We start from the raw sequence: 117,655 nt of genomic DNA, 5'->3' as shown, positions 1-117,655 counted from the left end.
ATTCTACCTACCATTTTTTCTCCCTACCTTTGCCTACCACTCTAAAACATCATTAGATCAGAATCTTAACTAACATTTATCTTTCTCTCTCTTCTTGAGATTTTGATCTAACGGTGTTAGAAGATTATAGGTATAATAGCCCTTACTAGTAGTTGTGGATTTAATGTTGAAGAATAATTAGAAGTAAAAGAAATAAAGTCACCTTTGGTGAAAAAGAGAGTTAAAATGACAGTTAAGGGATAAAATGCGGGTAAACAAAGTTACCCGAAAAGTGAAAGTAAAGTTAAAAATATGATTAGAAAAATATTATAGTCCATTAGGTAAAGTTTGGTAATGACTGGAGGTGTGTAGTTAGATAAACCTTTACCCAGTTGAATTTAACTTGACCTATATAAGTGAAATTTCTAAAAAACTTACGATTCATTCTTATTTCTCCTCGCGGACGACAGTGGCGGAGAGAAAGAAAATAGAAGTTTGAAATCAAATCTTCCTCATCTAAGATTTTGGATTTCATGGATAATGGGGATTTTCATGGAGCTTGAAGCCATGGGAGCTTGAAGTAAGCCTTCCCCTTCGTTCTAGGTGAGTTTATGTTGAGAAATCCTGGTTTTCTTTGAGTTTTGAGGAAGATTGAATTTAAGTTTTTATTTTGAAAGTTTGGTTTGATTGAGCATGTTAGAGCTTGATTGAGGCTTGACTCATGTTGAGAAAAGTGTTCAGATGAAGATTTTAACGGCGAAAATGTATTAGGAAAAATTGAGATACCGTATTTTTGAATAGTGACGTATATGAATAGTACCGTATACGTGAATAGTGACGTATACATGAATAGTACCGTAGAGATAAACAGTACCGTATGTATGAATAGTTAAGAAATATTTGATAAGTAAAAGATGAAATAAATAAATGGTGTGTCTGGTTAACTACTTGGCTTTGAACCATTTTATTGATATTTGTATGGATTCCCTATTCTAGGTGCGCCTTAGAGTCTTGTTAAGGATCCTACATCAGAGAAGGCTTGGTAACTCGGTTGTTGGGTAGGCCATCTATACAGCTTTGAGAGGTAAGCTCTATGTTTATGGGGTTCGCTCCTACTTTGTGTTCCACCATAGTGTACGGACTGTGGTCAGGTTGCATGATATGTATGAGATATATGATATAGATGCATTCATATAGAGCTATATGATGATGTGATATGATATGTTTTGATGTGTTAAATTTGATATGTTTTGATGTGTTTAATTTGATATGTTTTGATGTGTTTACTTTGATATCTTTTGATGTGTTTACTTTGATATGTTTCGATATGATTTCTGTAATGATTTCTGGACATTGATTTGTTTATGCACTGATGTCCGCTTGGGATCCTCCCTTGGGACTGACTGTGTATATATCTGTTATATGTTGAGTTCCGCTTGGGGTCTTTCCTTGGGAACATGTGTACTGATTTCCGCTTGGGGTCCTCCCTTGGGAACATGTGTACTGATTTCCGCTTGGGGTCCTCCTTTGGGATTGATTGTGTACACTCTGTTATGTGATGATCTTTGGCCATTGATCCTATGTGCACTGATGTCTGCTTGGGGTCATCCCTCTGGACTGATAGTGTACATCTCTGATATGTTTTTGGTTCCGCTTGGGGTCCTCCCTTGGGAACATGTACGCTGATTTCTGCTTGGGGTTATCCTTTGGGAATGACTATGTACATCTCTGATGTGATTATTGTGATGATTTTTGTATATGATATTTGTTACGTGCGTTGATTTTCGCTTGGGGTAATCCCTTGGGAATACTTTGTTCTGATGTGATTATTGTGATGATTTTTGTATATGATATTTGTTACGTGCGTTGATTTTCGCTTGGGGTAATCCCTTGGGAATGACTACGTACGTCTCTGATAAGATTTGTGTATATGCTTTGTTTAGTTATGATATTTGATTATATGATATGTTATACGAGATATGTTCAGTATAATATGATATATGATGTTTTGGATATTATGTATCTGACTGTCATGCAGGAAGTGAGCCCAGGGTATGGAGAGTTCTCTATAAACCTGGAGCTTACTAGAGATTCGTCTCTAACCCTGTTTGGGGATATGATTTCAGAAACACAGTTAATTGAAGAGCCCTCATGAGACAAGGACACTACCCGTGGCTAGAGGTACTAGTATGAGGATATGGAGTTCTGGGTAGCCGGAGGCTACTATTTATTATAGATGTTATTTTTGGAGAACATGTACTGTTGTATAGTGTTCTATTCATTTGGTGATCATGATGTCTGATCCTTTATTTTGTATATGACCTGTATATGTTTTGTACATGTCTTTCAGTTGGATGCATGTACATTTGAGTATTCAGGCATGTTGATATGATGATGTAGTATTCAGTTTATGTTTATGTGTTGGATTGCATGTTGTTAGATATAGTGGCACGGAGCCAAGTTATGCATGCGCCCATGGATGATTATATGATCCTATATGGATATCGGGTATGTCTGAAAGTATATACTGTATAAATTGTTTATCAGGGTACCTTGAGAGTTGGATTTGCAAATCCCCAGTTGTCCGATTTACAGAGGTTACTCTGTCTGATTTTCGTCTCCATCAAATAAGAATTAAATTAGAAGAAGTATGCAATGTGATGTCATGTGAAAAATGATTAAAGAAAAAGAAAAAGTTAGCTCGTATTTTCATAAGTTAAGTCTTCCGCTGTTTCTGTTTGTATCATATATATGTTAATTGAACCGGCTCGAGACGGGAATGTTACAGTAGGCAAAGGTAGGCAGAAAAAATAGTAGATAAAATAACATATCCCTGTATATACATATAGAATTAAAATTGGCTTTTGCAAACATGTCATGTATTAAATGATGATGTGGTACACTAGAAACAAGTAACTTAACACGTTCTTTATAAATAACTTATACGGTGAGAAATAAAACCATAATTATATTAACTACAGGTGATGCATCATTCATATCAATTAAAGCTCAACTCAAAACATTAAACCGACAACACTGTCGTCACATCAATGTAAGAAAGAAATGAAAATAAGTACCCAAAAAAATTAGGGGATGTAGAGTTTTGTTTTTTTTTTTTTTCCGAAAGAAATGAAATAGAAAATATAGGAAAAGTAAATTGAATGAACTGTTCCATGCAAGTTATTAGAAGAAAGAAAAACCCCATGTGGTTGTACACCTTGGATCTCTCACTCCAGTCCAAAGTCCAAACCCACCTTTTTGTTTTTTCCCATGTCCTTGTCATTATTCACCTCTCAATCTTAAAGTCCCTTTCATTCAATTTCTATATATAAAAGATGGTGCAAGAATAGCATAGAAGCCAACCTATTGCGGGCACCATTACGTTAAGCTTTTCCTTCTTCGTGCCTCCTATTCGTTCTCTCTCTCTCTCTCTCTACCCTTGTGTTTGTTGCTGGCTCTACCTGCCTTTCTCTCTGCCCAACATCCCTTAGAGCCTTTTTTTTTCCTCTGATTCATACTGTCACATTTTAAGGTATGTTCCTTCATGCCCTTCATTTGATTTCTCTCCTTTAGGCAAATACAATGAATGTGCAATGTTGGTAACATGTTTTCTGGGTTCGTGACATTCTATGTTTTTTATATATTTATTTCTTTAAGGGGAAAATCTTGTTATTCTCCTTGTTGGTTATTTATTTATCCCAACAATGACAATGTCCCTAAACCTTTCTTCTCTTGCATTGTTAGCTTCTGAAATTTGTAGTGTAAGATAATGTTTCAAATGTTTTTCTTCCCCAACATCCACAGACATCGATATTTACAAATGTGGGTTCAGGGAGTTATCATTACCGTATCTTATGTATGTATTGTTGTGTTGCTTCACCAAATATTTGAAGATTTGGTTGTTTATTCTCTTCCATTATTTGGATTCTGTAAAATCCTTTCTGGTGATTCCTTTTTTTTTTTTCTGAACTCTGAAGAATTTGACAAGTCTTTTGTGTGCCAATTCGTAAAACTATAATTCCATGGAGTTATGATAAAAACTTGTTTTCTTTCATTTAATGACCGGTAGAATTCAATGTATGCTTTGGTTTTTTGCCTGAGACATTGAGACAAAAAGTCTGATTAACGCTTATGAGGCCAAAAGTTTTGTCAAACTGTGCCTTCCGCTCTTCCTGCTCTGAAGATTTTGAAATGCAAACAAAAATGTTTGGAATATTTAGTTCCATTTGTGCGCCAGTTTCCTTCCTCTTTCTAAAGGGCCAAGAATGCGTAGAGTAAGGGTCTATGAAAATGTTTATAAAAACCTTTATAGGTGATGATTTGAAGACTGATCTTAATGTCTCGACCATATAAGATAAAACTAAGCATAGTTCCCAAGCCTCGCCCCTTTCTCCTACTTTTTCTTCTTTCTTTTTAACTTCTTGCCTGTTTTAATTACTAGGTAGATTGATGAACTCCATAATTTTTTTTTGATTAAGATCAGGATTATTTGAGGAAATATTTAAAAAAATTTATTTAATGGGAAAAAAACTTATACATTTGCTCATTTGGAGAGTACCCTGAAAGCTTCTCTTGAGATTTCGGGTATGAAGATATAAAGCATAATTTCTGAGCAGTTTCAATGCTCTTTCTCATGAACCAACTCTCCAAATCATGAACCAACTTTCCCAAACACTTAAGCAGTTAGATAAATAACATGAATAATGTTATATTACATTTTTAACACGTCCCCTCACATAGAGTCATTTGGTCTTGAAGCCTGAACAATGTCCAGACCCACAAACCTTGTATTAAAATTTAGAGTAAATATCCTTTTTGGTCCTCTGCAAATTTCACGATACCCGTTTTAGTCCCTAGCAAATAAAAAAGCCCATCGTGGTCCCTAAGAAATTCAAAATGAACCCATTTTAGGGACTAATATGGATCTTTTTTGAATTTGTGAGGGACCACGATTTCAACTAAATTGGTCCATTTTGAATTTCTTAGGGACCACGATGGGCCTTTTTATTTGCTAGGGACTAAAACGGGCATCGTGAAATTTGTTGAGGACCAAAAATGATATTTACTCTAAAATTTAACTTTTTATTAGAAGAATGGGGGTGACAAGGATACACTCTAATCCCTTGGTCATAGAGGCTATGATACAAATGAATGGTTTTATTATATCTCTTGTAGTTCTGACTCAAAACATGACTTACATAAATCATATTGTGCAGGGAAGATGATGCTTCAAGGATCAGTTAGCTTTAATGGCCGGGAGTTGGAGACTATGCTTTCTTTCAGATCTCCTACAGCAGATACGGAAAATGACTTATTTGTTAAACCAAATAGGGACACTTATGATCATTTGTCAAGATCATATAGTAACTTGTCCGACATAAACTTCTATTCGCCATTGCCGGAGCCAAGGAGACAAAGAGACCAAGCTGCATTGACATTGCAGAAAGTCTACAAAAGTTTCCGAACAAGGAGGCAACTTGCAGATTGTGCAGTTCTTGCAGAGCAGAGATGGTTAGTTCAGTTCTCTGCTAATTAAAAACAGTTAATCATCTTTTGTATAGAAGTTTAGTTCAGTTCTGCCAAATTAAGTTGAAAGAAAAAGGAACAAAAAAGGCTTTTATATCTCATGTGCATGTGGAATCTCTAGCAAACTTCAAGGTGTTCATGATATTGTTTATGCTAATATATTAAATTCATATGTATAGGTGGAAGGCTTTGGATTTTGCTGAACTTAAACGCAGTTCTATATCATTTTTTGACATTGAGAAACCAGAGACTGCTGTTTCCCGTTGGTCAAGGGCGAGAACTAGAGCTGCTAAGGTAAGTTCTAACATGACTTTTATTATAACATGTTGATGTTGTTGGTTGAAAGACTAGTAATTTGTTTTTCTTTTATTCTGTGTGTTTAATAGGTTGGAAAGGGTCTATCTAAGGATAGGAAGGCTCGTAAACTTGCTTTGCAGCACTGGTTAGAGGCAGTAAGTCTCATAGCTAAAGTGTTATAAGTTCAAATTAAACTGCTAGTTTCTCTAACTTTTTGTCAACTTGGAACAGATTGACCCTCGGCATCGCTATGGCCATAATCTTCAATTTTATTATGTCAAATGGCTCCACTGTGACAGCAATCAACCTTTCTTCTATTGGTAAGATTAAAAGCTTAATGAAGAATTCTGTTTCTTTTTGACAAGTAACTTTCAATCAAACTGATGGACATTCATCAATGTACAAGGGTAGGCTTGATATTGGGGAAGGCAAGGAAGTCAGTCCTGAGAGATGTCCTAGATCAAAGCTTCAGCAGCAATGCATCAAGTATCTGGGTCCAGTGAGTTTTCTTGTTCCCTTTAATACAACCTTTTTTTTTTCATCGAGATGGGTCAATCACATATGATGGGCGGCGAGCCTCCAACAAACAACTCTTTTTGCAAAAATATAATGATAAGAGTATAAGGATGCATACAAGAATTTCCTCCTCACCCCTACCCTCGCAAGTTGGGATGGGATTTCATGAGGAGTGATTTATGGATCAATCACATGGGGAAGAGGGATGGTTGGTCAAACACTAATTTATGAGCAGGCGAGATATTTTTTAAAAAACTTTTGTGAAAAACCCAGAGCTATTAGGTAGCTTAACTGTCAAGTAATATGTAAAAAGTAATTTCAAGTTGTTTCTCTTGCAGGAGGAAAGAAAGGCTTATGAAGTAGTTATTGAGAATGGGAGACTCTTCTACAAGCAGAGTGGGAAACCTGTTGAAACAACAAGTGATGCTAAGTGGATTTTTGTACTTAGCACATCCAAGACTTTTTATGTTGGGCAGAAGAACAAGGGAACATTTCAACATTCAAGCTTCCTGGCAGGTGGAGCCACATTGTCTGCTGGTAGATTAGTGGTGGAGGATGGTTTTCTTAAGGTACGAAAAGAAAATAAACCCAAGATTTCCATAATAGATTAATACATTGTATTCCTATGCTTTCTATTTGCCCTTGTTTGGCATACTGACAGTAGACTTTTTCAACTCCAAAGGCAGTTTGGCCTCACAGTGGGCATTATCTCCCAACAGAAGAAAATTTCCAGGAATTCGTGTCATTCCTTCAGGAGAATAATGTAGATCTTACAGATGTAAAGGTAAAAGATGACTTTGCTGCATTACAAGATAGCCTATGCAGATTTTCATTCATCATTTACGTTGACAGGAGAAAATTAAACATCTAGATTAACGTAAATATGCTCTCATACATGATTATTATTATTATTATCTCATAGTAGTTTGCTTGGGATGGATATTTATAGATAGCTGCTAACTTTAGTCATGACATCATGCTTAGAAGATTAGCCAATTTTTGTTTCCATTATATCCAGAAAAGAAAACTTTCTGGAATGCTAATTGTAATATTCTTATATTTAGAAAAACCCTGATGAAGAAGAAGACATTGACAAAATGAGCAAGCATCTTCCCCTCCGAGGCAATTCTTCAGAGGCCAAGTTACAGCCAAACGTTGAAACTGAAAGTTCAAGCACATTAGCCCAAGAGCTACCTGACTTGAGAAATGAGGATTCTGATGCTGATGCAAACTCCCAACCACCCTTGTCAAGATTGTCCAGAAGACTAGGGTCAAAAATAGCTAGACTTGAAATACCAAAAAGAGACAGTGTGTTGGACATTTTTGGAGAGCAAGTACATCCTCCAAATTGCCCATCCCCAGATGAAATTTCAGAAAGTGGTTATGAGACAGCAGAAGAATCATTTATTGATGAGCAGGATTTCATGGTTTCCAAATCAAACTTGTTTGTTGAAGATAAAGGCGAAGAAGATGAAAATCCTATTCCAAAAGAAAAAATAATGAAGAGGATAGATTCACACAAAGGAATGAAATCATATCAGTTGGCCTATCACCTGAGTACCAAATGGACAACAGGTGCTGGTCCTAGAATTGGTTGCATGAGGGACTACCCTGCAGAGCTTCAGCTTTTAATTCTGGAGCAGCAAAATTTGTCTCCAAGAACAAGAACAGCAGCTCCATCACCCCATATCCCACCATTGTCTCGCTTCAGCCCACATGTTCCTTTTCCAATTCCTTTAGCTGATTCTCAAACCCTTTCATAAAGAGTGGTAGTGCCTGAAGCAGCTAGTGTATGAACTGACAACACATAGGATGAAGTGCCAATTAAGGGATGTTACTTCTGTTGTGGTCCTTGGGGTAGAGAAAACGAAATAGGATTTCTTTTTGCTATACTTTGATGCCAATAACCATATAGTTTTTTTAGGTCTTGTGGTGAATGAGGAACAAAAGAACTTTGCATGTTCTAGTTCCAAATGTGGAGAAAGAATCTAGATTGAAACAATAGCAACTTGCAAATCATTAATGATATGTAATACAGTTATGCAGCAAATTTCAGTGGGGATTGCTTACCCCTTATGTGCTATCCTTGAAAGTATGTACTCTATTCATCTCACATGATAATAAGAGGGGAAAAAAGATAAAATGATACAGGTGGTGAGGCACACTAAATTGTTACCAACACCAAAATGTTTAATAAGCTTGTTCCGTCGCTAAAATCCACCGAGAAACACACACTGATTGGATTGAGATTTAGATACTTGCAAATTGCAATGTATATAATAAATAACTTCCTCCATTTTGTGAAATGGAATTATGATGAAAAAATTGCACTAAAATATATTATGATGTACTTTGAGAATTCGCATGAGTGGAGAAAAAAACTGGTGAAGAATGTATTAGATAAAAATGGAAATTACAGTAGTTGGTAGCATAACAGGCAAATCTCAAATTCCATGGCATAGCCATGGATGGTTATCAATATTTAGTTATACTAAGTTTCTCACGCCTGCACTTTTTCTCCCGATATGATGGCAATTATTGTAAGTGAGGGTTCCAAACAAAAACATGAACTTTAAACAGCTAGTTCTTCAATAAATATACCAGTCCTTTTGCTTTTATTTATCTTTGGGTAGACCCGGTAGGAATGTTTATGACAAACATAAATAAGGAGCATAGGTTACATCTCTTAATAAAATATAATGTATGTATTTTATTAAGGACACAAAGGTTTGGAACAATCAGCCATTGTAAAAAAAAAATCTGCTAGTTCTACTTTTCTACAGCATGTAATCCTTATTATTGCAAAAATGAAAAATGTATAGTTCTACTGCAAAGTCTATGAACTTTAACATACCAAGTTGAACCCTAATTAAAAGTACAACAACATTCAGTCCTTATTAAATTTGAACCCTAAGAATACAGTTCTCATTGCATTGCATCTAATTACAAAGAAATGCTATCATACATTACATACAACAATACTCAATTTAAAAAAATACAATAATATTACTAGTTTAAAATTTGATACAACTAAGAAATCTCTCTACCCGTGCATGTTTGCACCTTTTCCAAGATAAATGTCAGTTTGCTAGATGAAAGGAAATATTGCATACTCTGCATAGAACAGATTCCATATGAACCGATAGAATCCTGATATTGCTTCCTGCAGCATATAGTCAGACATTTCAAAAGCAGCTTAAGCAAAAGTGGAAAAAAGAAAGATGAGACATGAAAAACTCACCACTTAGACCATCAAAGATGGTGCCTAGAAACCTTTATACAAAAATATTTCAAATTATATCATTGATGTGGGCATCTAGCATACTTATTAATCTCGGAGCGCGTAGCGACTGACCCTCCAAACTACTATAGCGCTATAGCATATAGCACTACAACGCTACTGTGCAAAGTGTATCCAAGTGATATACTAAACTCCACAAATATAAAACTTAAAATATGAAAATGTGACATAAGAAATAAATTTGAAGGATCTCAAACTCAAACATAAATGATTTCAAATATTAAAATTCAAATCATAAGCAAATTGAAGGAATTAAAGTATCAAATTATGTAACACAACAAAATAAAGTGGCAAAATTAGTCAAAATTCAAACTACCACTTAAGTGAAATGTCAAAATCAAAGAACTTAAGGAACTAATCATAATTGAAATCATGAACATCCAAATCTTCATCTTCACTTTCACTTGTATCCAAGTTGTAAATCTCTTCCTTCTACGACGAGAACACTATTACAGAAACTACTGTAGCAGCGCAATAGCACCGCGATTCAGCCGCAATAGCGGCCGCTACATCCGCTACACTTCGCCTGACCGTCGCGGTGCGGTCTGTGGCGGCCAGCCGTTGCACTGCAACGCAACTGCGCTATAGCGCACTAAAGCAGGGCTATTCACAAGTATGGCATCTAGATATAAGAAAATGGTCACAATATTTTGCCACCTAGAGTGATAAAGTATTAAACACTTGATATTTGATTGACAAAATGTTGGTCTCTATACAGACCCCCCCAAAAAAGTGAAACTACCAGAAAAAGCAAAGCAAATTCTTTTAAAAACCAATCCGCATGATTATGTGACCTAAAATATAATAAAACTCTTCGTTTAGTGCCACAACGCGAAAATTTAACCAATCAATAAGTTGTGATACGTAACTATAAAATTAACTAACGTGACATGAGGAAGTTTGTGGTATTGATCAGTAGTTGAACTGATTAATATCACCTGTAGTTGTTATGTTAAAATAGATGAAAATCGAGGTCCAAAAAATTCTGAGTTTTGAAAACAGTGAATAAGTTGCTATAATTATTTTTATGCAGGAGAGATAATATATTACCTTGGTATAATTTGCTTGTTCTAATATCCGTGCCTGAAATATAAGAAAACGAGTCATGGCCATTTTACAATTTCACAATTTATTTGTGCATTTTGGAAAAAAGAAAGAAAAAGAAATTGAAAGATGAGAAAGCACCAGACAAGTATCTTCCGCATAGAACTTAGATCCCAATTAAGCATACATAGTGCATGGGATAGACGGAAATCTCAACAATACTACAGGAGGAAAATACTATGGTCTACGTTAGAAGAGAAGGGGAAAAGAGCAAAATTGCACACTGGTTTCTTGTTATTTTTTCAGTTTGTCTTTGTTTTAGGAGGATTGATTCTCCTCTTCCGTTTACCCGTTTTTTCTTGACAAAATCTTCTTTTATTCCCCCAGTCTCCCCCTCCCCCTACACTGTCTCAATAAAATAAAAAAATTTAATAGCACAAGAAAAAGTACTAATGAAGGACTGATATAATGCTATATTTAATAATCTTTAAGAGGTATCCTAATTATACTCGGAAGAAATACCAGACAACACAGAACTCAGTAGCCACCCCATTCACTGAAAAAATATTTAATACAAGAGTAAATAATCAACTATGTATATTTTGTCCAAAGTAATAGGATGACTGGGGGGAAGCAATGGGAACAAATGAAAAATATATATATGAAAATAAACTTAAACTAGAATGAGTCTTAACAGTTATTAATCCAACTAACAAACCTGGTAAATCAAGCTTAATGCAAAAATCATATGAGCTGGTATCAGTAACCAACGCCTAAAAGCCTGTCAACAGTGCCAGAACTTACGTAAGGTTATGTTTTCATGCAAGGAAACATAAAGAGTAAGTGACTCGGAGATAACGCGAGTATATATTCACCTGTGGCATATAAATTGCTGCCGATATGGAAACAATATAATTTATCAGCAAAATTCCAGAACCAAGGAAAGCAATGTTACGAACTCCTAATTTTGTAGCAAAGGTTGATATCTGATACCTGAAGTCAGTTATTACATGCAAGTCCATATTAGATACAGCACCAAAAACAGGGTAAAAGCTGATTATGCTTTACGCAAGCATTGTACATACATATATATAATACACAAACATACATACACAAATGCATACATGGTGAAATAGAAGTCAAATGCATATCAGAAGCTCAGATAAATAAGATCAATAAACCTGCAACCCTTATCCAACTTAGACCCAAAACTTACTTGCGATCTCCTTCAACATCTGGAAGATCTTTCGTTATAGCAATTACCAATGCAAACAATGTTACAAAGGTAGTGATGAAAACCACAGGAGAGCTGCAGGTAGAGAAGATACAGCAACAAAAATATGATAAGTTCTCAAAATAATAGGTGGACACTTGAACAATATTGGATGAAAAGCTAACTCCATTATAAGCACTATTCAATTATTCTAGGGAAGCACAATTTAAAATGAACAGTAGAATTGGCTAACTCAACCATTTAAAGGTGGATTTCACCCTCCTAACATTGTCAATGTTATAAAGTGGCTTGCATTTAATTATGGGATTGTGGCCAGACATGTGATACGACCAGAGAAACCTACGGCGCGATCCAACACAGATTTTTCATGTAAATATGTGGTGGAAGGTAAGAAACCAGGCCAATATTGATATATCTCTCTCTCTCTTTATATATATATATATATATATATATATATATATATATATATATATATATATATATATATTATATAACAGTGAGGATTTTGGTTGGGATTGGGGTTTGAGTGTTGAGCTGCTGCTTGTAATCTTCATTAATCATAGTGAGTATTCTCTCTGTTTCTCCAGTGGATGTAAGCATATAGTTCACTGTTAGTTGAACCATGTTAAATTGAATCTCCATATTTCTTCTCCCTATTTTCTGTTTGCTCACCTGGTTTTAACAGTCACAGTTGGTACCCTCATTTTAGGCAAGTCTACTTTAGATATTTTATTCTTTTGGTTCTATTATTTTCTTGGTTTGAAAATCACACTTTTATAATTATGTAGCCTATGGTGTACCTCTATTTGAACATCAGGCACCAATGAGCCCAGATGTTCAACTTAACCAATTACAAATATAAAGCAACAAATAATAAGCTCTAACCCACCTCCACTCAAATGAAAGTCCAAGGGCAGCTCTAGTGGCATAGTACACACCAAAGTTAAGTAGGAAACCCCGTACCTGCATAAGCCTCTTCCGTCAATGTTGTTCAACCATATCAATAGATACTTTAAATTAAATAGCCAACTGAATTCATCCAAAAAAAATGCTCAAAAGTGATCCCTGTAGTGGCTATTTTATGTTCAAATAGAAATTGACAAAGTGCTGTTAGTACTGCAAAGAATGGGAGAAAAGGAGGATAAATCATACCGTAGCAATAATAAGAAATGCTGCAACAGGAAAGCGTTTCATTCTAAACGGAGGAACAGAATAGATAGTACCAAGGAAAAGGCCAAGTGTGTAAAGAGAAAAAATAAAGGGCCCAAAGTTCAATGCCACAATCAACAGGCCAGCTGCAGCAAAAAATATAACCAAGAACCAGGCAGATTGGACAGAAAGATCTCCTGCAGCTATAGGTAAATAAGGTTTGTTTACCCTGAAAATGAATATAAAACTAACTTAGACTAATAGTGATAGCTAAATATATAGGTAGAAATTTAACTAAAAACAATGGGAATAATTTCAGATCCATAAAAAAGTAACTTAAAATGAAATAACTGTGCAGTTAAACATGATTCAAAAACAATATAGTGTAATATGCATAGGGAAGGAAAGAAAGAGAGAAGCAAACAGCAAGAGACAAGGTAAGTAATAAGAAAGTTGTGTATATCTCTGTATCATACTTGTCAATGCTAATGTCATAGATTTGATTGATGCCAACTATATAACCATTCCCACAAATCAGGGCAAAAAGACCAGAAAACGCTTTGAACAAAAGAGACCACTTTATCATATTTGAGTTTTCAATCAATGCTCTTGCCACCAAAGCACTGCAAATACAAAGCGTAAAAATGAACTTCAGTCAAGTATACTTGGCACAAAGCTGAAAGAAGCACATTCTTGCAAGTTGTAAAGTTACTCACACAGAGCCTAGTGATGTACCACGTATAGTATGTGGCCTTAAAAATCTCCAGCAAGCATCTTTCAAATCTAAAACTCTATCTGCAAATGGACGATCAGATCCAGCAGCTCCAACTTGAGTGCAGGCCTGCCAGCATTCATTGCAATTTAAACTGATAAAGCAGACTCAAATTTCATACCAAAAACAAAAGTAGGGTAAAAAAAATGTCTTTTTAACCAAAATAAAGTCAGTTATAACAAAATTGAAGTAACTATTGGAATAATCAATGGATGCAATTGCTGCTGAATGTGAAACTTTCAATGCTCAATTATCCAAGTACATTTGAGGCAATTTCTTTACAATAATCATCGAATATAATTAGTATCTTGTCTCTAGTTAACTTTGGGACAATCAGAATTCACTAACACTATTCCAGTCCACAAAGCATTCGTCAGTTCATCTTCATTGCCTCTTTATTTGCACCTCACTGTGCCTCGCTACTGACTGCTATTAGTGTCAACTGGACCACTTTACTATAATTATGAGCATCACAGCATGTTATTACTGTTACCTTCCATCATTAAATTGTCATAGTGACCAGTTTACCATCATTGCCTTGCCAACACATAATCCAAACCACCATAACCAGGCCCTCCATCACACTAACACTCATCATTATTTTGATTGTTCCATTACCACATTATACTCGAATTAATCTTCCTCCCATTGAACAATTTTTACCATGGTCAACATCAAAGCTCATAACATAACTTTTTCCATGTCCATGCCATCATTCTGTTTGTATTCCTGCCATCCTACATTATCACTATACTGATCATATTACCGCACTCAATAAACAGCCTCTCAACATGGGTTTTACCTTTGTGACTGCCCTCTTAGTACCATCATTTTCACCTTTTGCTTCTGTTATATAAATAGATTTCAATTTTAATCACTGCATAGTCAAACCATCTAAAATTTGATTCATTCAGACATCTGATTGTACTTTAGTTCTGAATTCTGATAAATGCTAAATATTCAAGCAGAGTTCAAACTTCAATGCTAAACTTCCGTGCTGTCAATTATGACTTGACTTAGGAAAGCCTAGAATCTTTGTGTGTCTATCATTGAAGCAAACCTTCCAGACCTAGTTACATTCAATGAAAAGAATATCTTTAAGTTGCAATTGCACATTCCCTAAATGAAAAGGACTAAAAAAACAAAAAAAAAAGAGGAAGAAAAATGTCAGCTTTATAAAACCAATCACAACCACTGGTTTTCCTGTACAATTAAATCCATCTAGCTAAGTGGAACATTATCAAAGGAAATGGCATTGGTGATTTTTTATTTTTTTTATTAGATAGAAAAACACCCCATTATTCCAAACATTGCAAGAAGCAGCAATATGAAAACCTTCCTTCCTAACCATTCTCAATTCACCATGAATAGCTTAGCAAAACCGACCAAATTTTTCTTGATAAAACACAAGTAAACGAAACAAAATTGGAACTTTTATGGGGAAACAAACACACCATGATGGAACTAGGTCTCTGGTGTCTCTTTGGAACAGGATTTGAGCAGCTTCGGTCATGGTATAGCACAATTGAATGGAAGTGTTTGGAAAATCCTAAGAACAAAGGAGAAAGCTTGTGTGTGGTGGTGGCCTTAGTGGAGACTTTGACACAATAAGAGGATTTTTTCCATGTGGGGATTGTGGGAGGAACACGAAGTGAAGTTGAAGAAGATGAGAGCTCCATGCGGAGCTGAAGACAGCAAAGCAAAACACTCACAATCTCAGACACACAAAGGAAACGGGTAGGAATGGTGGAACTTGGAAGTGTTGTTGATGGATATGTCCCGTGGGGTCACATTTTACCACTGCTTCAAATTATGTTTCTCATTATGTACTTTGGGCTTTCTGCCTTCATTTCAACTAAAAATAATAATAATAATAAAATAAAAAATTATCTAATGTAACAAATAAAATTCATTTTCTCTTTCTCTGTTCTCCGATTCCATCCACTTTTTTTATATATTGCAGAAGATTAAGAATAATGGATTAGGCTAATCTAGACTTTAGCTTAAATAAATTTAGTTTGAGTAAAATATTTTAGATTTGACCTAATTTATTAGTCTTGTATAAGTACAAATTATAAGTCTGATCTGTCTTATATTTAAAAAATAAAAGTGTTTGCCTAATAATATTATTTTATTATTAAAAATAATTAAAATAATGATTTATTTTATTAAAAATAAATAATGTAATACTGACTAACTTGTAGGCTTATAAATCCATCATCTAAAAGAAAGCATATGACATATTTTTTAAATAGACTTTTTTAAATGTTTGGACCTATTCTATATGATTATATATAATAAATTTATACCCCTATTAACGAGACAAATTTTATCATGCGATATAAGAAACATATTCCCCTTCGTTTATTTTTTCATTTTTGAATTCTTATGAGATATCCAATCCATAGTTGTAAAACCCGGCCAGTCCTTATAACACCTCGCAATTCTAAATTAAATATTAAAGTATTAAATGAGGATTAAAGGAAAGGATTAGTGAAAATCCTGAGAATTAGGCCAAAATACAAAGAAAGGGCAAAACGGTAATTAGCCAACACGCAACCCTAGGAAGATAAAAATTGAGTAGAAGGTCTCCGATGATAAAAATAACCCTGGAAATGGATTCAGAACGAAAAATTGAGTGGTTAGGCAAGTTTCAGAAAATTCAGTGAATAATGTTTTTACCGGGTAAAAATATTGCGGTACAGTTGCACCGTAAAGCGTGCCGATCAAGTTTTGAGCTCTAGGTTTTGAATACAAGTTATAAATGGTTTATAGAACTAAGGAATGTGATTTCTGATAAAATTTGATGAAAATAAGTAAGTTTGGGGAAGCGTGCCAACGGTGCGCGCAACAGCTTAAAACAACATTTTCTCCGAACGACCGGAAAACTCCGGATTCATCTTATCAAGGGTAAATAAAAGACAATGGTTAATGTTAAAAATTAGAGTTTCTAATTAGTTTAGGAAATTATGAACGTTTAGCGGAATAGGAGGAAAATTCGAATTAGTTTGAAATCGCGTGAGGTGGCGGTGGGGCCCACCTCACTTAAGTGGACTTGCCACTTGGACATCACAAAAAAAAGACCACATTCTCTCTCCTCCCTCACCTTGAACCCGCGGCCTCCATGGATGGATGGGGAAGAAATGCTTCAAGCTTTCTTTCTCTTCTAACTCCATCCATACCCCACCTAATCAAGCAAAATTTGTCATGAAACTTATTGGAAATCCCCTTCCAAACCTATTGGTGGTGGTCTTGAGCCTTGAAACCCATCATATTTTGAGAAATCCCCTCCCCAAGGCCGCGGCTCATAGTGTTAGATTTGTGTTCATAGAGTTGTTTGGTGCTCCAATGGTTTGGTATGTCTTGGAGAAACCTTGTGCCTAGCTTTTGAGTAAGTTTCTTCACCATTTCAATGGTTTAAATTTCGGATTTTATTCATGAACCCTAAGGGGGGTGTTGTTGATTTGTGATGTTAGAGAGCTCAAATGAAAAATGTTTGTACATGAATGTGTCTTAGAATGATGAGTATGAACCATAAATGCAATAAAAATTATTGATGAAAAATGTGAATTTTTAACATAAAAATTTTTGAGGTTGTCATGACTTTGTGTTTTTGGGATTGTTGTTAGAAGTGTGTTGGGAGTTGTTGTGTAGTTGTATGATGTTATAATAGGATTGTATGAGATATAGAATGATGAAATTGGATTGAAAACCTCTTGGGAATTGCTTTGGTGCAATTCAGCCATTTAAGGAAAAGTGAGGGATTTATGTTGAAAAATTGTTTGGATGATGTGTTGTGTAATTAAATGGTAATTAGATGGGTTGTGTGGTGGTTGGAAGGTTGGAAAACTAATGGAAAAATAGTTAAAGGTGTTGAGTGGTTCATTGGACCTAGAGCGAAATATTAGGCAAAACGACGTTTAAAAGACGTAAAATGAAAAGTGGCACTTGAATTGGACTTTTGGTAACCTAAGGATGCCTAATAAAATGAGAAAGAAAATTTAGAAAAATAAATTGGAAAATAAGCCTACTAGGGCCGGACCTACATGGTGTAGGGGAGGTTTTTGACATTTTTCGTATTTTGATAGAATTGTCGTGTACTGATGATTCGTACATGGTTGGTGTAGGTTGTCGTATGTTGATTTGAACCCCGAACCGTGAGTCGGTGGATTGCCCTTGGTCCTGGACCAAGTGAGATTGAGGTAAGTGATTGGAACAATGCTTGTATAATTGGTAACTTGCATGTGTTCGTATGAGTTTTAAGTAATTGAGAATGTCCTCTGTGTAGGCATTTCTGTTGAGTAACGAGCTCGGAGAATATACTGCTTTGGAGCTAAGTGGAGAGGCTTATTAAGGTAACCTCTTGGTACTGGGGCTTGATCCCCTTGTGTGTTCCACCATGCCCGTTGAGGGTGATGGTAGGAAATGTATGTAAGTAATGTAGAATAACATGATCATGCATTTAGTATGTATGTTGGTACATAGGTACCGAGTCTCTGGCCAGTAGACAGTTTGCCTTTGGGCTTTTCGGACTTCCACTCCAGGGGGAGTTCTAGTTGAGCTAGGGTCGTGGTGTGTGATCCAGATAGGAGCACACTAGGAAGTCTCGGGTGTATATGAATGGGAGGGGTACCTTGGTTGGATGTTCTTGGAACACGCCTTGGATGAGACCCGTAGGCTTATATGCCGAGCCATTAGGCAGGCTTTGCATGGTATTGGTAGCGACCATTCCAGCTTCGTCGTATTTTGTATCCCTATGTTCCCAAGTTTCTCTAAATCCCTTGCTATATCCCGTTTTTCAATATGTTATTTTATATTATTTATATGCATCAAAGTGAGCCATTGGGCGGAGTTTTCTCCAGAACCTCTGGGTTACTGAGATATATTCGTATATCTCACCCCGTGTTGGGGGCTTTATTTCAGGAGGTAGCAGTGATACAGGAGCGACAGGCAAGAAGCCCGTGGGATGAGTCATTGGAGGACTTTTTATATTTTGCATTTTGATGGTCATTGGGTCTAGGCTAGACTTAGGGCATGAACATTGTATATGTTGATAGGCTGAGATTCATGGTCACAATTGTTCATGCTATTTTGCCTAAGTCTAGATACATGTAGTTTATGACATTTGGAGATTTATGAATTATGTTGTAATTGGATAATTGTAAAGATTGTATTTGGTTGTGTAATTTGAAGCTTATGTAATATGATGAAAGAGCAATAGGCCTATTTTAAGATTATGATTATGTGTATGAGTAGTAAATGCATGCAATTGAACTTTGATGATTGAAACTTACTAAGTATTGATAAAGGAAGCAAACTGATAAGTATCTTATATGTGTAAAATAAATTGTGATGGGTTGTAAGTGCCCCAAGGCATTGTTGGTCCTTGTGTGTGTCACCCAATGATTATTAGGTACATTTGTGGTCCTAGTTTACATTAGCAAACTTGGGAATTTTTGTAAAAACAAAGGAAACTCTAGCGAAATTTCTAGAAATTGGCATAATTTAGGCAAACTTCGGGAGATCATATCTTCCTCCACAAAGGTCCAATAGGGACATGCCATACGCCTTTTTGAAGGTTGAGATGTCCTCTATCTGTTTGTAAAATTTGGTAAAATTCTAGGTTGAATGTCGGCCTGGAAAAGGCAGAGAGTACAGACTGCCCATTTGCTCACTGCACATGTGGCAGTTCTGGACCGGTTTTGGGAAATTTATTACTGCTTCTTTTCTTGGTAAAATTAGGTGTATGATATATCAAAATTAAGGTTGAGGTGTGTATTTTGTTGTATAAAAATTTGAGAGCAATTGGATGAGTGAATTTTCTGTAGTATTTATCTTAGTGAGGGATGTTTGGAGCTGTTTTAGGGTTGGCTGGCAGCTTTGCTTGTCCAACTTCAAACGGCGATATCCGGAGCAAACGAGCTCTAAATAACTCGTGTGATAGCTTCCTAAAAGGTAATTGAGTGTAGAATAACATGCTAGAAGATGAGGAGCGCGCATCATGCAGTTTGTCCGCAGAAAAATAAAGACCGAACCATGTTCAGATAGGTAGAAAACGTAAAAGTAAGGAATTAGCTAAGTGGGTTTATGGGAACCCCTTAGTGACTTATAGTAAGTAAAATAAGTTATATAAGTAGTCTAAATAAGTATTCCGCAAAGAGTTTACAGTTACGGTCACAACTTTTAATTATTACATTTTTATTGTTTTAAATGTTCGCGTAATAAACGGAAAAAATTTACTCGCATTTTTATAAATGAATTGCCGTGATTGTAACTGCGCTCAATATCATAATTAATGTTAACAATACCGGTGTACAACAGGATGTTACAGTCCCGATCGGATCAACCTGGAACCCGGCGAACCGGTCATCGGGCCGGTTCGGGTCAAGTATTGGACCGGTTATACATCGATCCGTTCAAAACCCAGCCAAATCCGGTGACCCAGGGACCCGGTCGGGTCATGTATTTTAAAAAAAAATAAATCAAAAAACCAAAATTGTTTCATCTTGTCAAAAAAAAATTTATAACTCATTTTAAAAACTTTTTGTAATTTTATTTGCTATTATACTCTTTTACATTGACATCAAATTTCATCTTCCAATACTGAAGCAATTTGGGAAATAATAAATTAAGAGAATGTAACGTATGCCATTTTTAATGTAGTTGAATTTTTAAAATATGAGTTCAATATCATTGAGAGGTATGTTTAAGAGGATTCTGAGTTGCAATTTAAATTGATATAGTAATAATATGTATTTCTATTTATTTATGCTTCATGTTTTTAAGCTTATTTAATGAACCTCGTTTAATTCATTTAAATATGGAGAATATAATTGATTTTATATTTTTATATTTTTATATATCTATATATATCCAGGTCAACCAGTTCGACCAGTGATCCAATATCCTGACTGGGTCGATCCTCGGATCGAATTTAATAACACTGATCTAATCTTTAAAACTAATGTCTTTTCTCATAAAATGTTCTTTTGTCAAATTTTGATTTGAGATGTTTCACTCTTGTTTACAAATATAGATATATAAGAGAGTTTGGTTTGTTTGTTTTTTTTCCCTATTTTATAGAGAATCCAATGGAAGGTGTGGGTGATTACTGATCAATTATACAAATTTGACAATATTTTATTTGTTTTTTGTGACATAGTTTCAATTTTAAGATCAAAATATAAGAGGGGTGTATTGGACTATTGGTTAAGGATTTTGAAAGATTTTTCTGAGATAAAAAATCTTATAGATTTTAAAAGGCTATTTAGAATTGGACGAACTTTAAAGACTTTTTTAAAAGACATTTTTTACAATCGAAATTTCATAAGATTGGATTTTAATAGAATTTATAAAATTTGAAAGGACAATATGGATTTATTATATTTTAAAAAATCATATGAATTTTTAACAAATATTCAAAATTACAAGAGTTAGTAAAAAAACAAAGAAATGCAATGATATTAATAAACAAAAATAAAACCTAATATAATTTTCTCAATCAATAAAACATATATAATTTTTAACAAATATTCAAAATTATTTAGCAACAACTCTCCACGTATCTAAAATTATACTTGTCCTCCATGCATTAGCATTTTCTCGTTCATGCTCTTGGATTTGACGAATGAATTAAAAATTATCTTCTTCATTTGGTATCAGAGCTATACATATATGATTGTAAGACCCAATTTTTATTTATTTATTAAAATAATTCTAAATTTACATATAGAACCTAAAGTTCATAATAAAATTTTGTTTGAAATTTTTTGCAATTGATCTTGGAAATCTTGGGAGTTTTTGTTCTACGTTATAAGAGTTTTCTAACCATATATCATATGTAAGTTTTCATCGAGTATTCTAAGAAAACTTTGAATATGAATTTATGGGTTTTATTACATAAAAGTTTAGAAAATTTCTCAAATTATTTTGAATCGATACATTAAAACCTTTAAATTGTTTTGGAGCTTTTGAAAAACAAGTTTTTAGTTATCTATTGATACAAAAATTGTTTGAAATCATTTCTTATAGTGAAAGAATTTCGTTCATGAATGTATTGTTACGAATATAGTGTTTATATTATGAAAGTTTCAATCTTCCTTTAAATTATTCTTGTTTCATTTATGTAAAACAAAAATTGGTTTGAGGATTTTATGTTATTTTTAATATAAAAATCATACATTTGTGTGTCACGAAAAATCGCGACTCATAGCTTGAAAAATCATTTTTTAAACTTCCAAAAGCTCTCAAAAATTTGTTATTTTTAAGATAGATTATATTAGAATCTTGTTGGTTTGTTTTTTCTGGGTTGTTTTGTGATGAAAATCGCTCAAAAATCTGCTATTTTTGAGCTTTGACTAAGCTCCCATGGCAGAACTCAGTTTTGAGCAGTGTTTTAAAATCTCACCCCACCCCCCGGTTGACCCGAGTCAACCCTGACCCCTTTCCTCTGAGGGTTGGGGTCACAAGTTGGACCCTATATGCATATCGACCCCTCCAACCCCCAAAACTCGGCCGAGTTTCAGTGACTCCCGGGTCAGAGGGGTCATTACATGTTTTTTTTTTTAAAAAAATTCCATGAAACAACATCGTTTTATTAAAAAAATGAAATAAAAATATTTGCAAACCTAAATCTAATCGTTCTCTTCTCTCCCAACGACTTAGACATCTTCAATCTTTACCTCGCTGCCGTGAATCTTCTAAAAAGGTAAGAATTTTACCCATTCAAATGAAATCTTTACGGTAGTTGATGGAAAACACAAACTCATTCTTACTTCCTTTAAATTTTTCTTTGTCAGAAACCTTCTCAAAAGAGGCAGAACCGGGCCAGCGTAGTGACCCCATTAGAATATAAGTTTTGTATTTTGGTATCTTGATACTTTAATTAGGTTATGTAATATTGACTTGTTGTTGTAATTGGTGAATTATGTTAAGTATATTTTGAATTTTTGATGATTGGTGGTTTGTTTTTTAATATTTTCATATAGGATATATATATTTATATTTTTTAATATATAAAACTGGGTCAGCGTAGTGACCCCGTGACCCCCCGGTTGAACCTATGACTCCGTGACCCCTGACCTCGGCCGAGTCGATGGCCGAGCCGGGTTTTTAAACACTGGTTTTGAGCGGGTCAACCTACCAAAGAAAAAAGAAAACGCAATAGAGAAATCTCAAAACATCCTAGGGTGAGGGTGAGATTGTGAGAGAGACATCCTATTTATATTTCTCACTAAAAGTCTCACGAAATCCACACTAATAGAAAATTCATTAAAATCGTCATATTTTTGAATACCACAAGATTGTTTTTCCTTTGTTTAAAATCATGATTGAGTACCAATGAATTTGGATGGACTCTAAAGTAATCTTTTAAAATCTTAATTGAATATCACGTGACTTTTTTTCAATCCCTTAAAATCCTAATCGAATACTAATAGATTTTTTTTTCTAATCTCAATCCAATACACTCCTTAAGAATGCGAGCAGGCTCGATGCGCATCAAAATGATTTGGGTAGCGTTTTACGCACATTAAGATACATTTAATTTGCTAGACTTATAGTCCATCCCAACATAAATGAATTTTACAATATGTTTTAAGGCGGGCGTAATTAAGCAAAAAATATATAAACAATTTGAAACACATTCAATTTTAATTAATCTTTAGTGATCCGAACAAAACTTAGGTGTTCATAATTATTAAGAGAAATATCAATTGAAAAAAATCCTTAAAGCCGTTAAGGTTTTCTTTTTCTTATTTTCTTATCATTTCCAATTATTTTCTCACATTTTTTTTAGAATATCTGTTCATAAATTATTTGACTAATTTCATTGAGTCGGACAAAACCATAACAGCGTCAAAACTTTCATATCAAATTTTTAACACGGTTATATACTCAAAACTCAAATTCAATATAACTAATTAAGTTGAAACAATTTGATGCTAATTAATCCAAATGCTTAGAAATTCTCCCACTCTCACCCAACACAAATTCCAAAATCCAAAACCATAACATCGCACTAATATAAAAGAGTGCATTATTACGAGGTGCCACAAATAAAATCCTAATGACAATTCCACACACATATTGTCTATAAGTAAAGTTGTCTACTACAAAAGGGGAAAATATATATACGAGTGATAGTTGGTGAATAAGAAGGGCAACATAATAGAAAGATTAAAGAATATCTTCTAGCCAAGTTAGAGAATGTAACTTCGTTTTAGTTAGAGGAGTAAATAGGTTAGGTGATCTATTAGGAACTAATGATTCGACCTATATCAGGTTAGGTTTGACCCATTGTATATTGTAAAAATAAAACAAACTCAAGCCTAAAATAATGCATGTTTAGAAAATAAGCAATAGACTTTTCTTAATTTTGAATAATAAAGTAATATTATTTTAATTATTATTTTAAATTTTGAATGTCAAATAACTGAATAAGCTTAAACAAGCTAATATACTTAAATTAGGTTTTTTTATTTTTAAATATAGGCTAGACTATATTTATAATTTGGCCTACAACAGGCTAACAAATCAAACTAGATTTAACATATTTTGCACATGTTTGACTTATTTAAATCAAAGTGCAACCCAACCCAATCTATTTATACTCTAATTTCAATTCCTAAAAAACATTATGAAATCTAAAACCAAAAAAGTTTCATAAAGAGACAAAGCCACTTGGTTATCATCTACTTTTCAATTTCATCATTTCACATCAACAATCTTCTATTTCATTCCTAGAACTAGAAACGCCTAACCCAAATGAAAATAGCATAGTTGTAAACATCAATTAATTAGGATAGATAACTATATAATCTTCTATTATAAAATAATTTTTTTTGTTTTGTTCTTAAAAACAAAAATTAGTTTTTAGCAACAATAAACAATTAAAGCCTTTGATTATCTAAATATCATGGGACATTGACTATATTGTCATATTTAAAAAAAATTACCTGAATGCCACGTTTTAGAATTTTAATGTTGAAATGCTATGTTTGCTGGACCCACTCTAAGCATTGACCGGTCCTGGTCCCATTATTGCTCAGAGTGGGTCCTTGTATGCTTGACACGTGGCACATTGTGTTAGGAATGTGGCTTCCATACTCAAGAGGGGATAAATTGAGTATTACAAATTTTTGCCAAAACTCCCTTATACTTTCTAAATTATCATTTCAAGCAAATTATAATTTATGAAAAGTTAATCAATTAATTCAAGCAATCCATAACATATAAACTATCAAAATAATAGAACATATACAAGATATCAAAGAAGCAATTAAAGTGCTAAAAATAAAAAGTTTAGAGAATTACAAACATAATATATCCTGGTTCGGTCTCCACCACTTGTGACTTACTTCCAGACTAAACACACTTAGTCAACTATTTCACTAATGGTCAAGCTTCATGGATGCTTGACAAACCTTTACAATCTTTCAAGATTTCGGATTCTTGGATACCTTATAACCTTCAAGTTCACGGGTAATTGATAACATTACAATTTTCTCCAAATTTACTTAGGTATTTTGCTACCTCTTAGACAGAATGGATCTCACAACCTTTTTAACTCAAGAATAGATCAGAAATAAATATACACTCTCAAAGTGTTGATATACAACTTGAAGCACTATGAGTATATGAATTTTCAAGGTATGAGCTTAAATATATTTGATCTTTGAAAGATATGAAATAATATGCAAATGATAGTGAAGAAGCTCTCAAATTATCATCAGGATGTGTAAGAATAGTGATCGATTGATTTTAGGGCCATGGAGAATGTATATATAGTGATTTTGCCCAAAACTAGTTGTTTATAGCCGTTATAGGCTTTCTGTCACAAAGGGAATTGACTCTCATACTTAGGGAATCGATTCGTAACCTTTCCAAAAAAAGGGAATCGCCACATGGTGGTAATCAATTTCCTAATAGGGTAATCGATTCCCATATTAGGGAATTGATTTCCAACCTATTGGAAGGTTGGAAATTCGACAACAAGAATACTATTTCGTATTTTGGGTATAACTTGATCAATTGTTGTCAGATTGATTTGATCTTGGACTTGTTGAAAAAGATAACAGAGAGATATACAGCTTCTATGAAAAACACAAGTGTTGCGAAATCGACAAGTGTACCGATTGTTTCAAGTAATAAAAGGGTAAGTAGAGTATCGTCTCCATGAAGATTGAGGCACCAAAGTTATTATAACTATTCCTCTCTTGTTGGATTAATAAAAATGGTTTGAGAATAATTGTGGTTTGTGAAATAGTTGAGAACTATTCAAGAAATTGTAAATGATTCAAAGGTTCTTAAAGAAATTCAAGAACAAAGGAATAAAGGTTGAGTAAATATTTGAGAAAATATTGCGGTAAAGAGACGCCAACACCTTTATGATCCTCACCTTGCAACTTGGATTACATTTATGTTTACCTATTTGATTGATCAAACGATTCATCATCTTTTATATGATTAGTTAAACCCTAATTCCTTAGTGACTTTAACCTTATTGACTCTATTAGAATCCTAATCCCTTAGAAATCCCTTTTCAAGTTAAACCTTAGAATCAATGAATCTTTAATGTTTGCGGTTCATATAGCCTATCCCTAGTGCATATATGAACAATTATCTTACCCTTTGTCAGGAATTAGAATTCTAATATCCCTATTGAAAACCCTAACCCCCGCAATCCTAATAGAGTGATCAGTTCCAAAAGAATTATGGAATGAAAAACAAGGCAAAATAAATTCAATATAATTAAATAAACATAAAATCAACCAAACTACAAGGGGTTCACATGGGTTGTGACCTTTACCACAATAATAAAAACTAGCAGACATATTCATGTCTGACAAAATCAATATACAAGAAAATAAATTCAGAACCTGGAGAAGAGAAAGAAGATTAAGATCTTCCGTCTTGATCGTTCGAATCTCTGAAACTCCAAGAAGCTCCCAAGAATTCTCTCTCTCCTTGTTGTCTTTCTTTTCCTTATTGTCAAAAGTTCTTCCTTCCTCTGTTTCTGATCCTTTTATTAGGTTTTGGGACAACCTACTTTCAATTGCCCTCCTATTGGGCCCTCTTTTTGTGTAATTCGCATCAGATTAAAATTAAAAAGTATCGCCCACGCAATTTGCGCCAGCAGCCGCGCAAATTGCACGGCAAAACAGAGCTGAAACTGCCAAATGGCGCGATTTGCGCCAAGCTCCACGCAAATAGCGCCACACTCGCGCAAATTGTGACACTCACCGCTCAAATTGCGCTAGGAAACAGAAGGTGTTGGTCCCAAATGACGCGATTTGCGCCATGCTCCACGCAAAATGCGCTGGTTGGAAAACTTCAACTTCTCTCCTTCACTTCATTTTTGGTGTTTCCTGCTATTAAAATGCATGAATTGAGTGAGAGAATGATTGAGAAGGAATAATCAATATTTTTTGCATTTATGACTTATTTTCACACATTTATGATTAATTCCTTGCTTCTTTTAACTTAGAAAGCATCATATGCGAGAAGTGTTTCCATTGGCAATAAAGATAACTAACTGAAAGAAGAAGTTTAATGGAGATCTCGGCGATTGGTGAACCATCCGCTGAGGAGGTTGATCTCTTGAAGCTTAGTACTGACAGAGCTAAAGAAGTGTTAGGGAAGAAACCGATATCTTATAAGGATACACTCTTACAGTTGAATGGGCTGAAAGTTACGGATGACGTCGAGGAAAGGGATTGGTTTGAGGAGTTGGATGTTCATGGTATGGAGGAGGATGTTCAATCAAATGACCAAGATGATCCTTTCTGTCCTACATACAGATTTTCAAAAGAGCTATATAAGGAGAGTTGCAGGCCTTGGAAGCAAGCTGTGATTATCAAGCTCTTGGGAAAAAAGGTTGGTGTAAAGTTTCTGCTGAACAGACTCTTGAAGATGTGGAATCTGTCGGGGACACATGAGTTCATTGATATGGAGAACGATTACTTTTTGTTTCGTTTTGCGGATTTGAATGACTACAACTTTGTTTTGGAGGAAGGGCCTTGGATTGTGGCAGACCATTATGTTTCTGTTCAACGGTTGCGGCCATTATTTGATCCTTACGAGGACAACCTTAAAAAATTAGCTGTTTGGATCCGTATTGCGGGGTTACCTATGGAGTTCTATACCTCCCAACATTTGCGGAACATAGGTGATCTATTTGGGAAAACACTGAAGATTGATAGGAACTCTATACGTAAAAGTGATGCTGGTGATGGGGTTGTTACGGAAAGGGCCAAGTTTGCGCGTATTTGCGTAGAAGTAGATCTCAGTAAAGGCTTCTTGTCTAAATTCAATCTCATTAATAAGGTTTATATGGTAGGGTATGAAGGCCTTCACATGATCTGCTTTGCATGTGGTAAGTATGGGCATAGGCGTGACACTTGTTCTTCGGTTTCGGTGTCAATCGATAGTCATTCTCACCAAAAGGATGTTCGTGCAGAGGTTGTTAACAATGGTGTCAAGCGTGAGATGGCAGAAGGTGAAGCTTTTGGTTCTTGGATGATTGTCCAAAGGAGTCAACGGGGAAGGAAGGCAAAAGCTACCATGGAGACTGCCGCAATCAATGCTGCCGCAATCAATGCTACCGCAATCAATGCAGCCGGGAATCAGGGGTCATCCGTTACAACTGGCCAAAGGAGAATTAATGCTCAAGGAATAAATCATTCTGTTTCACGTCCAGCTAAAATCAAGCAGCAGAAACCCGATAATCATGTGGGAATTAAATCGGCTACAATGATTAATGCAAAAAATAACGGTTCTGGAGCTTCAAAGGTGGCGTCTTCAACGGCTGGATCAAGATTTTCAGTTATTTCTGACGAATTTAATGATAATCATAATGTTAATTATGAGAATATTCAAATCATTAATGATAAGCATGGCCCCTCTAAGGTAACCGCTAGTGCTTATTTGAAAAAGGGTTTAAATAATAAGATTTCGAATTTTCCTCGTGATAAACGTCATCTTTCAGCAGCTATTCTCCCTAGCTCAAATACAGTTACAAATTTGGTGGGACCCTCTATGCCAAATCAAAATCTAAGTGGCCCTGAGCTTATGCCAGTTGTTCAAAAAGGTACTGTTATTCCTCAGGTAGAAGAAAGGATTTTGTCTCGACCACAAGAGGCTACCATTTCCAAGTCTTCTACTTTGTCGCAAAATGGGAAAAAAAAGAAAGAGTTATGTGATGAAATTAACAGGAATAAAAAGGCAGTTGCCTTATCTATTGTCCCAAAGAGTTTTAAGCAAAGGGCTAAGCCGTTCATTGCTTCGAGCTCGGCAAAAAAAATTTCAGCAATGGACATTAATGGCAGAAAGCCTCTTGTTCTCTCTTCTACATCATCTCCTCCACATGTGGTAACTCCCTCAGATTCCGGTAAAAGGGAGGATGGGGTTGATATTTCCATAATAACGCATGACAACAAGAGTCCGGTTACTCTTTCCAGCTCGAAGGATGTTGAGGCTTCGAATGCTAGTTTGAGACCTGCTGATGTACCCTCGGTGATGCGGGATAGTTTTGATCTCCCCAAAGTCTAATGACAGGGTGTTTTTCATCCTTTCTCATTATTTTTTGTGTTTTTTTTATGAGTGTGTGTGTTTGGAATTGCAGGGGGCTGGAAAAAAGGGTTTTTCTCCCCTTATTAGGGACTTGTCTCGTCGTTTTAATATTCAAGTTATGGCTTTGCTTGAAACTCGTATCGGAGCTGACCGTGCTCAGAAGGTGGTGAAAGGCTTTGGCTTTCAAAAGCATGTTATGGCTCATCCTCAAGGTTTTTCTGGTGGTCTGTGGGTGTTATGGAATGATGATGAAGCTCAGATTCAGATTTTAGAGTCTCATCATCAGTTTATCCATTTAAAATTTTTTTGTTGTAATAGGAGGAAGGAGGAAGCTGTTACTTTTGTTTATGCCAGTCCGCGGCGTCTTGAGAGGGTGTCTCTGTGGGATGCTCTAGGAAGGTTACAACAGCAATCCTCGGAGGCTTGGTGCATTTTGGGAGATTTCAATTCTTATTTGCATGCAGTAGAAAATGAGGGAGGTGGCCCGCCTGATTGGAGGAGTATTTATGATTTCCAAAATTGTATTATGAACTGCAATCTGGAAGACTTGGGTCATCAGGGGCCTACTTTCACTTGGCATAGAGGCAGATTGAAGGAACGTCTTGATAGAGTTTGTGCGAATGAGCAGTGGCAATTGTCCTTTCCTGACAGGGTTGTGACTCATCTTCCCTGCTACTGCTCGGATCATAGACCTCTTCTTCTCTGGGAGGGTCCTTCTCCTCACCATCCTGGAGGGAGCCGTCCATTTAGATTTCTGGCAGCCTGGCTCACTCATGAGGATTTCCCTGGCCTAGTGCAGGAGTGTTGGAATGGGAGTACAGGTTGGGGCACAACTAGTGAAACTTTTCGATCGAATGCTTCTCACTGGCATAGGGAGTGCTTTAGGGAAGATGCCAAGCTTAAGAATAATCTTCAGGCGAGACTAAGGGGTATTGACCGTAGTCTTAGTCACCATCCTTGCCATGCTCTAGAAATTCTGCAGAAAGATCTTTGGCGTCAGTTGAATCTCATTTATATTCGGGAGGATCTTACTTGGTTTCAGCGGTCTAGGGCTAGCTGGTTGAAATATGGTGACCGGAATACGAAATTCTTCCATTCTACTACAGCTGCTAGGAGGAGGAGAAATCGTATTGATGCTCTGAAAAATGATGCAGGTGATTGGATTGGTGATCCCTCTATTCTGATGAATATGGCGGTGGAGTATTATCGTAATTTGTTTAAAGAGGATAATACTGCTAGACCTGGGCTTCCAATTAGAGGCTATTTTCCTCACCTTGTGCAAGAGCACAACATTCATATTGGTAGCATTCCTTCGAATGAGGAGATTAGGAGTACAGTTTTTTCCATGGGACCTCACAAAGCTCCAGGGGTGGACGGTCTTCATAGTCTATTTTTCCAATCTCAATGGGATACTATAGGAAGCTCTGTTTGTGATCTGGTGAAAGATGTGTTTAATAATCCCCAAAAAGTTCGGGATATTAATCAAACTCTTATTTGCCTGATCCCGAAGATAACTTCACCTCAATCCCTTAAAGATTTCCGGCCTATTAGCCTTTGTAATGTTATTTATAAGACTATTACTAAGCTTATTGCTAACCGTTTGAAATTGCAGATGGATAAAATTGTTATGCCTAACCAGTGTAGTTTCATCAAAGGAAGGCAAGGGACAGATAATGTAATTATTGCTCAGGAAATTATTCACTCTATGAGGTCAAAGAAGGGCGCCAAAGGTTGGATGATGATTAAGGTGGATCTGGAGAAAGCTTATGACAGAATTAGCTGGGACTTTCTCCGAGATACTCTTCAGGATGTGGGACTCCCCCCAAATCTCATTAATCTTGTTATGTGGTGTGTTTCTTCTTGTTCGATGAATGTTCTTTGGAATGGTTCTACAACTCAGGAGTTTTTCCCATCCAGGGGGCTTAGACAGGGTGACCCTTTGTCCCCATATTTATTTATTCTTTGTATGGAGCGACTTGGTCATCTCATTTCCCATGCAGTTAGGCAAAAGTGCTGGAAGCCGATCATGTTGAGGAGAAATGCTCCTCCCATTTCTCACCTCTTTTTTGCGGATGATCTTATTCTTTGTGCGGATGCATCCTTTGATCAGGCCCAAACCATTTCCAAGGTGCTAGATGATTTTTGTCTTTCTTCTGGGCAAAAGGTTAACCATGAAAAAACAAAAATTCTCTTCTCCCACAATGTGAATCATATTTTGGCAGAGGAACTTAGTGGTGAGTTGGGCTTCTCAAGGACGGTGGATCTTGGAAAGTATTTGGGTATTCCTCTTCATCATCGCAGAGTTGGGAGGGAGGCTTTCAGTCATATCCTCGATCGAGTTCAATCTAGGATTAATGCCTGGAACCACACCAGTCTTTCTCTAGCAGGAAGAATTACACTTTCGAAAGCTGTTCTCTCAGCTATTCCAGCCTACACAATGCAAGTTTCTGTTGTTCCTCTCGGAATCTGCAATGATATTGAGAAACATATTAGGAGGTTTTTGTGGGGTTCTAATAGAGCATCTACTCGTCCTCATCTGGTTGCGTGGGATCAGTTGTGCATGGATAAAGATCATGGAGGGCTGGGTCTGAGAAAAATGAAGGAAGTTAACAGGGCTTTTATTATGAAAATTGGTTATGGGATCCTTTCTAATCCAGACGCGCTTTGGGCTAGAGTTTTAAAGAGCAAGTATAAAGTTCAGTCTGATTTGGTTCCTAATATTTCTGCTACTCGGAATAGCTCCTCTCTTTGGAAAGCAATTGTTTCGTCTTGGCCTGTGATATTACAGCATTCCAGAATTTTGCTAGGTAATGGAAATTCTACTCATTTTTGGGATGACCCGTGGGTTCCGGGTTGTGGTGCACTCTCATCCTATGCTGCTATTTCTGATCCCTCTCAGATAAATCATCAGCTAATGGTCTCTGATCTTGTCTCATCCTCCGGAAGTTGGATGTGGGGGGCTTTCCAGCATAGTCTTCCCGATCACGTCAATGCTCGTATTAATAACATCCTTCCTCCTTCGGATGTTAATGGTCATGACCGAATTTTGTGGACAAGGACATCTGATGGGAGTTTTTCGCTGAAGTCCGCTTATATGGCCATATCCAGGGGTAACGAGGAATCTACCAATTTACCTTGGAATCGCGTTTGGCAGTGGCATGGACCTGAACGGATTCGTACGTTCCTTTGGCTGTTGTTAGGAGATAAAATTTTGACAAATGAAAGGCGTTGCAGACGGCACATGGCGGGTACAGATATATGTCATATGTGCAATTGTTTTACGAAAACTTCCTTACATGCGGTTAGAGATTGTATTGCAGCAAAAAAAGTGTGGGAGATTGCAGTTAAGCGAGAGGCTTGGGAGGATTTTTTCTCTCTTAATCTTCAGCAATGGGTGTTGTCCAATATCTCTGAGGATCGTAATTGGTCCAATTTGCCATCATGGCCTCTTCTGTTTGGTATCATTTCCTATTTCATTTGGCAAGCTAGGAATAAGAAAATTTTTCAGGGATCTTCTGTTCCTGCTTATGGCACTTTTAGAGATGCTATGGTCTATGGTGAAGATTTTTCTTGGTTAGAAAACACGCTTCGGGTTGCTGGTCTTGAGACTAACTCGAATAAAGAGAAATTAGTTTCTTGGGTTTTTCCTTCGGACCCTTGGGTTAAGCTCAATGTGGATGGGTCAAGTATGAATAATGGAGAAGCTTCTGCTTGTGGGGGTGTATTTAGGAATGCTAGTGGAAGGTGGCTTGTTGGCTTTTGTAAAAATCTTGGCTGTGGTAATGTTTTGTTAGCAGAACTTTGGGGTTGTCTCCTTGGGCTTGAGATTGCATGGAGGAAAGGTTTCCGTTTTGTCTGGCTTGAAGGTGATTCCTTAGTAGCCCAGTTTTTCATAAAAGAAGGGTGCAGCTCTCATCATCCAGCCTCTAACTTGGTCTTGCGCATAAGGAATATGCTGGATTGGAATTGGAGGGTTAGAATTTCCCATATTCATAGGGAAGGGAATGGGGTTGCTGATTGGATGGCCTCTTTTGCCTACTCCTTTGATTGGTCTTTACAAGAGTTTGACTCGCCTCCTTCTGGTTGTCGTGACAAACTTGAAAGGGACTATGTAGGAGTAGTTTGGTCTAGGAGGTGTTCCTAGTTTCTTTTTTTGTTTTTATGTTTCCTGTTTGCTTTTCAAAAAAAAAAAAAAAGCATCATATGCTGGACGCATATCAAACAACTCCCAGATTTAGATGTTGCTGTCCTCAGCAATAAACAAGATTAAAACATGGGAAGCAAGGTTCAATTAATCAAGCATAACATTGCATAGACAATCAGAAAGATTACTATACTAAGCATGAATGATTTCCAAGTCAAAACTTAAAACAATGCTTATCAACTGCATTCAAATATCAGAGTCTAACTTGATTACCCCTCATAAAGACATAATACTCACTTATCACTCAGTGTTTGGGGGTATTCATCATCACTCATCCCATCACAGCTGTTGCACTACCATAAGGTTGATCTTATTCTCAAGTTCCCGAAGATGAGGAATACCAACACATGCATGACTGATCAAAAGGGCTTCTCAAGGTTATAACTCGGCTTGGTTTAAGGTTAGGATCATTTGGAAAGTAGCTGAATAATTATTGAGATTGAAACACCATTTTCATTAAGACTCAATCATATCTCAATTCAGGTTTCAGCTCCACTATTTACTTGAATTCATGATTCATCATTTTTCTCACCTTTTTTTTCATCATTGCTTTTCAATTTTTTTTTTCAATTTTTTTTCTTTCCTCTTTGAATTCATTTGAGGACTATCTTTTTCTTTTCCTTGTCAACCGCTTAACTTCTAGTGGAGCTTACCTCAATCACTTCTAACTTTTGATTATTGACATTTTAATCTCAATCAAGGTAAGTTCTGATGGAAGTGGTCTAACAATTTAATCAGGTAATTAAACAAAAACAGTCTCAGGCTCAACATGGCTAGCAATGGAAAAAAAATTTCAGGTGGCGATTTGGCCATAAGCTAATAGAATAAAATGCCTTTATCACTTCAATCAACACATACATTGGAGAGAATTAGATCAAGTTCTAGAGTACTGATAAACCCTTGGTTTACCATGGTTCTAAGCTTAAATATACTCAAAATATATCATGAATTGCATGGAAATTAGGGTTTTATACCGTAAAGTCGCAATAATTGAATATCTTGCTAACATGTTATCATAATTCTTATTTCAAGGGACTTTTTGACACCTATTATAGCCCTTTGGAACCAAAAGAATGCAACAAGATGAGTTGAAGCCTTAAAGAAGAAAGATTACAAGTACTTACAAGCTGGAAGATGACGTTTTGGCGCTCAGGAGAGCGTTAAAACGCTCTAAAAAAGTAAAATAGCCAAAATCCACTGGATTAGAGCGTTTAAACTCTCAACAGCACGCCACAACGCCCTGACAACCTCAATTTCCCTTCGAAGAGGGCGTTTAAACGCTCATCAGCACGCCAAAACGCCCAAAGGCAGACAACAATACACTGGGAGGACATTTTGACGATTTAAATGCACGCCAAAACGCTCCTGCACGAAATCACCAGCCCAAGATTCAACTAAGATTTGCCAAAGGATACAGATTGTGATATCAGGGATTAAAGCGAAAACATCTCTATTAATTGAAAGAAATCCTGGAAGAGATTCGTCGGAAGATATAACGAAGATTCAAAGCTCAAAATCGTCAACTAATCTCCAAGATATTAAATGCGAAAAGGAAACAATGATGAAATCAATCACAAATCTGATATGGATTCATTGGGAGATTTAATGACGGATACAACTCCAATGGCTATAAATAAGGAGCTTGAGATCAAACCAATTCAGAAGTTAAGAGAATTACACCAAGACTGAAGGAGGAATTCTGTTGCGGAGCGCTGGAACACTGAGGAACCAAGTCAACATCACACCATTGGAGCCTTGGGAAACTCTTTTCTTTACTATTGTTTTTAAATTCAGTATGCTAGGCTAGATTTTTATGTAGTTAAGGGTAGATGGAATCCAATTGAATCTTTATGTTTATGAATTAAATTGTCTCTGAATCCTGTTCTTTTTATAATTGAATAAATTATCTGTTTTTAATGCTTTCTATGAGTTTGCTCCTTATAGAATGATTTTGGGGAATTGTATGACAATAGGGATGTTGATGCATGAACCCTTACTTGATAAATTTATCATAATCCTTGTGATCTAGGGATAGACATAGGGTAATTATGCAATCTTGGAATTCTTGATCTTAATGCATGTTTTCTTGGGAAATAATCGGGGAACTAGAGTTCTTTCAAGATCACATAGTTTTAGGGTAACAAGGAATTGAGCCCTAATTAACTTAGAAAGAATTGATTGGCAATATATTAAGAAACAGATTCTTGACTGTTTAATTCATAACATATTGAGGAGATTGGGGGAAGTCGAAACCTTAACTACGCTTGTTTTACATTCTTAATCATCATCTTTTTACTCATTCTTTTTAATTCTGCATTTTCTTTGATTGAATGCTATTACTTTTCTTTAATTTTTAAGTTCTTCAATTACAATTCTCTCAAATCCAACTTTTGATTGTCCAACTAAAACGCAATTAGCGAACTAGTGCTTGAAATTCTGATCCTCGAGGGAACGATCTCGTACTCAGTACACTTTTATTACTTTTACGACCGGTGCACTTGCCGAAGTCGCAACAAGTACTACTGCAGTGAGGACTCTCTAAAAAAATTTAACTGTATAGGCACAAATCTCACCAGTTGTGGTATCAAACTAGACTCTTCCTAATTTCATTCCAAGCATCATTATCCATTATTAACATACGAATCAAACAAACGAGCAATCATAATCTCTATTCATGCTCTATGCATGATAACTAATATTTTATTACACTTATTTGTTACTCTTGATTAGTATTTTTAGGATTTATTTGAATAAAATAATGATTTTTAGAGTTAATTTAGATTTTTAGTTTTTGATTGAGTTTAATTTATTTTTGTCAGAATTTTTCAGCTTTACGTTACTTTTGTATTTTGACCATATCTCGGTCCACAGTTGTCGGATTGACTTCGTTCTTGTTGGTTTTTTCAGATAACGCAAAGGGCTACAATTATTATGCAGAGCTCAAAGCCCAATTCAAACTGGAAGCTAGTAGATTTCTAACGCCAAGTTGGACGCGTTTTGCTGAAGTTTTATTTTATTACTGAACTTGTAATTTAAATTAAAACCCAATTACTTAAGTGACCCAAAGCCAAGTTTTAGTTTTATTTTATTTTATTTCGTATTATAGACAGATGGGCCGATCTGAGTTGAGCCCTAACCCGATTTGGGTAGGGGTATATGACGACAGAGTAGGAAACTTTTATTCATTCTGTAATTTACCAATTTTTGGATCAAAGTATTTTCTCTGAAGCGTTCTTCCCGTTCTTCGTCTTTTTCTTCTTCTTCTTTTTATTTATTTTAATTTTTAATCATGTTTATCGTAGCCATGCTAGGCTAAAACCCCTTTAATCAACCTAATTTTCGATCATTCTCTAACCAGATTCGTTTCTTTACCCTAACTCAGATCGATATCGTGCGATTGTGGATATTCGATCTAAGGTTTGCGATTGCGATTATGGAAAAAGAATGATCATCAGATTTGATGATCAGATTGTTCTCAAATGAAAATAAGGATTCTGATTCAATTGAGATTAATCGTGAATTTGGTAATTTTTATCCAAGGAAGGACATCCTAGAAACCCTAACCTTAGGTTGGTTAATTTTTAATCCCAATTTTTATATTCTGTCTTTTAATTATTCAACCAAAATTCAAAACCCCCTTTTCATTTTCTATTTTCATTTTACCAAAACAATTTCCTTGAGATACGACTTAGGGTTTTCACTTTACTGCAAATTTTCTGAACCCTAAATAAAAAAAAAATTAATTTGCGCGTGTTCGACAGCTCGTGTCAAATTTGGCACCGTTGCCAGGGAAATTGCATCAGTCTAAATCGTTTACTGTGATAACTCATTTTCTTTTTACGTTTTGTGATTTTGCAGGTTTGCAGTTCGGTTTGCAGGATTCTGATTTCGCAGATTTGCAGTTTGTCTGGCTATTCGCGAGTTCACGGGGAATCTGCATGTCAAAGCGTTCTTTCTCTTTCCTTTTCCTTTTGTGTGTTCTTGATCCTCTTGTTCTTCTTCTTTAATTTTCGTTCCTGTTTCTGAAAAAAAAAATTATTTTTGTAATTTCTGTTTTCAGTTTCTGTTTTCGTTTTCAGTTTTCTTTTTCTTTTTCTTTTTCTTTTTCAATTTCTTTTAATTTTTGTTTTTCTTCCTCTCTTTCTGTGTTAAAAAAATTATTCTGTTTTGATTCATCTGTTTTTGTTTTCTATTTTCGTCTTGTTTTTTGGTTCTGTTTTGCTCTCTGTTTTCTGCTTCGCATCAATTTTGCATCTGTTTCTCTTATGCATATGCATTTTGTGTGCGTTCTATTTTCTGGTCGTCTTTCCCTTCTGTTTTAGCAGTCTGTGTTTTTCTTGTGTCTACGCATTTTTCTTGTTTTTGCGCGTCTTTCTTGTTTCTGCGTTTGCACTCATCTGTGTTTATGAATTCGATTTTTGCACATTTGATTCTGCATCTGAATTTGCTTCTGCACATGCATCTTGTCTCAGTTTTTGAATTTTTTGCATTATGGTTTACGTTTTTGGGCAATTTGGGGAAATTGGTAAAACTTCTGTCTGAGGGATTGTTTCGGGAGTTCTATTACTAAAGGAATTCGACCTTCTAAGCATAAGTCACGCCATAAGGGGCGTGAGGTGACCCTTAATTTTGCCAAATTCTGTCGTTTACTAACCCGTTTTAGTGTTTCTTTGTCGCTTCAGGACGTATCGGGTATTTTTGCTATTGTTCAACTTGGTCCGATTGAGCTGAAAATTGGTGACGTGAAGGAGGAGGCCATCCCGGTCAAAACTCATTAAGGCCTAGCCTTTTATGATGCAGGCCTAATTTTAGCCGAATTCAATCGTTTACTTTTTTATTTTATTTTTCGAAAAAAATTTATTTGATTTTTGAGTCCGTAGGGTCATTTAGAGTTTAGGAGAGTTGGTCTCATATCATTCTGAGGTCGTTTAGTATTTTTCATAGATTTATTTTTGCTTCTGTTTACTATTTTTTGTAATTTTTGTGTTCTATCGTATGTTTTGCAACTTTACTGCTGTATTCCTTTGCCTATGATGCATGACTAGAAGTACTACCAGTGTTGACAATTTATATGCATATGACTCTGAGATAGAGAGATCATTGCATGCTGCTAGTAGAGCTCGTAGGTTGACTTACAGTAGAGCTGTTCCTGAGCATACCTTAGAGTCTGAGTCTGTTGAGTCTATTTGTTCGAGTCCTTTACATAGTGTTTATTCGTTTGGTAATTTATTTGATTCTATGATCATGGATACTAGGACTCTTAAGCAATTGGTTGCACCTGATGCTAATAATGAGCAGCCTCTGTGTATTCGTTATGCTAACCCTGATGTACCTTTTGAGCTTAAGTCTGGACTGATACACTTGCTTACCAAATTTCATGGTCTTGCAGGTGAGGATCCTAACAAACATCTGAAGGAGTTCCATGTAGTTTTCAGCACTATGAAACCACCAGGGGTGGATGAGGAGCAAATCAAGTTGTGTGCCTTTCCTTTCTCTTTAGATAGTGGAGCTAAGGACTGGCTGTACTACTTGCCACTTTCCTCCATTGTATGCTGGAATGACATGTCAAGATTGTTTCTGGAGAAATTCTTCCCTTCATCCAGGGCCACCATAATCAGAAAGTAGATCAGTGGCATAAGGCAGGCTAATGGGGAGAACATGCATGAGTATTGGGAGCGATTTAAAATGCTTTGTGCAAGTTGTCCACATCATCAGATTCCAGATAATCTCCTGATTGTTTACTTCTATGAAGGGTTGCTGCCTATGGATAGGAACCTTTTAGATGCAGCTAGTGGAGAAGTCCTGGGAAATAAAACACCTGTTGTGGCAAAAGAGTTTATTGCTGAGATAGTGGCTAATGCTCAACAATTTGGCACTAGAGCAAACAGCAGTGCAGTGTTCCAAATGCAATATTCTCCAATGCAAAATCCAATAGTGGCAGCAGGAGGAGCATCAAGCACAGATAACTAGAGAATAGAGAACAGGCTTGATGAGTTGACATCAATGGTGAGGCAGTTGGCAGTGACACAGATAGTGCAACCTTCTGCTCAACAAACAAGCAACCTGTTTGGCATCTGTTGTGATCCTTCTCACCCCACGGATACTTGTCCTTCCTTTCAAGACAATGGTTTCCAAGTTGATCAGTCTGTTGCTGCAGTTTTTCCTGGAAATCCACAGTACCAGCAGCAGCAGCAAAACAATCCCTTCTCTAATACATATAATCCTGGCTGGAAAAATCATCCAAATCTCAAATGGAGCCAGAATCAGCAAAGTGCACCATTCCAACAGAGGCAACAGTTTGTACCCTCACAGCAGAGGCATAATTTCCAATAATCTGCACCTCCACAGCAAGTGCAGTAGCCACCAATGCAACAACCACCAATGCAGCAGCAAGCCAGTAGCAATGGTCTTTCTTTGAAGGATTTAGTGAAGCATATGGCAACTAATAATCTGTAGTTCCAGCAGAGGACTGAGTCTTCCATCCAGAATCTGCAAACACAGATTGGCCAACTTGCAACATCAATGAGTCAGAATCAACAAGCAGGTGGCAGCTCCCTTCCATCCCAAACAATTCCAAATCCAAAAGGAAGCGGAAATGCGAGTGTTATTTCTCTGCGGTCTGGAAAGCAAGTGGAAGAGCCAAACCAAGCTGCTGCTGAGTCATCTAAGGGAGGTGACACTAGTTCCAAGAAGCAGAGCATTGATACATCTGATATCCATATCCCTCTGCCATTCCCTCAGAGAGCCACTCAGTCCAAGAAGCAATCAACAAAGGCTCAAGATAAAGAGATACTTGACAACATCTGAAAAGTTGAGGTGAACATCCCTCTTCTGGATGCAATACAGCAGATTCCGAGATATGCCAAGTTTTTAAAGGAGCTGTGCACCAACAAGAGAAGACTGAAAGGAGATGAGTGAGTTAGCCGGAGTCAGAATGTATCAGCACTCATCCAACCCATGCCTAAAAAGTGTCAAGATCCAGGGACATTTATTATTCCTTGTGTGATTGGCAATTCTATTTTTCATGATTACATGCTAGACTTAGGAGCTTCCATTAATGATATGCATGCATCTGTGTATAAGTCTCTTGGTCTTGGTCCTTTGCATGCTACTCATATTGTGGTTACATTAGCTAATAGGAGTAGTATTCACCCATCTGGTTTGATTGAGGATGTATTGGTCAGAGTTAATAATCTGATTTTTCCTGCTAATTTCTACATTTTGAAATGGAGAGTGAGACTGCTAGTAATAGATCACCAATTATACTTGGTAGGCCTTTCATGAGAACAGTTAGGACGAAGATAGATGTTCATGCTGGTAGTCTTTCCATGGAGTTTGGTGATAGCATTGTGCATTTTAATATATTTGATGCCATGAAATATCCTAGGGAAGAGCATTCTGTTTTATGCATTGATGTGATAGATGAAGTTGTTGAGGATGTTTCTGCTGAATTCCTTGCTGATTTTTCATTCACTCATGATTCTGATTTTTGTGGTTGTGGTGATAGTCAAGAGTGCATTGTGTGTGCTGAAATAGCATCACATCTTTCTGGTTTTAATGATGCACTGATTGATGAACAAGATTTTGATTCTGAATCTGCATTGTCTGAATTGCCTGCTGGTATTATTGATGATCCTAATTCTGTTTCTGAGAACTTGTTTACAGGCATAGCTGCTGACTTGTTTTTGCAGAACTTGCACCACCAACTACACCTCTTCCATCCATTGAGCAGCTTCCGAAATTGGAGTTGAAGGTTCTGCCTGACCACTTAAAACATGCATTCCTTGAGGAGAATGAGCAGCTACCAGTCATTGTGGCAAAGAACCTTCTACCTGAGCAGGAGGATAAACTGTTAACTTTGCTGAAAGCAAATAAGAGGGCAATTGGGTGGACAATGGCTGACATTATTGGCATTAGTCTTTCCACATGCATGCACCGTATTCTACTTGAAGAAGGAGCTAAAACAGTGAGACAGCCCCAAAGGCGTTTGAACCCACTGATTCTAGATGTGGTGAAGAAGGAAGTAACAAAACTCTTACAAGCTAGAATGATTTACCCCATCTCTGATAGCCAGTGGGTTAGTCCTGTTCAGGTGGTCCCTAAGAAGTCGGGAGTCACTGTGATTGCCAACCAGAATAATAAGCTAATTACAACAAGAGCTCAAAACAATTGGAGAGTCTGCATAGGCTATCGTAGGCTCAACCAGGCAACCCGCAAGGATCACTATCCTCTTCCATTTATTGATCAGATGTTGGAGCGGTTGGCTGGTAAATCCCACTACTATTTTCTGGATGGATACTCAGGCTACTTCCAGATCCACATTGCACCTAAGGATCAGGAGAAGAAAACCTTCACATGCCCCTTTGGCACAGATGCATACAGGCGGATGCCCTTTGGACTTTGGAACGCACCAGGTACTTTTCAGTGTTGCATGGTAAGCATCTTTTCTGAGTTGTTAGAGGATTGCATGGAAGTTTTTATGGATGATTTTAGTGTCTATGGCTCTTCTTTTGATGCATGTTTGGGTAATCTGGGTAGAGTTTTGAACAAATGCATTCAAACCCATCTTGTGTTAAATTTTGAAAAATGTAATTTCATGGTTGAGTCAGGGATAGTTTTAGGACATGTCTCTAAAAAGGGTATTGAAGTGGATCCCGCTAAATTTGATGTTATTACTGCTTTGTCGTACCCCGCTTCTGTGCGGGAAGTTCGTTCTTTTCTTGGCCATGCAGGTTTTTACAGGCGCTTCATTCAGGATTTTAGCAAGATTGCTCTTCCACTGTCCAACCTCCTCCAGAAAGACATTGACTTTGAGTTTGGTGATGCATGCAAGGCAGCTTTTGATCATCTGAAGTGCTGCTTAACCATAGCTCCTGTGATCCGGACACCTGATTGGTCTCTCCCATTTGAGTTGATGTGCAACGCATCCAATTATGCTGTTGGAGCTGTTCTTGCTCAGCGGGTCAATAAGGCCCCACATGTCATTGCATATGCATCCAGGACGTTGGATTCTGCTCAATCCAACTATACCACCACTGAAAAAGAACTCTTGGCTATAGTATTTGCTCTTGATAAGTTTCGGTCAAATCTGTTAGATACCAAGGTTATTGTTTTCTCTGACCATGCAGCTTTGAAATTTCTTTTAAAGAAAGCAGATGCTAAGCCTAGACTTATCCAGTGGATGTTGCTGCTCCAAGAGTTTGATATTGAGATTAAGGATAGAAGTGGAGCGGAAAACCAAGTTGCTGATCATCTGAGCTGCATCACCTCTCTTCCATCTGACCCTTTACCTATTGGGGATGATTTCCCTGATGAGCAGCTTTTACAGCTGCAAGGTAAGTTCCCTTGGTTTGCTGATATAGTTAATTACTTGGTTGCTGGTGCGTTATCTGTTGACTCCACTAAGGCTCAAGTCTTGAAATTGAAAAGTGAGTCTAAATACTATGTGTGGGATGATCCTTATTTGTGGAGATTTTGTAGTGACCAAGTGGTTAGAAGATGTGTGCCTGACAGTGAGACTCTTTCCATTTTGAATTTTTGTCATGCATCTGCTTGTGGTGGTCATTTTGGACCACAAAGAACTGCTAGGAAGGTTCTAGATTATGGTTTGTTCTGACCTTCTCTATTTCATGATGCTTATGAGTTTTGTAAGTCTTGTAATAATTGTTAGAGAGCAGGTAGCATTTCCCGTAGACATGAGATACTCCAACACCCTATACTTTTCTGTGAGGTTTTTGATGTTTGGGGTATTGATTTTATGGTCCCTTTCCTATTTCCTTTGGTTTTGCTTACATAATCTTAGCTGTGGATTATGTTTCTAAGTGGGTCGAGGCGAAAGCCACCCGAACTGATGATTCTGTTGTTGTTGTAGATTTTGTCTGTTCTCATATTTTCTGCAGGTTTGGCATTCCTCGAGCTATTATCAGTGACCAGGGCTCGCATTTTTGCAATAGGAGCATGGATGCCTTACTGAAAAAAATATGGAGTCCTCCACAAAGTAGCTACAGCATATCATCCACAGACAAATGGCCAAGCTGAAGTTTCAAACAGAGAGGTTAAGCAAATCCTTCAGAAGACTGTCAATGCTAATAGAAAAGATTGGAGCAAGAGGCTGGAAGATGCTTTGTGGGCATACATGACTGCCTATAAGACTCTGATTGGGATGTCCCCTTACCGGCTTGTTTATGGTAAGGCATGTCACCTACCAGTGGAGCTGGAGCATCGAGCATATTGGGTTGTGAAGCAGTGTAACATGGACCTAATCCAGTCAGGGGGAGAAAGGAAACTACAGCTGCAAGAGTTAGAGGAGCTTTGTTTGGATGCCTATGAGAGCTCACACATATACAAGGAAAAGACAAAGGCATTCTATGATAAGCAGATCCTGAGGAAAGACTTTGTTGTGGGCCAGAATGTGCTGTTATTCAATTCCCATCTTAAGTTCATGCCTGGTAAACTTAGATCAAGATGGGATGGCCCCTTTGTTATTGCTAATATTTTTCCTTATGGTGCAGTTGAATTAAATGATAAGCAGACTGGAAACACTTTCACTGTGAATGGGCATCGTCTGAAGCCCTTTTATGAAGGAGCACAGCAGCAACTTGTAGAGACACAGATGGATGCAGAGCTTCGGCTGCTTGATGTTGTTTACCCTCCTTAGGGAGGACAGAGAGTTCACTTCCTTTCTTAGCTTTGTTTTTCATGTTTGGATTTAAAAGCAAAAACAAAAAAAAGAGTTTGATATTCTTGTTTTCTCTTATGATTAGTGAGTTATACATGGATTATACTTAAATCACAGGGTTTGATAGAAATTTATGTTTAGGCTTGGTTCTTGATTCTTGGATTGCATTACTTGTTACTTGATACTGTGCTGCTGATTGTATGATTTGGTATACCCTTGTGAGGTTTTGAGCCTGTAGACATGGTCTTCATCTGTAGGCCAAACTTTCTTTCTTGTGTGATTCTGCTCTTGATTGTTGTCCTCTAGAACTTGCTCTTGTTCTTTTTGAAACTGCATTTTTCACTTGCATGCATGAATATGATTGAGGCATTCTTTCTTTTCTTTCCCACTTTAGCCAAATAGCCATCCCTGCATTGTATTCCCTTGGTTAGCCCTTTTTGTGCCTTATGTAACCCTTGTTTCTTAGCCACATTACAAGCCTAAGTGAAAAACCAATTAATTCCACATCTTGGAGATTTACTGAGCATTGGTTTTACTGTAGTGTTTTGTTTAAGTGTGGGGGTTTGCCCGAGACGTGCAAAGTCTAAGTGTGGGGGGTAACCATCTGGATATTTTGTCTGTATTATTGTTTTTTTTTTAAAACAAAAAAAAAGTTTGTTAGTTTGTTATTCTTTATATTTGTTTAAAAAACAAAAAAAGAGGTTTTGTTATTCTTTATATTTGTTTTATTTTTAGTTTAGTTCTTAACTTTTGCTCTCTGTAAATTTCTGGGGTGTTTAGCTTTCTTTTCCATATTCATCAATACCTTTACCTCAGCCCCAATACAACCCTGCATAAAGCCCTCTTGATTTGTGCATGCATGTGTTATTAGCAGTGGAGAAGTAGAACTTGAGCAAGCCTATGGTAGGATGATTTTCTTGAGTTGATTTGAGTGATATACTGAATTAACTGATACACTTGAGAGAAAATTGAGAGCATCCTGTGAGGAACTATTTTTGTGTAGTTAGCAGTTGCAGTTGAAATTGACAGGTCTTGTGATTTGAGATTAAGAAATTTTTGTCCTGGTTGGTTTATCTGTTCAAGACTTGTGATTTTTGTTATCTTTTGTAAAATTGCTAATTATTAGGAAGGATAGGTTGATATTCACTCTTTCCTTATTTCTTTGCTTTCTTTTTATATTCTAGTTTTTGCTCAGGAGTGCAAAAAGATAAGTGTGGGGAAATTTGATAACTCATATTTTATTAGGTTTATTTGTTACTCTTGATTAGTATTTTTATGATTTATTTGAATAAAATAATGATTTTTAGAGTTAATTTAGATTTTTAGTTTTTGATTGGGTTTAATTTATTTTCGTCAGAATTTTTCAGCTTTACGTTACTTTTGTATTTTGGTCATATCTCAGTTCACAGTTGTTGGATTGACTTCGTTCTTATTGAGTTTTTCAGATAACGCAGAGGGCTACAATTCTTATGAAGAACTCAAAGCCCAATTCGAACTGGAAGCTAGTCGATTTCTGACGCCAAGTTGGACGCGTTTTGCTGAAGTTTTATTTTATTATTGGACTTGTAATTTAAATTAAAACCCAATTACTTAAGTGGCCCAAAGTCAAGTTTTATTTTTATTTATTTTGTTTATTTTATTTCGTATTATAGACAGATGGGTCGATCTGAGTTGAGCCCTAACCCGATTTGGGTAGGGGTATATGACGCCAGAGTATGAAACTTTTATTCATTATGTAATTTACGAATTTTGGGATCAAAGTATTTTCTCTGAAGTGTTCTTCCTGTTCTTCGTCTTTTTCTCTTTCTTCTTTTTATTTATTTTAATCTTTAATCATGTTTATCCTAGCCATGCTAGGCTAAAACCCCTTTAATCAACCTCAGGGGAAGGGATTCTATGGATCTGTCTAGAGGATTTGCGATCATTCTCTAACTAGATTCGTTTCTTTACCCTAACTCAGATCGATATCGTGCGATTGTGGATATTCGATCTGAGGTTCGCAATTACGATTATGGAAAAATAATGATCATCAGATTTAATGATCAGATTGTTCTCAATTGAAAATAAGGATTCTGATTCAATTGAGATTAATCACGAATTTGGTAACTTTTATCCAAGGAAGGACATCCTAGGAACCCTAACCTTAGGTTGGTTAATTTTTAATTACGAATTTTTAATCCCAATTTTTATATTCTGTCTTTTAATTATTCAACCAAAATTCAAATCCCCCTTTTTTATTTTCTATTTTCATAATCTATTTTTACCAAAACAATTTCCTAGAGAGATGACTTAGGGTTTCCACTTTACTGCAAATTTTCTGAACCCTAAATAAAACAATAATTTTTAATTTGTGCGAGTTCGACAGCTCGTGTCAATGCAATGCTATGACAATAATACATATCATGCAACGCTTCCTTATTTTCAACCAAGGAATTGACTGAGTAGCACATCTAAATCTGAAATGTGCTTTCACATAACAATTATTAACACCAACAGAAAATAAAACTAAAAACAAAAAATTTACTACTAAAATGAAAATAAACTGGAAAGGTTAAAATAACTCCCCTGATTAGTGAAATGAATTCTCTGATTTTCTGTGTTGGATGTTTCTTTTGTTCCTCTGTATGTGATTCCTCAAATACTGCGTATGCGGTCCCAATTCCCAGATTTAGAAGATTGCAATCCCCAGCAATAACTAAACTAGTTGATGAATGTAACTGTTGCGCAAGTAAAACACACACACATGTGAACAATCAATCAAAAAATAACATGACCGCTGTACTGTGGAACTACAAAATCAAAGACCAAATGTGTTTGAATGACCCTAACATCATCCTAGATGGTCAAAAACAATAAAAATAAAAATAAAAAATAAAACAGCAAAACATCACCCTCACGCAGATTGCGCCAGAATCTGCACGATTTGCGCGGTGAAACAGAAGTTTCCAAGCTAATATGGCGCGGATGGCGCCAGGGTCCACGCACTTCGCGTGAGGAGACAGGGAGTTTCATTGGAAACTCTTGCTTTTCGCTCTATATACCGCACGATTTGTGCGGTACTCTATTTTCCTTGACTCAAAAACTAACTATTTCATAAAACTTAAAGACTCAAAAGAAATAAATAAGAAAATGACTAAAAAATTATTGGTTGCCTCCCAACCAGCGCTTGTTTAATGTCACGAGCCTGACGCACTCCTTGTCATTATGGTGGTTGGAAGCACGCTACCATTGATGACCCAATCTTCTTGGTCCAGTATTGTGTCTTTCCATAATAATCATATGCATGTGGATGAGGATGAGGGTTCTCAGGAACTTTAAATTTAGTCTTCACATGCTTTCCCTTACTCCTAGATATTTCCATCTTAACCTTTGGCTTGTTTTCTTCATGTCGCTGATGGACTTCCTTCTTTGTGGGATTTAGTCTTCTCTGAGGTTGTCTCACAGGTTTAACATTGTCTTCCATTAGAATCTTGTGAGTACAGAAAGAATGGTTGACGCCCTTCAAATCAGAAATAGACCACCCAATAGCTGTCTCTTGCTCCTTGAGTGTAACACCTCGTATATATCCGGTAGTGTTATCATTACATTGTATTAGGCTACGCTTAATTAAAAATGAGGAATATTCTTTTTCTTTTCAATTATGACGTCATTATCAATTACCAACTTGATTACTTAATCAATTTCATAAAACATCGCCTGAATGTAAATTGCAATAAGACATCTACTGAAATACCTCAATATATAAATAAAGTGAGTATCTAAATCACTGATCTACATCACGTTGTCCGGACAATATACTGATACATTATTACAACTCCAAATAAAACTAAGACATAACTAGTCTATGTGTCATGGACAATCCCCATGCTCACCAAATCAACAACGTCTCAAAAAAAATATTATCATAAACATAAAATGAAGCTCAAAGCATAAAAGCAGCATGCATATCCAGCATCCAACAAGTCAGCATATAATATCATCAATGTCTAACTCAGCTCCGGCCTCCTCCCGCCTGGGGCCTCAACCCCAACATTACCTGATCCTGAAATAAGCATTCTCCAAACGTGGGGTGAGATCTCTAAACCTGAATTCTCAGTAAGACTAGGGGTCCTCAAGGATCTTCCACCCCAAGCTCACTTACATGTGCAATATAAGTTCTAAAAGCATTTATATCAATATCAGTTCCAAAACTATGCAGTGCAACAGATATTCATGCCATATGTGCTTATCACTATTCTACTGGCCAGAGAAATGCAGGAATACGTCTATACCTACATGTAGTACAAGGAACACCGCTTGCACCTCACCCACAGCCTCACCATCTTGTATGTACCATATACTCGGGCTTACCATATAGGTGGAACACCACATGCATATCATAAAGGCACTAGCATATAACAGCTCAACAGCATTTCCAAAACATCAAAAGCATGTAACACAACATGCATATAACCATACCCCCATGGGACATGATGGAACCACAACATGGCTAAACCGAGGACACAAAAGCTTACCTTGCAAGCTCACTATCCAATGCCAAGAGTCTTCACAGCTCAAGTCCAACACACAGCAGATCACAATCTGATTTAGGACCAGCAAGTGTATCAACATACATAGCTCAAAAGCATTAACATAAGGGCTACATTCTCCTTTAACGATTTACGTCTTAAGGCTTCCAACAAAGTCATAAGTACTAAATCACATGATTCTGACTTAGTTCATTAATTATAGAAGTTCAACTTCATCACTCTAGGGTCCACAAACCCCCAATAGCCTACTGTCCTCACAGCACAGCTACTGTTCTTCGAAATCTCAGAATATCCGGATATTCCTCGGGGCATATCCGGATATCCAATATCTGGATATCTCTCTGGAAATATCCGGATATCAATATCCGGATATCAATATCCGGATATTTCACGGGCAAATATCCGGATATTTCGCGACAGAATACAGTTTCTGCATTTCGCGAAGATATCCTTCAAAGGTTCCATTTTTACCGATTACGGAATCCTAAACATGCATTTCTAGGTGTGTTTGGCATTACACCAAGTTAGGTTATCATCTTTTAACCATTACGTGCATCAAGGTTCCATTTTTAAGCATAAAAACTCAAGTTCAAGGGTGATGACCATACCACAAGCTTGAAACAGCAAAGGGAGATGCTCTTGGAGCTCACTTGAAGCTCCCACAGTCCAGCACACTCAAGGACACGAAAATGGGCCAACAAGATGGGTTCTTTCTTCCCAAAGGTGACAATTTGAAGCTCAAAAATACCAACTCCAAGCTCCCACCAAAAAACTAACCAAAGTCAGAAGCTCAAACCCCTTTTACACAGGTTCTCAAACTCAGAAAGGTGACTTTTTTCTGCTCACAAGGCTCACACCCTCAAGACCAAGTGTTTAGGAAGAGGTATCAAGAAGGTAGAAGGTCACAAGGCTCATACAAGAGGGAAGAGAGCACCAAAACAGTGCAAACTGATCAGCCTCCAAGGTATCCACGCATTGAAGTATGTTTTCTAGGGTTTTGTGCCCTTCAACAGTGTATTTATAGGCCACTTAAGCATTAAACACACAGTATTAACTTAATTAGCTACGCTTAGATTTTTAATCCCAAACTTTGGATTCTTAACCTACTCAATTTTACAAGAATTTTCATATTTTTATTATATTTTTTGGAGCACCTTTCCGATACGCGCTTTTCATAGCCAGTATAAGTTTCTGGCACCAGTTCTCATTATTTGGACTTGAAACTCATCTTACAAGTCCTATATATTATTCTAGTAATTATCATGCACTTATTATAATTTTTCGGGATACTTTTTCGGTACGCATTTATACTGACTAGCAGAATCGGTATCTGCACTTTTCTTCCGAAAAACGACTTTCAGCATTCTTAATCACTTATCATAATTATTAAAGCGTCTTAATAATTATTAGGGTCAATTATGGAATTATTTCCTAATTTAACATAATTAATTACTTAATTTCCTTAATTAACGGTGTAGGTTCTTTCATTCACCCCACCTTTTTAGGATTTTATCCTCAAAATCAGAAACATACCTGCTCGAAACTCGGAGTATTGCCGGAGAAGCTCGTCTTCACGCTACCAAGTACACTCAGGAGTTCTTCCGGTTCATTGCACTTTGACCATCGGAATGATCTTGCTCCTCAGCTGCTTCTCGCCACGATCGAGAATCTTAAGTGGTCCGACGGGAGTCTTCAGGTTCTCCCGAACCTCCACATCATCAGGTTGCACCACGTGCGACGGATCTGCTATGTACTTCCGAAGCTGAGACACGTGAAACACGTCGTGGATGTTGGCCAAGTTCAGAGGCAAGGCAAGCCGGTAGGCAACAGGTCCTACTCTACCAAGGATCTGGTATGGCCCAATATATCGCGGGCTCAGCTTCCTCACTCCGAGTGCCCGACCAACACCGGTGACAGGTGAAAGTCTCACAAACACGTGCTCACCCTCACTGAACTCCAGTGGACGATGCTTGACATCATAGTAGCTCTTCTGGTGATTCTGCGCCTGCTTCAACTTTTCACGGATCATCTGGATCTGCTGGGTGGTATCTTGGACAAAGTTCAAGCCAAAAAGCTCCTTGTCCCCAACCTCAGACCAACAAGTAGGAGTCCGACACCTCCTACCATACAGTGTTTCGTAGGGTGTCATGCCCAGGCTAGCATGAAAGTTGTTGTTGTACGAAAATTCGACCAATGGAAGGTACCTATCTCATGCCGAGCCTTGCTCCAACGTGCAAGCTCGCAACATGTCCTCCAAGGTCTGGATGGTCCTCTCAGTCTGTCCATCAGTCTGAGGGTGATAGGCGGTACTCAATCTCAACTGCGTACCAAAAGCCTCCTGCAGCGCCTCCCAGATCTGAGATGTGAACTTCGGGTCCCTATGACTAATGATACTCTCGGGCACCCCGTGAAGCCTCACAATCTCGCGAACATAAAGTTTGGCCAACTGCTCTGTAGTGAAGCTCACCTTCACTGGAAGAAAATGGGCAGACTTCTTCAGTCTATCCACAATGACCCAAATAGAGTCACAACCCGCCTGAGTCTTCGGCAATCCCACCACGAAGTCCATGGAAATACCTTCCCACTTCCACTGTGGTACTTCAAGAGGTTGAAGTTCACCAGACGGTCTCTGATGTTCAATCTTCACCTTCTGGCAAACCAAACACTTGGACACAAAGACAGCAACATCTTTCTTCATGCCCGGCCACCAGAAGTTCTTCTTCAGGTCTTGTTAAATCTTAGTAGAACCAGGGAGGATAGAAAACTGACCCTTATGGCCCTCTGCCATAACCTCATCAGTCAACGCTGAAACAAAAGAAGTCCATCATCATTCCAAGACACACCGTCTTGGTTCTTCACATAATCCAGACACTCTCTCTGAACTTGTGCCTCTTTGATCTTTTCAAACAGCTTGTTCACGACATCTGCTGCTTCCATCTCGAGAAGTGCACTCCCACATGGAGCGGTCACTGCCAGGTTTCGAAACTTCTCAACCACATCAAGAAAACCAAGTAACAAATTGGATGAGCTACTGGATTTCTGACTCAGAGCATCAGCTACCACATTGGCCTTGCCAGGATGATACCTCAGCTCGAAGTCGTAGTGCTTTATGAACTCCATCCATCTCCTCTGCCTCATGTTCAACTCCTTCTGGTGGAACAGGTACTTCAAACACTTGTGGTCACTGAACACCACAAACCTCAAACCAAAAAGATAATGCCTCCAAATCTTGAAAGCAAACACAATAGCAGCCAACTCCAAGTCATGAGTAGGGTAGTTCTCCTCATGAGGTTTCAACTGCCTCGAAGCATAGGCAATCACTTTGCCCAACTGCATCAACACACAACCTAGTCCTTTCCCGGAGGCGTCGGTGTAAAGCTCAATCTCAAGCGCAGGATCAGAAAGGACCAACACAGGAGCAGTAGTCAATCTCTCCTGCAACTCCTGAAAACAAACCTCGCACTCGTGAGTCCACACAAATGGAGTCTCATTCCGGGTAAGGCGAGTCAATGGCAAAACCATGGTGGAGAATCCCTTGATGAATCTCTGATAGTAGCCTGCCAAACCCAGAAAGCTCCTCACTTCCGTAACTATCTTTGGCCTCTCCCAATCCAGTACGGCCTCGATCTTGTTCGGATCCACTGCAACTCCTTCAGCAGAAATAACATGCCCAAGGAGTTCACAGACTTGAGCCAAAACTCACACTTGGAAGGCTTCGCATACAGCTTCTTCTCTTTCAGCACTTGCAGAACAATTCTCAAATGCTCCACATGCTCCTCCTCCGTCTTGAAGTAAATCAAAATATCGTCAATGAAGACGATCACAAACTGATCCAGGTACGGCTGGAAAATTCGGTTCATGTAATCCATGAACACAGCAGGTGCATTAGTGAGTCCAAGCGGAATCACCAAATACTCAAAGTGATCGTATCTCGAACGAAATGCGGTCTTAGGGACATCCTCCGGCTTCACCCGAATCTGATGGTATCCAGACCGAAGATCAATCTTGAAATACACGCAAGCACCCCTGAGCTGATCCAACAGATCATCAATCCGAGGAAGGGGATACTTGTTCTTGATCGTCACCTTGTTCAGCTGCCTGTAGTCGGTGCACAATCGCATTGTCCCGTCCTTCTTCTTCACAAAAATGACTGGTGCTCCCCAAGGAGACACACTCGGTCTAATGAAATCTTTCGCTGAAAGATCCTCAATATGCTTCTTCAGCTCTGCCAGCTCCGGTGGCGACATCCAGCATGGAGCTAATGAAATAGGCCCCACACCAGGCAACAGATCAATGGAGAACTCTATCTCCCTCTGTGGCGGAAACTCAGGAATCTCCTCAGGAAACACCTCGAGGAATTCCCTCACCACCGGAATGCCAGTGATATCCTCATGTGTCCCACTCACCAAACCTCCCAACATGACATATCCAAATGCCCCTGCTCTCAAGGCTCTCCTAGCCTGCAGCAACGAAATGTACGGCGAGGAACTAGCTGTGGAATCACACAGAGACATCACCACACGCTTGGCACAACAGTCAATCTTCACACAATTTCTGGACAGCCAATCCATGCCCAGAATAGCCTCCAAGTTAGCCATCGGCAATCCTATCAGATCTATCGAGAACTCATGGCCATCCCACGAAACGCTACATCACGATGAACAATGGTCGCATCACACTTTTCTCCGGTGGCGGTGGTCACCCACAACAGTGGAGAAAGCACAGACATGGACAACTCAAGCCCCACAGCAATCGGGGTAGCAACAAATGTGTGCGTAGCCCCAGAGTCAAACAAGACATCAACTGATGATGCACCAATAGTAACTGTACCTCTAACAAGGTTCGGAGCTCTATCCGACTGCTGAAGATCCAGAGTATAAACACACCCAGTAGACGGTGGCACTGCCAGTGCCGAAGTAGGTGGAAGGGGAACCATCTGTAGTGGCGCTGCCTGAACTGCAGCCACTCTCGTCGTCACCGACGGACAATCCCTGGAGAAGTGGCCCTCCTTGCCACACTGGAAACAAATCAACTGGCCGGTAGAACACGGCCCAAAATGAGTCTTCCCGCATCCCGAACACCTAGGCGCATGAGGTCTCGCTACGCCCCCCTGAGCAGAATTCCTCTTAAACTGATTCGGCGCCTGCCGAGCTGCCATCTGTTTTCCTTTACCCTTGTTCCCAAACTTCCTGTCTCTCCAAGAAGTGGAACTACCAACTACAACCTTCGTCGCCTCAGCAACCTTGGCCTTCTTGGCCTTACTCGTGCTGTAGAAATCCTCAATATCACGACACTGCTGAACCAGTGTCCCAAAATCTCTAGAAGCAGAACCAGCAAGGTAACCAGCAATATCCTCACTAAGTCCCCTACGGAACTTAGCAGCCAAGAATGTAGGAGTAGGCCTCGCCATCCTGAAGTGTGCAAACTTCACCAGCTGGTTGAACTTGGCCAGGGACTCGTCCACAGACAACGAGCCCTGAACCAAATGGTCAAACTTTCCCTGCTGCCTCTCCTGAGCGTCATACGGAAAGTACTGACCCAAGAAGAAATCCTCGAACAATGGCCACGTCATCCGATGGCCCTGCATCTCGTAAATGTGAGAAGTGTTCGTCCACCACTCGTGGGCATCGCCCTCCAGCATGTAAGTAGCGAACATCAGCTTCTGCGGATCTGTGCACTGCATGACCCATAATATCTTGTCCAACGCCTAAAGCCAACGCGCCGCAGCAACAGGATCAAAGGATCCATCAAAGGCAGGTGGCTTATGCTTACAAAAAGCATTCAGCCGGTGATCGATCTCATCTCGATCCTCAACAAAAATAGGGACGGTCTGCACGACCCCCGTAAGGTGACTGCCATCACCCATCTGACTCTGAGAGTCATCCTGTAGACTGGGTGGAGGTGGTGGTGGTGGCGGAGGAACATGGCCAACAGTTGGACCATTCCTCATCTCCTCTAACATGACTCTAAACATCGTCATGTTCGCCAGACGGTTGGCCTCCAACACGTCCTCAGTGGCCTTCCTGTTCGCCTCCCTGACGGCGTCCAGCATCGCCTGGTTTGCCATTCTCATGGCCTCCTGGTCGGCTTGTCGGGCCGCCTGCATCTCAGCCAATGCAGCCAGGACAGGATCGGGCTGATCCTCCGAAGTCTCGCGGTTTCTCCCGGGTCTTACCATGACTCTGCACAAGTTACACATATTATGAGTTGATTAGGCCCACGCAATGTGATCACATATGCATTATCATAATAATACTCGACGAAACAAACCCACAAAACAGACACAACCAAACATCCTAATCATTGCAATACATACATGTTTTTCCCTTGAACCGTTGCTCTGATACCATAAAATGTAACACCCCGTATATATCCAGTAGTGTTATCATTACATCGTATTAAGCTACGCTTAATTAAAAATGCGGAATATTCTTTTTCTTTTCAATTATGACGTCATTATCAATTACCAACTTGATTACTTAATCAATTTCATAAAACATCGCCTGAATGTAAATTGCAATAAGACATCTACTAAAATACCTCAATATATCAATAAAGTGAGTATCTAAATCACAGATCTACATCACGTAGTCCGGACAATATCCTGATACATTATTACAACTCCATATAAAACTAAGATATAACTAGTCTATGTGTCATGGACAATCCGCATGCTCACCAAATCAACAGCGTCTTAACAAGATAATCATAAACATAAAATGAAGCTCAAAGCGTAAAAGCAGCATGCATATCCAGCATCCAACAAGTCAGCATATAATATCATCAATGTCTAACTCAGCTTCGGCCTCCTGCCGCCTGGGGCCTCAACCCACACATTACCTGATCCTAAAATAAGCATTCTTCAAACGTGGGGTGAGATCTCTAAACCAGAAATCTCAGTAAGACTAGGGGTCCTCAAGGATCTTCCACCCCAAGCTCACTTACATGTGCAATATAAGTTCTGAAAGCATTTATATCAATATCAGTTCCAAAACTATGCAGTGCAACAGATATTCATGCCATGTGTGTTTATCATTATTCTACTAGCCAGAGAAATGCAGGAATATGTCTATACCTACATGTAGTACAAGGAACATTGCTTGCACCTCACCCACCGCCTCACCATCTTGTATGTACCACATACTCGGGTTTACCGTATATGTGGAACACCACATGCATATCATAAAGGCACTAGCATATAACAGCTCAACAACATTTCCAAAACATCAAAAGCATGTAACACAACATGCATATAACCATACCCCCATGGGACATGGTGGAACCACAACATGGCTAAACCGATGACACGAAAGCTTACCTTGCAAGCTCACTATCCAATGCAAAGAGTCCTCACAGCTCAAGTCCAACACACAGCAGATCACAATCTGATTTAGGACCAGCAAGTGTATCAACATACATAGCTCAAAAGCATTAACATAAAGGCTACGTTCTCCTTTAACGATTTACATCTTAAGGCTTCCAACAAAACCACAAGCCCTAAATCACATGATTCTGACTTAGTTCATTAATTATAGAAGTTCAACTTCATCACTCTAGGGTCCACAAACCCCCAATAGCCTACTGTCCTCACAACATAGCTACTGTTCTTCGAAATCCCAGAATATCCGGATATTCCTCGGGGCATATCCGGATATCTCTCGGGCAATATCCGGATATCTGTCTGGCAATATCCGGATATCAATATCCGGATATCCAAATCCCCATATCCGGATATTTCACGGGCAAATATCCGGATATTTCGCGACAAAATGCAGTTTCTGCATTTCGCGAAGATATCCTTCAAAGGTTCCATTTTTACCGATTACAGAAGCCTAAACATGCATTTCTAGGTGTGTTTGTCATTACACCAAGTTAGGTTATCATCTTTTAACCATTACATGCATCAAGGTTCTATTTTTAAGCATAAAATCTCAAGTTCAAGGGTGATGACCATACCACAAGCTTGAAACAGCAAAGGGAGATGCTCTTGGAGCTCACTTGAAGCTCCCACAGCCCAGCACACTTAAGGACACGAAAATGGGCCAACAAGATGGGTTCTTTCTTCCCAAAAGTGACACTTTGAAGCTCAAAAATACCAACTCCAAGCTCCCACCAACAAACTAACCAAAGTCAGAAGCTCAAACCCCCTTTACACAGGTTCTCAAACTCGGAAAGGTGATTCTTTTCTGCTCACAAGGCTCACACCCTCAAGACCAAGTGTTTAGGAAGAAGTATCTAGAAGGTAGAAGGTCACAAGGCTCATACAAGAGGGAAGAGAGCACCAAAACAGTGCAAACTGATCAGCCTCCAAGGTATCCACGCATAGAAGTCTGTTTTCTAGGGTTTTGTGCCCTTCAACGGTGTATTTATAGGCCACTTAAGCATTAAACACACAATATTAACTTAATTAGTTACGCTTAGCATTTTAATCTCAAACTTTGGATTCTTAACCTACTCAATTTTACAAGAATTTTCATATTTTTATTATATTTTTCGGAGCACCTTTTCGGTACGCGCTTTTCATAGCCAGTATCGGTTTCTGGCACCAGTTCTCATTATTTGGACTTGAAACTCGTTTTACAAGTCCTATATATTATTCTAGTAATTATCATGCACTTATTATAATTTTCCGGGATACTTTTTTGGTACGCATTTATATCGACTAGCAGAACCGGTATCTACACTTTTCTTCCGAAAAGCGACTTTCAACATTCTTAATCAATTATCATAATTATTAAAGCCTCTTAATAATTATTAGGGTCAATTATGGAATTATTTCCTAATTTAACATAATTAATTACTTAATTTCCTTAATTAACGGTGCGGGTTCTTACATTGAGCACTTTCAACAACTTCTCTTCTTAATCCATAGACAACTCTTTATTGATGATAACAGGGTATTGTTCTTCATCTCCCAAAAAGGCATATTTCAGAGTTTTAGGTAACTCTTTCAATTCTGTTTTTGGTGCTACTGTAACTAGATCATTTTCTTTCTTTTCTAGCACCTCAAAAATAACTTCTAGCTCTTCTTGTGGAGTAGCTTCTTCTTGAGCCTTCAACTCTTCTTCAAGCTCTTGATAATCACTTTTCTCTTCCATAACCACCTCTTCAAACACATCAAGTCTGAAACAATCACTATGATCAAATGAATTCTTCATAGCATCGAAAACATTGATAGTGATTTTCTCATCATTCATCCTCAACTCGAGCTTTCCTTGTTCTACATCAATCATAGCTCGTGCGATAGCCAAAAACGGCCTACCCAACAGAAGAGGTATTTCACTCTCCTCCTCCATGTCCAACACAATGAAATCAGCAGGGAAGATGAACTTGTCAACTTTAACAAGGACATCTTCTATGATTCCATTAGGTCTCCTCAAAGAACGGTCAGCAAGCTGTAAAGGGACCATGGTTGGTTTCAACTCAGAGATTCCCAATGACTTGCATATTGACAATGGCATCAAATTGATGCTTGCTCCTAGATCACAAAGTGCCCGACCAACATTAGTGTTGCCTACCGCAATTGGGATGTTGAAACTTCCAGGATCTCGAAGCTTTGGTGGGAACTTCTTTTGTATAATGGCACTGCACTCTTCAGTAAGTGCTACTGTCTCACAATCCTGCAACTTATGCTTTCTAGACAACAAATCTTTCATGAATTTAGCATAGTTAGGCATGTTAGCTAAAGCCTCATCAAAAGGAATATTAATATTCAACTTTTTAAACATATCTAAAAACCTGGCATATTGTTGCTTCTGTGCCTGTTGTTTGAGCTTCATGGGATAAGGAGGCTTCTCAAATCGAGAATAATCCATCAACTTCTTCGGAGCTTCAACAGGTTTCTCTTCTGCCACTTCTTTTTCTTTCTCTGCAGGCTTTTCTTTCTCACTTGCAGATGTTTTCTCCTCATTTTCTTGCTCTGGTTCAATTACTGATTCATCAACTTTCTTTTTCTGAACCATCTTTGGCTTGCCTTGATGAGTGATCACGATTCTACTCCTAGTTACAATGGATTTGCAGTGTGCCTTCGGATTCACAATAGTATCACTAGGAAACTGCCCTTGAGCTCTTTCAGCTAGCTGCCTAGACAGTTGACCTATCTGATTTTCCAAGTTCAGGATGGAAGCATCTTGGTTTTTATGGTAGGCTCTTGTCTCATTCATAAAGGCATCAGTAGTCTGCATGTGATCATTTGTAGTCTTAGAAAGCTGCAGCATTGCTTTCTCTAGTTCAGATAGCTCCTTATGTGGAAGAGGATGAGGTTGCAGATAATTGTTAGATGTATAATCCAACTTTCCACCTTGAATTCTCCTTTGAAAATTGCTTCCTTGAGCACCATTCTGATTCCTCTGAAAAATTTGGGTATTTTGTGGTGGCCTTGGATCATACCAAACTCCATTGACCTGGAATGGTTCAGCTCCCATGAGTGTTGGGCACTAATTAGTCTCATGCTCCCCTTTGCAGTACTCGCAGTTAACTGAATTAATCTGAGCTGTAGAGATTTGCATCTTGTCTAGCTTGGCATTCATACTGGCTAGCTGTTGGGATATAATCTTTTGCTCCGTTAGTGACGCATCATTGTTCCTTAGTTGCGGAAGTCCTTTGTTTGATTGAATTTGTTGAACTGGTTGAACCTCCATTGAAGCATTTTCGTTCCTTTCCATGTAGTCAATCAGTTCTAGAGTTTAAGCCGATGTCTTCTTTCCTATAGTTCCACCGACTGCACCGTTGACAACCATTCTGGAATCTGGTGTCATTCCATTGTAGAAGACTCTGACCTTCTTGGTGTCTAGTAAGTCATATTGGTGGCATTTTCTGATCAACTCCTGAAATCTGGTCCATGTTGCACATAAGTTCTCTCCTGATTGTTGTGTGAAGTTGGTGATTTCATTCACCAACTTATTGTACTTTTCTACGGAAAAGTGCTCAGCAAAGAACTTGGCTGCTAACTCATCCTATGTTCGGATACTGTTAGGAGCTTGTCGATCTAACCATCTGAGGGTTTTCCCGATCAAAGCAAAAGGAAACAACCGGAGTCTGATTGCATCATCAGACACTCCATGATGCTTAGTTGTATCACAGATTCTCAGAAATCTGTATATGAAATCATGAGGATCTTCGTAGTCCTCTCCACCAAAAGGATTCTTCTCCACCAAAGTAATCAGCGACGGATGAATGTCATAATTATTGGCATCTATCGATGGCCTGACTATGCTAGAGTTTGGCCTCGTGAAAAGAGGAGCTAGAATTGACTCCATCAATTCCTCTCCTAGAGGTGGATTATTAGCTGCCATCACTGGTTCTGTGTTTGGCTTAAAAATCGAAGACTCTTCCTCTTTTCTTTGCTTGGCTAGCTTTCGGTTCTTCTTTACAATTTTCTCGATTTCTGGATCAAACTGTAAAGTGTCTCGATTTACTATACCTCGCATAAACGCAAGCAAAAAGATTAGTAACAAAACAAAATCCAATCAAGAAAATCAAAAGTTATAATAAAATTGGCATATTCAATCCCCAGCAACGGCGCCAAAAACTTGTTGCGAAATCGGCAAGTGTACCGATCGTTCCAAAGAATAAAAGGGTAAGTAGAGTATCGTCTCCACGAGGATTGAGGCACAGAAGTTATTATAATTATTCCTCTCTTATTGGATTAGTAAAAATGGTTTGAGAACAATTGTGGTTTGTGAAATAATTGAGAACTATTCAAGAAATTGTAAATGATTCAAAGGTTCTTAAAGAAATTCAAGAACAACGGAACAAAGGTTGAGTGAATATTTGAGAAAATATTGCGGTAAAGAGACGCCAACACCTTTATGATCCCCACCTTGCAACTTGAATTACATTTATGTTTACCTATTCAATTGATCAAACAATTCATCATCTTTTATATGATTAGTTAAACCCTAATTCCTTAGTGACTTTAACCTTATTAACTCTATTAGAATCCTAATCCCTTAGAAATTCCTTTTCAAGTTAAACCTTAGAATCAATGAATCTTTAACGTTTGCGATTCATATAGCCTATCCCTAGTGCATACATGAACAGTTATCTTACCTTTTGTCAGGAATTAGAATTCTAATATCCCTATTGAACCTAACCCTCGCAATCCTAATAGAGTGATCAGTTCCAAAAGAATTATGGAATGAAGAAAAAGGCAAAATAAATTCAATATAAATAAATAAACATAAAATCAACCAAACTACAAGGGGTTCATATCAAGGGTTGTGACCCTTACCACAATAATAAAAACTAGCCAGGCATATTCATGTCTGACAAAATCAATATAAAAGAAAATAAATTCAGAACCTAGAGAAGAGAAAGAAGATGAAGATCTTCCGTCTTGATCGTTTGAATCTCTGAAACTCCAAGAAGCTCCCAAGAATTCTCCCTCTCCTTGTTGTCTTTCTTTTCCTTGTTGTCAAAAGTTCTTCCTTCCTCTGTTTCTGATCCTTTTATTAAGTTTTGGGAAAACCTACTTTCAATTGCCCTCTAATTGGGCCCTCTTTTTATGTAATTCGCATTAGAATAAAATTAAAAGTATCACCCACGCAATTTGCGCCAGCAGCCGTGCAAATTGCATGGGAAAATAGAGCTGAAACTGCTAAATGGCACGATTTGCGCCAAGCTCCGCGCAAATTGCGCCACTCACCGCGCAAATTGCGACAGGAAACAGAAGGTGTTGGTCCCAAATGGCGCGATTTGCGCCATGCTCCGCGCAAAACGCGTTGGTTGGAAAACTTCAACTTATCTCCTTCACTTCATTTTTGGTGTTTCCTGCTATTAAAATGCATAAATTGAGTGAGAGAATGATTGAGAATGAATAATCAATATTTCTTGCATTTATGACTTATTTTCACACATTTATGATTAATTCATTGCTTCTTTTAACTTAGAAAGCATCATATGCTGGACGCATATCAACAAGATCTAAATCCATCATATTTGATACGAAACATTGTATGGAAGATAACTTCATGGAAATCTTGACTTGATATGAAAGATATTGTTTCATAAATGGACTTCAAACACTTTTTGTGAACGATCTTGACTTGATAAATATGTTTTGAAGTTATAAAACATTTTAAAGATCATTTCCATAGATTTTCAAATTCTTTTAATTATTTAAAGGTCATGGATTATGCAATTTGAAAAACATATTTACTTTGAGAAAAACTTTGAGTTTATGCAATGCAATCTATCATATGCCCTTACAATCATATATAAGTCCTAAAAGTGTAATCTAATAGGAACATGGCCTTAGTTTCTTGTGTGAATTCTTGGATCTCGATCCTCACTTGAACTTGATGCTTGACTTGTTGGATATGACAATACTTGACGCTTTGTTGGTTTTGATCCTTTTTCTTTTCTTCAAGGTTGTCCATGGTTTTGTTGCCTTTGATATTGGTTTTTCTTTTCTTATTCTTCTTTGTTTCTCTTGATCCATTACTATATATTTTCATAGCTCATCCATATTCTTGTCACTTTAATATCTCATTACTCTTTTTGTGCGGCTCAATCATGTATCTTCAATATTTACACATGGTTGATTCTTTTTGATTTTGATCAATGCTCTTCTCTTTTTGTTATTTTCATTTTGTTATCATCAAAACATACATTATATCTACACATTTTATAAGACTCGTCAAAAAAGGAAACATATCCTTTGCATTTTTTTCCAAGACCTTTGCCAACGTATCGTATAGGAAAAAGGACCCATTGATGTTGTTGATAGGTCTTGAAAAAAGAAAATGCAAAAGGCCAACTTCTTTTTTTGATAGGTCCTGCGTAATGTGTCACATGTCAAGCATGTAGGGACTAGTCGGTGCTCAGAGCGGGTCCTGTAAACATGGCATTTTGACATTTAAATTCTAAAACGTGGCATTTAGGTAAATTTTTTAAAAACATATGACAGTATAATCAATACCCCAAATATCATTACTATATAGGCTATGTTGCTAGATATGTAGTTATTGTAGAAGTAGTGTTAAGTGTTTTGCATGAACTTGACGTGGGCACCTTTACTTGACGAATCACTACACCATTTTTTTATTATTTAATGAAGTGCAAATAGTCACAAGTAAAGGTGGCACAACTTTTCCCCACCATCAACCCCTCAAAAAATAAATCATCCCACCCCATCCCGCTTTTGAGAGTGGGCTGAAAAACTCGGTTCGCCTAGCTAGCTTGAGCCTGTTTTACATTAGAAAAAGCAAAAAACTCAGCCCAATGAAATGGGTAGGGCAGGCTAGGCAGGTTAAGAGGCTTGTAAGACTCAGCCTTCCTCGTCCTGTTTGGCAAGAGGGACAGGTCAGTGGGGCGATTTGAGCCCGTTTTGTCGGCCCCACAACTCATAGGAAGAGAGAGAGCATCTCATGTAATAATTTTTATTTTATTTTTTTGGTTTCATCCTATTATAAAAAAATTATAAATTAGATTTTTAATAATAGATTAGTCAAAGGTTTAATATAAATGGAGAATTAAGAACTTTTTTCTCTATTTTTAAAATCAATTGTATCAATTTGTAAAAGAACAAAGTTAAAAGAGAGGTATAGTTAGTTAGTTAGTTTGTTTTAGAGTCAATATATTTTTTCTGTATCTTTCATGTTTTTTTTAAGGCTAAAATATAAGTTACTCCCTTGAACTTTGACCATGTTTTAAATTACCCCCTTGTACTCTTAATTGTTTCAATTAACCCCATGTACTTTATAATTGTTTCTAATCAACAATTCTGTTAAAAAATTTACAAACTCTGTTAAACCTCCTCACATGCCCTATGCTCCAAATCTCAAAAATTTCTTCTCTCTTTTTACTTAATAAAATCAATTGGCTTTTGTTTCTTACGTTTGAAAGCTCTCATCAATTGCATACATCATGTCTTGAAACTTGATACATGTTATCAGCCCCACTCAACCTTTCTTCTCTTTGAGTTTTTATCCAAGTACTAGGCACATTACTTCAATGCTTTTGCACTTACAAGTAAATAAATGGATCGTCTAAAGTGGTGTAACTCTTCTGAATAACAAAGGGAACTGATTAAATGTAATTTTAATATCTTCTAGCTACAAAGGAGACATGGCTAGTTCTTTTTATGTTTGGTGGTTTTATTTTTGGGGTTGCCACCTGTAGTTTAGCAGTTCCCTTCTGCATAGCAGCCCAGTGCAAGCTTTAGAGTTTAACTATAGCTTCTATGTTATTTCACCGTTTTAATCTACCTTAAGCATGTGGACTGTCAGACATAGTTGGACATATATTCCGAGTCTGAGAGGAGTTTATCTCATATCCTCAAGAGAGACATGTATAGCTAAGCTCTTGGAAGGTTTTTCTAAGGAATTGAATGCCTAAAGCATCACGTTTCCAAATGACCCATATTTTAGCCGTGAAACCTGTTGAATATATTAACAATACAGTTCTATAGGTGAGAACATATTGTAATAAGAGACGGGATAACATAAAATAAAAGAGAGAAGAAATTTTTGAGATTTGGAGCTTAGGGTATGTGAGGAGGTTTAACAAAGTTTGTAAATTTTTTAACAAAATTGTTGATTTAAACAATTATAAAGTAGGAACACCGACCAAAATGTCACTGTTCACCAAGTTTTTTACCTAAATGCCACGCGAATAGTGTTATTTCCTAATCTTCCGCGGGGGGCAAGTTCGCTACCCGGTGTAGCGAACTCGATTTGCTGACGTGTCACATTTCAAGCGGATAACAAGTACCAAGTTAAAAAAAAAACTATGAAATTCGTTACATAGGGTAGCAAACTTGGTTAAAACCAAGTTTTGGTGTCCACTAGAAACGTGACACGTCAGCAAACTGAGTTCGCTACACCGGGTAGCGAACTTGCCCCGTGGAAGATTGAAAAATAACACTGTTCGCGTAACATTTAGGTAAAAAACTTGGTGAACAGTAACATTTTGGTCACTGTTCCTATAAAGTACATGAGGTTAATTGAAACAATTAAAAGTAAAAGATGGTAATTTAAAACATGATCAAAGTTCAAGGGGATAACTTATATTTTAGCATTTTTTTAAATATTTTTAATTAAAAAATATGTTGAAATAATTTTTTTAATAATTATATAATTTTTTTGAAAAAAATAAAAACCTCAAAATAGCTATTTTAATAGCTTTTAGGAAATTAAAATCCAAAAAGAAATTAATTAATTAATACAGGAAGAATTGAGAGAAATTAAACACGTGTTTGAATTAGTTTATTCTAATTTTTTTAAGGTTTTTAAGAGTTCGTTTGTTAGTATATTGTTTTTTTTTAAAAGGCACCTTTTTATTAAAAAAAATGTTTGAATTTTTTTATAATAATTATATAATTTAAAAAATGAAATTTTTTTTAATATTCTAATTAGTTAAAAATAATAATTCATCAAAACATTAAAAAGATTATATTGTAAATATACATTTTTTTTTTAAATTTTCTTTTCTTTAATTTTTTTTATTCTCTCACTCTTCTTTTATATTTTTGTTTTTCTTATCATTTATTTGATGGCTAGAATTGTCATTTCAAAAACGGCGTTTCTCTATAAATTTCAGTAAGTAGGGTTCATTACTCGCGTTGTTCTTTGCGAGTAGAGAGAAAGAGAGAGACGCCGCCGCTAACCCTAGCCTCCTCTTCCCTTTTCCTTATCCCAGGTAAATCCTCATTTTCTTCGTTCTTTTTAATGTTGTTCTTTTAAAAATCTGCGTAGCTTATTGGCATGTGCTTTGATTTGTCCTTTTACTTTTTCCGTGAATTCTGTTTTATTTTCTAATTTGGGTGTCTGTCACTGTGATTGTTATCTAAGTCGCATTGTTTAAATTTATGTGGGTGTGGTGATCACGTCGATCTCGCTCCTGGTTCGGTATATATATTTGTGTGTATTTTAATTTGCATTTTTTCGGGGTTTCTTCTTTTAATCATGCTTTAGTTATTTAGTAATTTTTTTTTTTTTTTTGAGATTCTACAGCATCTGATTCAAACTTTCACAGCTATGAGAGAAGATAAATTTAAGTTTGTGTGACCAAGTTTTTGAAGCTTAGAATAAAGTATTGAGGTGTTGCGGCATGTTTGGTATAATAGTAAATCGCTGAGCTTTATTTAAATGGATAAAATGGTTTACTTTGTTGTTATTAGCATCTGACTTCTTTAAACTAGGGATTTGACACTCCTTAGTTCCATTTAGGATGTGAAATATGGATACTCTTCCTCATCAGATATTTGTATTGAGTTGAACCTTCTTTTGTTATAATAGAACTTGATTTTCATCATATTATATTAAACCTCTCTGTAGGAACAAATTTTTGAAATATCTATGAAGTTTGCTATGAAGCTTTTGAAATTATATTTGCAAGATAAAGCTGCTCACATTCTTGCTCAGAAATCAATTAGGCTTTCTATGTTTATATAGTTGTTGAGCTGCCATTAGCCTTTATGGTTATCTTAAGAGTACTGTAATCTGGATTGCCTATATGGTCTGAATGAATTCCATTCGCATAGTGATTGAGGATCTCTTAAAGCCTCATGCAACTATGAGAACTGTTGCGTGGGGTTGGTGTTGATTTTAATTTTCACTTAACCATGGCGGAGTACATTTCATTTTAGTGTACATGGTTTTTTTTTTATTATTCGCTCTGTTCAAACGTTGACATTAGCTGTTGGATGAATTCTTGTGAATTTTTTGATTTTATATTTTGGATCTGTGTGGTTCATATGTTGTTCCACTCTTTTCTCCATCTAGATGCAATATCAGCCATCTTGTCCACAATCATTAACCTTTTTGTTGGTTGTGTTTTAGCAGGATGGAATCTCAGGTAAAGCATGCTATTGTTGTCAAAGTTATGGGTCGTACTGGATCTAGAGGGCAAGTGACTCAGGTCAAAGTTAAGTTTTTGGATGATCAGAACCGGCACATCATGAGGAATGTGAAAGGACCAGTGAGAGAAGGCGACATTCTCACCCTACTCGAATCTGAAAGAGAAGCAAGAAGGTTGCGCTAAGGGGTCTCATGGTTTGCCTCTGGATTTAGTAAAACATTGCTGTTTTGTTGTGGTAGTTAGCAGATACCAAATGTTATTGTCCTGGATATTTTTTATGCCCGTATTATGACTTGAGTTTTGACGTCCCGTCTTAAGATTGAGATGGCTGAGTTTTGGAGTGCTTTGACTTTTATATTATGTTTTTTTTTTACACTCTTTTCGTTGTTTTGAGATGTAGTTAGTAGTTACTAATTATACTTGTGATCTAAAATCTATGGCATGTTTTTAATGGCGATACTGGAAAATTGTTAAGTATGTTGGCTGGGTTTGTCTTGCTTTTACAAAGTGAAAATTAAGAGAGATTCAAATTCATTTTCCTTTGACACCAAGCATAATTGACATTTGGTCATTTCGTGAATTTTTTTTTGAGAAATATTGACTTCTGAATGTTAATATGTAAAACGTCGAACCAAATTTCTGTTTCGTTTCTTAGTCAGAAAGTTATTTTACCCAACCATAAAGTATTTGGTCGTTAGTAGCTAGTGGAAGAGTGATTTTACGGAAAAAGATAATTGCAAACAACAGCGAATGAAAAAGGCAGTTAGTACTAATAAGAACAAGTGACAACTAGAGGAACTAGTTTCTTGCATCGTGCATATACTTTGATCGGAGTCAAGTGTATGGAAAGCTTTACAAAATTTCAGTTTGCCCTTTCTCTTGATGTTTAGGATAGGCCTGCCAAATCTCAATCGTTATTTTATTGGAAGGAGAGAATAAAAATTTCTGTTGAATCGAAGATGTTACACGCACACCACATGAAGTTACCAGTAAAGTGAAAAGGACTAGAATAAATGTATGAGTTATTTAGAATAAAATAAGGAATTCAAGACATATAAAAGTGTTACTCATATTGTTGTTAATCGTCTTGTGTCAATGGAAATTTTTTTTCTAGTGAAAGATCTTATCAGCAAAGTACCAAGGTGTTTGAGTACGGAATGATGACCAAGGCCAACAACAATAGCTGAATTAAGAAATCTTGCAGTCATGACTCTTGTCATATTATTGGAAGAATTATAAGAACGTTAACTGGAGCTAATTAGACTATATCAACATGAGGAGAGTGACAAGAAGAAAAGGGAACTAGCACTCAATGTCTCCTCTTCTATGATGGATATGAAGAATATAATAAGGACGAATCCATGGAGCTTGATGAAAATAACTTAAATTTAGAAGATTTTTTTAAGGAGAAAGGGAACCACAAAGAGCTTCTTTTCTTCCAAAAGAATAATTTTGTCATTGGTGAGCCATCAAGCAATGTACACACTTGCTATGAGTTTCGGAAAGCCTAAACACATCTAGATAGAGTATCCAAACACTTGAAAGAAAAGGGTATTTGAAATATTATTGAATTGTATATAATTTGTACAAAGGGTTCTCTATTTATAGAGAATACTTGACCTAATTTTGACCTAATGGTCTTGGCCCAATACAACAAATAAATGACTAAATAATAACTAAATAATAATTATTTACAACACTCCCCCTCAAGCTGAGGAATAGATATTTATCATTCCCAGCTTGCTAGTAAGTTCTTGAAATCTATCTGAAGGAAGCCCATTTTGTTAATAGATCAGCTAATTGACGCCCAGTGGAAATGTATGGAGTGGTAATCAACCCGCTATCAAGTTTCTCTTTGATGAAATGGCGGTCGACCTCAATATGTTTAGTCCGATCATGTTGAACTGGATTATGAGCTATACAAATAGCGGACTTATTATCACATAGCAGTTTCATAGGTCCCTCACATTTTATTTTGAGATCATCAAGTATAATTTTCAGTCACAGTAACTCACAAATGCCTTGAGCCATAGCTCGAAATTCAGCTTCTGCACTTGATCTGGCAACCACATCTTGTTTCTTACTTCTCCATGTCACCAAGTTACCGCAAAGAAACATGCAATAACCAGTGGTAGAACGACGGTCAGTCACGGATCCAGCATAATCAGCATCTGTGTAGACTTCTAAAGATAGATTGTCATCACGTCGGAATAACAATCCTTTACCAGGAGTACCTTTAAGATACTGAAGAATTCTCTCTACTGCCTGCATATGTTTTTCCTTTGGATCGTGCATAAACTGACTGACAACACTAACAACATAAGCTAGGTCTGGTCTAGTATGGACCAGATATATCAATTTCCCAACTAGTCGTTGATTTGTCCTTTATCAACTGGAGGACTCTCTTCTTCATAGCCCATCTTGTGATTCTGCTCAATAGGAGTATTAGAGGGTTTACACCCGAGCTTTCCTGCTTCTTTGAGAAGATCCAAAACATATTTCCTCTGGCTGATAAAAATTCCTTTGCTTGAATGAGCTACTTCTATCCTTAGAAAATATCTCAGTTTTCCAAGGTCTTTGATTTCAAACTCAGAGGCAAGCCATGTTTGCAGAATCTGTCTCTCCACAAAATCATCACCTGTGATAATAATATCATCAACATATACAAGGAGCACAGTAAGCTTCCCATTTTGGGAGTGCTTGAAGAAAAGAGTGTGATCTCCTTGACTCTGTCTGTATCCTAAGGTCATCATAACCTTAGTAAACCTTCCAAACCAAGCACGAGGTGACTGCTTCAATCCATACAAGGCCTTTTTTAATCTACAAACTTTATTTTCCCCCTTCACAGAATCAAAACCAGGCGGGATTTCCATGTAGACTTCTTCTTCTAACTCACCATTGAGGAAAACATTTTTGACATCAAATTGATTTATATCCCAATTGTAATGGGCAGCAAGGGATAACAAGATTCTTACTGTATTCATCTTTGCAACTGGAGCAAAGGTTTCTTCATAATCAATGCCATAGGTTTGAGTGTAACCTTTGGCCACTAATCGAGCCTTGTATCTCTCAAGAGTGCCATCAGAATTATATTTCAGGGCATAAACCCATCTGCACCCTACTGCTTTCTTTCCGTTGGGTCTATCAATAACCTCCCATGTTTTATTTTTCTCCAAAGCATTCATCTCCTCTTGCATGGCTTGAGCCCAATTCCTATCTTTCAAGGCTTCATGTACTCATTTTGGGATTGCAATAGAGCCTAGTGCTGAAACAAAGCTTTTGTGCTGCACAGAAAGATTAGCAGAGGAAACAAAATGAGAGATAGGGTATTGAGTACAAGAGGGACAAGATTTCTTGGGACAAGCTCTTTTTCCTTTTCTAAGAGCAATGGGTAAATCATCAGAATCAGTAGTAATGGGTAAGTCATTAGAAGTATTAACATCATGATCAGAAATATGAGATTCAGGACTTACCAGTGGTTCAGACGATTGAGGTTGCTGCTGAGACAATGTGGGCTGTTTCCTTCTTTCAGGTGTCATAACCTTCCGTATCTCTGGTGTACTTGATGTATCAATCACAGGAGAATCAGTCATAGGAGGATTACTCACAAGAGGAACAGACACAGGAGGAACAGGACCAAGACGAGGATACACTGACACAGGTGAAGGAGTAGACACTGAAGATTCAAAGAAGGAAGGTGATGAGTCTTCTGGTGAATTATTCTCCCCCTGAAGATGAGGACCTTGGAAAAAGGACTCAGATTCCTGAAATGTAACATCCATAGAAACAAAAAAATTCCGACTTCCAAGGTGATATCATTTATAGCCCTTCTTATCAAGAGCATATCCAAGGAAGACACATTTAAGAGCCCTAGGATCCAACTTACTGCGATGCTGTTTATGAATATGAACAAAGACAACACACCCAAACACTCGAGGAGGAAGACTTTGCAAAGTTGGAACAGAAGGAAAAAAAGAAGTCATGGAGTGAATAGGACTTACATGATCGAGAACCCGAGTGGGTAGACGATTGATCAAGAACGCTGCAGTAAGAATGGCATCTCCCCAAAATACATTTGGGTACATGTGTTTGAAACAGTAAGGCACGAGCAACTTCAAGAAGGTGACGATTTTTCCTTTCAGCAACCCCATTTTGTTGAGGGGTGTCTACACAAGTAAGTTCATGAATCATACCTTGATTTTGTATAAATTGGGAAAAAGAGTGATTGACATATTCAGTACCATTATCTGTCCTTAGTCTTTTGATTTTTTTACAAAATTGAGTCTCAATCATTTTATAAAATTGAAAGAACAGTTGTGGTACCTCAGACTTTTCACGCATTAAGTAAACCCAAGTTACACGAGTGCAATCATCAATAAAAGAAACAAACCATTTATTTCCAGAAGAATGGGGGACCTTAGAAGGACCCCAACATCAGAATGAATAAGTTCAAAAGGTTCAACACTCTTAGTAATACTAGAAGGAAAAGACACTCGATGATGCTTAGCAAATTCAAAAACATCACAATGAAAAGACTCAACAGACTTAGACAAAAACAATGACGGAAATAAAGATTTGAGTAAACTAAATGGAGGATGACCCAAACGCTTATGATGCAGCCAAATTAAAGAATCAGCAGTTGATTGACCATGAGACATGAAGGTGTGATCTGTTACTTTATTTGCGGGAGATTGTGACACCAGATAGTACAGCCCACCTTGCTCTTTAGCACTACCAATCGTCTTCCCCGTGGTGAGATCCTGAAAAACACAATGGGTAGGGAAGAAGGTTACAGTATAATTCAAATCTTTTGTAATTTTGTGAATAGAAAAAAGATTCGTGGAGAGTTTAGGAACAAGAAGAACATCCTTAAGATGTAAGGACTGCTGTAAGTTTATGTCACCAGAACCCGCAACTGATGTATGTGAGCCATCAGCTATGGATATTGTATGAGTTCCAATGGTAGGATGATAAGAAATAAAGGAGTCAGCACAACAAGCCATATGATCAGTAGCACCGGAATCAACAACCCAAGAATGTTTAAAATCATTACATGAAGAAATGAAAGAATGAGTTTTGGAGCTCATACCAGTCATAGCCAAAGCACTAGTATCAGATGGCTTACTCAGATAATCAAGAATGGTTCGGAGTCGTTCCAACTCATCTGGACGAAATGCAGATTGGGTCTCATTAGGTGCAGGGGTTATTTCAGAAGAAGTAAAATGCGCTTGACCACGATCCTTGCCATCTTTTCTAAGACAGTTTGCTTTCCATAAAGGCGAAAGCATAAATCCTTGATATGACCTATTCTTTTACAATAAGAACACCATCGGTCATCTCTCTTAGGTCTAGAAGAGGTACCATCATAAAATTTTAAAAAAGAACTCATTTGAGAAGAGGCCATACTGCACAGAAAATGGTTAAAGAAAAGCTCCAAGAAGCCAAAAAATCACAAATAAATACCAAACGATGTCCGATCAAAGAGAGGAGCACATATCCAGAAAGAGGATGAAGGGACGATCAAGATCGCGGTGGTCCGATTCGGAAAAATGGTCTCACGCGCCGCCACGCGCTGGTGAGATTGGCTGCGCGTGGGATTCACTCGCTGTTGAAGGAGCGGCGCGTGTGGGCGCGTGCGGTGGCCGTCCGGTCTGAAATTTCTGGAGCAACGTCGTCCGGTGAGTGCGGTTCTTTCTGGGTCTGTTCGGAGTTGAAAAACCACCGGGAAAGGGTCCAATCGTGATGAACAGATGCTGTCTTGTGATGAAGAATAATGGAGATGATGAACAGTAACAGAGATCCAGTATAACAGAGATCTTCTCGGTCCAAGAGGCCCCCGGAAAAAATCCGGTGCCGACTGATGGCAGCGAGAGACAAAAAGAATAAAATGTTCTTGTTCTAAAGACAATAGGCGCGGAACCAGAGCCCTCAGGATCGAGAGCTCTGATACAAACTTGAAAGAAAAGGGTATTTGAAATATTATTGAATTGTATATAATTTGTACAAAGGGTTCTCTATTTATAGAGAATACTTGACCTAATTTTGACCTAATGGTTTTGGCCCAATACAACAAATAAATGACTAAATAATAATTATTTACAACACAAACTATCAAAAGAAAGCAGAAAAATATGAAAAGAGAACATTCACAGAGAAGAAGAAAAGACCTACATCGTGTAGGAAATAATGATTGGACTCCACGGACAATAAAGACTATGAGGAAGCTCATTTGGTCTCATGGCCAATCACGATGAAGATGAAGTAGAATCTCTTAATCTTGAAATCTCACCTTCATGTGATGACATTTCACCTTCATATAATGAAATGCAAACGGCATTTGAAGAATTGTATGTAAAATCCATAAACAATCTTCTTGCATTACGTGTAAAGTACTAGAAAAAGAAATTTAAGATTTAAAATACTCTCTTGCCAAGTTTAAGAAGGGAAGGGACAATTTCAACATCTTGCTTTTAAAACAAAGGTGTATGTTTGACAAAACCGGATGGGGATATGAGTCCAATACACAACAAAAAGTCTACAAAAACTTCTTTGTTTCCTCAAGCTCCTTAAATAGTCCTTTCAGTAGGTTTCCATTGTGGAATGAATGCACATAGTGCATATGCATATAACATAAGGAAGAATGCATTTGTTATTGAAAGGAAAATGTGGATTTTGAAGGACTCATTGCCAAAAACTAATACAAAGGAGTCAAGAAGACTACGGCACTTTTACCCAAAAAAAAGAAGAATTGGGTACTTAAAATATTTCGTAAGCGTGCCTCAAAAGTCATTAGAGCTCTAATTAGTACGAGATATGTTATTCTATTTATCTTTTTTGTCCGGTCTACCTTTGCTTGTCACTTTTTAACATTATAAGATCAGAATCTTAATAAGAGAGAAAAATGATAAAAGCAGTTGAGATTCTGATCTAATAATATTGGAGAGTAGTAGTCAAAGATAGACAGAAAAAAAAATAAGTAGAATAATTTATCCCAATTAGTATTGTGGATACTCAAGCCATATGAAACAAATCCGAATTTTCTTATCTTACTCCCAAGAAAGGTATCCATGTTACTTATGGAGACATTTACATTAAAAGAGTTTTTGGAGTCAACAAAGGTAATAAGTACTCATTAAAATGCATTATATCTTGAATTAATCAACTATGTGAAAAGGAAATAAGGGCCATCTTTGACTCAAATTGTTGCATAATTGAAGGAAAATATAATAAACAAAGTTAAGTTAGTCATAGTATAAGCAACATCCATATGATTAGTCTAGATAGCATATCCTCAATTGATGCACAATACGTAATTAGCAAATGACATAAGAAGATACTCATATTCACATAGGAAAAATATACTAAACAAAGTTAAGTTAGTTAGTCGTAATGTAAGCAATATCTATATGTTTAGTGTCAATATCAATGCGTAATTAGCAAAAAAGATGACTCATGGTTGTGACATAGGAAAATGACTCATATTTACGTGAACTAAAGTTTATCTCATTCAAATTAAATTAGTGACTACTCTATTTCTATTATAATTTGTAATAAAATTCACTTGTCTTATTGTCATATGATGCTCTTTCAACAAGTCGTGAGAGAGACTTTCCCCCATAAAATAATCAGTCATTAACAGTTATAAAATTTTATTATTATGTAATAATTTATTTTTAAATTTTTAAGTCATCATCATTGTATAAAATAATTGAATAAGAAATTACCTAAGAGAAAAGAAATATAGAAACTAATGCATAAAGTTACCCTAAAATTTGGAGAGAAAACTAAGGTAAGAGGCAAACTATGCTCATTTGTGTTTTTAGACAATTGGTGATCAAAATAGTTATAATGTGATAAAATTTGATAGTGTTATTTAAAATTAATGGAATGATACGAGTGTTTCAAATGTTAAAGATATTATTGATTAAAAAAATAGAAATACTTTTAATTTTAACAAATATTAGAGATATTTAAAATTGTTTTATTATTTATTTAATAGAACTTGAAAAAATAATAATAATAATAATAGAAGGAAGTTATACTTACAATCTATTTTTCCTTATAATTTCTTATAATAACTTTTTCTTTTTTACAATTTGAGCAAAATCAAATTAACGGTTCTCACTTGTTATTATTTTATAATTATTGATTTGATTTTGATCAAATGAAAAAATAAATAATTATAAAATATTGTAAGAGAAAATAAATCATAAATATAACATCTTTATTAATAATAATAATAATAATAATAATAATAATAATAGTAGGTGATACAATACTTATTTGTTTAATAGACAAAAACGAACGAAGAACTTAACAAAATAAAATAATAATAACAATAGAACAGATAAAATACCTGATGAGTATTGGGTCGACCCAATCACATATTCTGATAGGGTTTTGATCATTTTATAAATAAATACCCTAAATGCTCGAAGTCTCTAACCCCAAAAACTAGGGTTTTGATTTGCGTTTCCATCCCCCGCCATTATCGCATTTTGTGTGCCTCAGCAGCAACACCAGGTTTGTTTACGTTCTGCTTCTGTCTGCTTTCATTCGGATCCTCATTTGCCTTCGCTAACACTCTCTTTGTTCAATTGATTATGCAGCCATGGCTGACGTCATCCACGAAGCTGGTATTGTTCCAGATCCAACACAGCTCGAAATCAAGCTCTTCAACCGATGGAGCTTCGAAGACATTCAGGTACTTCATCTCTCCCATTCTTCCTTTTATCTTTCTATTCACTCTGCATCTCGATGTGCAGAAAAATCATAACGATTTTCAGTAATTATTCCTCGTTTTTATTTGTTTTATAGTTAACAGTTCTATTCTACGCCTTCATCAAATTTAGACTATACGAAATAGCAATTTTAGACGGTAAATGAAATCCAGTAGTTAATTATTAGTTTAAACTTTTATGATGTAATTTTCTTTTCTTTTCCTTTTTTTAGTACCAATTCTTTTCCTTTTAAATTTTGCGAGAAAGATTTTTTAGGTTTTTTACACTATTCCAAAAAAAAAAAAAAAATCTAATTATTATACTTTTATAAATATTATTTAATTGAAAAAGCTTTTTTTTTTCCTTGAAAATTATTGTTTTTTAATTGATTGTCTTATATATGTTTTTGTTGTATTCTTCTCTCAAATGCTTTTTTTATTTCTATTTCAATTTTTTTTTTGAGTTTTTAGGTTAATGATATTTCTCTGGCTGATTATATTGGAGTGGTGGCATCCAAGCATGCAACATCTGTTCCTCACACTGCTGGTAGATTCTCGATCAGGAGGTTCAGGAAGGCACAGTGCCCCATTATTGAGAGGCTCACCAATTCTCTCATGATGCATGGTAGAAACAACGGCAAGAAGCTTATGGCTGTTAGGATTATCAAGCATGCCATGGAAATTATTCATTTGCTGAGTGACCTGAACCCAATTCAGGTTATTGTCGATGCTGTCATCAACAGGTATGTACTGGTGCTGGGATTAGCTTTTTATGTCGTGGTTTAACTGTTGATGGCCATGCCTTTTATAGTTTGGTTTAGTAGAAAGTTAAGCAAGCTTGTCAATGCAGAAATTTAAAGGTCCATGTTGGAAAAACCTTTGTTTGATATTGTAGATTTGAATGATGTTTCAATTTAAAAGTATTTTATGAGCTACTTGTGTGGCTTGATTTGGAGAATGGAATGATGATTATTATTCCCTATTGGTTTGATAGCCTAAATGATGGCATTTTGTATTAGCTCTATCTGATCATTCTCCTTATCTCCCTCTCTCTCTGCATATTTTGTTTTGTCATTCCTAATTAGATATGTTTGATCAAATATTTTTTCTTTTTGGAAGGAGAAACTCAGTTGCGGAGGCTGGTGTTAGAGCATGTCAACTTGTATTTGTGCAATTTTTTTTTTCAAATGTTTTATTTGTTTATTGCTTGAGGTGATCTTACCTGGGGTAAAGGAAACCCAAGTTTAATCTTAAAGGTACCTTAATTTTATGGTTTAGACCAATCACATTCAGAGTTGGAGAATGACATGATGATTACTTGTTTCCCTATTGGTTTGATTGCCTGGATGATGGCATTTATGTATTAGCTCTATCTGATCATTCTCCTTAATAGCTCAAATATAAGTATTGTTTGTTTATTTTCATGTATTCAACATCACCCAATTTGGAAAAAATGGTCCATCACCCTTCGATACTCGATAGTGGTTGTTGCTTAAATATGTCATGTTAGATTTTCATTTTCTCAGGTAATTATCATGTAGACTAAGCAACGTTGAAGTGAACTTTTAGATTTTTCTTGGGCAAATTGTGTATGCTGGACATATTTCATAAAATGTGAAATACAAAAAATTTGTATAGTGGGCACTGATACTGTAAAAGTAAACATTGGTATGTCATATACCTAGAGATTCGAAATGGGCACTAATATGTTACCATAGAACTGTAGCAACATGAATAATGTTTTTGTAGTTCTCAATATGTACTGTTGTGAATCAAATACTACATTACTTTAGTTTCAATATATTATCTCTGTGACCTATGTGATTGTGTATATGTATATTTTTCATTTATTCAGTGGTCCTCGTGAAGATGCAACCCGAATTGGTTCTGCTGGAGTTGTTAGGAGACAGGCTGTGGATATCTCACCCCTTCGTCGTGTTAATCAGGCCATCTATCTTTTAACAACAGGTGCACGTGAAGCTGCTTTCAGAAATATTAAGACAATTGCTGAATGCCTGGCTGATGAACTTATTAATGCAGCAAAAGGTTCCTCCAACAGGTAAATACTTTTACTATGCTATTCCTTGAGTATGCATTTTCTGATGTATTTGATCTACTCTATTTTTTATTTGATTTGATTTGATTTGTTTTTTGTTTTTTGGGATATGCTAAAATATATTACTCCATTTCAGTTATGCTATAAAGAAAAAGGATGAAATTGAGAGAGTTGCCAAGGCGAATCGTTAAGAAGCTTGTGGAAGCAGCAGCATTGGTGACCAGAGAAGATTTTGTTTCGATTTTGTAATGACCGTGGTTTGTTTCGAATATTGAGTATATTACTTTTGCTGCCTTTAGTTACTTTTCAGCCGTTCGCTTGGCGGGTTCACAATTTTTCCTGTTATGTACTAGCCCTCTTCATAATTTACTATGAATGATTTTTGTGGCCCCATAATTTTTAACTTATGCCCAGATTTAATTTGTAATGTTATTAGATCAAGTCATGAGCACTGAAGTTAAATGTCTGCTCTAATATGTTCTCTTGATGACCCATCAACTCAATGGAAAGCAGCATCTCCATATACCTTTCTTGTAGATATTATAAAATATAATGCTAAATTGCATTCATAAGGAATTGGCTAAATTATGGGTTTTGTTGTGAAAGTGTGTAGTATCTGGGCTGTTGAGACTAAGCGATTAGATGTTTTATTTGCTTTAAAGATTAACTGATTTTCACAAAATTTTAGGTTAAGGTGACAATCACGTAACATTTCGTAGGAAGGCCTACAATTACTGGTTGTATTGTAATTGTAAAAAAGGTTTTATAATAGTTAGTTTATAGGAAAAGTGATTGTGTAATGTTATAGAGATTTATTTTGCGTGTCTTAATTTTTTTTTTTTTTACTTTAAAAAGTGCAGGGTTCACAAAATATTATGTGTATAGGAAATTTTGTTGTGTCATGTTAAAGGACAAACTAGAATCCCTTTTAAAAATGTGAAGTTGTAGAATAATATTGAAAATATAAAACTACGGTGTAATTTCACTAGTGATGCAGGATAACAATAAAATTTTAATTAAGATTCGGGAAAATCCGTTTTAAAGCATACGTGGCTTTAAGAAGCTGTAAGAATGTACGACGGGCTCTGAGACACTAAAAATTCCACCTTATTTGGTTTATGTTCTCTTCATTTCCACCCAATCATATTCCAAATGTTACAATGCTCTCAGCTTTGCCATAATTTATGTAGCTCCGATACGACACGTAATATATGACACGACACTTCGACACGTTAGTTGGGACATGTTTTAATATTAAATAATATTTTTAATTTATATAGTGTATATTTCATTTAATATTTAATAATTTAACAAAAAAATGAAACTAAATTAATAATATCCATGAACACGTTATAAAGATGGAAGCTTTAATAAAAAAATAAGAACTGAGATGAGAGAGATATAATATCAGATAGAGTGTTCAAATCATATTAGAGAGAGATCAGAGACAAGGAGATACAACAAGAGCGTGATAGGCTATGAAGCACCGACACTTCAAAATTCTTATGTGTCGTGTTCGCCATTTCCCGACACTCCGACACCCCCCGACACTTCAACACGTGTTATAAAAATTCAAAATAAATTTCAAAGATTGCGTTGCGTTGAGTTTTTAGTTCCAACTGTTAGATTCATTGGATTACGATTATCATTTGATTGAGTTTAATATAAACATTTGGGATATCTTATATTTCTTTGCAAAATTAATGAATATTATAAATTTAGTTTTATTTTTTTGTTAAATTATTGAATATTAAATATAATATACACTACATAAATAAAAAATATTATTTAATATCAAAACGTGTCCAAACGTGTCGAAATTTAACATTTTTTAGAATTAACGTGTCGGAGTATCGTGTCACGTGTCGGTATCGGTGCTACATAGGTGATAGGAATTGACAATAGTGATGCTGAGATGATCTCTTATCTACTTAAGGGGAAAAAAAGGCAAAAAAATAAAATTGATATGATCAGGTGGAAGCTTTATTAATATATTTTAATTTTAAAAGATAATAATTTTTTAAGAAAAAAATTAAAAAAAATTACGAAAATGCCATTTGACCGTGTCGGACACGGTCAAATTCGCGTGTCGGAATGGTCAACGTGTCGGAAAAAGTTGACTGCGTGTCCGACATCGTGTCGGAGCGTGTCGCCGTGTCGGAGCGTGTCGGACACGACTCTTCCTGTTTTTTTAGAAGTGTCTGTGCTTCCTTAATCCCGTGTTTATGCTTTATGAGTATCTTATCTAAACGTGAACCGATCATTGCTACCTTTTTTTGTTGATAATCGATTATTGCTGAATTTAATTTCGGTTACGATGTCTTTCTTGAGATTATATTTTGAATCGTTGATGTTTTTCTGATAAATATACATTACAAGCGTTTCCTTCCTTTCCACGAGTACCATTTGATTTAGTCATAAACACAGAAAAGTAATTATCACATAAAAAAACTACTATTTTTATTGTTAGCGTTTAGATTTAAATTTCTGCATACGATCTGATTCTAATTTCTTGCTTTTAGTTCTTGAATGTTGCTTGTAGTTATACAAATGCTTTTATTGTTGAAGACACAAGTAGAGACCATTCCATCATCTGTCCTTTAATTTTTCTTTTTATATTGCTCAAGTTGGAATGAGATAAAATGAAATTGTTTTCTAATATGTTGTACAAAAAAATATTTCTGCAGTTAATGCAGATAAGTTATCTGCATTTACTTCTAAAATGGTATTGTTTTGAGATTAAAAGATTAAAAAATTATAATTATAAAGACTATAATAATCCTAAAATAAATAAAATTACAAAAATACTATAATTTCTGTCCCAAAACAACATCATGTTAAATTTATTGCATGTGAACTAACTAAAAAGCGAACCCTATGGTATAATAGATCTCACATGTCATCGGCTCTTATATTATCAAAACAGATGTTTAAGGGTGTCAATTCGAGCGAACCTAGTCCATTCGTTCTTGGCTGCTAAATTTGGGTCATTGCATAGCTGATTGGCCATAATTAAAGTTAAAACAATATTAACTTTAAAAAAAATATTTAACTAACCCATATCAAGAAATTTACATTAATTTGTATTAAAAGATTAATTTGTATTGAAAAGAAGTTTTTGTATATTGATATTGAATAAATTACATGAGTGAGTATTTATACAAGAAAGAATCGCTAAGAATGACTAAGCGATGACTAATCAATCCTATCACAATCCTAATCACAATCAATTCTAATCAATCACAATTAATCCTAATCAATCATAATCAATCCTAATCAATCATAATCAATCCTAATTAATAGGAAATAAAAACGGAAACATGTTTGAATTCTAATTTTCTACACTCCCCCTCAAGTTGGGAGGTAAATATTGATCATTCCCAACTTGCCAATCAAGTCTTCGAATGCTGGACGGTGTAGGCCCTTGGTAAGGACATCTGCCGTTTGCTCTTTGGTTGGAACATATATCAAATGCACACTTCCATCATCTAATTTTTCTTTGATGAAGTGACGATCAACTTCCACGTGCTTTGTTCGATCATGATGCACAGGATTTTGAGCAATGCTAACAGCTGCCTTGTTGTCACAATATAGTTTTATTGGTAGGGAATATGAAATCTTCAACTCTTGAAGAAGTCTTCTTAACCAGATTCCTTCACAAACTCCATGAGCTAAAGCTCGAAATTCTGCTTCAGCACTACTTCTTGCAACCACTGTTTGCTTTTTGCTTCTCCAAGTAACAAGATTTCCCCACACATAGGTGCAATAGCCTGAGGTAGATCTTCTGTCTACTGATGAGCCTGCCCAATCTGCATCAGTGTAGATTTCAATTGTCCTTTTATACCCCTTTTTAAAGAATAATCCTCTTCCTGGAGTATTCTTGAGGTATCTAAGCACCCTATAGACTGCACTAAGATGCTTCTCCTTGGGTGAGTGCATGAATTGACTAATCATACTCACCGCAAAGGCAATGTCAGGACGCGTATGAGATAAGTAGATTAGTTTACCAACCAATCGTTGATATTGTTCTTTATCCACCTCATTCCCATCTTCAATACCTAACTTGGTATTAGGTTCCACAGGTGTCTCAGCAGGTTTACACCCTAACATTCCTGTTTCCAACAAAAGATCTAGAACATATTTCTTTTGTGTTAGAGTGATGCCTGTTTTGCTCCTAGCAACTTCCATACCAAGGAAATATTTGAGAGTGCCAAGGTCTTTGAGTTCAAATTGAGCTGCTAGAAATTTCTTCAAGGTGTTCAATTCCTCAATATCATCACCTGTAAGAATTATATCATCTACATATACAATAAGAATAGCAATTTTACCATCCTTAGAGTGTTTGTGGAAGAGAGTATGATCAGTCTGTGCTTGAATGAAGCCTCTTCTTTTGACTGCTTGTGTGAATTTGTCGAACCATTCTCTGGGAGACTGTTTCAATCCATATAGAGACTTTTTTAGTTTACACACTGATTCATTTCCCCTTTCAAAACCAGGTGGAGGATCCATATAGACTTCTTCATGTAAGTCACCATTTAGGAATGCATTCTTCACATCTAACTGTTGCAGAGGCCAATCTAGATTGGCAGCAAGAGATAAGAGAACTCGGATGGTATTGACTTTAGCAACCGGAGCAAAAGTCTCATGATAATCTATCCCATGAGTCTGAGTGAAACCCTTTGCAACCAATCTTGCCTTGTATCTGTTGATGCTATTATCTGCATTGAATTTTATTGTAAACACCCATTTGCATCCTACTGCCTTTTTTCCTTTGGGTAGGGTCACTATCTCCCAAGTTCCATTTCTTTCTAAAGCATTCATTTCTTCAAAGACAGCATCCCTCCATTTTTTATCATTGAGAGCCTCATGTATATTTCTCGGTATCTTTGTACTATCCAACATAGTATTGAAAGCACGAAACCCTGGGGACAACTTTCCATATGAAATATGATTAGAAATAGGATGAGTAGTACAAGATCGAGTACCTTTTCTGAGAGCAATGGGCAAGTGTAGATCATTTTCACCATGACACTCAAGTATTGGGGTGCTGGAACTAGAACATGGTTCAGAATCCTGGCAGTGTAGAGGCTCTGGGTTATTCACACTTTGAGGAGGCTTTCGCCTGCTATAAACTTGTCCCCATGTTGAGGAGACTCCTGATGGTGAGGATTCTGTAGCTCCCCCTGTTTCCAAAAGTAGAGGTAATACTGTGGCATTAATAGGTTCCCATGACTGATCTTCATCTACTCCTATAGACTCCCCCTGAAGAGAAGTCGAGGGGAAGAAAGGGTCATTCTCAGAAAAAGTGACATCCATAGAGACAAAGACCTTACGAAGAGAGGATGAATAACACTTATAGCCACGTTGAGTAGGAGAATAACCAATAAAGACACACTGGAGAGACTTAGGATCAAGCTTAGACCGTTGATGGGAGGGAATATGGACAAATACAACACAACCAAATAACTTGAGAGGTAAGGAGGAGACACATCGGAAGGAAGGGAAGATACGAACAAGACTAGAAAGAGGAGACTGAAATTTCAGAATGCGAGATGGCATTCGATTTATCAGATACGAGGCAGTGAGAACTGCCTCTCCCCAAAGATATTTAGGAACACTCGTGGTAAACATAAGAGCCCGAGCAACTTCAAGGAGATGTCGGTTTTTTCTTTCCGCAACTCCGTTTTGTTGGGGTGTGTCAGGACACGAGCTTTGGTGAAGGATGCCATGTTGGGAAAGATATTCTCCAAGAATAGAGTTAAAATACTCTTTGCCATTATCTGTACGAAGAATTTGTATAGCAACTTGGAATTGGGTTTGAACATGGCATGAAATTTTTTAAACACGGATGCAGCATCGGACTTATCCTTTAGAAGATACACCCAACAAACTCGAGAATGGTCATCAATGAAGGTAATGAACCATCGAGTACCTGAAATATTTTTAACACGGGCTGGACCCCATATGTCGCTATGAATTAAGGAAAATGGGGAAGAGTCATGGTGAACTTTAGAAGGATAATGAGCACGAGTATGCTTGGCAAGTTGACAAATATCACAAGAAAACAAACTTGGACTTTTATTAATAAATAAGTTTGGCAACAACTTCTGAAGATAAATAAAATTTGGATGGCCTAGCCTACGATGCCACAGCATAACATCATTACATGAATCAAAAGGAAACATAGAGTTTTTTTCTACGAAAACAGCTTCATGAGTCACATCCTCCTCAAAGTAGTAAAGTCCACCATCCTCTCTAGCACTGCCAATCATCCTCTCCGAGTCCTGTTCCTGAAAAACACAACCATGTGGAAAGAATTTAGCAAAGCAATGCAACTCAGAGGTGAGCTTGCTAATGGAAATGAGATTACAAGTCAGAGAAGGAACATAAAGAACTGATGTCAAAGTAATCAGCTCAGAAAGTTTAATGGTTCCGTGTCCCGCAATCTGGGAAAAACTGCCATCGGCGATCTTGACCCGAGAAGGTTCAGAATATGGAGTGTATGAACAAAACAAGCCAAGATTACCTGTCATATGATCAGAGGCTCCAGAATCAAGGATCCAATGATTTTGACTATCAACATGGAAAGTTGTACCTTGCTGGACCACATGACTAGTGGCCTTAGGAGGTTGCTCGTGGTAATAAAAAGAGTGTTTTGAGGAAGCCATGAATAAAAAGAGAAGGGTTGACCGTTGATGAAAAATCAAGTTTTGTAAACTTTTGATCTGACCTCTGGAACAGGAAGGGGAGAAGTCGGCGAGAAGGTCTGTGCAAGTCGCGACGGAAAAAAAAACGTCTGGAAGGCGGCGCGTGGTGGCGCGTGCAGCGGCTGACGGCGATGGGTCCAGCGACGGTCGACTCGTCGGATCCTTCTGAGTCGAATGGTCACCTCACTTTTTTGATCGGAGGTCAGTAAACTAGGTTTCTGTGTTGGACAGATTCAAGGCGGTGTTTAGGAGGTGTTTGACGGTGATGGAAGTGTTTGGATGGTTATTTCAGATTTGAATTAGGGTAGGAACGAACCCGCTCTGATACCATATTGAAAAGAAGTTTTTGTATATTGATATTGAATAAATTACATGAGTGAGTATTTATACAAGAAAGAATCGCTAAGAATGACTAAGCGATGACTAATCAATCCTATCACAATCCTAATCACAATCAATTCTAATCAATCACAATTAATCCTAATCAATCATAATCAATCCTAATCAATCATAATCAATCCTAATTAATAGGAAATAAAAACGGAAACATGTTTGAATTCTAATTTTCTACAATTTGTATAATCCAATAGGTGCAGACGTGCAGTTCACTTGACAACAAAAAAGCACCAATACTATTTTTTTAGAAAAATAAATATTGGACACTGACACAAAGTGACACATACGTTTTGACGTGCAGTTAACATTTTGGAACATATTCACTTTTTTGATGTGGTAAAAAAATTTCATTTTTTTATAAAATTAAAATAATTCAAAAATAAATTTTTTTTTAAAGACCATAACAATGGAGGAATAATAATAGGGAGATCTTGCCTTGAATGGAGATCTATATATCTCCTCCCTTGTTATGTTCCTTAAGTTCTTCCTCAAAATGTATTTCGTCATCGTCGTTGTTGTTGTTCCTAAAACTTTCTCCATTGTAGATTGGCTTGAATATGCAGTGAAGTCAAAGACAGAGAGAAAATGGTGTGTTTGCTTTCTCTCTCTTACAGTACATTCAAAACAAAAGGAGAAGAAAAGAATTCTTACATTTCATGAAATCTGATACAAAGAGTGCAGAAAACACGATACAACAGATGAAAACAACAAGGAAAGGCAAAATAACTTTTACTAACCTAACTAACTCAGAACATTAACTATGGTTAAAAAAATAAAAGACTAACTCACTGATGAAATTAACTAACCAAAGATCTCAAATAAACTTAACATTTCTTAGTTATTACTCTCTTGTTTTCTTTTTGTAGCCATTTAGAATTTTTTTTCGGATTAGCATAATCCTTCTTTCATGCTTTTTTTTTTATATATAAAATAGGGATAAGAATATAAAGCAAATTTAATATATTTGTATAAATAAATAATAATGATTTTTTTTTCTAGTAACATGTTAAAAAGAAAAAAAATGTAATAATTGTTTGATTAAGAAAGGCTATATGTGCTAAATGTAAATTATATAATTAAAAATATTATTTAATATCAAAATGTATCCTAAATGTTCAAATATAATATTTTTTAGAATTAATGTATTGATGTGTTGTGTCCCTTGTCAGTATCGGTGCAACATAGGTTGACAACATAGCTTGAGTAGATGGGGAGAGAACCTGTGTTTGATTACCACTAAATACATCTTTGAGGAGGGGCAATGAGCTTTAATTGTGACTAGCCCCCGATTTGGGATTAGTCCTGTAACATCCCAAGGGCTGGCAAGGGCAGAGAGTGATCGCCGGTGCAAAAAGAGGCACGAACAATGCCAAATCTTACACTCTGGGGTACATGAATGAATCGAATTAACACCCGAAAGGGAGGGATTCGAGATACTGTGATGGTATGAGATTGTACAACTGGAGATAGCTTATAAGAATTAATTAATGCTACTTATACAAACAAGATGCATCTATTTTTCAGTAGCCCAGAATGAAAGAACTCTATAGTTAATTGACAATACAACACCTCACATATTTAAAATGTATATTAGTAATTAAATTATAGGTTAGATGGTGTGTTTAGTGAAAACCCTGAGTTTTAGACCAAAATACACACGAAGGGTGAAACGGTAAATTAACAAATATATAACCTGATATGTGAAACGGTAAATTAGACCTTATTTGAGGAAAATATTATTGGAAATGGATTCAGAACAAAATTTGGAGTGGATAGACAGGTTTCTGGAAAATTGATGAATAGTGATTTTTATCGAATAAAATACTACAGTATAAATTCCATCGGGTAAACCAGAAACGAGACTACTAATCTAGCATTTGGATATAAGTTGAAAGAGATATTTAGAGTTAATAAAAATGATTAGTGAAATTATTCGGTGAGTTTTGATGATTTTTGGGAAAATGTGCCGATGGTGCACAACTAAGGGTAAAATCATAATTTTTCCGAATTACCGGGAAACTCTGAATTCATCTATTAAAGTGTAATTATGGGACTTTGGTGATTAAATGGATTATACAGGAATTGATTGGTGATTACTGGGTTAAATGAATGGTTTAAGTGACTTTTCGTCCTTTTGTGCTTATGTGGCGATTCAAGTGAACCAACATAGATGTTTCTCTCTCCTCCCTCCCCAAATTAGCGCACAACAGCCCCCCTAGCTGCAAAAAAATGTGGAGACACCATTTTTTGTGGTTTTGAAAAACTTGAAAACCACTTTGAGTTAGAGACACTTTTAGGAAAAACTTGAAACACCAAACTTGTTCCCCTTGACATTGTGATCAACTTCCATGTCTTGAACTCCTCTTGAAAACCATTGTAGAGTGAGTTCTTCATCCATTAAAGTAACGAAAATTTGAGAAGATTGGAGCCATTGGAAGCTTGGTTGCTTGATTGGTTGCTTGGAAGACATTCATTGGAGACTTAGGAGGTGATTTGTGGTAAGTATTCCCAATCTAATTGAGTTTTATTGGTGATTTGAGAATGAGTATTTAATTTGATTATGTGTGAGTTGATTGAGGTTGTTGGAGGCATGTAATGGTAGTGTTTATTTGAAATTTAGTGCTTACAATGATAAATAATGAAGATTGAACCAATAAAACTTATTGTGATATAGTTTAGTAACTTAGACAAATTTTGATGGATGAACTAGGATTATTTGCAAAGCAGGTTATTGAGGAATTGTGTAAATGAATTGGGGATGGTTTGAATAATTGAGAATGAGGTTGAATGAAGGTTTAATGCATGTGAATTGAGTGAAAAATCTTTTGGCCCCTTGATGGGTACCTCATGACCTTGTAGGCTAAATGTGGATGAATTGTTGTGTTGTTTTGTTTGTGACTTGTTGGATAATTAATTGATAATCATGTGTATGTGATCATTGTAGGTTATTTTCCTCATACCCAATCATAGTGGATTGACTCTTGGAGCTTCTTGGATTGCATTTGGTCCTTGACCATAAAGATTTTGGCATTTTTGTGTGAAAGTGAAAGTTTGGAGCTAACTTGTGGTTGAAGCTATCTAGCTTGGAAGCTTCAAAAAGGTAAATCCCTTGTTCCTAGGGTTAATCCTCGTGTGTACTCCACCACGCCCATTGGGGTAGTGGTTGGAAATTTGTGAACTGTAATGGTGTGTAATATAATATGCATTGTGACATGTTGTTTGGTATATGTTTTGATATACCTATATCTCTTACCAGTAGATAGATTTGTGGGAACTTCCACTGGATAGGTCTCCGTAGGGAGTTCCAGTTAGTATAATGCCATAGTGCTATCTTCATTTTGGAAGCAGTACTAGAATTGTCTCAGGAGTTATACGATGGGTTTCTTGAATTATATCTCAGGGATTTGTTCTTGGATTCAGGCCCAATGTTAATTGATTGATGTATGCTCTATTATATGTATATTATTACTTTTTTGCATTTGCGTGAGTCATTGGGTGGAGTGACCCTCCAGAATAATTGGTTTACTTAGATTGTCAAATATCACCCTGCGTTATGGGGCTTACATTTCAGGTACCATTAGTGCAACTGGAGAGGCATTGGGCAAGAGGCCCACCTAGGACTTCATTGGTGGATTTGGAGTTGCACTTGCATTTTAGGATGTTGGAGTAGTTTAATTATTTCTTATATGTATTCTTGGCTTAGTGCATGAACATTCGTCTTGCATGTAGGGTATTACCATACTTGGTTGTTCCCGCCTTTGTAACTAGGTCATGTAGTTTTCATTTTGGTTATGGATGATATTATGTTGTAAGTAGCAATGATTTGTAATTGTTGAATTCATTAGTGGTTGTAAATATAATTGCATCATTTGAAGACCTTGTATAATTAAATATTGATGTCTGTGATGGAAGGGCAATAAGCATATTCTAAGTAATGATGTGATTTTATTATGGTAAATGCATGAAAATGAAATAATGTGAATGAAATGGATAGTAGCTTGTAATACAAATAATTATGGATAATACCTTAGATACTAAGTAATGATCTTAATTGTTGTACATTGGGGGTTGTAAGAGCACCAAGGTTTGTTGAGCCTTTGTGTGCCACCCTTTGGTTAATTAGGTACCTTTTTAAGAAATTGGAACACACTTGTATAAGTGGGATTAGTTAATAAAACAAAGGAGATGCCATTGAAATTTTTAAGGAATTGGTCAGATTTTTACCTAATTTTGGGAGACCATATCTCCCTCCACAAATGTCCAATTGGGACTTGACATACTTCATCTTAAAGCTTAGGATATCAATTATATTGTTCTAAAATTTAGTGTCATTTCGAGTGGTATAACATCTTGTGTTCCAAAATGAGTGGAGACTGCCCAAAACTGGTGTTCTGGACCAGCTCTTGGGTTGGTACCTTTAAAATTCATTATCTCCCTCATTTCTTATCCAAATTAAGCTTATACCTATCAAATTCAAGATCTAGGTGTCCTCTACAACATATAAAAATTTAAGAGCAAATTGACTTGTAGATTGTTGGAAATTGTAAAAATAGTGAGGGATGTTGGGTGCTTTGTTTTGGGAACACTGGCCAAAATGTCACTGTTCACTAAGTTTTTTACCCAAATGCCACGCAAACAATGTTATTTCCCAATATGCCACGTGGGCAAGTTCGCTGGGCACTATAGCGAACTTGGTTTGCTGACGTGTCACGTTTCTAGTGGACACCAAGTGCCAAGTTTGCTACTTGGGGTAGCGAACTTGGTTGGAATGTATACTTTTTTATGTATTGCAACCAAGTTCGCTACCCCATGTAGCGAACTCGGTGTCCAATATAAACGTGACACGTTAGCAAACTGAGTTCGCTACAGTACCCAGCGAACTTGCCCACGTGGCATATTGGGAAATAACACTGTTCGTGTGATATTTGGGTAAAAAACTTGGTGAACAGTGGCATTTTGGTTACTGTTCTTTTGTTTTGAGTCTGTTGACATTTTTGCTTGTCCGACTTCAAACGGTTATATCCGGAGCTAGAGAAATCCAATTGAGGTGTGTGATACCTAGTTCGAAAGCTAGAAGAGTCTAGTTTAACATACTAAAAAATAATAATTTTTTGATGTGTAGATCACGCCTAGTTCTGAGTAAACCGAGACATACTCTGGTTTGGAAGATGTGTCATTGAGTATTTCTGCTTTATTGGTTTATGGGAACCACTTAGCAACCTTAGATAGGTGTTGTATGATAGTTAAGTGTTGGTATTTGTACTTCCGCATTAGTTTTGAATTACAATCACAATTTGTAAATTGTTTAAATACAGATGTTTTCATAAGTGCAAGAATAATTGTAAATGGTTTTAAAAGAATTTTTTTTGTATTTTTAAATGAACTGTTGTGATTGTAACTGTAATACCTGGCCGCTTCAAGAATCAACGATTATCCCCACATACTAACACGAGACTTTTCAGTGTGCTTTTTCCTCACTCGCACACTTCCCGGGAAAACCTCCCAGGAGGTCACCCATCCCAGAATTGCTCCAAGTCAAGCACGCTTAACTGTGGAGTTCTTCCGTTCCGGGCTATCGAAAAGAAGATGCATATTGTTAGTATAGGTAGTACCAATTAATTCTTATAAGCTATTCCCAACTGTACCGTTCCATACCAGCACAATCTCTGGAATCCCTCTCTTTCGGGGGGTGATTCGATTCATTCATGCATGTAACCCCCCGCTGGAAGCCTGTCAGGAGTCGTTCCTTATCCATGCCTCCTCCAGCTCCCCATCGGGTTCCGGCCTTGGGATCTGAGTTTCATCCCTCATGTCCAACTCCACCATGTTTACCGGTGTTGTTCCCTTCTTCTTGGAGTTATCCTGCTTACTACTGGGATTCACCCCGGGTGGTGTCTGAAGGTTGCTGCCTATTGCTCTGACCGACTTGAAATAACAGTCTCGAGATTTCTTTTGATCTCCATGAATGGTGATGACCGTGTTCTGCTTACCAATCATCTTGAGCTTCTGATGCTTGGTGGAGACCAACATATCCCAATCATGGATAGTTGGCCTTCCCAGAATTACATTATACTCCGACAGGAAGTCAGCTACTATGAATCTTATCCTTTCCGACTTGTAAGCCTCCCTCGTTCCCAAAGTAAGCCTCAAGTCAATATATCCTTTAGGGATAGTATCACGGCCATTGAACGCTATCAACGCCGTGTTGCAAGGTTTCAAATCTTCCACATCCAGGTTCATTTTCTGGAATGCCTGCCACAGAATTATGTCGGCACAGATACCGTTGTCGACGAACATTTTCTTGACTTTACAATTGACCAGTGTGCCTGTGATAACTAACCTGTCAACGTGCCCCGGCATGACATCCTCAAGCTCTTCCTTTTTAAAAAACAGTCGCGGTGTTCAGCTTCTTTAAACTTAGGCCGCTCTCGTATCGAAAGCACCTCCCTCAAGTCTTTCTTCTGGCATTCATGGTATCGCCTCTCCCGCTAAAACCTCCGCTAATAACGTTGCATTCAAACTCGGGTTCTATGAATTCATCCTTTTCTTTGGCCGACTTCTTACCTCGGCTCTCATCCCTGAACTTCTTATCCCGGGGCAGGCTCGATGGTCGTCCTCCTTTCCTCTTCTTGTTATTCTTCCATCCTTGAGTCCTTATTAGATACTGACGCAACTTTCCTTCTCTGATATATTTTTCAATTGCGTCCCTGAGATCCCAGCATTCATTAGTGGTGTGACCATGGCCATCATGGAACGCACAATATCGGGATTGGTCAAGACTGGCTTGATTTAGTAATGGCCGTGGTCTATCCACTTTATTCATTTCACTGGATGCTACCTCCCTCCAGATTTGGGACCTGGATGAATTTAGGGGTGCATATATATCAAATCTTACTTTAGCTGGAACTTTTTCTTCTGGCCTTTTACCACGGAACTCGTTTTGACGTCGGTTTCCAAGCTTCTCTACCTGGCCGAGGTGTTGCCTTGGGTCGGCATTTTCAATCTCCATTTGTTCGAGCTCCAGATATTTTTTGGACCGTGCAGTGAACTCAACTAGAGTTCGGACTGGATCTTTGTACACGGATCGTGCCAGCCTAGAGGACCCATGTAATCCAGCAATCACCAAATGCAAATGAACTTTCTCAGATAACCCGGGAACTTGTAAGGCGACCAATTTGAAGCGGTCCAAATATTTCGGCAAGGTTTCGCCAGGCTGTTGCTTGATTTTTCCTAGTGCAAATTCGGACTTTGGTTGTTTTTTGCTCGTAGCAAAATTCAGCAAGAATCTGCCTCCAAACTCTTCAAACGATCTGATGGATCCCGCTGGAAGAGATGAGAATCATGACTGAGCCGTTCCTGTCAGCGTGGTTGCAAATAACCGGGTTATCAACGGCTCTTCAATCTCCTTAATGTACATAGTCGTGTCAAAGGCATCCAAATGCACTTGGGGATCCTGCGTCCTATCATACTTCGGGATTTCAGACAAGTTGAGGTTCTCCGGATACGGTGCATCCACGAAGGGGCTATCATTGTATTGCCCCCTATGGTATTTCCTCCTATAAACCCCGGACACATCGTTCGGGTTGGGGTTCCGGGATGGACGTCTCCAATCTGTAGGCCCTGGGGGTTCTCTCCCAGCCTTTCCGGCTGCCCTAGTGGGTTTCTCCCACCTTCGGGCCCTCGATTGTGATTCATGATGAGTGTGCTTCTTTGAGGTCGGTTTTCGACTTCTCCAGTTGTTCTCGCCTGAGTTCGGGTTCCATCGGGGTTCACCGGGGTGCTGATGATCCGTAGGTCATTCATGACCCGCGTTCTGGGTTCGGGTTCACGGCTCGACCTATACGAGCTTCCAGCTATCGCATTTGTCTAGCACCTGCCTCCCTTTCAAGCCCGTGCCTTCGCTCTATTTCCTCCATCCTCCGAAGTACCGCCGCGACAGCCAGATCTGTTACTCGAGAATCACCCACTGTCTCAATTGGTGCCTGTTCAGCCTCTACCCTTTGTTCCTCCATTGGTTGCAGACCTTGTACATACGGGGCGTCCTGATTTATGGCCGGGTTCGATGCTAACTCGGAGTGCACATCGCTAACGTGCACTGCATCTGGATCTATCTGCCGATGATCCAAAGGATTCTCCATAATTGGAGAGATGGGCTTGATCCTGAAATTCAATCTTGATGGTTGTCGCTATCCACTTCTTGTGTTTCTCGCCATTACGGCTTTCGATCACGTAGTAATGGAAAAAAGTTCCCACAGACGGCGCCAATGTTCTGCCTGAGACAGATATGTCCGACCGAAGGTCGGGTGTTTGATATTGGATCTAGGACTTTCTCTCTAGATACCTATGAACTAGGTAATCTTGGGGACAACTGATCACTACACTCTATATGATGACTTTAGCCAGAAGGGGTGTGTATGTGTGCACTGTCGTGTCTTAATGAAATAGGGTGAGAGAGATCAGTCATACCTGTGGTCCTTGGTCCCTATTTATAGAGATTACCTCGGGGTTGATTTGGTTTGGGCTTCTCGCTATCGTGGGCCTTCCTCTGGTCCATAACAACAACTTACCCAAATCTTTTACCAAAACTATTTTAAGCTTTAGATACGGTCAAATTATAAATTGTAATCCGGGTCAGATTACAATTTTAACCCGGTCAAATTATAACTAATTATATAATTATACATAATAAGTATAATTTGTTAAAATTTAGCCCGAGTCGATATCACACCCAGATAACACATGGCTTCGCCTGAGAGTTATAAGTTATTTAAAATAAAAAATAAATTAATCAAAACGCTTAGTTCAATTTCCAATTTTGTTTATTCAATTTTTTCAGCTTAAACCGGTTGGTTCAGTTGTGAAGCCCAACCGGAAAGGCTAGATCCCGGTTGGACCAGACCCGGTCCAAAGTCCAAACAACACTAGCTCCTCTCTGTGTGCCACTGTGCCCAACAAGCTCTTCTCCTACTCTCCCCCACACAAGATTAAGAAAATGGAGGAGCAACTCGAACTGAACCCTAACTCGGTACACGGACTCAGTGAGTCAGAAAAGGACGACGCACCGGTTCTGAGTTCTCATGCTCTCGCCGCCCTCAAAGAATTCCTCGCCGAGCAGAAGGGCCACTCCGTCGCCGATTCCCACGCCGGAAACGCCGCGGATACCGATGTTGCTCTTGTATCCGAGGATTGGAGGTTAAGCCAGTTCTGGTACAGCGCAGAAACCGCAAAGACCGTTGCTGAAGAGGTTCTCACTCTCTGCAATGGCGTAAATTCTCGCGTTGCCTGCATCGCTTGCCCTACTCTCTATGCTTATCTCAAGGTAATTCCTCATTCCTAATTCGATTTCTGCTACTGAAATTGGAGTTTTATTTATTTATTTATGTTTAACTCTTGTTTCATTGTTAGCAATAATTTTGTTTTGGTAACGTTGTTAGCAATAATTAATTGTATAATAAAGTGGTTTGATTATTTTGATATGCTTCTATTTGTTTTTGTTTTCTTAGTTACATTTTTTTTTTCATTTCTTCAATTTTCAGAAAATGGATCCTAATGTTTCTGTGCAAATTCTTGAGTATGACAATCGTTTTGAGCAATACGGAAGTGATTACACATTTTATGACTACAATCACCCTGAGGAGTTACCATCAGAATTGAAGCATTCATGCAAAGTTGTGATTGCAGATCCTCCTTACTTGGTAAGAATTTATTAATCAAATCTTACTTGCTGTGAATTGGTGCCATCTACACTTCCATTTCGGTTAATTGTTACACTTCATAGAAAACTTTAAATGGTTTGGTGGGTGGAGGATTAATTGATTCTCATGTGTTTTGTTGTGAAAATTGATTTTTTGGTGCAAGTTGCAAAGAGTTTGAAATGTATAACTTGATTCAGTTAAAGCTCAGATGCTATCATGTGTGCAGATTTAAAAGGGGCATATCTTTATTTTAGGAGTGTACAAATAAATTTCAAAAGCATAGATTCCAGGTCTTCTAAGATTTATTATGACAAATCTATTGTGTTGGACTTCTCTTAAGTTTAATTGCTTCCTCCCTCGTGTTTTTTTCACTTTGTCTAATTAAAAGTAGCGGCAGTACTGTGATATGAAGATGATATTGTAAGGCTTGTACGTTTGAGTGTAATCACTAATCAATATGATTATCATGTATTGGGCAAAGCAAAGGCTGTGCTATATTTTATATATCCTCGTCTATATCTCTTTTCCTTGAGTTGAGCTGTATATGTCATGGATACTTAGGCTTCCAGTATGTCAATGGAAGCTATATTTAAAAATTGTTTCTTGTCTCCTCACAGCTTCTGGCTTAGAGACACCTGTTTGCTCTTGTAGTGTATTTCTGTATCACTCACGATATTGATAATTATTTGTTACTAGAAGAGGTACCCACGAAGCGAGTGTTAAAGAAAAATCCAGTTTTATATAAGGCATGACAAACCTGTTTCCTCCCTTTTTAATCTAAAGTAAACTAGTTCTAAACTGTAACGTGTAAAAACTATAATTTAAAAGAAACGTTCCTTAAAGATAGGAGTGAGTGTAATTGGCGAGCTTCTCTAATTTAATTTGTAATGGCAATTTTGTTCTTTTTTTGGGGAAGACAAAAAGGACACCGAGTGGGGGACCTATCTACAACACTATGATAGTATAGATTATTTTCAATTTGAAAGACAAGGTTGATGATCTTACTAAGCTAATTGGTTTGGTAATAGAGCAAAGAGTGCTTGGAGAAAGTTGCTGAAACAATTTCCTTGCTCATGCAACCTGGAGAGTCATTTTTGCTTCTACTCACAGGTAACGATGGACTTATCCTGCTTTGTTTAGTATCATTGCACTGAAAATGATAATTTACAGAATGTTCATTATGAGATACTCAGTTTAAAGAATTACTAAAGGGTATTCTAAATTGTTGTATTACAATTACTTTTAGGTGAAGTGCAGAAAGAAAGAGCAGCTGAGATCCTGGGCTTGCATCCTTGTGGTTTTAGGCCTCAGCACTCCAGCAAACTTGGAAATGAGTTTAGGCTGTTCACAAACTATGACCCTGGAACGAGACTAGGAGGGTGGGAAAAAAGGTACTTTTCCTTTGGTTGCCTTTGATGTCTCTAATTTTTTATCTGTAAAAAGTTGAATACTTTTCGCCAAATAGCAATTCCAACTCGTATATGTTGTGGAATGTGTATAGCGACGGAGGTGTATTGAATAAAGTTGTGGTCGGCTCTAGATTTTCCAATATGAAAATGATAGTTGGAACCTGGTTTATGATGTAGGTGTCTGAAGCTGTAGTGTTGGATTTGATGTCGGGTGATTGGACGATCTTGTCTGCCACTATGAGGATATGGAAGCTAATCTGCTTGACTAACTGATTAAATACGAACATTTTTGTGTCATGAATTTTAGCTTCTAGGAAAACGAGCGTAATTTGACTTTGCTGGTCAGTTGTCCCAATTCCCTTTGAGAAATAGTTGTAAAAGATTGTTAGGAGATGAGTTTCATTGGTCCAGTCAAAATTTCTCTTTTTTTATATTTGGAAGTTGAGGTAAATCTTGGACCTAACCAAATCCAAGATTCTGAATGAAAACATCTATTGCTAAGGGAAATTTCAATATGGGATCTAACGTTTGGTCAACCCAAGTGCTTTTCTTCAACATGATCATCTCAATTTGCAAAAAATTATTACCATTTCGTCAATGTTCTTAATTGACTATAGTTCACAAGAAGGACAAGATCACCGGTGCTAGCAATGTAGAAAAATAAACGGAATTCATGCAAAATCATAAAGGAATGGTAGAACAGATACAGTTAAATGGATGCTTTTTTCTTCTGCATAAGTGATGCACTGTTTAAGAAATATTCATATCTACAGATAGGGATAAATTGATTAACAGTTTGTCAATGTTCTTGATTTGCTTTGATTTGAAAGAAAGGCAAAAATCACCGATGCAGTTTTCTTCCACACCTGTATGAAGTTAGGCATGCTCATTATTTTAAGCGACACTTAATTCGGTTCTAATCCTTTATGGCAAAATGATGATGAGACATATACAATTTTAATAGCACAAAGATTTATGAAAAATAATGCAATAAGAAAAACCAAAATAAAGGACTTTCTCCCTTTCAAGAAACTTGTAGGCCCTGAAACTACACGGTCTTTCTCCATATTCAAGCTAATGATCAGATTGCAGAATCTTAATCTGGCTTATTATACAGTACGCATAATGCATGTAGGGTATATATATATATATATATATATATATATATATATATATATATATATATATATATATATAAAGTGTTTAAATACTAACGCATTCATCTGATGCGCTTACACACCATGAGAAACTTTCCTTAGTGCTCCTTGCTATCCTCCATAGGTGGTTTCACGATAAGAACGGGAGTTTTTGCGTTTTTAACACAATAGTCACTTACACTTCCTACAAATAATCTGCAAGCCAGACATCAAAACAATAAGCATACACTAATCACTGCAAAAGATATACTATTGCAACTTGTAAACAAACGAAGGTTTTTATTTTTATTTTTTTTTATATTATTTCTTATCACATCTCCTCACGTTAAGAGGATTTTTTTATGGTTTGAAACATTGAAGTTAAATATTTTTGTTAAACTCACAAGGGGGCAAAAATTGAACTCTAAACCACTTGGACCATAGAAATTTTGATCCAACGTCAATAACATCTTTATCCCAAATCATAGAAATTTTGATATTATATAAAAAACTAATTCAACCGAAAATTAAATTTTAGCTGTAAGACATCTATTTTTTTATATTGTATCTAGACACCACATCATAAATCCTATTCATATAATCTTCACTTAATTCATTCATTATCTGGACCTTCCCATGTAAAGAGTATAATCCAACCAATAGAAGGCCCAATAGACCCAAAAAGAATCCTAACTCCCATACCAATCAATGGCATGAGAACAAGCACTTGCATGTTGCAAACTTCTACAAGGGTTTAGCCTGACAATAAGCATCTCGCCCGGAGATTAGCCTGAGAAGATGATTACTCTCCACCAATAAAAATGAGCACCGCCATATTAAGACCGTCATATTAAGACGACATAAGTAAGACACTCGTCTACTATAAATACAGAGGCATAATAATCTTTTCATCAATACTTAACATCTTGAATTGTTATTAATTTGAGCGTCAGAGTGCCTTGGAGGTACCCCTGGTCTCCTCTAAAGCACCAGTGCATCTCGTAAACTGTCCCCCAAGTAGCATTCAATAGTAGCACAGGTTTAACCGTGAGTGATCCAGTCAAATAATTATTGGACTAATATTGGACTAATCAATTCGTAACCAACCCTTAACTTCACCATTCACACTTGAATTCTGATAACATTACTTGGAATTTTGAAATTTTGAAGTTCTATCTTAGCATAAGATGCTCTAGCTTTAGAATTGTGGAAGTGGAAGACAGTACCTTGAAAGAGTGCCAAGACCACGGCTACCCATAACTAGGAGATCGACCTGATTTTCCTCTGCAGCTTGACAAATCATTTCTCTTGGCTCTCCAGTGAGAAAGATAGTTTCTGCTTTCACCTGCATATGTTACTATTATTGCAGTAAAAACTGAAAACATATAAAGTTTTTATATAAAAGGCATATATGAGAATTACATGCTTTTCTTTGCACATCTGCATTGCCCGAGAGAATGTGGCAGCAGATCTTTCTTCCTGGTTTTTCCTTACGTGATTCTCTGCCGCTGAAGAGGCATAAATTGCTGTTCATAGTAGCCAACAATTTGTTTGAACCACATTTTGCCAAGAAAGTTTTACGCTCTCATGAACATAAGCACGTTGAAAAATGTAAAATGATATGTGGAAACATGTATATATTCATAGCGGAGCTAGAAATTTTTTGTAGGAGGGTAAAATATTTTTGTAAGAGCATAAAATTACAACTTACATTCTTTTTAGGGAAAAATATTTTCCTTTTATAGAAAATATAATTGTGTCATTTTAAAAGGAAAAAATACAATTTAATATTTTTTTATTTTAAATTTAAATTTTAAAAAAATCATCCACTCTCTCTTTCATGATTTTCATTTTTTTTTTTTCATTTTTTATGGCTTTTTTATTTTTTAATGGCTTTCTCTCGTTTAAAATCAGATAATTCTATATCTTATAGAGTATATACCATTTTTGGTCCTCAGCAAATTTTACGATGTCCGTTTTAGTTCCTAACGAATAAAAAGGTCCATCGTGGTCCCTAAAAAATTCAAAATGGACTCATTTTAGTCCTTTTAGGAACTAATAGGGATCTTTTTTGAATTTGTGAGATACCACAATTTCAACTAAATGGGTCCATTTTGAATTTCCTAGGGATCACGATGGGCATTTTTTATTTGCTAAAGACTAAAACGGACATCGTGAAATTTGCTGAGGACCAAAAGAGATATTCACTTTATCTTTTAAAAGGAAAAACACTGACTTTTTTTTTATGATTACAACTATCTACACAACCAAATAAATAGAAATAATGTTCATAACTAATTTTTTTTATAAAATTTGAGGGAAGTTATATCGAATTATATGAAAATAAAAATCAGGAATAATAATGTTGAGGGCATACAAATATTTAGATAATAGGGTGAGGATTAGAACAAACCAGTTCCTCCGGGACCAACAGGGTATCCATACTCAACTAATCTGGGCTGCACATTAACCAGAAACACCATGCCTACATTCTCAAGGTTTGGTTCTGGTATGGCAGTCCCCACAGAAGCCATCGTGGTAAAGAGGTGATCGAGGACCCACTTCAGAGCATAGAAACTCCCCTCACTGTCGTCAATTGCCACCATCACCTTCATCTTCATTTTCTTCCTGCACCCACCCGCACTTACTTGATAAGTCACCACCACCGTTAACAACAATGACATTCATTTCCATCATTTACGACTCCTGCTTTTCTTCTCTCTATTCTGTCATCAACACGCGTGCGCGTGCATGCAACCGATTGTCGTAATTACCATTTTGACCCTAATAATCTTTGTCTTGTTCATGATTTTTGCGACATTTCGTGTGAAAACGTTTGAGACCTGGCAGCCAGAGGGGGTGCGCAAGTGTTTGAAAGAGTGAATACGTGTAACCTTGCATGCAGATTTTACCAATATTTCATGCCAAAAATACACAATATTACGAAAATAAACAAATTATATAGAAAAATGGAATGTTCTAACCGCATCATGAATATATATAATTATTTTTTTAAGGATTATATTTAATGGCAGTAGGCTTTTAACTTTTTTTTTAATAAATTTAATAAAAGTTTAGTTGGAATAATTTGAAATGTTCCAGAGATTTACTAGTTATATGACTGTGAAATTTCGGGAGACAGGAAAAATGATTATGTGGAAACGGAATGAGTTGTTAATTAATATCACAATATTATATTACATAATTTAAATTATCAATAGGTAGACCAATAAATTTTTTTTCTGAAATTTCTCTGTCACATTCACATAAAAAGAAATTTCTTTAATACTACTGAAGTACCGAGTTAGGTACTCTCTTTTACTAAAAATGGAATTTTTTTTCTTCCATTCTAACATGTACTTCTTTATTTAATTCCTTTTAAATCTAAAAAACTTTTTCCTTTTAGTATAGATGTACCTACATTTGTTGCATTAAAGGTTTTCTTCACATAAAAATGATTGAACCTCATAGATCTTTTCTCCCTCTTCTTTTAACAATGAGACTCATGCATTTTTATGTGAAAGTAGTCGAGAAAATTTCTATGCAGTAAAAACAGAAACATTAATTTTTTTTTCCTTTTTATCTTAATATTTTTTTCTTATCTCTTGTAACTATTAATTTGTTCATAAAAAAAATAAAATTCTCATGCTAATCATGTTAAATACCACATGATCCTTTCCCATCGTATTGTTTGTGTTCGGTTCGGGTGAACTGTGAATGTACACCCAATGGGTGTTAATTGTATGTTGGATCGATACATTCACGGATGTCTATGAGAGAGATACTGTATGGGAGTATGGATCACTGTATACTTGTATAACACGGCAATAGCTAGAGCATGGTGTGTGTGCACAATTATGCTAGAAGTAAAATAGGTTCATGGGGCTTTGGCCCTTCTTGTACTAAAAAAAGGTTCAAAAGTATGTACCTGGGGTCTTTAGCCTTTATTTATAGAGTTTACAATCTTGGGCTCAGGCCTTGAATGCCTCCATGTTGTTAGCATCTTTGATTAGGTTGTTGCGATAGAGAGTTTATCCAATCCTCTACTGATCAGCTTGTTGAGATATGCCCCTTGATCATTTACTAGTGAGTTTGTTGAGATATGGATCTAGTCCATAATAGTTTCCCCTCCAGCCCGACAGTTCGAAAGCTCAATCAGACAGCTGGGGAGCAAAGGTCTGATTCAAATGTCGGCCCAATCGCGTTACTTCATTTAATTTGAGCTTCCCTTTTGGGCCTAAACTATGCCCGGGTGCCGGGGCTAATACTACCCAAAACTTGAAGATAATGTACGATTATTATTCAATGAATTTTATGGAGTTAAAATGACTACAAATTATTTATGATAATCTTAGTAGGAAATTCCAAGTATTTAAAACTAAATCACTTTTAGTGCAAAAGTGAGAATATTGTGTATTTTGCGGTAAAAATATGTACCAGCGAAATTAACTGGAAGCTTAGAAATAAATTAATAATCATTATTCATAAATGTTAGTGAGCTAAAAATAATAAGAGATGCCGAACTTAAGTTAAGAAAAAAGTTAATGAGTGGATTAAGTGAATACATGCATGATAAGGTTAGAGGAACCCACTGAAGTGACTAAAACCACATTTCTCTAACCTTGCACATCATTTTCCCGTTTTCCTAAACCCTAGAAAACGCCTCTAAACACTCACTGGCTGCCATCTCTCTCTCTTCTTCAAGGGAACTCTTGTTCCCTCATGAAAGACACTACTTTTTTTCATCATTTCACCTTTCAAACCTTGTAAACACTTGAAAGCTTGGGTCTTGAGGGAGAAAAACCCATGCTTGGAAGGAGATAGTATGGAACCAATGTACTCAAAATGAAGATTTCAATAATACAATAGTTTTGATGAAAATTGGAAGAGACCTCAAGAGTGATACAACTCACAACAATAAAAAATAAGTATAAAGAAGCAATTCAACAAGTCAATGGATTCAAAACCATCAAGACACATAACCAAGTCCAAAGAGAGATCAATAATCAAGCTAGAACGGAAGTACCTAAGTCATAGAACTTACAAGTAATACATCTATAGGACTTAGACCTATTGTAAAGGTAATTGATTAATATTGAATGAAAGAGCTCAAAGAATACTTATCTATATGTATACATTATCCATGACTTCAAACACTTGAAAGAAATTTGAAAAACTCATGAAAAGAACTTTGACAAGTTTTATAACTTCAAAATCTATTTATCAAGTCAAGGTATTGCATTAAAAATGGTTGGAGGCAAGTTGAAATGCTTTGGAACTCAAAATGCTGCAATTTTCAGTTACTGTTAAGAAAGTATTCAAATACTTTCTTAACTAGTAATCGAATACTTTGTTTCCAGCAAAGTATTCAAATACTTTCCAGCAAATATATATATGAGAAAAATATTTCTCAAACTGCTTTAGATGTATTTATCTTCGGTTCTCCAAAAACTACATCATTTTGTTTATATATTTCTTTATATTAATTGAATCTCCTTTGAATGGTTATGATTCTCTTTTTCTTTCTCTTCCTTTATCACCATTAATCCATCTTTGTACGATTATAATTTAGTGACCGAAAATAAAATTATCTCAAACAGTTTGAGAAACGATAAGTCATATATATATATATATATATATATATAGGGGCAGGATCATCTTACACCGGTGTAAGAATTAGAACTTACACTCAATCTTGACCATTGATCTACTTGTATCCAATGGCTCACATTATTAAAAAATGAGTGTAAAATGATCCTAATCCATATATATAGATATATATATATATATATATATATATATATATATATATATATATATATGTGTGCGTGGATGGTAAAATAACTCAAGGAAATCCAAAAGCAAAAGGAATTGAAAAAGCAACAGTAGTACTCAAGTAAATCTCTTAACATTTATTATTATATAGTTGTTACTTGTTACAATAAGTATTAAAAAAACACAAGCTTCTTAGAGAAAAGGACATTAAAATACATAAATTATATTCCGCACTCTTCCATTGGAAAGACGTTCTTAAACATAGCAGAAAAACTGCAGTCACTGCTTTTTATTGTGCTCCTCTGGTGGTTTCGCAATAAGGATAGGTGTTTTTGCATGATGTACACAATAGTCGCTTACACTTCCAAGAAATGTCCTGCCACCAAATGTATATGTAGAATCATCCATTTATCGAATTGAAATCATAATAAATACTATATATACTAATAAATCACTTCACATCCCAACAATTAATTGCTTGCATTTGATTGAATAAAAACACAAGTAAAGAAATTTCAAAGAAATTTTGGCTTTTAAGCTAACGGAAATATTTTTCTTTATTGATTCAAAAGCTAAATAAATTATCAATCTAATATAAAAATATGCATGTTCAAATCCCACATCATAACATTTGATTGCTTGACTTGTGCAAAATCTAATGTGCATCTACAGTGTGTCACGCGTTGCAAAAATGCACATAACCCACATATATATTTAAGTCTGCAAAATTAGATTGATAAATAATTTGTCAAAAAAAAGTAAACAAGTAAGTTAATGAATCAAAAGGCCAGAGATTTCAATATATATTTATGTATATATTATCATCGTAAGACTAACACACTAACCTTTTGAGCGTGCCAAGGCCACGGCTACCCATGATTAGGAGATTAACTTGCATTTGCTCTGCTGCTTCACAAATCATTTCCCTTGGGTCTCCATGAAGAATGACACTTTCTGCTTTCAACTGCATCATTTAACAATAATGTCATCAGGTTTGGCTTTAGAAATGATTTCCCTAGTGTCTCTATGTTACGGGCAAAAGAAGTAGAGGAGCCCCTACGTGGGTTAAGGACTTTGTAGTAGATGTTAAATTGTACACTTGTGTATATCAGTGTCATATTGGGGGTATAATAGTAAAAGGCTAGGTATTGGCTAGTGAGGTGGCAGTTAGTTAGTTAGTTGGGTCTATGTGTCCATTGTAAGGGAATGCACGTGGGGAGTTAGAAGAGGATTGGTATAAGGGGTCCTTTGTAACACAAAGATCATTCATTCTGAATAAACACATTGAGAATTCTTCTTTTCATTTTCTTGCGTCTCTGTTGGGTCCTTACCCTTAACATTGGTGCTTTCATATTGTGAACTCACGTTGGTTGAAGATGAGACTTCAGGAGCTAGCGGAGGAATTGGGTTCCTTTCAGGCGCGTGTTGATAGAAGTTTGGACGACATGCAACAGCGATATGTGGATCATCAGACACAGTTTGTCACTGTCACCAATCAGCTTCAACAAATCAATGCTGCGATGGTAGGAATCGAGAATCGTTTAGGTGATCAAGGGGGTACAAGAACCAATCCAGTTGGGGGAAACATTGAATCTTCAGGGCAGAATCAATTTCGATTCGACCCTAATGATTCGCGTAATGTCATGCGATCTGTTAAAATGGAATCGCCTTCATTTGATGGAAGGGATCCAGTTAGTTGGATTTTCAGAACGGAGCTGTACTTTGGGTTGCACCAGATTCCAGAGCCTCTCAAAGTTCGATTGGCAGGTATGAAGATGGAAGGAATGGCGGCACCATGGTTCCAATGGTTGTTTAGTGGGAACACAATCCAAACATGGGAGCATTTCAAGGTTGCAGTTAAGCAACGTTTTGGTGGTACCAGATACACTGATCTCAGAGGTGTGTTATCGAAATTAACTCAAGAGGGAGCTCTTGATGATTACATCAGACGTTTTGAAGCATTGATTAATCAGGTAACTGAATTCTGTGATGAAGTTTTGATGAGCTTCTTTGTGTCCGGATTACATGCTGATTTGCGGAGAGCCATCCAATTACATACACCAACTTCATTGCATCAAGCAATGCAATTAGCCTTGACATATGAAGCCCACTATACAGAACTTCGTGTGTCTCTGTCTTCTGTTAATAAGAATTTTTTTTCTAAACCACTTTTTGTTGAACCACTTAATTCCAATACTCCATTTGTTTCCCACAACAAATCGAGTTTACCAGCTCTACCATCTAATCTGCCATCCCATAAACCGAGTGTTTTGGCCTTACCACCTCCAGCCTCTAGTAGGAGAGTGACTAATGACTATTTGCAAAAGAGAAGGGATTTGGGGTTGTGTTATATGTGCGATGAGAAGTGGAATTCCAAGCATGTTTGTAAAGGGAGAATGTTGTTTATGGTGGGGAATTCGGAGGAAGAGGTGGAGGAAACTGAGGAAAACATAGTTTGGCAACCAGAGAAGCTTCAACAGGAGTCTAGGGAGTCAGAATTACATCACATGGATGCAGCACTTCATTCCATGGCCAGTGACCAGAATCCAAGAGCATTGCAGTTTCAAATTCGGTTGAATGGACTATTAGTTCCTATTCTCATTGATTCTGGGAGCTCACATAACTTTGTGCAGAAAGATTTGGCTATTAGTTTGGGTTTGCCTATGGTTAAAATACCTAAAATGAGAGTGCTTTTGGGAAATGGAGACTTTTTAGTATGTGACAGAAAATGCCCAGCTATTGTGTTGAACATTCAAGGGCATGATTTTGTTGTCGATTTATGGATCATTGATTTGACTGGGTTGGGAATTATTCTGGGCATCATGTGGTTGAGTTCCTTGGGAAGAGTCATTCATGATTATAGTGATTTGTCTATGGAATTCAATTAGAACAATCAGAGAATCCTATTGAAGGGGCAAGGAGGAAAAGAGGAGGATTCAATTGCTGAATGTTTTGTGTTGTCTACATTGGTACCTGCAACTAACACTGTCATGGTTGCCAACCCAACCAATGCCATAACAGAACTATTATCTGTGCAGGATACAATTCCTTCAGCTGTGTGGGACATATTGGTCCACTATCAAGAGGTTTTCACAATACCTCAGGGTCTACCTCCCTCTAGAGAATATGATCATGCTGTCCATTTGACAGAAGGGTCAACACCAGTTAACATAAGACCTTATAGGTATGCCCATCACCAAAAATCCGAAATTGAGAAGCAGGTGGCAGATCTGTTGGCTTCTGGGTTCATTAAGGGGGCTAGTGTGTTCTCCAAGTTAGATTTAAGGAGTGGCTATCATCAAATAAGGTTGCAGCCTCAAGACACTTCCAAGACAGCCTTTAGAACTCATGATGGCCATTATGAGTTTTTGGTGATGCCATTTGGCTTAACCAATGCTCTTTCTACATTCCAATCGACAATGAACCAGATGTTTAGACCTTATTTGAGACGATTTATCATAGTATTTTCGATGACATACTGATCTATAGTGTCTCTTTTGAGGAACACTTGCTTCACTTGCAGATGGCTTTGGAGTGTTTGCAGTAGAACCAGTTTAAGGTTAAACTTAATAAATGTGGATTTGCTTTGTTAGAAATTGATTATTTGGGGCACCTTGTTTCAGGAGATGGGGTCAAGGCAGATCCTAAGAAGATTAGTGCTATGATGGATTGGCCCAAACCAAAGAATGTGAAACAGTTAAGAGGTTTTATTGGACTTACGGGCTACTATCGAAGATTCATCTGTCACTATGCCACATTGGCAGCCCCTTTAACGGAATTGCTTAAAAGTGAGTCCTTCAAGTGGACTGAGGAGGCAGATAGAGCTTTTCAATTACTCAAAGAAACCATGACTTCAACCCCTGTCCTTATCTTACCTGATTTTTCTCTTCCTTTTGTGGTGGAGACTGATGCCTCATCAATTGGCATTGGAGCTGTTTTATTACAAAACAATAGGCCCATATCTTTTTTCAGCAAGAAATTGGGACCTCGAATGCAGTTGGCTTCAACATATGTCAGGGAACTCTTTGCTGTAGCTGAAGCAGTGAAAAAGTGGAGGCATTACTTGCTTGGTTCCAAGTTTGTTATCAAGACTGACCATAGGAGTTTGAAGGAATTACTTTCCCAAACAGTTCAGACTTTGGAACAACAAAGGTATGCTTGTAAATTGATGGGATATGATTTTGTCATTGAATATAAGCCTGGTAGTTCCAATGTTGTAGCTGACTCCTTATCTAGAATGTATGAGGAAGAGAGAGCAGGTACTGTTATGACATTGATTTCAGAAATTAAATTTGATATCATTGAGCAAATAAAGGGGGGAAATGCTTCTGATCCAGAACTGATTGCCTTTCATAACAAGTTGAGCAGTGGGGAGTTTGTTGATCCTAAAATTACAGCAAAAGCTGGAATTCTGTATTACAAGGATCGTTTGATGTTAAGTTCCAAATCTGATTTAAAGCAAATTTTGATTAGTGAAGCACATGCTACTCCAATTGGGGGGCATGCTGGTGTGACCCGCACATTACTTAGACTGTCAGCATCTTTTTTTTGGTATCATATGCGAAGGGAGGTAACTGCATTCATTGGGAATTGCCCCATCTGCCAAATGGTGAAAACAGCAACCACTCCTCCTTTTGGCTTGCTGCAACCCTTGGCCATTCCAGTTGGGGTGTTTGAAGATCTTACCATGGATTTCATAACTGGTCTGCCTTTGTCTCGTGGGTTTTCAGTCATCCTTGTAGTGGTTGATCGCCTCTCAAAGTATGCACACTTTGGAGCTTTGGCCAATCCTTACACATCAGCCAAAGTAGCATCCTTGTTCTGTGACATGGTGGTGAAATTGCATGGATATCCAAAGTCTATTGTTTCGGACAGGGACAGTGTATTCCTCAGTCATTTTTGGACATTGTTGTTTAAGATGAGTGGGACTAAGTTGCACACAAGTACAGCTTACCACCCTCAATCTGATGAGTGGGACTAAGTTGCACACAAGTACAGCTTAACAGATATTTAGAACAATATCTTAGAGCTTTCTGTTCTGATGAGAATCACAAGTGGTCCTCCTTTTTGAGTTGGGCTGAGTTGCATTATAATACAGCTCACCATGCTTCAATTGGTATGAGTCCCTTTCAGGCTTTGTATGGGAAACTGCCTCAGTTGATTCCTTATTATCCTAGAGGATCAGTCAAGGTTGAAGCAGTTGATACAGCCTTAGTCCATCGCAATGAGCTACTTGCTCAACTCAAACATCACTTGCAAGAGCTCAAAATCGCATGAAAATCCAGGCAGATAAACATAGAAAAGATATCTCCCTGGCAGTGGGTGATTTGGTGTTGGTGAAACTCCAACCTTATAGGCAATTGACAGCTGCAAGACGACCGAATCAGAAGCTAGCTAAAAGGTACTTTGGTCCCTTTCCCATTATTAGAGTATTGAGCCCAGTTGCTTACCAGCTGCAACTACCAGAGGGGTGTAGGATACATTCTTCATTTCATGTTTCGGTCCTGAAACCTTTTAAGGGACATCATCCTGATTTAGTTCCAACTGTACCTGAATTTAGCTATAGCAATTTTCCTGTCCAAGAGCAAGTAGTTGTTTTAATGTCTCGGACGGTATCTGATAAACATAAATCCGGTACTCAATGGTTGGTTCAATGGTCTCATTCTTTGCCAGAAGATTCTTCTTGGGAGGATGAAGAGGAACTCAAGCTGCATTATCCCCAGCTGAACCTTGAGGACAATGTTGATTTGGTAGACAGGGGTATTGTTACGGGCAAAAGAAGTAGAGGAGCCCCTATGTGGGTTAAGGACTTTGTAGTAGATGTTTAATTGTACACTTGTGTATATCGGTATCATATTGGGGGTATAATAGTAAAAGGCTAGGTATTGGCTAGTGAGGTGGCAGTTAGTTAGTTAGTTGGGTCTATGTGTCCATTGTAAGGGAATGCACGTGGGGAGTTAGAAGAGGATTGATATAAGGGATCCTTTGTAACACAAAGATCATTCATTCTCAATAAACACATTGAGAATTCTTCTTTTCATTTTCTTGCGTCTCTGTTGGGTCCTTACCCTTAAAGCTCTATTAAGGATACATAAAGTACATGCGTTGACCAAAACTAGTAGCTTTATCATATAACTTAAATAATCTTACGTTCTGTTTTATAGAAACTAGGTATGTAATTCACGGGACAAATATGAAAAAACAAAAACAAAATAGCATATGTGCCTTCTGAATATCTGGATTCGGGAACAATACTTTATACATATACGCCAACTAGTGATCAGTATTACATTGCATGGATTCTTTTTAAATTCAGTTAGAATAAAAAAAGAGAGAGATTAAAGACGGAATACAAGTAAAGACGGAATGTATTCCAAGTTTAAGAAAAAACAATATCCATAATTAAATATGAAAAAATAAATTTAAAACAAAAAACAAAAAATAACACATGTCATCGTTAAAAAAAAATGATAAGATAGTATATCTATACATTTTTTTTTTCAGAAGGATTAACGTTAGTTGAGATTGGAAAATAATAAATAAAATAGATATGAAAAAAATATAGGTATAAGTGTATAACATCCTATAAAAAGGGAGGGGAAAATGCTTTTTCTTTTAAAAAGGGTCATTTTAGTTAAAATTAATATTTTTTATTTAAAATTTAAATAAAAAAATCTTCTATTTTCTCTCCCATAATTTTTATTATATATCTTTTTCTCTTACTTTAAAGAGGATAATTCTTTTTTTTTAAAAAAAGGATAATTCTATATCTTTAATTTTAAAAGACAAATATTAAATCCATGATATATATATATATATATATATATTTAAAAGACAAATATTAAATCCATGATATATATATATATATATATATATATATATATATATATATATATATATATAAACAAAATTGCTATTCACGGGTTGACCCATTCAATGGTATATATAACTAGATTAACAAAATTGCAACTTACAAAAAAAAAAAAATTAACAAAATTGCTATTCACTGGTTGACCCATTCAATGGGCAAACTGAATAATTTGCAAGTTTATAAACGTGAATCTGAATCTGGTCTAGTTTAACCCTCGGGTTAAACTGAGTTGACTCTACAAAAAAAAAAAACTGAATTGAGTCACCACTAACACGTGAGCTATTAATATTTCTTATATTATATTTCTTATACTATAAGAGATAATTTTATCTTATATGTATATATAAATATTTTAATATTCATATTTTATTTTTTTCTCTTTTTTCTTCACATAATCTTATATGAACTCTACACATTTTTATATATATGTAAGAGATAAAATTATATTTCCAATATGAGAAAGATTAATTATTTTTTAAAGACCTACCATCTATAAATAACTCCAAGGACCCAGATATCTAGAGAGATAAAAGTTTTTAAATATATATATATTTTTAAAAAAATCCTAAAAATTAAAAGAAAAGTAAAAATAAAAAAAATAACTACCGAGTTGGTAGATCAGCCTGTGAACCGATCCATTTATGACCAATTTGCAGACTGAGTAAAATATAAATAATACATGTCATTTAAAAAAAAGTATATTAAGAAATTAAATTACTTTCAAGTAAAATATCTTCTAACTTAATCAATAACACTATTTAATGCGATATACCGTATAAATTTTTATTTGTATTTAATCGCTTTAATTTATTATTTATTAAATACGTGAATTGTGTAAATTTGTATTTATATTTAACTACTTTTATCTATTAATTATTAATTTATTAGATATATCAACCGTAAGAGTTATATAAGTTCACCGCTAGGGTTAGTCTAGTGGTGTGAGGTGTGTGTTAGGAGTGTGTGTAGTATACGGTGTTGTGTTAAATTCCTTGTAACCTCTAAAGTAAAAAAAAAAAAAAAAGAGTTATATAAGTTCATCCCCATTTACACAAAATCTTCGTTATATCATTTTTACATTTCTTCTCTTTTAGATAATAAAAGAAGAAAAACACATATTCTAACCCACTCTTCTTACCGGCAAAATGGGCTGAGCCCGCCGGGTTGGCCCGCCCCGCTTGACAAATGAGGCGGGCTGGGTTGAGTTTTTCAACCCACCAGCCCGCCAAACCCGACCCGCCAAACCCGCCAGCTCATATAAGTCAGCCCGCCAAGTCTTTTTTTTTTTTTTTAGGCCGTATCTTAGATTTCTCTGCATGCGAGTGACTTTTTTGAATTGTTGTGGACTGCTCATACAACACTTTGTTACTCTATTTTATCCTGATATGATTTTTTTTTTTAATTATTTTTGGATTGAAAGATGCATATTTATATGCAGATTATTAAACACTGATCTTCTTGGTTTCATAAGAACATTAGGATTTTATGCAGATTTTTGTATGCTTTTATGCAAATTTTTTTATGTGATTTTATGCAGAATTTAATTTTTTATATTTTATTTTTATATTTTTTTTATTTTAGGCGGGCTGGCCCGTAGCCCGCCAGCCCACTCATAAAACGGGCCGGGTTACTCAATTCAACCCATTTTGTCATAACGGACCGGGACGGGCTAGTGACGGGCCGGGGCGGGCTCGCCCATATTGCCATCCCTACAAATAACAAAGCTCCTAATTTAAGAAATAGGAATGAATTTTGTTAATGTGGTAAACATGCATTATACGTTTACCTGCGCATCCTTGCACATTTGCAATGCCCGTGAGAGAATAGCAGCAGATCTTTCCTCTTGGGCTTTCTTTACCGAATCCACCACTGTGGATGGTGGATAAGACGCTGTCGAAGCCGGATCACAAATTAATATTTTTGACATGAGATAATTTTACACATAAAGATATATATAGAGTCATGTAAGCAATGTATAGAGAAGAGAAAAAGAATATAAACTCCACATTTAATATAGGTAGGAGGAGATATAAAATTATCTCCTAAGAAACATTAATCTCGTATCTTAAAACACACAAAAGCATATCATTCCCGTAACCACGTTGAAAAATTAAAAATATTTACAAATTAAAAACGCCAACTTTACAAAGATTATTCAATGGGAAACCAAATTTGCTTCTTTATTTTATTTATTTTTTAATTTACCGCTATGCATAAAAATAAAATAAAATAAAATATACCGCTATGATCTAGAGTCAAATTATTATTCATTTAAAATCTTAAATTATTTCAGTATAATCTTCAAATATAAAATAATAATGAGAATATATTTCTTTTCTTTTTTTTTTTGTATGTAATGAGAATATATTTCTAATGTTGAATAAAATAAATTATTTTATGTAACATAAAATAATAAATAATATTCACTTTTTTTCTTTCTCTTCTCATTTAATTGAGTCTTGCATATATATTTATATGTTGCACGAGCAATATGAGAAACATAATAATAATAATAATCAATGAAAATTATATGCAAACTTAAATTTAGCATTACCAGCTCCAGCGGGTCCAACCGGGTACACATGGGTGTGGAATACGGACTCAACATGAACCAGAAACACCATGCCGTCATTATCAGGTGTTGCTGTTCCCACAGTAGCTATGGTGGGGAATAGGTTATCCAGGGCCCACTTAAGAGCATAGAAACTCCCGTCACTCTCGTCTATAGCCACCATCACCTTCATCTTCATCCTCCGCTCCCCTGAACCTGCACTCACGTGATCACCGCCACTAGTTTCCTCCATTGCTTTTGTGTTGTGTGATTGTGTCTCTGTGAAGTGATTAAATATCAAGTCCAGTGGCAATTTTGTATTATTAAGAAGCCTGCCATTATTGTGACAGTTTTGCCCCTGACTTTTTTCGGCTCTCCTAGGATTTTTGTGTCTTGTCGTGGTGGAAACCTTGTGAGACTTGGCAGCATCATAGGCCATGCTTTCAAGAAGAGCGAATACGTGTATACCTCGCAAATGGATATTACCAATAATTTCATGCAGAAAAGGACAAACATAAACGAGAAAAACAAATTGTTCGACAAATTAAATAGAAAGTCTATGATGTGGCCTCACCACAAAGCCTTATTATGCTATTAGCAATCTATTCATATATATGCCAGACATTTTATTAGAATATTAGATAATTAAGAATAAAATATAGGTACCGAAGCTTTAACTAAGTAAGACGATATAAATGATTTGTCAAATTAGGTATTTTAACTTTTTATTTTTTAGTCCAAAGAACGACCCACTAAAGTTAAACCCATAGGGGTATTATGAGTTATATAAAAGGGTTTAATTTGAGTTATATAATAAACTGAAAGATTTTACCAAGTGTGTTACTTGTACAATATTAAGAAAAACTCATTAATCGTAGGGGTATTATGAGTATGATATGACCCATAATTCCTAAAATACGGGTTAGGTTATAGGCAGTCATGTGAATAGGTTTGAGCCATGTTAGACTTTCGCTTAAAAAAGTTAGAGGGGGGATATTTTGACTACCAAAAGTGTTCACTATCACCTTACTACCTATCAAATCACCATTGGATCAAAGAGAGAGAATGTTAAAAAGTTTTTGAAAAGAGAGAAAATGTTAATCCAATGGTGATTAGATAGGTAGTAAGGTGGTAGTGAAAACTTTTGGTAGTCAAAATATCCTCTCTTAAAAAGTTAAGTATATACAAAATACTTTAGGCCTAGTCTGATATGTTAATTTTGTGCTAACTAAAATTATAAGTCTGACCTAGTTTATATTAAAAAAAAAATTAAAAGATTTGGCATAAGCCTATTAAATCTTACTAAATATTTAATTATTAAATATAAATAAAATAATATTACTTTATTATTTAAAATTATTAAAATAATTATTTTATCTTATTTTATTTAAAATAAGTAATATGATATATATAGGCCAACTTGTAGGTTTATAGATCGAATTTTATAAAACAAAGCCTACTGTCTGTTTTTTAAAAAGGTTTTTTTTTTTTGTAAAAGCTTGGGTCTGTTTTATTTTATTAGATATAATAGGTCATAGGCTCTGATTTGTTATGTGACCTATTTATACCTCTAGTTATAGGTAGTTGAATTGATTTTAATTTTTTTGTTGGTAACCTAATTTGAAAATGGATCCTCTTATGTAGAAAAGAACATGACATGGTAATGTGAGAATATCACAATCATAGAAAAATAAATCAACGGTTATGATTTTATAACTTCCTATTATAATACTTTCTCTCTCTTCCTTTATTACCGTTGATCTACCTTTACATGATTATGATACCATATATGACCATATCATGTTTTTTTTTCATATGAGAGAATCCAGATCCAATACCTGATTTTAATTTAATTTGAACCAACTCGATCAAGTTCAACTGATTTAGGTATCAGATTTCCATTTTTTCAACCAAATTGAATCTAAGCCAACCCAATTGCGTTAATTTTATTTTTTCTAAATGATTTAATGTAAAAGTTTATTTGAAATGATTTAAAAATTTTCAATACAAAATGACGCAATTTTTTTGCTAAATATTTCAAAAGAATTAAAAAAAGGTAACTATCAAGTGATACATACTTGATTCCGGTTAAGCAAGGTCTTGGATTCAAGTTCTTGTGAATGTAAAAGAATTTCTTTAGGAGAACTAGCCCCGTTATAATGTGGATATTCCCTGTGGATGTAAAAGGATCAACTGGCCTAACTGGGGCTTACGGCTCAACCAATTCAACCTAAAACCTTAGCGCCCATTTGGTGGACAGAATAGGATAAGAGCAGGATATGTTATGGGGCTGGTAATAGTGTAGATACAAGGTATGTTTTGATGATAATAAAGTTGCAACAACAAAAAGATAAGAGTATTGATCAAGAGCAAAAAGCATCAACCATATGTGGATATTTAAAATGTATGATGTAGCCATACAAGAAGAGCGATGTCATATCAAAGTGGCAAGATCATTGGATCAAGAGCAACAAGGAATAATTAGAAGAGCAACATCAAGATCAAAGACAACTAATCATGAACAACATCTAAGAGAAGCTCAATATCATACCCATGGTGACAAATGATCAAAACCAACAAAGTGTCAAGTATTGTCATATTCAACAAGTCAAAACCTCAAGTTCAGATAAAGATCCAAGACACAAGACATGAAGCTAAGTCTAAAATCATATTCAGAATATATCTTTAGGACTTAGAATATATGTGAGGGTATATGATAAATTGCATTGCATGAGCTCAAAGTTTTTCTCAAATTAAACGTGTTTTTCAAATTGCATAATTAAACTTTATATACTTGAAAGAAATTTGAAAAATTCATGGAAAAGATCCTTGACATATTTTATAACTTCAAAACATATTTATCAAGTCAAGATCTTTCACAAAAAGTAGTTGGAAGCAAGCTAGAACACATTTGAACTTAAAATTTGTTGCTTAATTTCGCTTCTGTCTTCCATACAATTTTTCGTATCTAAGATGATGGATTTGGATTTTGTGTTCTTCATAAAAATTGTAGATATATATTTTATCTTTCCAACGAGACCAAGATCACATCAAGCCGACATGTATAACTCAAATTATAGCCAAAATACGAAACAATGTTATTTTTGTCAAGTTGGGAAACAGATCCCAATGGCTATAAAACGACTAGTTTTCAAAAGTGATCCCAACGACTATAAACAGCTATAAAACGGCTAGTTTATCAAATGAGATCCCAACGGCTATAAACGGCTAGTTTCCCAACGGCTATAAACGGCTAGTTTTCAATGAAAACACTATATATGTATTCCCAATTACTCAAAAACATTGGACATAATTTCTACACATATTAAGTATACTTTGAGAGCTTCTACACTATCATTTGCATATTTTTTTATATCTTTAAAAGATCAAACATATTTGAGCTCATATCTTGAAAATTCATATACCCAGAGTGCTTCAAGTTGTATATCCACACTTTGAGAGTGTATATTCATTTCTAAATATTTCCTTTCTTGTATTCTTGAGTTGAAAGGGTTGTGAGACCCATTGTTTGAGAGGTGGCCAAATACCTAAGTAATTTTAGAGTGAATTGTAAGGTTACCAAGTACCCGTAAACTTGGAGATTGAAAGGTATCCAAGAACCCGAAGTCTTGGAAGATTGTAAAGGTTTGTCAAGCACTCGTGAAGCTTGACCATTAGTGAAAGAGTTGATCGAGCGGCTTCAGTCTGGACGTAGGTCACAAGTAGTGGTGACCGACCAGGATATATTGAGTTTGCAATTCTCTAAACTCTAAATTCTTTATTTGTAGAACTTTAATTGCTTCTTTGATATCTTGTATGTGCTAGTATAAGTTATATAATTGTGATATATTATATATTATGGATTGTCTGAATATATTGATTAGCTTTCCACATATCAAAGTTTACTTGAAGTGATTATTTAGAAACTAGAAGTGGGCTTTTGCGAAAATCTTATAATACTCAATTCACCCCCCTCTTGAGTATGGAAGCCACATTTCTAACAAGTGGTATCAGAGCTTAGTGCTCAATTAGAGGTTTAACCACCTAGAATTAAAGATCCTTGTTGGGGCTTCCAATATAATTTAATTTTAAATCAAACAAAAAAATGCAAGGCTTTGAATGTGATAAACCACCATTCTTTGATGGTAAGGATTTTGAATATTGGGTAAAAAGAATGGAAGTTTTTATTCAATCAATTTATCTTTATATGTGGCATGTTGTAGATAGAGGTTTTTCATTGAAAATAGAAGAATGCATGAATGATTTCAATAAAAGATGTTTTGTCTTCAATCTTGAGGCTATACAAATGCTTAGAAAAAGTGTATATGATGATGCATATGCTAAGATTAAACATTGCATGAATTCTAAAGATATATGGGATACTCTTATTACTATCTATCTTGTCAATGATGATTTTGTGCATAAAGATGCATATAAAGAGCAAAAAGAGCAAAATCCATTGGAAGAAGAAAAAGATGATGAATGCACTCAAGAAGAGATTAAAAGTGATCAAAGAAGCTTAAAACCTCTTTGTGACAATGATGACATTCAAGTTGAGGTAAATAATACAAACCTTGATTATAGTCCTAAATATGATAATTTGCAATGTGCATATGATGATTTGAATGATAGCTTGTTGAACTTGAAAAATAGAAATTTGGCTTCTATACAAAGTATTTGCTTCATTGAAAATCAAATTGAATCTTTGAAAAATATATATGATTTTCAAGAAGAGGACATATCCTTGAATTGTGAACCTTCAACCATTCTTAAAAATTGCATTGATGTTGATAATCAAGTTGAGGAATTATCATCCAAACTTTCCATAATTATAATCTTACTGATTTTCAAGAAGAGGACATATCCTTGAATTGTGAACCTTCAACCATTCTTAAAAATTGCATTGATGTTGATAATCAAGTTGAGGAATTATCATCCAAACTTTGCATAATTATAATCTTACATGCTCATATTCCATGTTTGAAAATGAAAATAATAATGATACTTTTGTACATGGAAAACCTATAAATGATTATGGAAATAATAGCTTGGATAATGATAATAGCAAGAAAGCCAAAAATTTGAAAGTTGAGCTTGAAAAGAACAAGTTATCTTTCAAACACATTGTATGTAATTATTGTGGTAAAGTAGGACATATTTCTCATTTGTGCTATCATAGAAGAAATTATTACATGAGAAATAAGTTGGTTTGGGTTGTCAAAACTTCTATAAATTTTATTCCTAACTCTCAAGGACCCAAGATGAAATGGGTACCAAAAAGTCCTCCTAACTTTTCCAATGTGCAAAAAATTACACAAAATGATGGACAAAAAGGTCAAGAGAAAAAGGAATCATCAAGAAAAATGCTTCCTAGGCCCAATGATAGAATTATCAATCAAAGAAGTAATGGAACTTCAGCCAAAGCTTCTCACATGCGCAAGGTGGAACCTAGAAGGTTCAAAATCGAAAGAGAGAAGCAATGGATAAGAAAAAGTCTCCACTTGATTACAAGGGCCAAGGTATCAAATATCATTACCTCTTATGCTTATTCACATGTGAATCCAATGAATATGAGATATATATCTTTTAGGCCATAGGTAATGGATAAAATCATATGTTCGTGGTTTAAATGTTAAAAATTATGAATAGAGCATGATTATATATATTGGTGTTCACTTATATGTTGATTTCTGACACAGCTGACTTGTTTTACGCATATCTTGAGTTACAAAAATATTT

At 36.4% G+C, this 117,655-nt stretch overlaps 9 protein-coding genes and 2 non-coding genes across 13 annotated transcripts; 7 read left to right on the top strand and 4 right to left on the bottom strand.

The window, feature by feature from the left end:
* The first annotated feature begins 2,476 nt into the window (after positions 1 to 2,476).
* On the top strand, positions 2,477 to 8,081 carry LOC133304686 (IQ domain-containing protein IQM6). The gene is made up of 9 exons (XM_061504744.1): positions 2,477 to 2,487; positions 5,155 to 5,490; positions 5,685 to 5,799; positions 5,892 to 5,957; positions 6,034 to 6,122; positions 6,214 to 6,301; positions 6,657 to 6,887; positions 7,001 to 7,102; positions 7,383 to 8,081. The coding sequence occupies exons 1-9, from the start codon at positions 2,477 to 2,479 to the stop codon at positions 8,079 to 8,081; spliced, it is 1,737 nt and encodes a 578-aa protein (XP_061360728.1).
* A 1,094-nt stretch (positions 8,082 to 9,175) lies between these two features.
* On the bottom strand, positions 9,176 to 15,611 carry LOC133304693 (homogentisate solanesyltransferase, chloroplastic). Its single transcript, XM_061504751.1, has 10 exons — positions 15,273 to 15,611; positions 13,763 to 13,887; positions 13,523 to 13,669; positions 13,050 to 13,275; positions 12,787 to 12,860; positions 11,880 to 11,972; positions 11,539 to 11,656; positions 11,382 to 11,444; positions 10,670 to 10,702; positions 9,176 to 9,481 (listed from the first exon to the last, which is right to left on the bottom strand). The coding sequence occupies exons 1-10, from the start codon at positions 15,495 to 15,497 to the stop codon at positions 9,407 to 9,409; spliced, it is 1,179 nt and encodes a 392-aa protein (XP_061360735.1). The 5' UTR covers positions 15,498 to 15,611; the 3' UTR covers positions 9,176 to 9,406.
* A 28,116-nt stretch (positions 15,612 to 43,727) lies between these two features.
* LOC133304685 (uncharacterized) lies at positions 43,728 to 44,249 on the top strand. The gene has a single exon (XM_061504743.1). The coding sequence runs from the start codon at positions 43,728 to 43,730 to the stop codon at positions 44,247 to 44,249; it is 522 nt and encodes a 173-aa protein (XP_061360727.1).
* Positions 44,250 to 57,660: 13,411 nt separating this feature from the next.
* On the bottom strand, positions 57,661 to 59,223 carry LOC133304684 (uncharacterized). Its single transcript, XM_061504742.1, has 3 exons — positions 58,538 to 59,223; positions 58,055 to 58,435; positions 57,661 to 57,922 (listed from the first exon to the last, which is right to left on the bottom strand). Exons 1-3 carry the CDS (start codon positions 59,221 to 59,223, stop codon positions 57,661 to 57,663), a joined length of 1,329 nt encoding a protein of 442 aa, XP_061360726.1.
* A 6,085-nt stretch (positions 59,224 to 65,308) lies between these two features.
* On the top strand, positions 65,309 to 67,034 carry LOC133304682 (small ribosomal subunit protein eS28). Of its 2 annotated transcripts, none has more exons than XM_061504740.1 (2): positions 65,309 to 65,440; positions 66,583 to 67,034. In XM_061504740.1, exon 2 carries the CDS (start codon positions 66,587 to 66,589, stop codon positions 66,782 to 66,784), a length of 198 nt encoding a protein of 65 aa, XP_061360724.1. In that variant the 5' UTR covers positions 65,309 to 65,440; positions 66,583 to 66,586; the 3' UTR covers positions 66,785 to 67,034. The 2 variants fall into 2 exon arrangements, with proteins under 2 accessions (XP_061360724.1, XP_061360723.1); XM_061504739.1 differs by having other exon boundaries at positions 65,327 to 65,440; positions 66,586 to 67,034.
* LOC133304681 (small ribosomal subunit protein uS7-like) lies at positions 66,251 to 77,899 on the top strand. Of its 2 annotated transcripts, none has more exons than XM_061504738.1 (5): positions 66,251 to 66,310; positions 75,261 to 75,305; positions 75,792 to 76,063; positions 77,176 to 77,379; positions 77,513 to 77,899. In XM_061504738.1, the coding sequence occupies exons 1-5, from the start codon at positions 66,266 to 66,268 to the stop codon at positions 77,565 to 77,567; spliced, it is 621 nt and encodes a 206-aa protein (XP_061360722.1). In that variant the 5' UTR covers positions 66,251 to 66,265; the 3' UTR covers positions 77,568 to 77,899. The 2 variants fall into 2 exon arrangements, with proteins under 2 accessions (XP_061360722.1, XP_061360721.1); XM_061504737.1 differs by lacking the exon at positions 66,251 to 66,310 and adding an exon at positions 74,969 to 75,124 and having other exon boundaries at positions 75,211 to 75,305; positions 77,513 to 77,896.
* Positions 76,276 to 76,355, top strand: LOC133304701 (small nucleolar RNA Z102/R77). The gene has a single exon (XR_009750647.1). It is a non-coding gene; the product is annotated as a small nucleolar RNA Z102/R77 (small nucleolar RNA).
* Positions 76,621 to 76,703, top strand: LOC133304700 (small nucleolar RNA Z102/R77). The gene has a single exon (XR_009750646.1). It is a non-coding gene; the product is annotated as a small nucleolar RNA Z102/R77 (small nucleolar RNA).
* Positions 77,900 to 93,440: 15,541 nt separating the features above from the next.
* Positions 93,441 to 96,114, top strand: LOC133304695 (uncharacterized). The gene is made up of 5 exons (XM_061504753.1): positions 93,441 to 93,798; positions 94,016 to 94,174; positions 95,203 to 95,284; positions 95,421 to 95,565; positions 95,761 to 96,114. The coding sequence occupies exons 1-5, from the start codon at positions 93,472 to 93,474 to the stop codon at positions 95,774 to 95,776; spliced, it is 729 nt and encodes a 242-aa protein (XP_061360737.1). The 5' UTR covers positions 93,441 to 93,471; the 3' UTR covers positions 95,777 to 96,114.
* Positions 96,115 to 96,838: 724 nt separating this feature from the next.
* Positions 96,839 to 99,253, bottom strand: LOC133304683 (universal stress protein A-like protein). Its single transcript, XM_061504741.1, has 4 exons — positions 99,133 to 99,253; positions 98,142 to 98,245; positions 97,946 to 98,064; positions 96,839 to 96,935 (listed from the first exon to the last, which is right to left on the bottom strand). The coding sequence occupies exons 1-4, from the start codon at positions 99,251 to 99,253 to the stop codon at positions 96,839 to 96,841; spliced, it is 441 nt and encodes a 146-aa protein (XP_061360725.1).
* Positions 99,254 to 102,702: 3,449 nt separating this feature from the next.
* Positions 102,703 to 112,169, bottom strand: LOC133304699 (universal stress protein A-like protein). Its single transcript, XM_061504757.1, has 4 exons — positions 111,920 to 112,169; positions 111,152 to 111,255; positions 103,340 to 103,458; positions 102,703 to 102,870 (listed from the first exon to the last, which is right to left on the bottom strand). Exons 1-4 carry the CDS (start codon positions 112,167 to 112,169, stop codon positions 102,774 to 102,776), a joined length of 570 nt encoding a protein of 189 aa, XP_061360741.1. The 3' UTR covers positions 102,703 to 102,773.
* Positions 112,170 to 117,655: the final 5,486 nt, after the last annotated feature.

The sequence above is a fragment of the Gastrolobium bilobum genome, unplaced genomic scaffold (genome assembly GCF_033153095.1).
Source record: "Gastrolobium bilobum isolate Gb01-03AN ecotype WA unplaced genomic scaffold, APGP_CSIRO_Gbil_v1 utg9112, whole genome shotgun sequence".
NCBI lineage: Eukaryota > Viridiplantae > Streptophyta > Magnoliopsida > Fabales > Fabaceae > Gastrolobium > Gastrolobium bilobum.
This window is presented reverse-complemented; position numbering and strand designations above follow the sequence as displayed.

Bases quoted from the DNA above. Each gene is read 5' to 3' on its own strand.
- LOC133304686 (XM_061504744.1), top strand. The intron at 5,491-5,684 runs GTTAGTTCAGTT...TCATATGTATAG, and splicing joins GTTCTTGCAGAGCAGAGATG to GTGGAAGGCTTTGGATTTTG. The intron at 6,302-6,656 runs GTGAGTTTTCTT...TTTCTCTTGCAG, and splicing joins GCATCAAGTATCTGGGTCCA to GAGGAAAGAAAGGCTTATGA.
- LOC133304693 (XM_061504751.1), bottom strand. From the start codon at position 15,497: ATGGAGCTCTCATCTTCTTCAACTTCACTTCGTGTTCCTCCCACAATC. The intron at 13,888-15,272 runs GTGTGTTTGTTT...GAATGCTGGCAG, and splicing joins AGAGACCTAGTTCCATCATG to GCCTGCACTCAAGTTGGAGC. The intron at 12,861-13,049 runs GTATGATTTATC...AGGCTTATGCAG, and splicing joins CATTTCTTATTATTGCTACG to GTACGGGGTTTCCTACTTAA.
- LOC133304685 (XM_061504743.1), top strand. From the start codon at position 43,728: ATGACTGCCTATAAGACTCTGATTGGGATGTCCCCTTACCGGCTTGTT.
- LOC133304684 (XM_061504742.1), bottom strand. From the start codon at position 59,223: ATGGGAGCTGAACCATTCCAGGTCAATGGAGTTTGGTATGATCCAAGG. The intron at 58,436-58,537 runs GTTTTTAGATAT...TTTGTTGTCTAG, and splicing joins CAGAAGCAACAATATGCCAG to AAAGCATAAGTTGCAGGATT. The intron at 57,923-58,054 runs GTTTTTGGCTAT...TGATTGTTTCAG, and splicing joins CCTCTTCTGTTGGGTAGGCC to ACTTGATGTGTTTGAAGAGG.
- LOC133304682 (XM_061504740.1), top strand. From the start codon at position 66,587: ATGGAATCTCAGGTAAAGCATGCTATTGTTGTCAAAGTTATGGGTCGT.
- LOC133304681 (XM_061504737.1), top strand. From the start codon at position 75,213: ATGGCTGACGTCATCCACGAAGCTGGTATTGTTCCAGATCCAACACAG. The intron at 76,064-77,175 runs GTATGTACTGGT...TCATTTATTCAG, and splicing joins GTCGATGCTGTCATCAACAG to TGGTCCTCGTGAAGATGCAA. The intron at 77,380-77,512 runs GTAAATACTTTT...ACTCCATTTCAG, and splicing joins GCAAAAGGTTCCTCCAACAG to TTATGCTATAAAGAAAAAGG.
- LOC133304695 (XM_061504753.1), top strand. From the start codon at position 93,472: ATGGAGGAGCAACTCGAACTGAACCCTAACTCGGTACACGGACTCAGT. The intron at 93,799-94,015 runs GTAATTCCTCAT...TTCAATTTTCAG, and splicing joins CTCTCTATGCTTATCTCAAG to AAAATGGATCCTAATGTTTC. The intron at 94,175-95,202 runs GTAAGAATTTAT...GTTTGGTAATAG, and splicing joins TTGCAGATCCTCCTTACTTG to AGCAAAGAGTGCTTGGAGAA.
- LOC133304683 (XM_061504741.1), bottom strand. From the start codon at position 99,253: ATGGCTTCTGTGGGGACTGCCATACCAGAACCAAACCTTGAGAATGTA. The intron at 98,246-99,132 runs GTTTGTTCTAAT...TACTATGAACAG, and splicing joins TGTTGGTCCCGGAGGAACTG to CAATTTATGCCTCTTCAGCG. The intron at 98,065-98,141 runs GTAATTCTCATA...TAACATATGCAG, and splicing joins AGATGTGCAAAGAAAAGCAT to GTGAAAGCAGAAACTATCTT.
- LOC133304699 (XM_061504757.1), bottom strand. From the start codon at position 112,169: ATGGAGGAAACTAGTGGCGGTGATCACGTGAGTGCAGGTTCAGGGGAG. The intron at 111,256-111,919 runs GTAATGCTAAAT...CGGCTTCGACAG, and splicing joins GGTTGGACCCGCTGGAGCTG to CGTCTTATCCACCATCCACA. The intron at 103,459-111,151 runs GTAAACGTATAA...TAAATGATGCAG, and splicing joins AAATGTGCAAGGATGCGCAG to TTGAAAGCAGAAAGTGTCAT.